The 121,896-nt window shown below is 44.5% G+C and overlaps 2 protein-coding genes and 1 long non-coding RNA gene across 13 annotated transcripts in view; 2 read left to right on the forward strand and 1 right to left on the reverse strand.

Moving 5' to 3' along the window:
• Positions 1-24,640, reverse strand: part of TMC7 (transmembrane channel like 7) — a 59,503-nt gene extending 34,863 nt beyond the window's left edge. Inside the window, exons 1-5 of one of the 4 annotated variants that reach the window (XM_047714433.1) lie at positions 24,353-24,638; positions 7,397-7,640; positions 6,159-6,307; positions 2,914-3,081; positions 822-904 (exon numbers count right to left, since the gene is read on the reverse strand). In XM_047714433.1, coding sequence (XP_047570389.1) covers positions 822-904; positions 2,914-3,081; positions 6,159-6,307; positions 7,397-7,640; positions 24,353-24,419 — 711 coding nt within the window. In that variant the 5' untranslated portion in view covers positions 24,420-24,638. Of the gene's footprint in view, positions 1-821; positions 905-2,913; positions 3,082-6,158; positions 6,308-7,396; positions 7,641-24,352 lie in introns of all 4 variants that reach the window. The other 3 variants (XM_047714431.1, XM_047714434.1, XM_047714432.1) reach the window with 3 other exon arrangements.
• Positions 14,965-23,864, forward strand: LOC125091036 (uncharacterized). The gene is made up of 3 exons (XR_007124559.1): positions 14,965-15,142; positions 22,521-22,618; positions 23,512-23,864. It is a non-coding gene; the product is annotated as an uncharacterized LOC125091036 (long non-coding RNA).
• Positions 24,641-46,513: 21,873 nt separating the features above from the next.
• On the forward strand, positions 46,514-121,283 carry TMC5 (transmembrane channel like 5). Of its 8 annotated transcripts, none has more exons than XM_047713542.1 (21): positions 46,514-46,550; positions 70,568-71,438; positions 74,065-74,231; positions 79,473-79,562; positions 85,080-85,179; positions 87,799-87,886; positions 88,320-88,568; positions 93,303-93,454; positions 95,333-95,477; positions 97,020-97,175; positions 100,605-100,756; positions 103,305-103,383; positions 104,151-104,248; positions 105,853-105,948; positions 109,281-109,356; positions 109,543-109,676; positions 111,945-112,118; positions 113,590-113,668; positions 118,780-118,884; positions 120,072-120,117; positions 120,823-121,277. In XM_047713542.1, exons 2-21 carry the CDS (start codon positions 70,648-70,650, stop codon positions 120,867-120,869), a joined length of 3,024 nt encoding a protein of 1,007 aa, XP_047569498.1. In that variant the 5' UTR covers positions 46,514-46,550; positions 70,568-70,647; the 3' UTR covers positions 120,870-121,277. The 8 variants fall into 8 exon arrangements, with proteins under 8 accessions (XP_047569498.1, XP_047569500.1, XP_047569501.1 ...); XM_047713544.1 differs by lacking the exon at positions 46,514-46,550 and adding an exon at positions 46,580-46,601; XM_047713545.1 differs by lacking the exon at positions 46,514-46,550 and adding an exon at positions 49,891-50,180 and having other exon boundaries at positions 120,072-120,110; positions 120,814-121,283.
• Positions 121,284-121,896: the final 613 nt, after the last annotated feature.

Below are 121,896 nucleotides of genomic sequence, written 5' to 3' on the forward strand. Positions count from 1 at the left end.
AATCAATTTTTAGAAGAAGATTAAAAAAAAAAAAAAAACACAACTCTTGGAACTACGATAGGAAGGATGAACTTAGTTCCACTTCAGAGCAAGGCTTTAACCTGGGGTTACTTTGGATTTCAGGGAATGTATATGGACGTGTACGCATGTGGTGTGCACACACACACGAGCACATATATGCCTGATGCATCTCTCTGTGTGTGACTACCAGGAGGAAGAGCTGTAGCTTTCAGCAGGGTGGTCTGGGACCCTACCATGTAAGGTTTTACAGTGTCTGAGAAATTAAATAAATTCTATCTGGGGTGATTTTCACTGACACTTCTGTCTTTGGGGAAGACTCAGTATTTTGTTACAAGTCAATCCACAGGGGGCTGGGACTAAGGAATGACCAGTGGCTGAAAAGTGACAAAGCCTGTTTTCTCTATGTTCTAGCCGCGGGTGGGTGAACATTATCCTTGCCGATGAAGTCCCTGCAAATCCTGTTTCTTTTACTCATATTTGTGTCAAATCCTGTGCCTGGCTCTCACTGCAGACAATCAGGAATCTGATCTTTAAAATAACCTACTTTCAGGGCGCCTGGGTGGCTCAGTGGGTTAAGCCTCTGCCTTCGGCTCAGGTCATGATCTCAGGGTCCTGGGGTTGAGCCCCACGTTGGGCTCTTTGCTTGGTGGGGAGCCTGCTTCCTTCTCTCTCTCTCTGCCTGCCTCTCTGCCTACTTGTGATCTCTCTGTCAAATAAATAAATAAAATCTTTAAAAAACAAAAAATAACCTACGTTCAGTCTATTGAGGGTCCAAATACAGAACTATGTTAAATACTTACCGTGCCGGAGAGCAAGTCTATGACATAACTATAAAAGTATATGAGTCCAGAGCTACTTATTGGATATATGGTGCACTGAACATCTGTGAAAAACAAAAACAAGATCAGTGGAAAAGAGGTTTACAGTCTCCACAATGTGTCTATCATAAGTTGTATATATAGGCCTGCACATGTATGTTCCTTTAGAGAGGTCACATATAATCACGTATGGATGTTTGTGAATTTGTGGTTTTTTATTTGCAGTGCAAACCCCAATATACCAAGTATAGCACCATTTTCTCCTCTCCCTACACACCTATTGATATATGTTTTTTCCTATATACTTTTTTCTATATACTTTTCTTCTATAACTTTGTATATAGTATTTGTACATATTTTTTCTATGTACTTTGTACATGGGTCCACTTACATACAGTGCACAACCAATTTTTTTTTAATTAAAAAATCTTTTAATTAAAGAAAAAGTAGCATGGAAACAATCGGTGAAGGAAAACCAATTTTAAAAAGATCTCGGGGTGCCTGGGTGGCTCAGTGGGTTAAGCCTCTGCCTTCGGCTCAGGTCATGATCTCAGGGTCCTGAGATCGAGCCCTGCTTCAGACTTTCTGTTCAGCAAGCAGCCTGCTTCCCCCTCTCTCTCTGCCTGCCTCTCTATCTACTTGTGATCTCTCTCTCTGTCAAATAAACAAATTAAAATCTTAAAAAAAAAAAAAAGATCTGTACATGTGTGGAAATAAACACACAGCTTCATTAAAACAACCTATGCATTTACATATGCACAAATAACCAAGAAATTATTTGAATGTCAATTTTAATGACACTACCTTATCCTTGAACAGCTCATTCATTTTCCCTGTATCAGTGAGCTATTGCTTTGTAACAAAGAACCACCAAGTGTCAGTGACTGAACATACCAAACATTTATTTTCTCAGTCATGGAGCTGCAATTTGAGTTCATTGAGTTGATGCAGGCTGAGCTAGGATGGAACCCAGGCTTCCACATGGGCTCAGGTCTGCACCATATGACTTCATTCTGGGGCCCAGGCTGAGGCAATGGTTATCTGGGCAATGCTCTTCTCATAGGCAAGCCAACCACACAAGCCATTTCAAGCGAATACTCCACTGGACAAAATCAGCCGCATGGCCAAGTGCAATACCAATGGGACAGAAACTATTCTCTGCCCACAGTGGGCAGAGAATCACAATCACAATTACAGGGGAGTGAAAAATCAAGGAAAATAACCCAGTCTACCACCCTTTCTCTGGGCTTTAGTTTCCCCTTTGTTAAAGAAGGGAGTAGAACCAGTTCCTCCAAGGCCAATTCCAGTTCTGCCATTTTATAATTCTCACTGAAGTCAGGCTCTGACTCAGCTGGCCTACTTCTGGCCCCCAGCATGGAGCTTCATACCTAGAGGGGAATCAATAATGTCTGTAGAATGACAGAGACTCTCCGTGTTTTTGTTTGAAAACACAGAATGCCCCAAAGATGGGACATATGTCGATTATTCAATAAGAAAACACAGGTCCAGCACTTGGTGTAATGTCTGGCACATGACTGGTGGAGGCCTGAGTGTCCCCATTACCAGAGATAAAAGTCTCAACATAAAGTTACAGGAGTAGGTTATATCATGTTTGCTAAATTTTCCTCTTTCTTAGCTCGCAATGCTTCTCCCAAATGCCTTGCTGAAATCAGGACTAGCCAAGTGACTTGCTTTGGGTAATGAGATGCAGCAGAAATGACAGGTGTCATTTCCAGGCAGTAGCTTTAGGAGATGGGATGTTTGCCATTGGCTCTTTTTCCTTTGGACACAGTGACCATCAGTGGTCCAGAGAGAGGCTGCTCCATCAGCTTGGGCTCCAGAGTGAAGATAATACAGAACAAAGCCACCACTCAACAGTACTGGGGTGAGAAAGAACCTTTTGTGGCTATTAGGTGCTGAGAGTTACGGGGTCACTTGTTTCTGCAGCATACCCAAGCCCATCCTAACATAGGCACCAACAACTTAGAATACGAAGATTCCCAGAGAAGGAAGCCCTGTAGACAGGTAGACAGTGACAAGAACATTCTCACAGCAAACCAGGGCTTAGACTCACCCGTGTCTTTGGATGGAATGAGCACGAAAGTGCTGTTGGTGATGTTGTATTTGGTGAGCAAGACTGGGAGCAAAACCAGCATAAAGATGATCAGAAATATCACCAAATTCAGCAACACCAGAAACCGCAAGAAGGAGAAATAGGACTGAATCCCAGTGCCAAATTTCCCTGGAAAAAAGAAATCCAGACATCACTGACCAGGACTATTGACCCACATGCATTACCCACAGTAGAACCAATTAGCCAAAAAGCTGAATTTCAAGTAATATTGATGGGGGAGTGAAGAAGTATTTTGGTTTTCTACTGTTGGTTTTAAGGTTCTCCTTCTTTCTAAATCTACCCTTGACCTTGAATTAACTACTTGACAATGGTGTGAGGCAGGACTCAATATCTATCTTTTCTTATATGAATATCTAATTGACTCAATGCCATTTTACTGAAAAGGCTACACTTTCCCCAGTGGATTGAGGGAGTGCTTTTGCAACGGACCATAAATGTATGAATCCAAATAAAATAAAATAAAATAAAATAAAATAAAAGTATGAATAAAATAAAATAAATGTATGAATCCATTCCTGAATTCTGACCAGCCATGTGCTAAACAAAAACCTCCAGAAAGGCCACCACTAAACAAGAAAGGAAGCTGGGGATAGTGGCTGAACCCCTGGGCTTGGAAGCTTGGATCGGCCTGGATCAGATCCTTCAAATCCTGGGTCTGCCTCATCCTAGCTGAGTGAACTTGGATAAGTATTTTAACCTCCCTGAGACATGCAAATGATGCCTACAGGGAATGCTCTTATGAGGATTAACTAAGCCCATCCGACCCCCCTCACAGAAAAAGGTCAGTCAGGGTTAGCTTTTATTATTTGGCTCCAACTATGATGCTGAGCTTAGATCTCGGAAAAAGTACAACCAGACGGTTACGTTTTAAGTGAGCCCACGAAGCCCCTGGTGATAGAGTTTACATTCCCCCAAGAAAACAACAATTTAAAAAGGTACTTCAGGGGCGCCTGGGTGGCTCAGTGGGTTAAGCCGCTTCCTTCGGCTCAGGTCATGATCCCAGGTCCTGGGTTCGAGCCCCACATCGGGCTTTCTGCTCAGCAGGAAGCCTGCTTCCTCCTCTCTCTCTGCCTGCCTCTCTGCTTACTTGTGATTTCTCTCTGTCAAATAAATAAATAAAATCTTTTAAAAAATAATAATAAAAATAAAAAAAATAAAAAGGTACTTCATTGAATAAGTTACCAAGAGTATTTTATAGGTCTTAAAATAGTAATAATGACAGCATTCCTTCCATTCATCCTGCCACATTCCCTACAAACTTGACAAAATTCCTACATTAGCAGATTTGAGGAGTTGTTTGTAAATCGTTTTTGCTTTATGGTAGAAACTATGTCATCCTAAGAGGTATTTTCACCCTGGCTCTGCTATGTCACCTGAATGTTTCAATGTTTTCTCCTAATTTTACATTTTGGCACAACTTCCAGTTTTTGTATACTTGCTATGGACTGAATTTTATCTCACCCCCCCAACCCCCACCCCTTCACCCTATGGTGAAGCCCTAACCCCTAATGTGATGATATTTCAAGGTGGGGCCTTTGGGAGGTGATCAGCTTTAGATGAGGTTGTAAGAGGGGGTCTCTAAGATGGGATTTAGTGGCCTTACAAGAGGCATCAGAACTTTCTCATTCTTTCTCCTTCTCTTTCTCCAGGAGCACACAAAGATGAAGTCATGTAACGGTCATGTAAAGACACGGTGAGAAGGCAGCCTGGTCTTGAACTTCCAGTCTCCAGACTGTAAGAAAATACATTTTGGGGCACCTGGGTGGCTCAGGCAGTTAACTGTCTGCCTTCAGCTCAGGTCATGATCCCAAGCTCTGCATGGGGTAAGGGGCAATCAGCAGGGAGTTTGCTTGTTCCTTTCCCTCACGTCCTCGCCTTCTGCCACTCATGCTAAAATCTTAAAAAATAAATAAATAAATAAAAATTTAAAAAAATTTCTGTTGTTGAGGTCACCCTGTCTATGTTATTTTGTTACAGCAGCCAGAGCTGACTGACCATACTGCAACCCAATCCTTACCCATGTGGAAAAGTAGGGATCTTCAATATTTTTAGGGCCATGGGCACTTTCAGCAGTCTGGCAAAGCCTAACGAACCCCATCTCAGAATAACATTTTAAATGCACCAAATATTATATGTTAACAAACTAGAATTTAAATTTAAAATTGGAAAAAAAAATTGGAGTGTCTGGGTGGCTCAGTGGTTTAAAGCCTCTGCCTTCAGCTCAGGTTATGATCCCAGGGTCCTGGGATGGAGCCCCGCATCAGGCTCTCTGCTCGGCAGGGAGCCTTCCTCCCCGCCTCTCTCTGTCTGCCTCTCTGCCTACTTGTGATTTCTGTCTGTCAAATAAATAAAAAATCTTTTTAAAAAATTGGAAAAAATAAATGGAGTCATATATTTTGCATATATATGGACAAATAAAATAAATATAACAAATAAAATATAAAATAAAATGAAATGAAATAATAAATGCACCAGGGGGTGCCTGAGTGGCTCAGTCGTTAGGCATCTGCCTTCAGCTCAGGTCATGATCCCAGGACCCTGGGATCAAACCCCGCACTGGGCTCCCTGCTCTGTGGTGGGCCTGCTTCTCCCCCTCCCACTCCTCGTGCTTATGTTCCCTCTCTTGCTGTCTCTCTCTCTGTCAAAATAAATAAATAAAATCTTAAGAAAATAAAATAAAATAATAAATACACCAAATATAGGGGCACCTGGCTGGCTCAGTCAATAGAACATGGGACTCTTGATCTCAGGGTTGTAAGATTGAACCCCATGTTGGGTGTAGAGATTACTTAAAAAAAAAACAAAATCTTAAAAATAAATACAAATGGGCATACAGTTATAATACTAAAAACCAAATTTGTGCTAGAATAATACATGAGCATCTTCATTAGCACATAAAATAATTAGACCTAGTGGCCGATCTTGCAGATTCACCGCAGCAATTCCAAAGTAGTGATGAGCATGAGTGATATTCCAAGATAATACAACCAGAAGGGAAAGGAAAATATCTGATTTTCCTGGGGACAAAGACATAGGTTCTGCTAATCCTAACGGGTGCCATTGCTCCCATTCATTGTGGAAGGAAGTGCCAAATTTCATCTAGAGGTTAGAGAAAATGTAGTTGTACTTGCCCCAGGCACAGAGGTCTCCTGCAGAGGAGCACATGCAGAGAGGGGGTTTGGTACCTTCTATGCTGCGAATGTCCTCCCGCCACAGCTCCAGGTGGGTGGTCATCTCATGAGCCTTCCCTATGAACCTCTTCCAAGACTTGCTGCTATACCGTTTCCACTGGTCCCACTCAGATAAATACTTCATTTGGGTCTCCTGAATGTTCCTGCATTAAAAAACAATATGACAGGGGTGCCTGGGTTGGCTCAGTGGGTTAAAGCCTCTGCCTTCAGCTCAGGTCATGATCCCAGGGTCCTGGGATCGAGCCCTGAGTCGGGCTCTCTGCTCGGCAGGGAGCCTGCTTCCCTTCCTCTCTCTCTGCCTGCTTCTCTGCCTACTTGTGATCTCTGTCTGTCAAATAAATAAATAAAATCTTTAAAAAAATTTTAAGAAAAAAAAAACCAACACGACAATGATCAGTAAAGCGTCCTTAAGCCTTGGCATCAAATAAAACCTCAGCCGAGAGGATGTGGAAAACCTAGAGCCTTCCTGCACTGCTGGTGGAAATGTATAATGGTGTGCCCCTAGGGAAAAGAGCCTGGATATTCCTCAACACATTAAACACAGAATTACTACTATGACCCAGCGATTCCACTCCTAGGCAGATACCCCCAAAGAACTGAAAACAAGGGGATCCCAAACAAAAACTTGCACATTACAGCACTATTCACAATAGCCAAAAGGTGGAAACAACCCAAATGCCCAACAGATGGACAAAAAAAAACCGAGGCATATCCATCCATACCATGAAGTGCCGTTCAACCGTAAAAAGGAATGACATACGGATACATGCCATAGCTTGGCTGAGTCTTGAAAACATCATGCTAAGTGAAAGAAGCCAGGTACAAAAATTCATATATTGTATGATTCCATTTACCTGAAATATCCAGAATGGCAAATCTACAGACAAAGAGTAGATCAGGGGTTAGCAGGGGTGAGGGGAGGGGAAACAGGGAGGGATTGCAGATAACAACGAGGCTCTACAGAGCTGCAGAGCCACAAGCTGGAAAGAGCCTGGGTCCCTGAATGACTACAAAGTTCCCCCTTGATCTGAAGCCAGGACTGATGTGAACAAGAAACAAACTTCGAATATGTTGAGCTACTACATGTTTGGGTAACTTTGTCGCTGCAGCTTGGCTGACCCTGTCATACATTTCTAATTACGTGAACTCTTCAGGAAATGCATTCCATGCATAAAGCACACCTCTGCCCAAAAACATACATCAGATGGCTTCTAGATCGCCACCGAACAAACCTTAGCCTCCGCTTCTCAGAGATGTTCAGTGCATACTTCCGAATCGACTGGCTATCGAGGTTTTCAGTGATTCCTCCCTCCAGCTGAGAGCTGTAAGAGTCTGTTGGCTTCAGCAAAGTGCCACTTTGCTTGTCTCGGGAAAGAAGGGTTGTCCTCCTGCGTGCAATGGACCGATAGCTTGGCAATTCTTGAAGGAAATTAACAGGTGGAGGAGAAAAGCCACTGGAGTCCACAGAGAGGTTCTCTGGGCAAGAAGAAAAAGAGAACCATCATTGACCACAGTGAGCTTGGGAGCCAACTTAAAAAAAAAAAAAAAACTTTGCATACCTAAATCGTGCAGATGGTCACTAGCTTGCACCACTGACAAAAGCATTTGTACCTTCATTATTCTATTTACCAGGATGGTGATTGGGACAATACCATCATCTGCAAACAGTTCACTTTCAACAGCTGCGTGTGCAAATATGCTTTAGGTGACATAATATCTGAGTTCTAGTGTTTGGATGCAGTCCCTAGCTAGATGTGTGACCTTGGGCAGTTATCTGAACTTGTCTACATTTGTCAGATGGGACCAGTCCTATTTGCGCCAACTATCTTTCCAAAGTATAGGCTATAATGATTTGTAGAACTCTGAAATAAAGCATTATGCAAATGCATAGTGATACCATAAACAGCAACAATAACAATAGTATTGATAGAGCACGTCCTGTGCACCAGGCACTGTGTTAAGAGCTTCACATGCACTCATGGATCTGGGCTGGCTGTGGGATCTGCTCAGACCAACAGAATGCAGCAGAAGTGATGCTGGCCAGTTCTAAGCCTTGCCAGCTTCTCTGTTCTCTAGATCCCAGCTGCTGCCATGTGAACAAGCCCAAGCTGACCTGCTAAACGTTAAAACCACTGGAGCAGGGACGATCACCCCAGCTGAGACCATCCCAGGCCGGCCTGCAGCCAGCTGTCACTCAGCTGACCACAGAGGCTCACACATACTGAGATAGGTACAATTACCAATCCCATTTTACAGATGAGAAAGTTGATGGGTTGCCCAACCCCATGCCCAGGTCCTCAGAGCTCTGCAGGGTCAGACACTTGTCTGTGTCTAGAGGGTTCTTTGCTCCCCAACTACACATTTTTTAAGATCTTTCAGATACTAAGATGGTTTCCTCCTCCCATTTCCTCTTCCTCAGAGCCTTTGCATATGCTGTTCCCACTGTCTGCAATGAACTTACCACACCTATTTATCCTATTAGCTCCGACTCACATGTCACTTCCTCAGGGAAACCACCTCTGCCCCACTGCACTATTACAGGTGCCTTGTTACACATCCCCCCGACACACACACACACACACACACACACACTAAGTCTTTTATAGCATATAACAATTTGTAAATATATATTTGCAAATAAATTTGTGCGATTGTGTGAGTACATCTGTCTCCTCCAGGAGACTGGAAAGAAGTTCTCAGAAGGCAGGAACTAGGATGATGTCTTCACCACTGCACCCCAGGACCTAGCATCATCCTTGACTCAGAAGGTAATTTAATAAATGCTCATTAGATGGATGGATGGATGGATGGATGGATGGATGGTTGGATGAAGGGTTGGATGGGAAGATGGATGGATGGATGGATGGATGAATGGATGGGTGGGAAGATGGATTGAAAGATGGATGGATGGATGGATGGATGGATGGATAGAAAGATGGATAGATGAATGGATGGATGGTTTGATGGATGGTTGGATGGATGGGAAGATGGATGGATGAACGGATGGATTGCTAATTTGCCCATACTTAATTTGTGAGTAGGGGCACTGAAAACGAACCAGGCCTGCCTGACTCAGAAATACAGATTTGTTCTACTACATCAGGCCACTGTTGGAGGCCAAGTTTTGCTGTGGCTTATGCTGTGGGTCTAAGAAGGGAGGGCCTTCCACTGAAGCTGAGGGACACCACCTTCAAGATGGGTTTTATGCCTGATCCAATTTTAGTTGTGGAAAGATTACCTTTAATGGAGAAAGGACACAGGGAGCGGAAGTAGGAAACAGCCATAATTACCTAAGCAATTACCTCTATAGGCAGCAAAACTTCTAAGGCTTAATATTAGATGCTAAATTGCTTGGGTTTGAATCCTAGCTCGTTGATCATTAGTGTGTGTGTCTTTGGGAAAGTTACTTAACCTTTGAACTTCAGTTTCCTCATCTCAAATATTCATTCAACAAATGTATCTACCATGTGTCCTATCTGGAGCTAGAGATACTGCCGTGAACAAAGGAAATGCCCTATTCACATGGCACTTACATACTGACGGGGCTGGGGAAGATTAGACAGTAAACAGGTGATGAATATTATGTCAGGAGGTGATAAGGGCAAAAACAAAAATAGAGTGGGGTAAGGAGACACGTGACAGTCAGAATGCACCAGTTCTGAGAAGGTGGGTCAGGTATGGTCTCTGTACTAAAGTAGCACTTAAGCTGAGGCTGAACAGAGGGCATAAGCTCTGTGTATATTTGGGGAAGGGCATCCCAGGAGAGGGAAACAGCAAGTGCAAAGGCCCTGAGACAGGGTGTGTAAGGTGGGCTTGAGGAAGAGCATGGAAGCCTATGTGGCTGGAGAAGAGTGAATGAACAGGAACTTCATAGGTTGTGTTGTTGTTGACCTCTGATGAGCCACACCAGCCCCTCCACAGTCCCCTCCCCTTGAATCTGTCTTGGATCTATGACTTGTTTTAGCCAGAGGTCGCAATAGAAATGTTGCTCTGCCAATTCTAGCCTCAAGCCTTAAAAGGGCCTGGAAGTTCCCACTTCTGTGCAGTTGGGACCCCAAAGTGGCCATGTAAGAAGTCTGGCAATGCTGCTGGGACCATCATGTGGAGAGGAAGAGGCCCCAAGTGTCCGAAGAAGAGACCCAAGGAAACAGCGAGAACCATAGTCTCTGGCTCTGACCTCAGTGAGCTGTTGCAGCCAGCCCCCAGCCCTTGGGCCATCCTCATGGAGCACCACCATGGGCATGAAGAGGCCTTCTGGAAGCTCCAGACCCAACAGACATGACATACAGCAGAGCAAACCATCTCTTCCATGCCCTGCTGATTTCCCGGCGCACAGAATGAGCAGAAACAATAAAACAGCATAAGCCATCACGTTTGAAGTAGTGTGTTAACAACAACAGGCAGATGGGACAGGGAGCATGGAAAAGCAGAGGTTAAAGAGGTGCCTGGGGCCAGACTGAGTCAGACTCTGTGGGCTGGCTGTGACGCTTGAATGTGGGGGACGGAGGGCTTGCAGCCAAAGCCCGTTGAGACCTGACCACATTTTCAAGGATCACCCTGGAGGCTGCCAGGCCAAGCACGGGACTCATGGGGTGGGGGTAGGTGGGGGGAGCAGCTTCTGAGCATTAAAGGCAACCACATGGGGAGAAACACTCAGCATAGCCGCTGGCACACAGTGGGCTCCATCAATGTACTTATAGCTAATAGGAGGAGGGAGCCCTGGGGAAGGGGAAACCAACCAAGGCCTCACTCTCTGAGCAGGAGTCTGACGGTGCAGATTTGTAACGTTGGCCTCTCTGATGAGCATGTTCAGACACAACGGGACAGCTGTCCCACTGCAGATGACACACAGACACGCGCCTGGAGCCCTGCCAGCTGCTGGGTACAAGCGGGTGAGTCTCACTCAACCTTCCACTTCCCTGCTCCCGCGCGCCCAGAGGATATGATCCACTTCCATTAGTAACAGCGGGCAAACGCAGTTTGGGGTGTGGGGAGCACAGGGGCCTGGAGGCTAAGAGTCCAGGCCCTGGCTGGAAGCCACTCCTTCTGGAGAGCAACAAAGAGCTCCTATTAACTGCAAACAAAGGTCTTTGAATACAGAGCACCACCCAGCAACTGAATATTCAGCAACTGTAGGGTCAGGAACCTAGGGCAGGAGCTGGAGCCTGGGTTGGCTTGTCACCCACTAGCCAGGCCACCCCAGGAGAGACAATGACTGCCTCAGGGTCACATGGGTTTTTTTTCTCAGGAATGGGGCATATGATATCACGGACCTCATCAGCGTGATCATGACAGTGGCATTGCAAACCACACGAATAATATTAGCTAGGATTTACTAAGCCTGTACCTTGTGCTAGGCTATGGGAGGTACTGAGTATGCTTCAATAGAATCATCCCATTTTGTGGATGAAGAAACTGAGGTTTGGAGAGGTGAAGGGCCTTGCCCATGCACCCAGCTAGGAAGTGTTGGAATGAGCAACCTGTCACAGGTCTGCCAAATGCCAAAGCTGTAGTCCTTAGTGTGACATGATTCAGTGGGCCACAGATTTGAGAGTGCTCTGTGAACACTAAAGATAGAAATTATTTCATGGCGGGGTGCCTGGGTGGCTCAGTGGTTAAAGCCTCTGCCTTCGGCTCAGGTCATGATCTCAGGGTCCTGGGATCGAGTCCCGCATCGGGCTCTCTGCTCAGCAGGGAGCCTGCCTCCTCCTCCTGTCTCTCTCTCTCTGCCTGCCTCTCTGCCTACTTGTGATCTGTCTGTCAAATAAATTAAAAAAAAAAAAAATTTAAAAAAAAAAAAAGAAATTATTTCATGGCTCCTCTCTATACTCCTATTCATATTCCATAACAACAGTCCCTGGTGGAAAACTGTAGTTTCAAAATGGCGGTCATCGAAGGGGACTGACTTATCCTCTTCAGACATTCTTGGGAAGTGCTTCATCTTCAAACAGAGAAAAAAAATCACAAGCCTACCTTTGAACACAGGCATCACTCTTTCTGTCACGAAGATCCACCTTTCCTCATTTTCACACAGGACCACACATCTGTCAAAGCATGACATCACCTGATTTCCCACGCCCACCTGCAGCGGTAGCCGGGGAAGGCTTCACTGGCCCGGCTTTTCAACAGGGAAATTGGGGCCCAGAGAAATGGCGGCTCGCCCAAGGCTTTGCTATCATGACAGACTCCAGTTCTACCTTCTTAGAAAGACAGGCTGCATCATCTCTCAGAGCGCTGCTTTTTTCTCATCCTTCAAGAATAAGAATGTCTCCTTACAGCTACTGTCAGATATTCTCCTGAGTTGGTCCAGCTGAGAGTGTCGTCGGCACAGCCAACGAGGTCCTGTGCTCAGTGTGTGGCAGCCTGTTGGCCATTTATATGGGAGGCAGGAGCGTTTTTGAGACATTGGGGGGTCTCCATCTAGGAATGTCTAGAATCTGTTGGCCATTGGAACCGGATTTCAGCAACTAGGAGATTATTATTTAGGTGGGAGGATGACTGGGTAATTGCAGGAGATGTGGGGTCAGGGTGGGCATTAAGTACGTCTTCGGATATCTGGCATCCTTCCAGGGTAAGGAAAAAGTCAGCCTCTCAGACTTAGAGCAGTGTCTTGCTCATGGAGAGCCCTCCATCTGAAGGATGAATGAATGAATGGGCAGAGGAATGGGCACCTGTAGGGCCTCCTTCAGTCCCAACTTTCTCGGTAGCTCTTTCCATAGGCACGGACACTCCCAGGATGTGGGCACAGGCCAACTGTGACCTAAATGGGACTAAAACCACCACCAGCCTCCCTTGAGTGTCTGCCAAGAACCTAGCCCAACCGTATTTGGTGCTGGGTTCACATCAGGGTTTTTCTTTCCCTTTGCAGAATCACGGAAACTCCCGGCACTAAGGGACCTTCTGGGTCATCTGGTTCAGGCCTCTCGCCAGCTGCTGGGGGGAATGAGTTCTGTTTGACAAACTGCATGGAGCCCCTCTCTGCAGGAGGCTCTAGAGAGGAGGGTTTTGCAGACTTGCTGCCTGCCTCAGTGAGCTTTCACTCGCTCCTTCTGCCCTACCTCCCGAGTGCCCATCCCACTGCAATCATCCCTAGTCCTATCCTCCTGCCTAACTGTTTACTTGCACTTTGTCTCTGACCTTCTCCCTCCCCACGCTTAGGACTAGCAACCTTCGTCAGGGCAGGGAGCCCATCTCTGTCCTGCACTGCTGAGTCCCCAGGGTCTAGCACAGAACCCAACACACAGTGGATGCTCGATAAACACCTGCTGAATGAATGAATGAATGAATGAATCTAGTCCATGGGATACAGGCAATGTTGGCTCACCTACCAGACAGACCAAAGCATGTGCTTAGCACACCAGCAAAGCAGGGGTACCAGAAAGCAAGAAAAACATTAAGGAATTTAACCACTGAATATCATTCTTTTCTATATGGATGATATATACTCTTTTTTTCACAATTAAACAAAAATTTAGAGGAGGAAAAATAAGCTGGCAAAAAATAATGATTGGGATGTTGATGGTATGTTTTATCCTTCTATTCAAGGTACTTCACACAAACGAGCCTTATTAGAAGCAAGCTTTGCTGTTATCAAGAAATGATCAAATGGCTTGGGTACATCCATTGTGAGGTTGCCAATAAGGCAATGTAGACATTGATTTCAAAACTTTTTGGACTTCTTTCCACTCAGATTCTTTGACATTGTTATTTTGGATGCTAACTGGAGGTAGAGGACCTCAAGTAATTTGTGCTCACAGCCCACCCTAACCCTAAACCAAGGGGTCACAGCTGAAGGGATCTAGTTGAATCCACTAGGACATCTCCACCAAGTGGTCCAAGGCCAGAGTTTTATTACTGTCCTCCTCATGGAAAGGCCACACGCCTGCCCATCCATCCATCCATCCATCCATCCAGTTGCTCACTCCAAAACATTTCCTCAGCAACTGCTAGGTGCCAGCCAAGCACTGTTCTAAGACTGGGACATAGCCTTGAATACATCCCACAAATTCCCTTGCCTTTATGGGACTTACATTCTAGCCAGAGGAGACCAACAGCAATCAAGTTAAGAACAATGTATTTCAGATGCTGACAGTGCATGGAGAAAAATAAGGCAGGGATGGGTTTAAGCAAAGCCTACAGGAAGGGAGGGAAAGAGCCACAGAGCTATCCAAGGGAAAGAGAAGAGCAAGGGCAAAGGCCCTGAGGCAGGACTGTGCCCAGTCAATTCAAGGAACAAGAGGAAGGCCAGTGTGGCTGAAGGAGAGTCAGCAGAGAGGAGAGTGATGGGGTAAGAGTTGTGGGAAGAAAGAGGCCAGACCACACAGGGTCTGCAGGCCATGGTGAGGACTCTGGCTTTTAGTCTAGTAAGGTGGGAGCCATGCGGGGTTTTGAGCAGCGGCAGGACATTATCTTACTCAGATTTAACAAGAGCTCTCTGGCTGGCCCCGTGGCTATTTCTGTCGTTGAGCTGCACAGCTTGACATGGCTATATCCCATGCCAGGGCATCATATGTCAGGCTGCACTGTCCTTTTGCAATGATGGACATGTTCTGTATCTGTACTGTCTAGTATGCTGACCACCAGCCACACGTGGCTACTGAGCAATTGAAATGTGGCTGGTAAGACTAAGGAATTTTTAATTTTATCAGATGTCATTAAATTTATATTGCATAGCCCCATGTGGCCAGTAGCTACTGGATTGAACAATGTAGAGAGGCCTCGTTCTTTACAGTCCAAAGCCTGGTCTGAGAGGGGAGGAGCCAGGGGCCTTGGGAGCCTCCTCCATCTGCCAGACTTCAGAACTAACTGCCAGGCTGGGAGGACCTGTATGAGTCACGCTACCTGGCCCCTGGGTGAGGCCTAGGGACTGGCTGGGGCCAAGGCTTTATGACCAGATGAGCAAACAGTCTTCATGAGGAGTGACTAACTGGGTAATCAGAGTGACGCTGGGCCCTGGACCGGAATCTCCTGGCTTTCAGGTAGGTGGGGCATCCGGTGGGCTATCTGGGGAGCAATCACTGTGATTCTGTCTGTCTGGAGAGAAGACAAACAGGACAGAGTTCCTCCAAAGCCCACAACCTGGATTCAAATCTCAGGCCTACTTGTTACCTTACTGAACATTCCATGCCTCAGTTTCCCCACCTATAAAATGGCGATAGGAGTTCCATCTGAACAGGACCACCTTGAGGATTAGGCGGCAACTATACACTTAGAAAAAGGTCAACAAACCTTACAATTTCCTTACTATCATCACCCAGGCTCTTGCCACAACTACTCATCTCTGCCATTGTTGCAGGAAAGCAGCCATAATCCACAAATGAATGGGCATGATTGTGTTCTAATAAAACTTTATTTATTAAAAATAGGTGGCAGGCTGGATTTGGCCCATGGGCTGTAGTATGCAGACTCCTGGCTTACAGCAGTGCCTGGCATACTGTACTATATATGTCTGGTTATTTACTGAAGAACTCAATGTACAGAACGGTTTCATGTTTGCTATGAGGGATTCTTGCTACAGACCACGCTACTCCTTATGTGGAACGTTTCTCTTCCTGACCAAGACTTTTCCAAAAAAGATTTCCAATGTTCCTGGAAGCATCTAGGACTTCATTGAGCATTTACCAGGCACCATGATTATGCCAAACCCTTTATATACTCAGCTCCCATGATGCTCACCATCATGTCACTGCATGGGTCCTTCTTTTTTTTTTAAGGATTTTATTTTTTATTTGACTGACACAGATCACAAGTAGTCAGAGAGGCAGGCAGAGAGAGAGGAAGGGAAGCAGGTTCCCCACTGAGCAGAGAGCCCGACGCGGGGCTTGATCCCAGGGCCCTGGGATCATAACCTGAGCCAAAGGCAGAGGCTTTAACCCACTGAGCCACCCAGGCACGCCTGCATGGGTCCTTCTCGAGTGTTACCTTCATCTTGCAATAAAGAAGTTCAGAGAACTTTGCCCAAGGTCAAGCCAAAGTCTGACACCCCCGGCAATTAGCATGGTACGTGGCACATCGTAAATCAAATAAACATCTCTCAAATGAACACACGGACACATTGGCTCCAGAGTCACAACATTAATGTCCTTCTATTTCAGCAGCTCATCAGTAACTTCTCAGAGCCTCAGTTTCCAGGGGTGTAAAATGGGCAAATCACACTTAGTGAGTTGCTGTGAATAATTTAAGAAATCTACGTGAGTCCAAAGTCAAAATGCTGACCAGGCCGAATGGATCCTCAGGAACCGGCTCCTGCCTGCCTGACTTCGTCCCCTCTTCTCCTCCTCTAGGCTCCAGGCTGAGCCCTCCTCAAATACACCAAGGTCATGCCCACCTCCACCTACCTCGGCGAGACTTCTCTGATCACCTCAGCTAAGTAGGGCCTCCCCCTCTCTAGCTCATCACCCCTTTACTTCCTTCTCAGCAGTTACGGTTAGCTGTTAACTACCCTATTTTCCTCTTTACCTGTTCAGCGAGTGTCTCCCCTGCTTGGCCAGACACTTCCGGAAAGCATGTCTCTGGCCTGTCTCTCTCACTACTTGGTTCCTCGCCTGGTACTGGGTCACGGTTCATACAGGGTCAGTTCCCTTCCTCCTCCTCCTCCTCCTCCTGCTGCTGGTGGCGGGGTGGGTGGGTGGGGGAGCCCCACCAAAGGTCTGGGTGGTCCCACACTCAAACAAAGCTCCTTTAAAAAGCAACCAGATGCAACAAAGCTTACAACACTGAAAAGTCATTTCCCCCTTTTATCCCTCTAAATTCTTCACTTCCTGAAAACAAAACAAAACAAGCCAATGGGCCTTTGGGCCTAATCTGGCCTGAGTTGCTGGGCAGAGCTCACTCAGCCTCTTCAGACAGAGTGGGGAAAAACAACTCAAGTCAGATGGCTGGCTGGCTTACCAGAGAACCATCGTGGCCTTTCGTGCCCTTTCATGGCCTTCCGTGGCCTGTGTAGTCTCTGGCTGTGTCCTGACCTGCAGAAGATCCCTCTCTTCTGGGGCACCTTTAAGGATGACAAGTAATGTCACCTGACGCATGGGCTTAGCAGATAAGGGGAACAAAATAAATACTGCGGGATTAATGGTTAGTGTCTTCCAGTTTAAGACAATGTGTCAGACTAAAACAACCCAAATAGTTGACTAACTATATAACTAATAGCGCAACCCCGAAAATAGAGGTATACGGCACATGAAATCATCAAGTTTTACAATATTAAGGCTAGAGAAGGTTCAAGCAATAATAATATAATAATAACAGCAACAGGACCATTTGAGTGTTCAGTATCTCCCAGGTGTGGTACTCACTCTTCAACGTTGCCTATCTCAGTAAATCCTCTCAGGAACCAGGGCGCCTGGGTGACTCAATTGCTCAGTGTCTGACTCTAGATTTTGGCTCAGGTCATGATCTCAGGGTCGTGCTATCGGACCTGGGGGTTGGGCTCCATGCTCAGTGGGGAGTCTGTTTGGATCCTCTCCCTCTGCCCCTCCCCCCAGCGCTCTCACTAAAATCAATCAATCAATCAATCAATCTTTTAAAAAAATCCTCTCAGGAAGCCTGGGTTAAGCATCTACCTTCAGCTCTGGTCATGATCCCAGGGTCCTGGGATCGAGCCCCACATAGGGCTCCCTGCTCAGCGGGGAGCCTACTTCTCCCTCTCCCACTGCCTCTGCTTATGCTCCTCTCTCACTGTCTCACTCTCTCTGTCAAATAAATAAATAAAATCTTAAAAAAAAAAAATCCTCTCAGCGACTTCTAGCTGATAGGAATACGGCTATTCTCATTTTACAGAGAAGAAAACTGAAGGTCAGAGAGGTAACAGGACTTGCTCAAGGTCACACACCAGATAATCATCCACATTGGGATTTATACCTGGACTGGGCAGATTTCATAAAAACTACTGCCAGATGTCTTCTTCTTTTTTTTTTTTTTAAAGATTTTATTTATTAATTTGTCAGAGAGAGAGAGAGAGAGAGAGCGAGCACAGGCAGACAGAGTGGCAGGCAGAGGCAGAGGGAGAAGCAGGCTCCCCACAGAACAAGGAGCCTGATGCGGGACTCGATCCCAGCACGCTGGGATCATGACCTAAGCCGAAGGCAGCGGCTTAACCAACTGAGCCACCCAGGCGTCCCAGCAGATGTCTTCTTTACTTACCTTAACACAAAACAAAAACAAAAAAACAAACCAGGTCCCAGCCCTCACTCACAGAAGGAGTATAAAGAGGTAGCTTAATTTTATTCCTTTACCTTTCCAAGTGTTCCTGCTCCAAAGGCCCAGACCGAGTCCCACCCTGTGGAAAATAGGGTCAATCCAAACACAGTCACCCTTCCCCAAGTGCTGCCCCAGGGCAAGGAGAGAGGAGAGGTGAGCAGCTCTGAAGCCTTCACGAGCAGCTCTGAAGCCTTCACGTAAGTTGCAATCCTGACCGGCCGCCACATGATGACAATCAGCCCATCTTGGTTGAGTCTGTTGGGTTCCCCCAATGAACTATGGGGTAATGGTCACAGGAAACCCCCACATAAGGGTTAAGAGTCCCTGAGTTTAGGGGAGCCTGGGTGGCTCAGTGGGTAAGTCTCTGCCTTCAGCTCAGGTCATGATCTCAGGGTCCAGGGATCGAGTCCCACATCGGGCTCCCTGCTCAGCAGGGAGCCTGCTTCCCCCTCTCTCACTCTGCCTGCCTCTCTGCCTACTTGTGATCTGTCTGTCAGATAAATAAATCTTTAAAAAAAAAAAAAAAAGAGGGGCGCCTGGGTGGCTCAGTGGGTTAAAGCCTCTGCCTTCGGCTCAGGTCATGGTCCCGGTGTCCTGGGATCGAGCCCCGCATCGGGCTCTCTGCTCAGCAGGGAGCCTGCCTCCTCTTCTCTCTCTCTCTGCCTGCCCCTCTGTCTACTTGTGATATCTATCTGTCAAATAAATAAATAAAATCTTTAAAAAAAAAAAAAAAAGAGTCCCCGAGTTTGGCCAACCCTCAGAAAGTTAAGCACAGAATGACCATAGGATCCAGTGACTCCACTCCTAAGTATATACCCAAGAGAGCTGAAAACAGATGTTCATCAAACACTTGTACATAAGTGCTCACAGCAGCCTTTTTCCTAGTAGTCCGAAGACGGAAATAATCCAAATGTCCATCAACAGATGAACAGACATACAAACAGCGAGATAACCACACAAGGGAATATTACTCAGCCATAAAAACAAATGAAGGACTGCCACATGCTGCCACACGGAGGAGCCTTGAAAACTTTCTTTCTGCTAAGTGAAGAAGCCAGTCACAAGAGGTCACAGTATTGTATGAGCCCATTTATAGGCGATGTCCGGAATGGGGCCATCCATAGAGACAGAATGCAGATTGCTGGTAGCCAGGGGCTAGGTGTAGGGGAAATCTGGGAGTGATCGCTTAATGGGCACAGGGCTCCCTTTGGGGCTGAGGAAAATGTCTAGGAACTGGACAGAGGCAGTGGTTGCACAACACTAATGTACTAAATGTACTAAATGCCACTGAATTGTATACTTTCAAGTGGTTGATTCCGTTACATGAATCATACCTCAGTTTAAAAGTCATTGCGTGCCAGTTGAAGATGATCTAGGATGAAGTATTTACCAAATGGAATATGATAAACATTTGGTAAACGGGAAAAGCCACCAGGAGTCATTCCATGCAGTAAACATAGAACATGCCAGCAACCAGGGGGCTCAGGGACCTGGGGGTGGGCAAATGTCTCCTGGGGGGTACCTTAGGTAGGGTGGGGTCTTTGCCTCTCCGAGGAGGAGACATTCAAACTGAGATCAAGCAGAGGAATAGTAACTACAAGACCTGAGGAGGAGAACACTGGAAGGGACCAATAGCCTGGGGTGAAGGGAAAGCAGCAGGGGTTGGGGAGTGATAGCCAGGGGCCAGCTCAAGAGGCAATCCTCTTTAGAGGCCCTGGGAGAAGGTGGTCTTCCAACTTTTACTCCTGTCAGAACCTTCATTGATAGTTGTGGAAACTGAGGCAAATCACTGTCTGAACTTGGGTCTGCTCCATTCTGAAATCCCTGCTCTTAAAAATGATATAACTCGGGGCACCTGGGTGACTCAGTGGGTTAAAGCCTCTGCCTTTGGCTCAGGTCACGATCCTAGGGTCATAGGATCGAGCCCCTCATTGGGCTCTCTGCTTGTTGGGGAGCCTGCTTCCCCCCCTCTCTGCCTGCCTCTCAGCCTACTTGTGATCTCTATCAAATAAATAAATAAAATTTTTTTAAAAAATGATATAGGGGCGCCTGGGTGGCTCAGTGGTTAAAGCCTCTGCCTTCGGCTCAGGTCATGATCTCAGGGTCCTGGGATCAAGTCCCGCGTCTGGCTCTCTGCCTGCCTCTCTGCCTACTCATGATCTGTCTGTCAAATTAAAAAAAAAAAAAAAAATCTAAAAAAAAAATTTTAAAAAAATTTAAAAATGATATAACTCAAGAGAAGCAAGAATACAGCTCAACGGATGCTTGGGCAGGGTGAGTCCTGTGGACCAGGTGGACATGGATCAGGGACACAGAGTCCAGCCTGCAAGAGGGGAGGCAGTCAGGGAAGGCTTCCAGGAGGAAGTGGCACCGGACTGAAAGAGGAGTATGCCTTATAATGGAACAAGGTGATGAATGGCACCCATGGCAGAGGGAACAGGAGGGGCTTTATAGACTCTAGAAGCATCGTTGGATGAAATCATGAAAGGCATCCCACTCAACTAATATTCCCTGAAGGCCTACTATGCACCAAGCACAGTACTAAGCATGGGACATGATGGTAAGACAAACAGGCCCAGCCCTTGTCTTCCTGGGACTCATCATCTAGTGGGGAACAGAGATGTTATCAACAACAGTTAACACTTATATGGTGCTGTGGCAGCCAGTCTCCAGGGTGGCTGCCAGTGATCCTCTCCCCACAAATACCCTGACATTCACACCTTTCCATGGGTCCTCTCTACACTGAACAGGGCTGATCCATGTGACCAATAAAATGCTGCAGAAATTTAAAAAAAAAAAAATACTGCAGAAATAACAGGGTGTGAGAGGCACCTGGGTGGCTCAGTGGTTAAGCATCTGCCTTCAGCTCAGGTCATGATCTTAGTGTCCTGGGATCGAGCCCCACTTTGGGCTCCCTGCTTAGCGGGAAGCCTGCTTTCCCTCTCCTAGTCCCCCTGCTTATGTTCCCTCTCTCGCTGTGTCTCTCTCTGTCAAAAAATAAATTCTTTAAAAAAAAAAAAAAGAAAGAAAAAGAAAGAAAGAAAAGAAATAACAGGGTGTGATCTCCAAGCTCTCCAGATGATAAAAGGCATTAGGTTTCTTCCATGCTCTCTCCTGGATCATATGCTCCAGGGAAAGCCATGTCCACAGGGCACTCAAGCAGCCTCTGGGAGGTCGGTACTGAGAGGCTTCCTGCCAACAGCCAATGTCCATTTGCCATTCCTATGAGCAAGTCATTTTTGGAAGGGATCTGTCGGCCCCCAGCAAGCTTTCAGAGGATGGCATCCCAGGCCCTCACCATGAATCCGGCCTCGTAAGAGACCCTGAGCCAGAACCAGATAGGTCATCCCCAAATTCCTGGCTTGGAGAAACTGTGAGATATCACTATTTTAAGCTTAGAGAAGTTTGGGGATAATTTGTTACACAGTATAGATAATATAAGTACTTACCAAGTCTTTTATGTTAATTAACTCTAATCCTTATACTGACCTCCTGAAGTAGATACCATCATGACTTCCATTTAATACATAAGGAAGGGGTGCCTGGGTGGCTCAGTTGGTTAAGCATCTGCCTTCAGCTTGGGTCATGTTCCCAGGGTCCTGGGATAGAGCCCCGCATCGGGCTCCCCATTTGGCAGGAAGCCTGCTTTTCCCTCCCCCATCCCCCCTGCTTGTGTTCCCTCTCTTGCTGTGTCTCTCTCTGTCAAGTAAAAATCTTTTTTTTTTTTTTTAAAGATTTTATTTATTTATTTGTCAGAGAGTGAGCACAGGCAGACAGAGTGGCAGGCAGAGGCAGAGGGAGAAGCAGGCTCCCCGCCGAGCAAGGAGCCCGATGTGGGACTCGATCCCAGGACGCTGGGATCATGACCTGAGCTGAAGGCAGCCGCTTAACCAACTGAGCCACCCAGGTATCCCAAGTAAAAAATCTTTAACACACACACACATAAGGAAAACTGAGGCACGAAGCACTTAAGTTCTTTGCAGAAAGGCAAGACCAGGACATGGAAAATGAGGATTTGCATTTGGGAGTCCAGAGTCCAGATTCTCAACCTCTACACCACAGATGCCAATGTGGCTTTGGCTACACTTCATTCATCCATTCATTCATTCAACACATGTCCATCATCTACTATATACCAGACATTGTTCTATATCCTAGGAGAAGAAAACAAAGCCCCTACTTCTCATGGGACCTACATTTGAGAAGGAGAGACAGCTAAGAGACAAGACAATCAAACCAGATGACTTCAGATGGTGGTAAGTGCTTTGAAGACATTAGCAAGGAAACCAGTCAGGGGAAGAGAGATGAGGGCTGAGCACAATGGGAAACCACTGGAAAGTTTTAACTTAAGAAGGGGAATGAGGGGCGCCTGGGTGGCTCAGTGGGTTAAAGCCTCTGCCTTCGGCTCAGGTCATGATCCCAGGGTCCTGGGATGGAGCCCCGCATCGGGCTCTCTGCTCGGCGGGGAGCCTGCTTCCCTTCCTCTCTCCCTCTGCCTGCCTCTCTGCCTACTTGTGATCGCTGTCTGCCAAATAAATAAATAAATAAATAAATAAAGAAGGGGAACGATATGATCTGTTTCATCATTTAGAAGGATGCATATTTCCCAATCTGTAAACCAGAACCCCTTTGTCTCCTGCCCGGCTCCAACTGTCCTCCCGTGATGCCCATACAGCAGGCCACCATTTACAAAGTACAACAAAGTTACAAACACAGTCCCTTCTGAGCCTCCCAGCCATGCTGGTGGATACAAGGTCATAAAGCATCATTTGTCCGAGGGACAGGAAGACCTTTTAGTCAGAGGGGCCAGTTATGACTCTTCTAAAAAAGATGTCTAGAGAATCTCCTTTAACACCCAGCAAAGATCCATGATAGATGAATCTCATCATGTCCCCGTAGGGAAACCAGGGTCAGCATCTTAAAGGTGATGGATTGTGCTAAAATAAGAGGAAGATAAATGGAAACCAACTAGGAAAATACTTGAATGGCTGCCATTAAAAGGCTGAAGTTGGGCTGATGTCAGCACTATTAACAAGCTAGCAAATAATTAGCATCAAATGGAATTTGACTTCTGCCTTTTGATTCCTGAGCAAGTTCCCAGGGTTTGGATCTCTCTAAAATGTCTTTCTTCTTCCTTTTCTTCTCCTAGATGTGAAGAACAATCCAATCATAAGGGCCCCATGTCCAAATCCACACCCATGGTTTACTGTAAATCCTTGTAACAAAATTTCTATTCTCAAATAGAAATAGAGGAAACGCTGCTTATAAAACTCACAGCAGGGTCTTGTGTTTTGTTAAGGACAAAGGTAAGATGGGAATGCTGTAAGAAGCCTGCCTAGGTGCTGGCAACTTTTCTATCTCAACCGGGTGGCAGTTGTACATGTTTATGTAAAAATCCAGTTTAGACGTCACTGTAAGTTTTACTCAGTAAAAAAGGACAAAAATGATAACACTTGGCTGTCTACCGTTTTTTTTGGTGCCTTTCTATGTACTAGGCACTTCCCATATTTTTCTCTCAATTGATTCTACTAACATCCTGGTCCTATTTTACTGCTGAAGAATCCGAGGCTCAGAGAAGGCAAGCCATTTACCAAAGATACACAGCAATACACAGCCAAGGCGGAATTCGTTTCCAAGTGTGTCTAATGGTAAAGTCTGAAATGTCTGGGAGGCAGTCACCTCGTGCCAAGAATGGTAGGGCTGGCGGGGCTCTCATACTCTTTTCAGTTACCACATAAGGGATCTCTAAAGCAGTAACGGGAAGGCACCACACGGTCAGGACTCCCATTCTGATGCTTCTTTTGGGAGAGGGCATGCGCCCTCGGAATTGGGCGACGACGGGTTGCAGAAGGGAGACCAGGAGGAAGAGAAATGCGCTTTCCCCCAAAGCCAGGAGCGCCCGGCGCGGGCAGGCGGCGAGGGGCTGGGCCCGCGCCAAGCTCGAGGCAGCTTGCCCGCCGGCCGCGGGGAGGCGGTCCCCGCCGTCCTACCTGGGTGGATGAAGGTCTGCCTGCTGCGCCTGCCTGGCGGGAGCGCACTGGCACTGGACTCGCTCATGGCTGCGCCTCGCGCCCCGGACAGCCGCCGCAGACCCGCTCCGGCCGCTACCACCTCCGCCGCCGCCAGCTCCCGGAGCCGAATTCCAGGTTCCGGCGCGGACGTCACAGAGGCCGGGGCGGGGCGCGGCGCCGAGACGGCCCTTTTCCCCGCGCGCCGCCGCCGCGGGACCACCCGGAGCCCAGAGTGGGGGTGGAAGTGCCGGCGGCGGGCGGTGGGAGCAGGGATCAGACACGCGGCTGCGGAGCCCCAGGCCCGGGAAGGCTCCACCCAGCGGCCGAGATAAAGGGCGACCTCCCGGATGTCTTACTAGATTTAAAGAGTTATTCATAAAAAATTAATAAAAACCGAGACTCTGAACAAGTGTATCTAGTAAGTCAACTTGTGGGTCCGTAAAGCGGGGCGGCGGGGAAGAGTATTTGTACATGTTTGTAAACGCGGTTGGGGACCTGAGAGGCTCAGTGAGGTGCAAGGGAGGGTCTCACGATCTAATGGGTTTGGGTTATAAATTTCCCACCAGATCCATGCTTCATCGCTAGACGTCTACCCATGGCCAGTGTCAAACAAAATTAAAAGTAATCGCTGAGTAATAAATAAATGTAAAATGGTTAAGTACATGTAATTCTGTGTGCATTTGTAAATAAGTCATTGCCAAATTAAATAAATAAATGAAGTATAGGTAAATTTCCTGTGCAGGATTTCGGATAATTTATGTAGATATTTCAAGGAGGTAGAGCCTCACTCTGTACTCTAAATGGAGGCTGCACACTGTGATTTCCTCCCAAACAGGGCAGTATGGGTGCGAGCGCAGGTAACTTTACCTGGATAATACTTGGCAAACGCTTTCTCAGACAGTCAAGGTCAACACCCACAGTGATGATGTCACGTTGATGGTATGGGCTCTCAGAATGATGGGATGAGAATCACACTAAAACCTGTCACCCTAGTCCAGTCATAAGAAAACATTGGACAAACCCCACTCGTGAGACATTCTAACAGGATCCCTGGTTACTACTCCCCCAAATTGTCAAGTTCGTCAAAAAACAGGGAGAGTCTGAGAAACTGAACAGCTAAGAGGAGCCTTAGGAGAGATGAACCCTGTAAGTGTAATGGGGATAGGAAAGGGTAGGGATGTGGAACCAAAAAAAGGAGCAAACCTTTTAAGCAAACCTGAATAAAGGTTGAACTTTAGATAATAAGAACGTGTGAATATTGGTTCATCTATTGTGAAAAATGTCAAAAGGAGGTAAGATAGTGGTAATCAGAAAAACCGAGTCTGGGTATATGGAACCTATGTCCTATTCTCTCTATGGAAATTCTCTGTACTCCCTGGGCTATTTTCCGTAACTCTAAAGCTGTTCCAAAATAGAAACTTTATTTATTTATTTTACAGTAATTGCTTGGCTCAAAATAAAGGCTATTTTTATTATAGTTAAGGGTGGGGTCACTGGGTTTCCCTTTGGAACCTAGTTTCCTATTATTCCCTGAGTGAGCTGGGCCCCGGGCCTCTACCTCTCTGAGACTTTGTTTTTTTCACCTGTAAAATGAGGATATATATTACTAGGTCCTGGGGTATAGTGAGAATACTCACCTGAAATGCCTGGCAGAGTATTTGCTGGGGAGACTGGGGAGGAGATCCTAATCTGGATGCCAATATCATACCTACACAAAAGAAAATCCAAACAAAAATATAAATAATTTTTTTAAAGATTTTATTTATTTATGAGAGATATAAATGAAAAAGTAAAACCATAGAAGTACTAAAAAAAGGACAAGGAAGTTTTTCGACAGGAATCCTGGGTGGCTTAGTCGGTTAAGCATCTGCCTTCAGCTCAGGTCATGATTCTGGAGTCCTGGGATCGAGTCCTGCACAGGGATCCTTGCTGAGTAGGGAGCCTGCTTCTCCCTCTGCCTGCCACTCCCCCTGCTTGTGCAGGCTCGCTCTCTCTGACAAACAAATATATAAACCTTAAAAAAAAAAGTATTACCAAGAGAAAAGCCTTACTGAATATGACCCAAACCAAGAAGCCAAAGAAACATGATAAATCAAACTCCATAAAAATTTAAAATTCTGCACCACAAGCAATGACATTTGTATAGGATGTTCTTTATAATGCTGTTTATAACAGCAAAAGACTGGAAATAGTCTACATCTCTGTATGTAGGAGGCTGGTTAAAGAAATTTTGACACCTATGTCCAACTATTACATAGCTCTATATACAGACATATAGGAAATTATGCATAGAGAGTTATATAATTAAGTGACAAAAGCAAGATGCTGAAGTGTATTAAGTAAGCTACCATTTGGGTTAGAAAGTTGTCTGTAAATGCATACAATATCTCTAAGTAAGAGTGGGGGGTATTTAGTAATTATCCTTTTTTTTTTTTTGTACTATGCAGATGTATTACCTAATGTACTTGATTATATTTTTATTTTTTATTTTTTTTAAAGATTTTATTTATTTATTTGACAGAGAGAAATCACAAGTAAGCAGAGAGGCAGGCAGAGAGAGAGGAGGAAGCAGGCTCCCTGCTGAGCAGAAAGCCCGATGTGGGGCTCGAACCCAGGACCTGGGATCATGACCTGAGCCGAAGGCAGCGGCTTAACCCACTGAGCCACCCAGGCGCCCCTTGATTGTATTTTTAAAAATTACCTCTGGGGCGCGTGGGTGGCTCAATGGATTAAAGCCTCTGCCTTCACTCAGGTCATGGTCCCAGGGTCCGGGGATCCAGCCCCACATCGGGCTCTCTGCTCGGGCGGGAAGCCTGCTTCCTCCTCTCTCTCTGCCTGCTCTCTGCCTACTTGTGATCTCTGTCTGTCAAATAAATAAATAAAATCTTGAAAAAAAATCTTAAAAAAAAAATTACCTCTAAAGTTTGTGGAATGTTGACAAATGATGGCTATTTCTGTTAGGCAGTGCCTCCCTCATCCCCCTCACCCCCTCATCCCCTTGCTCAACAGAGGCCACCTCCTAGTCCCCAGTCCCAGCCTACAGATCCGAAAGGGGATGGCTGGAACCCAATGGCCTAAAGGAGGGTGGAGTGACCTTAGAGAAGATGTCTTAGAGAAGAACTCCAGGTGTGAATCTCCTTCCTGCTGGTCTCACCTGGCACCTGGCCCTGGTTTGGGTTTGCACCCTGGGCTACGTGGGGCCTTAGATTCTCTCCAAGGCAAGGGAATGAATCCAGGCTCCTGAAGGAGACTCCTTCCTCCCAGGAAAGGACTAATTTTACAGGACTAGAAATTGGGTAGTTCTGGGGCTCCTGGGTGGTTCAGTCCATTAAGCAACTTCTCAGGTCATGATTCCAGGGGATCCCTGCTCAGTGGGGAGTCTGATGCTCTGTCTCTCTCTCCCTCTGCTTCTCTGCTCTGCCCTTGTGCTCCCTCTCGCTCTCTCTCTCTCTCTTTCAAATAAATAAATGAAATCTTATAAAACAAATAGGGTATTTCTTTGGGAAATGATCATAAAAAAATCTCCTGTTGGAAAGAAATAAGAGAAAGAAGGTTGTCAACTAGACAAGCAAATTCATACAGAAGGACCCTAAGTAAGACAAAACAGAACAAGAATGAAATCCTTGATTGCTTAATTGCTTTTAATTGCTTTTATTTCCAGGGAAGGCACATGTCTTGCCATAGTGCCCCATATCTCCTTTTTACTACTTGTTTTGTCTATTTTTTTAAAAGATTTTATTTATTTATTTGACAGACAGAGATCACAAGCAGGCAGAGAAGCAGGCAGAGAAAGAGGAGGAAGCAGGCTCCCTGCTGAGCAGAGAGCCGATGAAGCTAGGCTCAATCCCAGGACCCTGGGATCATGACCTGAGTGGAAGGCAGAGGCTTTAACCCTCCGAGCTACCTAGGTGCCCCTGTTTTGTCTATTTTCCACACTAGAATGTGGTGAGGCTCCATGAGGACTCTTTTTTATTACTAGGGGAATAATAACAATAACACCTACCCTTACTGAAAAATTACTTTTACCAACCGTTTATCCTGCGTTAACTCCCTTAACCTTCATCATTCCTAAGAAGGTAACGGGAGCCTCTAAACCCCATTTTAGGGAGAAAAGAGCCATGTTTTCCCTGGAGAGGAAGAGTGGAATCATTCGTGTTTCCTCCTTCCCACCATCACCCAGCAGATCACCTACCTCAAGCACCACTGCCTCCCCCAGAGCAAGGACTACTTCTTATCTCCCTTGTCCAAACATTGTCCATGCAGCGGTCAAAGCCATCTTCCCAAAAAGGAAGTTGGTCTTGTATTTTCCTGCTTAAACACCCCTTCCTCCAACGGTTTCCTTTTGCCACTTAGAATATACACTCAACCTCCCTATCATGTGTGAATCAGGCTTTGCTGGATTCCCCCCAACCCCATCTCCTCCCATCACCACTGTGGCTGGCCCCTTGAACACACCTAGCATGTTCTTGCCTGTGGGTTTCATGTTTGCTGTTTCTTTATCCTTGAAACCTGCATCTCACACGTGCCCCTGGTTTGTCTGCTGCTCCCTTCCATGGCAAAAGATGGTCACGTCACAGCTCCAAGTTTTCACACATGCTGCAAGGACTGAGTAGAGGTCTGTGAGTCATAATTCCCAAAACCTGGGTGGGGAGAGTCTGGTATACTTACACTTAAACTGATATACATGCCTTAAATCAAGAGTAAATTCCTGGCCCCATCAACCATGTTCTTCATGTAGGTTGTCCTACAAACAGGGTTCTCTGTGTTAAGAGTGAGTTGGACAGTGAGGTAGTCAGGGCCAGGGGCCCCAACAAGAAAATATAGAGTCAAGATGATGGAGTTGTAGAATATAGATTAGGTTCAGTGGGGTGGAGTCTGGAGCCGATGACCAAGAAAGAATTCTTGAGACATCTTTGATGCACAGTGGTGGTTTGTTAAGTAAGGCACGGGGACAGGACCCATGGGCAAGAGGAGCTACTGCCCCCGGGGTTGTGAGGGGTGGCAGATTATGTACATATGTTAAGGTTGGGAGAGGTTAGGAAAAGCGGAGGTTTCATAAGAACTTTCATATGCTAAAGAAGACCTACAAGATACCAGAGGCCTTGTCATTCTCAAGGTCTGTTTTTCCCTTCTTAGCAAGGTATTAACATTAAGATAGTTGGGAGATTCCTAAAAAATGTCACATAAGTCCCACCCAGGAATGGGGATGGGGGAAGGTTGCAGGGTGTCAGCCTTTTGCTTTGTCCTCAGCCACCTTTCTGCTCCCTCATTAAGGACAGCTAGAATAAAAACATCACTGCTTTGCGGGTTAGACAGGACCGCACTAGCCTTCTGCTTTGCAGCCTTGGCGGAAATTACTTCTGTAAGATGTCCTAAAATAAGGCAGTTAATCCCAAAGCATTTGTCAATATCATGGGCAAGGGGCAGTTAAGACATAAGCCCCTAGATGTCAACAAAAAAGGACCATCAGCATGTTGACAGTAATCTAGTAGGTAGACATGCATGACCAAAGCCCTGATTGGCAGGGCTCAGCACCCCCTGATTGCTTAAGGTAGTTCTATGAAAGATCTCATAAAACCCCCTAAACTTAGAAACTCCAGGGGCTACCCTCTGGCCTGCCCCCCTCCCAGAAGCTTTATACAATTATTGAATAAACTTTGCTTTTCTGCCCACCACTCTTCCTCTGGTCTACATCTTCATTCTTTGAAGTGGGGTGACCAAGAACAGTGGGCACCAAAGGCAGAGAAATCCTACAACACTTGGGCATCCTACTGATGTCGTTTGGGAATGTTGGTGAGGCCTGGAGCAGGCCAAGGAAGGATTCTTGAAACCTCCTTGGTGCAAAAAAAAAAAAAAGGTGGTTTTTAAAAAGCCCGGGGACAGGACCTAGGGGCAGAAAGCGCTGCTGCACAGGGGTTGTGAGGAATGCCTGATTATATACGTGGGCGTTGGGGGAGGTAATGAAAAAGGGAGATTTTCAAAAGGACTTTGATATGCTAAAGAAGATTTACAGGATACGGGAGGCCGGGTATTTGCCAAGTTCAGGTTGCTTTTCTTTCTAATAAGGCACTAACAATAGGACCCTTGGGAGTTTCCTTGAGGAGTCTTACACTTTGCCTAGCTCAGGTTCTCAGAAGTTAGGCTATTGATGAGAAGACTTTCTTCTTGTAAATCACAGAGACAGAGCACCTTGGTGGCTCAGTTAGGGTAACAGCTGCCTTTGCCTCGGATCATGATCTTGGGGTCCTGGGATCGGGCCCCACTTAGAGCTCTCTGCTCAGTGAAGAGTCTGCTTTTGTCCCTCCCCTGCTCACACAAGCATTTGCTCTCCACATGCACACGCTCGCACTCTCTCTCTCTCTCTCTCAAATAAGTAAATAAAAATCTTGTTAAAAAATCACTAAGACGGGACACCTGGGTGGCTCAGTCGGTTGAATGGCTGCCTTCAGCTCAGGTCACGATCCCAGTATCCTAGGATCGAGTCCCGCATCGGGCTCCTTGCCCCATGGGGAGCCAGGTTCTCCCTCTGCCTCTGCCTGCCACTCTGCCTGACTGTGCTCTCTCTCTCATTCTGACAAATAAATAAATAATTTTTTTTTTTTTTTAAATCACTAAGACGTTAGTAAACGGACGGAGACTCGAGACTCGCCGGAATCTGATCTTTATCAGCTCACCGTTTGACGCTTCCCATAGTTTTAGGGCAGTGGGGAGTGCCTTATGGATGTCACACATATCCTCCCTGGGTTGTGGGGTGTCAGCTTGTGTTTTGTCCGTCCTCAATTTGCCTTCTGCTCCCTCATCATTACTGCCTTGCAAACAGCCTCCTGCCCCCACCAGTTGTCATTCCACAAGTTGCCTAGAACAGAAATGCTTTGTAAATTGTAACTCTGTAAGTAAATGTTTATATAGTAGCTTGGCCGTGTAAGACCCATATAACTAGCAAAATCGGACGAAGACTCATATAACTAAGACTCATATAATAATTATTATTTTTTTTAAAGATTTTATTTATTTATTTGACAGAGAGAGATCACAAGTAGGCAGAGAGGCAGGCAGAGAGAGAGGAAGGGAAGCAGGCTTCCTGCTGAGCAGCGAGCCCGATGCGGGACTCGATCCCAGGACTCTGGGATCATGACCTGAGCCGAAGGCAGCGGCTTAACCCACTGAGCCACCCAGGCGCCCAAGACTCATATAATTAACAAGGACTCATATAACTACCAAAATCGGACAAAGGAGAGAATTTTACGTATTGATATGATGAGAGAGCAGGAGGCTGGCTGAGGACAAAGCAAAAGCAGGCACCTTGCACCCCCTCTCCACCCGCTCCCCTTGGTAATGTCTGTAACATTCCTCAGGTACCACTGACTGCCAGAAGCAAGAAACAAATAGTTAACTTGCAGAGATCACAATCCTGCAAGACAGGAATCTCCCAACTATCCTGATGTTAATGGCTTGCTAAAAGACAACAGTGGTCTCCTGGCACTTTGTAGGCCCTCTTTAGCATATGAAAGTTCCACTGAAACCTCTCTTCCCCTCCCCTTCCCCCCAACCGCAAGGTACTTAACCTGCCATCCCTCACAACCCGGGGCAGCCGCTTTTCCTGCCCACGGGTCCTGTCCCCGTGCTTTAATAAACCAACATTTTGCACCAAAGATGTCTCAAGAATTCTTTCTTGGTCATCGGCTCCGGACCTCAGCCCACCGAACCTCACCTAGGTTCTAGAACTTCATCAGATAGATGCATCAAATAAAGCGTATCATTTTAATTCATTTATGCAAAAAGAATTATCCAATGTCTTTGCTGCTTTGAATTCTCGTGGGTAATTTGAGATTGCCATTGCTTTGTTTGCCTTTTTACTCATTTGGTTGTTTTTTTTTTTTCTTTTTCACTCTTTTTTTTTTTTTAAAGATTTTATTTATTTATTTGACAGACAGAGATCACAAGTAGGCAGAGAGGCAGGCAGAGAGAGGAGGAAGCAGGCTCCCTGCTGAGCAGAGAGCCCGATGTGGGGCTCAATCCCAGGACTCTGAGATCATGACCCGAGCTGAAGGCAGGCTTTAACCCACTGAGCCACCCAGGCGCCCCCTTTTCCACTCATTTTAAAATATTGTATAGGCTGATTTGCTTTTACTTGGCAGCAGTGATAACGCACGAAGATTCTCTTAAGGGATAATGGGAATTTACTGAATTTACTGGAAGGGTAGTGGACAGTGTGTTGCTGAACCCCAGGAGGAGATGGAATCAGTCACACCAAGAGGTTAGCAGTAGTTATCTCTAGGGGATGACCATAGAAGTCTTATTTTTTTTTTTTCTTATCGCTTTTCTGTATTTTCCAGCTTCTCTACAAAATTGCACTCATAACTGAGAAATGAAAGTCATTATTTTTATTTTTTTATTTTTTTTAAAGATTTATTTATTTATTTATTTGACAAAGATCACAAGGAGGCAGAAAGGCAGGCAGAGAGGTTGCCGGTGGTGCGGGGGGGAGTAGACCCTGAGATCATGACCTGAGCCGAAGGCAGAGGCTTAACCCACTGAGCCACCCAGGTGCCCCTCTTTTGGGTCAAACTCTGAACAGAAAAACAAGAAGTTGTTGAACATATAATTTTTATCATTGTTACAACTGGTAATACTAACATAGGTGTACTGGTTTGACTGTGTGGTCACAGACAAACCATTTCACCACGGAGCCCTTAGAGTTCACATTTGCAAAATAAATGGATTAGAGCAGTGGTTCTTAACCTGGGAGGATACCCACCACCCAGGGGGCACTTTGGAAATGTGGGGAGGCAGGTTAGCAGTTACCATGGACAGAGAATGCTACGAACTTAATTCAAAGGTGAAAGCCATGTTCCTCCCTAGCAATGAGCTGATGGGTCCCATCCCACACAATGAACATCCTGTTTCCTGAAACACAAACCACCCAAGATCTAAGCAGACATGCAAGCAGGTTAAAACCTTTTCTAATGATCTGAGCCAAGAACCAGACTCTGTCTGACAAACAGCCAGGATTTTTGTATGGTTTGAACCTGTATTGAATTTTCCAGGAACATAGCTATGGTGTACATTTTTTTTTTTCAAAGATTTTGTTTATTTGACAGAGAGAGAGAGATCACAAGTAGGCAGAGAGGCAGGCAGAGACAGAGAGGGAAGCAGGCTCCCCGCTGAGCAGAGAGCCCGACACAGGGCTCGATCCCAGGACCCTGAGATCATGACCTGAGCCGAAGGCAGAGGTTTTAACCCACTGAGCCACCCAGGCGCCCATCTACGGTGTACATCGAGAGTATATATCATCTAGCCTCTATTTCCGTCAAGAGTTATTCACTATTTCAGAAAATCAAAGCTGCTCAGGGTACTTGGGTCATCACTGATGTGGGAAACAAAGGCAGAAGGAAATATAGATAAAATTAGATGTCTACTTATAACCTGCAGCTGACTGGCAAATACTTGAGGCAGGCAGTGTGTAGCATTTCTCCAGGAAACTCCCACTGTCTTTTTTTATTTTTTAAGATTTTATTTATTTATTTGACAGAGAGAGAGGGAGAGGGAACACAAGCAGGGGGAGAGGGAGAGGAAGAAGCAGGCTTCCTGCTGAGCAGAGAGCCGCACTTGGGGCTTGATCCCTAGATCCTGGGATCATAACTTGAGCGGAAGGCAGACACCTAATGACTGAACCACCCAGGCGCCCCTCCCACTGTATTTTTTTTTTTTTAAGATTTTTATTTATTTATTTGAGAGAGAGAACAGTGGGACAGGGAAGAGGGAGAGATAGAGAGAAGCAGACTCCTTGCTGAGGGACCCGGAGATCACAGTGTGAGCTGAAGGCAGATGCTTAACCAGCTGAACCATCCAGGATCCCCCAAGCTCCCAACTGTCTTCTTGCCTAATTTTTCCTCTCCTTCTGCCTGCTGCTCCCCCTGTTTGTTCTCAATCTGTCTGTCAAATAAATAAATAAAATCTTAAAAAAAAAAAAGTTCTCCCTCTCCTTCTGCTTGCCCCTGCCCCCCCACCCATGCTCTCTCTCTCTCAAAACAAAACAAAAAGTAAATTTTTTGCCTCATCAACCATGTTCTTCATATGACTTTTTTTTTTTCCACGTCAGTCATTACCTTCTAGTATAATGAACAACTGACTTTTCCATTTACTGTGTGTCTCCCTCCGTAAAAGGAAAGTCCCACAAGGGCAGGGATCCTGTATGTCCATGGTCACTGATAGATTCCACACGTTTAGACGGGCAGGCGCACAGGAGGAACTCAGTGACTCCAGCTGTTTTTAGAAGTTGGATTCCTGAAGTTCATTTGAGGATTAGAAAGGGGGCTCCAAACTCTAGTCAGCTCCTGATGAAATGTTTTCTGGACATGTGAAAAATAATGGGTGAGGGAGGGGATTCTCTCTTCCTTTCTGGTATAAATTGCTCCATGATTTTTAAATACAATACTTCTTTGGTTGCAGACATGAAAAGTAATTTTAGGGCAAACTGCAAGGTAATTCAGAAAAGGTCAAAGCCCTCTGAGGTCAAGAGAGGCTGAGCCCACTTCTAGTTTTCCAGGCTCTTCCAGGCCAGCAAATGGCTCTTAGCAAAGGTTCCCTCCCTGCTGGAGAGAGCCCAGCTGCTACTTTAAAGACCTTAGTGTTTGCAGTCGGGCCTCCATGCACATCCGCGCTGGCCTGTCCCTTCCCAGGGGGCTCAGAGATGGACCAAGGGCCCGTCTGGAACACACTTCCTTCCTGCCTCCAGTCCCTTCTTGGACTGCAGCCTTAAACCACTGTCTCATTTTCCCACAAAGCACAGACCATCCCCCCTCACCTTGGGAGTACCCAGTTTTAATCCCCTTAGGCCAGAAGCTGAATCCTAACAAAGGTGGAGCATTTTCCCCTGAGGCTGCTCACAAGCCTAAAAACCAGCTGTTAGAGCTGACAGTGGCCCCTTCAGTGACAGGGTAGTAAAAAAAATCGCCCTCTCAGCTTGTTTTGCTCACACCACTAAGCTGTGGAGCACAGGACAATTGCTACATTACATTTTTATTTATTATAAACCCCTAGGTCCTCCTGTGCATCTGTGTGTCAAGCTGCGAAACTTTCTTTTTTGGGAAGGACTGTTATATTCTGCTAGTTATCCTTTTTCATGTTGAAATGTCCTGTCAGCAGGGAGAGGTAGGTAAGAGCATGGGCTATGGAACCAGACAGCCTGGTTTCAATGTCTCCCTCTGCCACACCCTAGCTGTGTGATCTGAGGCAAGTTGCTAAACCTCTCTGTGCTGTCTTCTCATCTGTCAAGTGATTCTAATGGCAGTATCTACTGCCAACTCAGTTCTGGGACTGGAGTAAGGCAGGCAAGAGGTCTGGGGACAATATTTAAGGAGATACCCAGGGTTGCAAGTACAGGGTTGACACCTGAGAGTATCTCTCTCCTCCACCCTCCCCTACATCCCCCAATCCTTGTCCCAGTTAAGTTTCTTGGAATGACCTAAGGAGGTCATTTCTATAAAGCACTTAGAACAGTGCCTGGTCCAGAGTAAGTGGTATGTAAATGTTTGTTAAAAACAGGGGCAGGTGGCTCAGTGGGTTAAGCCGCTGCCTTCGGCTCAGGTCATGATCTCAGGTCATGATCTCAGGGTCCTGGGATCGAGCCCCGCATCGGGCTCTCTGCTCAGCAGGGAGCCTGCTTCCTCCTCTCTCTCTGCCTGCCTCTCTGCCTGCTTGTGCTCTCTCTCTGTCAAAAAAAAAAAAAAAAAAAAAAAAAAAATCTTTAAAAAAACACTAAAGTTGGGGCACCTGGGTGGCTCAGTGGGTTAAAGCCTCTGCCTTCGGCTCAGGTCATGGTCCCAGTGTCCTGGGATCGAGCCCCACATCGGGCTCTGTGCTCTGCAGGGAGCCTGCTTCCCCCCCCTCTCTCTGTCTGCCTCTCTGCCTACTTGTGATCTCTGTCTGTCAAATAAATAAATAAAATCTTAAAAAAAAACACTAAAGTTGTTTCATTAAATGTTTAGGTTAGTAAATGGTAATGTTATTTCTTCTTTTTATGTAATTTTGTCTACTGTTGGCCATGTGAAAACAAAACAAAACAAAAACTGGTGACCCCCAGTTTGTTCCCAAAGTGTACAGGAAAAATGTTACTGCTTTGTATATACTTCACAGTCCAACACGCCAGGTGGCCCATGACGTCAGATTGCCCCGCTATCGGCGATGTTAAATTTGTCAGATTGTTCTGCTGTTGGTGAGGTTAAGTTGTTCGCCTTGTTGAGATGGGGGAGTTTGGGAATTTTACTTTCTAGGCCAACTTTGTTTTTCCGTATTTTATTCTTCTGGGTGCAATTTCAAATGGAATCATTTTCTTAATTTTCTCGAATTTGGGAATTTGAAAGTACCACATTTGGACCATTTTAACTTGCTTGCGTTGTTGCTCTGTAACCAAACCACCACGAGTCCGCTCCCTGGGGAGTCACAGAAACGGCGCCAAGGGAGTCGTGGCAAAGAGAAACCTTTATTTGCAGCAGATGAGGAGATCACAAAGCTGGGACCCTCCAAGACCAGGCGAATGTGTATCTTGGGTTTAGGATTAGGATGAATATTTAGATCCGGAAGCCTTGGTCATTGGACGCAGAGGTGGGTTTAAGATTGCGCATGCGCTTTAAAAAAAAAAAAAAAATTTGCGCATGCGCTTTAAGGAAACAAGACCATATAGACGTCCTACGTGATGTGAGCGAGGCTTGAGTTCCTCCTGGGGCGGGGATTTTAGTATCATAACGAGGTAAAGGTAACGGTGGGTCGTTTCCCGTCAGTCTGTGCAGCTTGTAGGGGGTTTAGGTCAAAGGGTTTGGGTGGGCTGGGCGGCGGGAGGTCTCCTCAGGGCTGTTGCCCTCCCCTGAGGGTTGGTTTTGGGTTTCATTCACCTGAGGTAAGAGGCAAACCCGAATGAAGATCTTAAGGAAAAATGCAAGAAAATGTCTAGTGAGTACAGGCAGGTGGACCCTAAAAGTCAGGTCTTGGGGTCTAGCTGGTGAGAAGTTCGTTCCTGGGTGGGTTATGGGTAGAGACGACACCAAGTAGAGTTGTCACACAGAGGAAACTTTATTTGTAGAAAATAAGGACATCATGGGGAATAACTTGCAAAGCAGTAATTCCCCAGGTGGGAGTGAGTAGGTTTCTTTTATTCAGGGTCAGGATAAATATTCAGAAAGGGGAGTCTTGTCACACATGTAAAGGCGGGCAAAAGTTGGTGCAGGCGTGCTTAGAAAACATGCCTGTACACGTGTCCTATGTTGTGTTCCTAAAGCCTGTGTTCCTCCTTTGGTGGAGATTTTTAAAATTTTTAAAGATTTTATTTATTGATAGGAAACGCGGGTGAGCATAAGCGGAGGGAGGACAGAGAAGAAGCAGATTCCCCGCTGAGCAGGGAGCCCAACTCCAGGCTTGATCCCAAAACCTTGGGATCATGTCCTGAGCCTTAAGCAGAGGCTAAACTGACTGAGCTACCCAGGCACCCCTGGGGTGGAGATTTTAATATTATAATGAGGTAGAGGTCAGTGTGGGACACTGGTCAAGCTCAAACTGGTCCAGGCTGGTTGGAGCTCTCCTTGTTTGCCTCTACCTGATAAGGTTAGGGTTTCTGTCCAGAAAAAGCAGGATCCATGGGGGTCCTGCTGGTGGCAGTTTTAACCTCATTAACCCCATGGGACAGGGTTTCAAGCCTGCAGAAAAACTGGAGAATGTGTGTTAGGTGAATCTACTTCTGAAACAGCACTGGGAGTTCTACCTTTGATTTACGCCTCATATGGTTAGGTTTTCTTCCTGGTCTGGTAGAGACTGTTAGGTTTTGCATTCCCTTTGTTCCCTTAAAATCCTTAACCACTGAGGTTGTTGCATTTCCTTTTCCTAACATCTCCTAGGAAGTTTTGCAAGAAGTGTGCCAGACCAAGTAATATCAGTAAGGCGTAGATCACAGAAAATAGCTGGGGTTCCAAGCCAAGTGCTGCATCACAAATGCTATGTCTCATCTTGCTTTTTCTCGGAACCCCCTAACTCTGCTAATATCTGTAAATTATATTCCTTTTGTTAACATTTAGGATTCTTCTTTAGGGTCCTTTCTCAGCGTCAAGATTTGGGCCAATCGCATCTTTGCAATTTCAAAAAAAAAGTCAAACACCAGGGTGATTTGTGGCCATCAACAAGAAACAAACATTATCTGTGCATGAGAGAAACTTGTGAGCTCCCAGTTGGAGAGGAGACGTGGGTCAATGACACCGATGGGATAAATCACCTCACCTGATACAACCTCTCGGTTAACTGGATCTATTCAGGGGGAATAGAGGCAAATCCAAACCGTGGGGCGTTCTCGGGAGGCAACTGGCTGGGATGTTTCAAAAATGCCAGTGTCTTTAAAAAAAAAAAAAAAAAAAAAAAGATGGGACAAATTAAAATTAAAGGAAAAGGAGAGTAAAGAAGAATAAAGAGGCATGGAAGTAAATGCCATTCATGATCCTTGTGGGCCTCTCCCAGGTCAGCTTGAGTATCCTCACAACATGGCGACTGTCTTCTCCCAGAGCTGGTGATTCAAGAGAGAGAGTGAAAGGCAGAAGTGGCAATATCTTTTAGGACCTAGCCTTGAAGGTCACCTACTGTCATTTCTACAATATCTTACTGGTTATACAGATCAGTACTATTGAATGTGGGAAGAAAATATACAGGGGTGTGAATACCATGGAATGAAGATCACTGACAGCCATCTTGTGGTGGTGGTAGCCTGGTTACCACCAGTACCTAACTCACAGGGTTGTTGTGGGAAAGAAATGCATTAATACACGGAAAGGACTCCAGACCAATGCTCTGCATACAGTAAGTGCCTATAAATTTTAGTTTTTGGTATTATTGGCTCATAGGGTAGGTGTTTCCTTTTCTTCAACTCCATATCACTCTCACAATTTTTAAGGCATTAATTATCTTTCCATCTTTAACCTAGGAGGCCCCTCAGAATCACCTGTGGGATTTTCAGTTTAATATTGCTTTTTTTTTTTTTTTAAGATTTTTATTTATTTATTTGACAGAGAGAAATCACAAGTAGGCAGAGAGGCAGGCAGAGAGAGAGGAGGAAGCAGGCTCCCCGCTGAGCAGAAAGCCCAATGTGGGGCTTGAACCCAGGACCTGGGATCATGACCTGAGCCGAAGGCAGCAGCTTAACCCACTGAGCCACCCAGGCGCCCCTAATATTGCTTTTTAAAACAATTTTAGTATCTTTTGTGTGTGTGTGTGTGTATTTTTTTTTCTTTTTCTTAGAGAAAAAGTCGGTGGAAAAGGAGAGAGAATCCCAGGAAGGCTTCATGCACACTTTGAAGCCCGATGGAGGGCTTAATCTCACGACCCTGAGATCATGACCTGAGGGTCAAAATTAAGAGTTGGGCACTTCGGGCGCCTGGGTGGCTCGGTGGGTTAAAGTCTCTGCCTTCGGCTCAGGTCATGGTCCCAGGGTCCCAGGGTCCTGGGATCGAGCCCCATATCGGGCTCTCTGTTCAGCGGAGAGCCTGCTTCCTCCTCTCTCTCTGTCTGCCACTCTGCCTACTTGTGATCTCTGTCTGTCAAAAAAATAAAATCTTTAAAAAAAAAAAAAAAAAGAGTTGGGCACTTAACCAACTGAGCCACTCAGGTGCCCCTAAGACAATTTTAAAAATTGTTTTTAAATTTATACAAAGAATATGCTTGTTCAGCTTTACAGGAATATGTATAACATATGCTTGTTCCCAATGACATAGAAACAGGAAGAATAAAAAGTATCACCCTTGTTCATACACTATCCTGTTTCCCTCCCTAGGAGTAACCACTATTCAGTTGATATTCTTCTGACCACTTTATCCTAATTTATAGGTGTGTTATACTAGTGTTCAATAATTGAAATTCTACTGTATATATGGGTGAGTGATTTAGAAATTGGTTTATCTTGGGAATGATGCATATTATGTCAACGCATTTAGATGACAGTTTAGTCCCACCCCATTCCCAAGAACTGACTTTTTTTTTTTTTTTTCCCGAAGGGCTTGGGGCATATTCTCATAATTTGCGATTTCTTTCTTTTTTTTTTTGTTAAAGATTTTATTTATTTATTTGACAGAGAGAGATCACAAGCAGGCAGAGAGGCAGGTAGAGAGAGAGGAGGAAGCAGGCTCCCTGCAGAGCAGAGAGCCCGATGCGGGGCTCGATCCCAGGACCCTGAGATCATGACCTGAGCCGAAGGCAGCGGCTTAACCCACTGAGCCACCCAGGTGCCCCATAATTTGCGATTTCATATGGGATGGAATAATGGAGTCGTGACAAAATTTGATCCCCCAAATAGCTCAGTAGGCTTAACCTACTTTCAAATCAGAAATGCCGTGTTGGGGAAAGTCCTTCAGCTCTGGATTCAAATGTTGGCTCTGATGCTTATTAGTGGAGTGACATTGGTCAAAGTTTCTTTTCTTTGTATTACTCTCTCTCCTTCAATCTCCATATTTGTAAAGCCACCTAATGGCGATGTTAAATGAGATCATCCATGATGTCAGGTGCCAGGCGGGCTCTTAGCGAGAGGTACTCAGTCTCGTTTAGCGACGTTTGCTGTCACGGCACAGAGTGTGGAACTTGCCACAAGAGGGCGCAAGTGAGCAGGTGTGAGTGCACAGCAGTCCTTGGACTGTGCCGGCAAACAGAGGTTCCAGAGGCACCTTTGTATTAATTACAAATATCCCTGCAGGGTGTAAACACCATCCTCTCAGGAGATGTCAGAATAAAATTGTGTCATGAGTATAATGAGTGCTCCAGGGGGTGGCAACAACTCTGCTCTGCCTCTGGGGAGGTTGCCTTCTGGTTGCTATGGAATTTTCACCACCATTCTCCTCCCAAAAGCACCAAGTCAGAGCCATTTCGTGACCAAGAGCCTTGGTTTCAACACCTTTAAAATGGATGGCGTCATACTTTCCATTGCCTCCCCATCAAGTTAGCTAGAGAAATTTGGGCAGAGTTGGGGGCCGCTTGCAAAAGTGTTTGAATGAACACAAACTAACATATTCATATTTTTAAAAGTATTATTATTTTTAGGGAGGAGGGGCAGAGGGAGAGAGAATCTTAAGCAAGTTCCATGCCCAGTGCAGAGCCTGACACAGGGGTCTATCTTAGGACCCTGAGATCATGACCTGAGCCGAAGGTAGGGGCTTAACCCACAGAGCCATCCAGGTGCCCCCAAAAGTATATTTTTAAACTGGTTAATCATGCGGTGCCTGGGTGGTCCAGTCAGTTAAGCTTCTGACTCTTGATTTTGGCTCAGATCATGATCTTAGGGTAGTGAGATCCAGCCTGTGTTGGGTCCATAATCAAAGGAGCGAGACTGATACAAAGCAAAGGTCAAGCAAAGCTTTATTTTCGCGCCAAGCATCGAGAATCAAACGGACCAGCCGGGGCCGCTCCTTGCAAGGAGGCGACCTCTCTCTGCCTTACAGACTAGCTTTTAAGGGCAAAGGCCATGTGGTTGGGCCTGGCTGCACACAGGTGGTCAATGAGATTGTAACAGAGAAAGCTGCACAGTCGTGCTAGGTCACACATAAGTGACCAACTGAATTACAGTTTACCCTATAGTAGATATTTGAACTAGCGTATCACCTTGGTCAGAATTGGCACCCAAAAGGCGCCCAAAGGGCAGGGCCCATACTCCTTGGTAGCTAGGGAGACAGTATACGCCCCCACTGATTGGATACCTCCACCTGGCCTGACCCACCCTTGGGTTGGGTTTTTGGGCTTTGTTTGGGCTTTGTTACCTGGGACTGGTTTCCGGTACTTGTTTTTAAGTCATTCCCCTGGGGAGAGTGGGGGGGGGCATGGACAGTTTAAGTTTTACTGTATAAACAACAAAGTCACTGTTTAACCAGATGGAATCGCTCTGGCTAAATAGGTTCTTACATCTGCATGGCTCCTCACTGAGCCGGGAGTCTGCTGAGATTCTGTTTCTCCCTCTTGCCCCTCCCCCTACTCGTGTGAGCACTCTCTCTAAATAAATAAATGAATAAATCCTTAAAGAAAATAAAGCTGGCTAATGATGACATACCAAATCTTTTCTCATTCAACCCTCAGAACAATCCCATGCAGGGGATACTATCATAATCCCTCCTTGATGATTGAGAGAATGGGAATCACAGAGAAGGCTAGCCACTTTCCCAACATCACACAGCACAGCTAGGAAGCTGTAGAGGCAAGTTTCAAAGTCGTGTTTGTCCGAACTCCACAGCTCATACATCTAACCACTGCACATACAGCCTTTTTGCTTGAGGTCAAGACTCTTGGACTCAGAGTCAGAAGTCGTGGTTAAATCACAGCTCTTTCACTGCTGGGTAAATTTGCTGTGGGCAAGGCTCAGCAGTTTTTTTTCTGTTTTTCCATGAAAAATCGGGGTCTGGAGAGAGTGTAACTCTTCACTCCACTAATATCCCTCTCCTGGAGTTGTATAGGTAGCACATGTGACACGGGTGTGAACGTGCTTTGCAAATTGTAAACATGCGGAGGAGGTATGCTGACGAAGTTGAGGATGCTGATGGTGGTGAGGAAGCCATCAGGGGCTGCAGGGTCTCACTGAATTTGTGGGTTGGTCTGCTTCCTTCTCCTTTCTTACCCTTAGTCCCATGACAGTCAGACAACAGAGCAGGCACAAGTTCTTACCCTCAAAAAGCTTCCATTCTGGTGGAGGGAGGCAGAGGAGATACGCTCACACCTGTAATGTGTCAGAGCATGAGTGCTTTGGGGCAAAAATAAGCAGGAAAGACTAGGGAGAGGACCCAGGCTGGGAACAAGGTACAGATGTAACTTGAGTGTATGGAAACGGGCTACAGGAATCAGCAAGAGACCATCGTCATCCTTTTAAGAACACAGCTCTGTTGTGTTAAGTATGTTCACTCTGTCATGCAACAGATCTTTAGAACTTTTTCATCTTGCAAAATCGAAACTCTGTACCAGAAAAACACTGATTCCCCCTGGACCTCCCCACACTCTTTCTACTCTCTGTTTTCATGAGTTTGACTACTTTAGGTATTTCATATGAGTGGAATGATCTACAATTTGCCCTTTTGTAACTGGCTGGTTTCACTTCGCATAATGTCCTCAAAGTTCATTCATCCATGTTGTAGCATGTATCAAAACTTCCTTCCTTTTTTTTTTAAGATTTAATTAATTTATTTATTTGACAGAGAGATCACAAGTAGGCAGAGAGAGGGGGAAGCAGGCTCCCCACCTAGCAGGGAGCCTGATGTGGGGCTTGATCCCAGGACCCTGGGATCATGACCTGAGCCGAAGGCAGCGGCCTAACCCACTGAGCCACCCAGGAGCCCCTGAACTCATATATATTTTTTTTAAGATTTTTTATTTATTTATTTGACAGAGAGAGATCACAAGTAGACGGAGAGGCAGGCAGAGAGAGAGAGAGAGGGAAGCAGGCTTCTTGCTGAGCAGAGAGCCCGATGTGGGACTCGATCCCAGGACCCTGAGATCATGACCTGAGCCGAAGGCAGCGGCTTAACCCACTGAGCCACCCAGGCGCCCTGAACTCATATTTTCTTTATCCAGTCTTCTGTTGATGGATATTTGGGTTGCTTCTGTCTCTTGGCTATGGCAGATATGCTGCAATGAACATGAATGTGCAATATCTCTTTGAGATCCTGCTTTGAATGCTTTTGGATGTGTACTCAGAAGTGGATTTGCTGGATCAGATGGTAGTTCTGTTTTTAATTATTTAAGGAACTGTTTTTCCATGATGGCTGCACCAATTTACATCCCCACCAACATTGCCCAAGGGCTTCAATTTCTCTACAACCCGTCCAATACTTGGCTATTTTCTGTTGTTTTGATAGTGGCAATCTTTTTTTTTTTTTAAGATTTTTATTTATTTATTTGACAGACAGAGATCACAAGTAGGCAGAGAGGCAGGTAGAGAGAGAGGAAGGGAAGCAGGCCCCCTGCTGAGCAGAGAGCCCAATGTCGGGCTCGATCCCAGGGCCCGATCCCAGGACCCTGGGATCATGACCTGAGCCGAAGGCAGAGGCTTTAACCCACTGAGCCACCCAGGAGCCCATGATAGTGGCAATCTTAATAGATATGACGAGATAGCTCATTGTGGTTTTGAATTGCATTTCTCTTATGACTAATGATGTTGAGCATCTTTTTATGTACTTTTTGGCCATCCATATGTCTTCTTTGAGAAATGTCTATTCAAGTCCTTTGGCCATTTTATTTATTTATTTATTTATTATTTTTTAAAAGATTTTATTTATTTATTTGACAGAGACAGATTACAAGTAGGCAGAGAGGCAGGCAGAGAAAGAGAGGAGGAAGCAGACTCCCGGCCAAGCAGAGAGCCCGATGCGGGGCTCGATCCCAGGACCCTGAGATCATGACCTGAGCCGAAGGCAGAGGCTTTAACCACTGAGCCACCCAGGCGCCCCAACTTTTAAGATTCTAGAAGACAGGTATAGGGATCTACGTGTCTTGCAACTGCCCATGACAAGCCTTGTATATGTTTCCTTGCTTATTAAACCTGCCACCTATCAGTCTGATGTGGTCTCTTTCTTTGCCCTCCTTGTACAGGGCCAATTTCAAATTACACATGGGAAGCTCCTGAATTTGCAAACCAACACTAGCACCGTGCCTGGTTCCCACCAGTCTTCCCCAAATGTTTCCTGGAGGAAATAAGGAGGGGCTGAATAAATTCTAGAAGAGAACTGGGAGAGGTATTGGAGGAACATCCTATGGGTTCCTGCCCCAATCCAGCAGTATCCAATGGAAGTATAATAGGAGACACATAATTTTAAAGTTTCCAGTAGCTGTATTTTAGAAAAGGAGAAAATAACTGTAATAATATATTTTATTTAACTATCTGTATCCAAAATATTATCATTTTAACATGCAATCATTCTAAAACTTCTTCTTTTAAAAAAATATTTTATTTATTCATTAGAGAGAGCACAAGCAGAGAGAGCAGCAAAGGGAGAAGCAGGCTCCCCGCTGAGAAGGGAGCTTGATCTAGGACCCGGAGGTCATGACCAGAGCTGAAGGTAGTTGTTCAACTGACTGAGCCAGCCAGGTACCCCCATTTTAAAACTTCTTAATGAGTTTGAAAAATGTGTTGTGGATTTTTTTTAATCTATGTCTTTTTTTTTTTTTTTAAGATTTTGTTTATTTATTAGACAGAGATCACAAGTAGGCAGAAAGGCAGGCAGAGAGAGAGGGGGAAGCAGGCTCCCCGCTGAACATAGAGCCCGATGCAGGGCTTGATCCCGGGACCCTGAGATCATGACCTGAGCTGAAGGCAGAGGCTTTAACCCACTGAGCTACCCAGGCACGCCCCCCCTTGTTGTTTTTTTTTTTTTTTAAGATTTTATGTATTTATTTATTTATTTTTTATTTATTTATTTTTAAAGATTTTATTTATTTATTTGAGAGAGAGAGAGATCACAAGTAGACAGAGAGAGAGAGAGAGGGAAGCAGGCTCCCTGCCGAGCAGAGAGCCCGATGCGGGACTCGATCCCAGGACCCTGAGATCATGACCTGAGCCGAAGGCAGTGGCTTAACCCACTGAGCCACCCAGGCGCCCCAGATTTTATGTATTTAAAATACAGTGAGAAAGGGAACACAGCAAGAAGGAGTGGGAGAGGGAGAAGCAGGCTCCCTGCAGAGCAGAGAGCCCAAAACAGGGCTCCATTCCAGGACCCTGAGCCAAAGGCAGATGTTTAACGACTGAGCCACCCAGGCGCCCCTAATCCTATGTCTTAAAAACATCTCAGTACATTGGTGCCACAATTTCAAGTGCTGCATAACTGCATGTGGCTAGTGGCCAATGTTTTGGAGAGTGCAACCCTAGCCTGTGGCCCTTGGGAACTTTTGGGTGCCGGCATGTGGCAGCCAGTGGGACCTTGGGAAGGTTTGCTGGATGGAAGGAAACAATGAACTCAGACCTGGGACCATGAATAGAGGTCTCCAATGCCAACAGGTGTACTAACCCAGCACTTGCAGGAACTTGGCTAGATTCCAGGAAAGCGATCTCCCCTCCAGGCAGGAAGTCCGGACACGCAGCCTAGCTACCTGCTGCCCCAGCCAGGATTGTCGATGTGCCTCGCAGGCAAGCAGACGCAGCAGCGGCCAGAGCTCCAGGCTCTGGGGACGTGAAAGCCGACTGGAGGTAGCGCAGGTTCGCCAGGTCTCGGGGCCAGTTCTGGGACCGTCTTCCCAGGTATCTACCAAGATTCAGCGGCTTTGGCAGAGCCTCCTCCCTGGCTCTGAGAGAGGGGATCAGTGGGCAGAACCAGGCGCTCCAGCAGGGTTTGTCCCCAACTTGGGGTGACTGGGTTGTGGCCCGGTGGTGGGGGGAGTGAGCCGGGATGGGGTATAAGAAATGGGTGGGGAGAACCACCCTGGGCCTGGAATCTCAGAATGGGAGGATCCAGACCTCAGCATTGAGCTGACCCATTGTGTTAAGAAGGCCTCTTAAGAGTGCGCACAATCCGCTGCCCTGTGTAGGGGAAAAAAATAATTGCACCCAATTATCTGGCACTCACGGAACCGTGCTGGGCTGCTGGGTCATGATTCAGAGCTCGCTTTGGAATTGCACTGTTATGCACTCTGCACCTCTGGGCAAGTTACTTACCCTCTCTGGGCTTCCATGTTCTCCTCCGTAAAAAGGGACTCAAAATAAGACCCCTTTTCTAGTGTTTCTGTGAGCCTTGTGTGTGCTGGGGACACAAGAAGCACTTCTTGAATGTTAGATATCCATTTTTTCCCTGAGACAGTCTCCTGAGATAGTGCCTCCCAGTACCCTTTACCCATGAAGAGATTTGGGCTCAGACAGGTTAAGTAACTTGTCTGCAGCAATTAGATGGAAACAGCAGAATTTCAATCCAAGAAGTGGAGCTCCAGAGACAGGGCTTAACGTCTAATCCAGGTCCCACTATTTCCTAGAAGGTTGAAGGGAGGTGGGGGAAAGCTGCTTCTGAGATCCCTTGTCCTTATTTGTGCAATAGGTACAATGATGTAATTGTGAGGGGTTATTGTGAGGATTAACTGAGCATACATAAGTGCATCCTACTAGAGCGCCACAAGGGTAGGATCCTTCTGTTTTGTTTGCACATCTAGCCCCAGTGCTTGGCACACAGTAGATGCTCAGTAAACACTTGATGAGTGGATGAGAAGCACATATTAGTTGTTATTCTTTTTTTTTTTAAAGGTTTTATTTATTTATTTGACAGAGAGAGATCACAAGTAGACAGAGAGGCAGGCAGAGAGAGAGAGGGAAGCAGGCTCCCTGCTGAGCAGAGAGCCCGATGTGGGACTCGATCCCAGGACCCTGAGATCATGACCTGAGCCGAAGGCAGCGGCTTAACCCACTGAGCCACCCAGGCGCCCCTTAGTTGTTATTCTTACAACAATCCCTGCTCCATACTACTGATGAGGAGACTGAGATTCAGGGAGGTTAGGTAACTTGCTGGATGTTACCTGGGTGCCTGGTAGAGGAGTCAGCATCTGAACCCAGGTCTGTTGATCATAAAGTCTGCGTGTTCTTGACATTCAAGTTCCATCATCCCCTAGTAGAGTGAATATGGCAAGTTATTGCTCTTCTGGGTCTCAGTTTCCTTATCTAGAAAATGGGGACAATAATGATCACTACCCCACATGGTTTTCTTCTGGATCAAATAAACCTAAAACACTCAGAACAGTGCCTGGGACTTAGCAAATGCTCAGCAAACACTCGCTGCAGTGAATGCTGTGACTTTCCCTGCAAGAGTAAAGTGGATTACGGTATAGCAGTCATGTTCATTTACAGGAGGCAGAGGGGAGAGTGGAAGTGGCAGGGGAGGGAGGAGGAGACCAAGGAGCTTACTTGCCTTCTGTGTAGTTCACAGAGCCAGGCCCCTGTTTGCTATCTGGAACATTCCTGAGAAACTCCCTATACTCAGTGCAGAGGGAGGAGTGTCACCTGGGTATCCTAGTCTCCATCTAGTATCAAAGAGGCCGTTACTGGGAGGCTTTTGATGTATAAAGAAGGCACAAGGCCCTCTGCTTCAGTGTATTACCCACTGCAGCTGATGAGGCCTTTGGGAGGAGGGTTTCAGGTGGCAGGGACAGTTACATAGTAGTTATTCTGGCTAGACCTGGATTCAGATTATTGTCTTGGAGTAATTCCCAGCTCCAGGACTTTTACAGGTTGCTTTCTGAGCTTCAGTTCCCTGATCTGCAGGAGGGGCTCAATATGTAAAAATACGGTATAGTTTCTAGAAGTGGGGAAATGGAGGGGCAGAAAAATTTTCCTAGAGGAAATTGCTGAGGTGCTGATTTCCTTGTCTTGTCAATGGGAATTGGGAGATATTATCCAAAGTTTGTGACACACTATATCATTCACAGCAGTGGTTCTCAACTGGGGGTGATTTTACCTCCCAGAGGATATTTGTCCATTCCTGGACTTATTTTTGGTTGCCCACAGCTTGTGGGGTTGGTGATGGGGAATGTCCTACTAGTACCTAATGGAGGGAAGCTGGGGACACTGCTAAACATCCTCTAATACTCAAGAGAGCCCCCACAACACAGCGTATCTCACCCAAAATGTCAATAGTGCTGAAGTTGAGGGACCCTGACTTATACCTACATGAGAATTATTGATTTGTCCTTTTGCAGTCAAATGCTCTACCACTGAGCTATACCCCCCCTTTTAAAAAAAAGATTTTATTTATTTATTTGACAGAGAGAGATCACAGATAGGGAGAGAGGCAGGCAGAGAGAGAGGGGGAAGCAGGCTCCCTAGTGAGCAGAGAGCCCCATGCAGGACCGGATCCCAGGACCCTGAGATCATGACCTGAGCTGAAGGCAGAGGCTCAACCCACTGAACCACCCAGGCGCCCCTGCCTGGCTTGTCCTTTTGCTTTGGACTCTGAGTTGGCTAGGCTCCGTACTGATTGATGGGCAGGATTTTGTAATCCAGGCATTTCACAAGTCGCCCCAGGGATGACAGTTCTGAGAGCTATTAAACCCAGTGGAGGTAGAGTATATTGTCCCCATTTTGTAGATGAGGGTGAGGAAAATTGAGGTTCAAAAGGATAGAATCATAGAGCCTCAGACGGGTAGAGTTGTAGAGCACTAAAGTAAGGACCCAAGTCAGCTTGCTGTGAAATGTGGGCTGGTTCCACGCTGCCTGTCCTTTATCTTTGGAAAGGCCCCGCGGTCATAATCATGGAGTTAACTTATAAAGTCTGAATGTTGCCCCCGGGGCTGTTTCTGCTTGAGGGTGTCTAGTGGAGCATAATGTTGTGGAAGAATGCTTTGGTGAATACAGGAAAAGATGGGCTCTTTTCACTCCACCTTACTCTCCGGGATTAAAAAAAAAAAAAAAAACCTGATTACTTCCTTATGGTAGTAAGGAAGAGATAAAATAACCTTTAGTAAGGACTTTGTTCTTTTTAGTGTGCTGATGTGAAAAGAACATTGTTGGGAGGGCGGCGCTGGGGTTCAGGAAGAAAGTACACAGTTTGGGCTCCCAGGCAGGGTGTCTTTACACACGTAGCACGCAGAGGCCATGGCACAATCATGACGTTGGGGATCAAGGACTGATCTGCATTTTAAGTGGGTGTGACCCGGGTTATTTATTGGCTGATGAGGGGAGAGAAGCTGGATGGCCAGTCCCAGTAGGGTGACTAAGAAAGTAAGCAGGGCTGTGTCTCAGGCACAAGACGATGGGCTTTATGGGTTAGTATTAAAAAAAAAAAAAAAAAAAAGAGGACTTGTGTCTCTACAGAGTGGAGAGGGAACGCTGGGACAGAGGCAGGTAAGAAAGGGTTTTGTATTTTGTTTTTTAAGAGCTTGCTTGCTTATTTATTTATTTATTTATTTATTTATTTGAAAGAGAGAGAGAGAGTCCAAGTGAGGGGAGAAAGAGAGAGAATCCTAAGCAGACTCCGTGTTGAGCATGAAGCCAATGCAGGGCTCAATCCCGAGACCCTGAAATCATGACTTGAGCTGAAACCAAGAGTTGGAGGCTTAATTGACTGAGCCACCCAGGCACCCCAAGATACGGTGTTTTGAAGGTGGTGTGGGGGTCCCAGAAATGATAGAGAACCCTTGGGGATGTGCCCTGGGAGAAGGCAGAAACAGGCTGTCCTGTTGCTTATCACCAGGTGCCAGGTCCAGAATAAATGTACAATTTCCTGTTAGAGGCAAGAATGACTATGGGGAAATGGGAAGCAAGGGAGCGTGTCGGTGAGCAAGCTCTGGAGCTGTCTTCCTGAATCAAAATCTGGGCTTCTCCAGGTCCTCCTGTGCCACTGTGGGTGAGTTATTGTTACCTTTCAGGGCTCAGTTTGCTTGTCTGTAGAATGGGTAGAGTGCTAAGGACTGCCACCTCCTCTTGATGTAGCAGGGTTAGTAAGAAAGTAGGGTGCACGGTAAGCCACTCAAGAAATGTTCGTTCTAACTCCCCCTCTTCCTCTTTGCCCTTCTCTTCTTCCTCTGATAACAATGAAGATGATGACCATGATCCAAGTTCAGTCAGAGATGCATGGGTTAGAATCACATCGGCTTCTATTTAGTTGTGTGATGTTGGACAAATTACTTAACTCTGGGCTCCAATGTAATCGTCATAAAGTGGGGATAATAATACTAATAATACCTCTCCATAAAGTTGTTGGGGGATATGATTACTAATGCATGTGAGGGGCACAGCATGGTGCCTGGAACTTAGGAAGGTACTCAATAAAGTGGCGCTGTCTTTGTGCCTATTGATACCGTTGTTGTCTGACTAGTTCCCTTCTGCCCTGGAGAGGGAAAGAAGAGGTCAGTGGATATGGATGTTGAGGAAGTAGGGTTAATAATCACGTTTTGCCAGGCAGGGTCCTCTCCCCAGGGGGGAGGGTCAGGATGAAGGTATATACTTCTTTCTAGAAGTTCAGTGAATCACTACGTGGTTTATGTTTGCCAGGAGTTCCCAGAATGGAGTGCCGTGAGATTGGATTATATTACTGCTCAGGCTATTTTCAACCACCTCAGGTTCAATGTTCCCAGAGATAAACCCAGGTTGATGCAGCGCTAATCATCGGTAGGGTCATGTCTGGAAAGAACATTCCTTACTTATAAGAAAAGAAGTAGGGGCTGGGTAAGTTTTCTGTATTTTTACAAATGCCAGAAGAAGCAAGTTCCGTTTTCTGTAGCATTTGAATCAGGGTGGGTAGCATTTAAGAGAAGAGCAGAAAGTCCTATTTCTATAAATTCACAGGGAGACTTGGAGGTCCAGAGTTGCTATTCCCAGTCTTTCATTTGTTAGCACCCCCAATAAATGAAAAATTGTGGCTCTCCAAAGGAGAGGTGGAATTTTCTCCTGTGGCAGAGACTTGACTTACACATTTTATGATCAAAGGAAAGCCCTTAGCAGGAGAGGAGGTAGGTGGAAATCCCAGGAAGACGGTTTAATTTGCCCTGCTGGAACTGTCATTCCTGGGATGACTCATGAAATGCCTGAATTGCAGGGTCCTCTCTGCCAGTCACTGTGGAACTGAGCCAAATTGGAAGAAAAACACAAATCAGTAACCTTTAGCCTGTTTTGGCGTGTCTGGGTGGTTGGTTGGTTAAACATCTGCCTTAGACTCAAGTCATGATCCTGGGGTTCTGGGATCGAACCCTGCCTCAAGCTTCAGGCTTTTTGCTCAGCAGGGGTATACTTCTCCCTCTTTCTCTCTGTCCCTCACCTTGCTTGTGCTCTCTCTCTCTCTCTCAAATAAATAAAATCTTAGAAGAAGGAAAACCCAGGTATCCTCTGCTTCTGGTTTTTTTTTTTTCCCTCCAAATCTGGAACCATAATACTTGGGTTGTATTATATAATGTTTGTTTGTTTGTTTGTTTTTAAGATTTTATTTATTCATTTGACAGACAGAGATCACAAGTAGGCAGAGAGGCAGGCAGAGAGAGAGGAGGAAGCAGGCTTCCTGCCGAGCAGAGAGCCCGACACAGGGCTCGATCCCAGGACCCTGACATCATGACCTGAGCCGAAGGCAGAGGCTTTAACCCACTGAGCCACCCAGGTGCCCCAATATATAATGTTTGTTTAAATAGGCATTATAAGGACGAGTATAAGGATCTGAATTAGTATGGTTAAGAACTAAGTTTCTAGGGGCGCCTGGGTGGCTCAGTCAGTTAAGCCTCTGCCTTCAGCTCAGGTCATGATCTCAGGGTCCTGGGATTGAGCCCTGCATCGGGCTCTCTGCTCAGCGGAGAGTCTGCTTCTCCCTCTCCCTCTGCCTGCCACTCTGCCTACTTGTGCTCTCTCTCTCTCTCTGTCAAATAAATAAATTAAAAAAAATTTATTTTTTTTTTTTATAAAGAACTAACTTTCTAGTCCTAGAGGTGGATCCAGAAGGGGATTCTTTTTCTTCTCAAAGAGAGAGGCTTTCCACAGACCCTGGGTGTGGATAGAGCTCACCCTGGCTTTACTCTCCTCTCCTGCCTTTCTGAGACCCAGTGGAAGAGAAAGCAGTAGGGGATCCTAGCCACAGTGGATATTAAGGTTTATCATTTTTCACTGCTCCTGGCAGGAGTCTGAGCACATGGATGGTGGCGAAGGGGATTAGGAGGGGTTTCCACAGCCTACAGGTCTCCCGGAAGTGAGGTCCTTCCTCGGATTGCAGAGGAGGCCACTGCTTCTAGCAGCTTTCCATGGCGACAAGAGCTATTACATATCTTGTGTTGTCTCTGGCTCTCCCAGAGAGGGGTCCTTGCTCTTCTGGGACAGATTGGAACAGGCCAGCCATGCAAGAAGATACTGAACTGCCAACGTGCAAGCAACCCACCACTTTTCCTTCCCACCTCCCTCCACCTGCCTTAACCAGCTGCTTTGTAGTGATTCTTAAACCTTGGGGTACAAAAGAATCTCTTGGAAACCTGATAAAAAGGCAAATTACCAGGTCTCATCCTAGATCCACTAAATAAAAACTTGTGGGAATGGGCCCTGAGCTCAAGTGATCTTTCCAGGACTGGCGGGTTCCCAGGACATGGAACTTCCAGTGCTAAAACCAGATTAGTTCTGGGTATATTAGGACTGGTTGGTCATCTGATGATCCACAGCCCCCCCCCCCCCCCCCCCCCCCCCCCCCCCGTCTCCAGCAAGCTCCCAGGTGAGTCTTGTGGGCTCCTCAGCTTGATGTGCACTCATCAGGGAAGCTTTATTATTTTTTTTAAAGAGTTATTTATTTGAGAGAGAAAGAGAGGAAGGGAGGGGCAAAGGGAGAGGGAAAGAGAGAGAGAGAGAGTCTGAGATCATAACCTGAGCTGCGATCAAGAGTCAGATGCTTAACTGACTGAGCCACCCAGGCACCCTTGATCGGCAAAGCTTTAAATATTGGAGTTTCTGGGGTACCTTGGTGACTCGGTCTGCCTTTGGCTCAGATCATGATCCCTGGGTCCTGGGATCCAGCGCTGCATCGGGCTCCCTGCTCACTGGGGAGTCTGCTTCCCCCTCCCCCTCTGTACCTTCCTGCCACCCTCCCTGCTTGAGCCATCTGTCTCGCTCTGTACTCTCTCTCTCAAATAAATAAAATCTTTAAAAAATAAATATTGGAGTTCCTTTAGGCTTTATTCTTCCCTAGACTTGCACAAATATGACAGCCTCATGGCCACTTACTGCTATTTACATTTAAATTAATTAAAATTTAAAAAATTAATTAAAATTAGGGGCCTCTGGTGGCTCAGTTGGTTAAGCATCTGTCCTGGGCTCAGGTTGTGATCCCAGGGTCCTGGGATTGAGCCTCACATGGGGCTCCTTGCTTGGCGAGGAGCCTGCTTCTCTCTCTCCCTCTGCCCGTAGCGTCTCTCTTGATCTCTGCCTGGGTCTCTCCCTCTGTCTGGGCGTGCTCTCTCTCTCTTTCTCTCTCTGTCAAATAAATAAGCAAAATCTGTAAAAAAAAAAAAAAAATTAAATTAGGGGTGCCTGGGTGGCTCAGTGGGTTAAGCCTCTGCCTTCTGCTCAGGTCACAATCTCAAGGTTCTGGGATCGAGTCCCACGTCGGGCTCTCTGCTCAGCTGGGAGCCTGCTTCCCCCTCTCTGCCTGCCTCTCTGCCTACTTGTGATCTCTCTCTCTCTGTCAAGTAAATAAATAAAATCTTTTAAAATTTTTAAATTAATTGGGGTGCCTTGGTGGCTCAGTCAGTTAAGTGTCTGCCTTTGCCTCAGGTCATGATCCCAGGCTCCTGGGATCAAGCCTCGCATAGGGCTCCCACTTGGTGGGAAGCCTGCTTCTCCCTCTTCCACTCCCCTGCTTGTGTTCCCTCTCTCGCTGTGTCTCTCTCTGTCAAATGAATAAATAAAATCTTTTTTAAAAATTAAAAAAAATAAATTAACTAAAATTAAACAAAATTAAAATCCAGTTCCTCCCTTGCACTAGCCACATTTTAAGTACTCGGTATGTACATGTGGCTCATGGCTGCTGTATTGGACAGCATTGTATAGGATGATTATATCATGGTAGAAAGTTCTGTCAGTGTTGCCTTAGATGATCTCTAGAATGGGCTTTCTCAACCTCACCACTATCAACATTTTGGGTCAGATAATTTTATTTTGGGGACTGTTCTGTACATTGTAAGATGTTTAGCATATCCCTGGCTTCCTCCACCTATTAGATGCCAATATCACACACCTCACCCCAAGTTGTGACAACAAGAAAGGCTTCCAGAGGTTGTGAAATATGGTATCTGAAGGCAAAATTGCACTGATTAAGAATCAATGCCCAAGGGGCACCTGGGTGGCTCAGTGGGTTAGGGCCTCTGCCTTCGGCTCAGGTCATGATCCCAGGGTCCTGGGATCGGGCCCCGCATCGGGCTCTCTGCTCAGCGGGGAGCCTGCTTCCTTCTCTCTCTCTCTGCCTGCCTCTCTGCCTACTTGTAATCTCTGTCAAATAAATTTAAAAAAAAATTTTTTTTTCAAAAACAAAAAAAAGAATCAATGCCCAAGACACATGGCTTCTACCAATCTCTTTCTGAAAGAAGGAAAGCCAGCCACACACCCTGCACTTCAGAGAAGAGCATTGGTACCTGAATGCAGATGTCATCCTGCAATTCCCTTGCGTCGGTCTGTTTTACATCGAAGGCCTGTGGGCCTCACCTACTTTGGGGACAGTCTTATATACAAGAAAGTCTTGTTACAAAATGTCATTTGCAGGGCACTTGGCTGGAATGGAAGAGCGTGCAACTCTTGATCTCGGGGTCCTGAGTTTGAGCCCCACATTGGGTGTAGAGGTTCCTCAAATATTATTTTAAATAAAATATTTAAAGTTTTATGTATTTTAAGATTTTTAAATTAATTAAAGTATTCTTAAAATTAAATATTTTTAAATAAAATAAAAACTTAATTTTTTTACAATGTCATTTGGATGGAGAGGGGTTTTGGTTTCAGTAAAGTGTGAGACTGCTGGAAGGAATCTGGGGAGTCCTGGGAAAGTCCAGAGACTTCTCACCAAGAATGGATTGTAGTAGAAAAAGAGGTATCTTAGCTAGGGTAATGAGATTTGAGAGACTTCAAAGCATCTATATCAATAAAAGAGTGATCCCATCCTAGCTTTTACTTGAATTTTCCTCTGAAGTTTAATTGGTGACATTTGTCAGTTCTGTCATCCCAAGTATCCCAAATTATTTAAAAACAATATTAGAGTCATCTTAATTTGATTATAGAAAGCACTTGTGACCTTCACAGTAACCGCAGTACATTAGACCATTCTCTGCGTGGATTTTTGCCATGTCTAGGTGATGCCCCTCATGAGTTTAAAGTTCATGTTCATTTTCCCACTGAGCAGGGAGCCTGATGTGGGGCTCGATCCCAGGACCCTGGGATCATGACCTGAGCCAAAGACAGATGCTTAAGGACTGAGCCACCCAGGCGCCCCTAAAAAATATATATATATATTTTTTTAAAATTAAAAATTAAAAAAAATATATATGTATATACATATATATTTTTTAAATTTATTTTATTTTATTTTATTTTTTTTAAAGATTTTATTTATTTATTTGACAGAGAGAAATCACAAGTAAGCAGAGAGGCAGGCAGAGAGAGAGGAGGAAGCAGGCTCCCCGCTGAGCAGAAAGCCCGTGGGGCTCGAACCCAGGACCTGGGATCATGACCTGAGCCGAAGGCAGCGGCTTAACCCACTGAGCCACCCAGGCGCCCCTTAAATTTATTTTAGAGGCAGGGAAGGGGAAGAGGCAGAGGAAGAAGAGAGAATCTTTTTTTTTTTTTTTTTAAGATTTTTATTTATTTATTTATTTGACAGAGAGAGATCACAAGTAGACAGAGAGGCAGGCAGAGAGAGAGAGAGAGAGAGAGGGAAGCAGGCTCCCTGCTGAGCAGAGAGCCTGATGCGGGACTTGATCCCAGGACCCTGAGATCATGACCTGAGCTGAAGGCAGCGGCTTAACCCACTGAGCCACCCAGGCTCCCAGAAGAGAGAATCTTGAGCAGACTTATGCCCACTGTGGAGCCTGACATGGGGGGCCCCAGTCCCATGACTCCAAGATTATGACCTGAGCTGAAACCAAGAGTCTGGCGCATAACTAACTGAGCCACCCAAGTGTCCTAGTACTTGCATTCATAAAATATAATTGCCTTCCTTTGGAAATTAAGCAAATGTCTTAAAAATTAAGTAAATTCTTTTATGAAGGGGAAATATAAATAAAGAACAGGAATATATATCCGTTTAGCTCTATTTATATTTTTCCCTCCTATTCATAGTTTTGATATTGGTCTTTTGCAAACATAGACCTTGTTTTCTGAAGGATCCAAACGTATAGTTGCTTTTTGTTTGTTCGCTTTTTTATTTAATTTAAAAAAATTTTTTATAAACATATAATGTATTTTTATCCCCAGGGGTACAGGTCTGTGAATCGCCAGGTTCACACACTTCACAGCACTCACCACAGCACATACCCTCCCCAATGTCCATAACCCCACCTCCCTCTCCCTCCCTCGCCCCCCAGCAACCCTCAGTTTGTTTTGTGAGATTAAGAGTCACTTATGGTTTGTCGGTACCATACTGTCTTGATGATGACAGCTTTGTAATAGAGCTTGAAGTCCAGAATTGTGAGGCCACCAACTTTGCTTTCTTTTTCAATATTCCTTTGGCTATTCGAGGTCTTTTCTGGTTCCGTATAAATTTTAGGATTATTTGTTCCATTTCTTTGAAAAAAAAAATAGGTGGGATTTTGATAGGGATTGCTGTTTGTTTTTTTTGCCCCCAAATATATGGTTATGACTATACCTGGGTCACAGGTGGATACAGTCTCTGAGAAGTCCTGTGGGGCATGAACTAATGCTTAGTTACCGGAGGGTTTTATGAAATGGGTGATTGGAGGTTTTGCCCTCACACTTTTTAAGACACTATTTAAATTGCCTTTATTTCCTTGTTCTAAACATTACACACAGCAGATAAAAGATTTCTAAAGCATTTGTTTGTAGTGGTGTGGGTGGTGACAGCCAAAGTAATTATTAAGCTAACATGGTAACAAAGAACATAAACAAAATGTAGGTTTCTGCTGAAATGTGGGTTTGTTTAGGATAGCTTCCTGCCCCGTAACTGCTCAGGGATGGGCGGTGGCCTTCACTCCTTGTGTTGGAATTGTCTTTGCAAGGTCAGGTGCCTGAGAAAGAAATGAAGGCTTCCAGAACTGCGATTTTGAAAACTTGCTTGAAATGAGAAGCCTGGGAATGGACCATTTCTTCTTTTAAAATTCTTTTCTCTTCCCTTTCAGGAATTCTTAGAATTACAGACTGGTATTTTGTGTGCATATGTTGGGGGAAGGGGATGAGATGCAATTATATTATTGTGTAATGTCTGTTGTATCCCAGGATTTAGTCTTCTGTGTTCCACCTTCATGATTTTTGCCCCTTTTCTTACCATGCATACTAATATTTATCTATTTTTTTTTTACCTAACAGATTTATTTTATTTTTAATTTATTTTTTATTTTAAAATATTTTAGTTATTTATTTGACAGAGAGACAAATCCCAAGTAGGTAGAGAGGCAGGCAGAGAGAGGGGGGAAGCAGGTTCCCTGCTGAGTAGAGAGTCCCAGGCGGGGCTCGATCCCAGGACCCTGAGATCATGACCCGAGCCGAAGGCAGAGGCTTAACCCTCTGAGCCACCCAGGCGCCCCCCAAACCCTCAGTTTATAAATGGGATATGTTTGTGCCAAAAATTGGACCCAGGCATGAGAAATGCTATCTGTGTGAACCCTCCCACCAGCCCCCTTACCCAGAGTGGTCCAGTTGATCCCAGTGTAGGTTTGTTTTGCCTTTCATTGGTTGAGATGTCCTCATCATGATGGACCCCAGGTGATGGATGAGATGAATGAGAACTTTGTAGGACAACCTTCATTTGTTCATGCAACAAATATTAATTGAGAGCTCTTGCATGCCAGGCATGGTGCTAGATGCTGGGCATATGAGGAGCAAAATAGTGTAACTCCTGCCATCGCAGAGCTTTCAGTCTATTGGAGGACAAGTATTGAACAATACAAGCTCAGAAAGTAATATATAATTACAAACTGTTAAGTCCCATGGGCAAAAGGACAGGATGCTATGATAGAGGCTCAAGGGGAACTATTTGCATGTCCAGGAATAAAGGAGACCGCTCTGTAAAGCAACATTTAAGGTGATACCTTAAGGATGAAGGGTTAGCCTGGCCAAGAGTAAAGGGACAAGCATTCTACGCAGAAGGAATAGCACGTTCAAAGGCCATGACCCAGGAAAACGGGCCAGCGTCTCTAGTGCAGGGTATAGCGAACTACGTCCCTGGGTTCAGATGTGGCCTGTGAACTAAGAATGGTTTTTATATTTTAAAATTATTGGCAAAAATCAAAACAATAGTTCATGGCATAGAAAAATTATATGGCATTCAAATCTTGGTGTCCATAAATTGGAACACAGACAGACCTCTTCGACTATATATTGCCTAGGACTGCTTTTGTGCTAGCCATTGTGTGAGTCATTGCTACAAAGTTCATATTGTTCCACAAAGCTTAAAATAGTTCCTGTCTGATTCTTTACCGAAAAAGTGTGTTAACTCCTGACTTAGAGGATGAAGAACAAGGGGAGAGGTAGGAGGAGCCAGCTCGTGGATACTTTTCACACCATAGTAAGGTGTTTGTTTATTTTTTATTTATTTTTATTTATTTAACTGTTTTTTGAGGGTGTGCCTGTGTGGCTCAGTCAGTTAAGCATCAGCCTCTGGCTCAGGTTGTGACACCAGGGTCCTGGGATCGAGTCCTGCATCAGGATCCTTGATCAGCAGGGAACCTGCTACTCCCTCTCCCTCTGCCACTCCTCCTGCTCCTAATGTATTTCTCTCAAAAGCAGGGGGAGTGGCAGAGGGAAAGGAGAGGGAGAAGGAGAGGGAGAGAGTCTCAAGCAGGTTCCACACCCAGTGTGGAGTCCTCTGCCGGCCAACCCTGAGATCCTGACCTGAGACAAAACCAAGAGTTAGACACTCAAACCAACGAGCCACCCAGGTGCCCCTATTTATTATTATTATTATTACTATTACCGTTATTACTTTTTGTTGTTATTGTTAAGGTTTTATTTATATAAGAAATAAATCTCTGCTCCCAATGTGAGGCTTGAACTCATGACCCTGAGATAAAGCGTTGCATGTTCTTCCAACTGAGCCAGCCAGGCACCCACAGTAAGGAGTTTAGATGTTATTCTTGATTCTGTGGAAAGCCATTGAACAGGGTTGGGATGGAGGTGGAGGAGTTACTGAGTCTCTCTCTCTCTCTGTTTTTTAACTTTGGCATATGGTCTGGTTTTTTTCAGAGCCCTTAGGAGACACATTCCTCTGGATAAGAGAATCCTCTTCTGCTCGTATCTGTACCCCCGAGTTTGTTTTTTTTTTTTTTTTTTTTTTTTAAGATTTTATTTATTTATTTGACAGACAGAGATCACAACAAGTAGGCAGAGAGGCAGGCAGAGAAAGAGGAGTAAGCAGGCCCCCTGCTGAGCAGAGAGCCCGATGCAGGGCTTGATCCCAGGACCCTGGGATCATGACCTGAGCCGAAGGCAGAGGCTTTAACCCACTGAGCCACCCAGGCGCCCTTGTAACCCCGAGTTTTGCTTCTCTTTTGTTCTTTGCCATCCTGGTAGGGGAGGTAGGCTGCAAGTGTCCCATTTGTCAGTTGTTTTTGTCAAGTGCAGGTGGGGCTGGAAATGTGTTCAGGGCTATTGGTTTTTCAATTTACTTTCATTGGCAGGATGAATGCTATGCTCAGCGTTTCAATGAGAGTTTTATTGTGTTTATTTTGAGGCTTTAAGTAAATGACACAGTTCAAAAACAATATGCTTTGATTGTAGCTAATTTTGATTTATTTGAAAGCTTCTGTAGTTTATTTGGGAACTGAGGAAAAGAGCCTTCACGTGCTCAGCTTATTCTAGCATTTTCTCTTCCATTTCCCCCACAGACACAGTGCTTTAGTGTTTTACTTTTTTTAGAAGATGGGTTTTCACTTTGAAATGACTGTGATTTCGGAAAATTCTTGCTTCCTTTCTCTTATATTGTGAGAAAATACATATGATATTAAATTTATCTTCTTAATCATTTTTAAGTGTACAATTCAGTAGTTACATACATTCACATTGTTATGCAAACCATCTCTAGAACTTTCTCATCTTGCCAAACTGAAACTATGTACCCATGAAACAACAAATAACAATTCCCCATTTCCTTCTCCTCCCAGACCCTGGCAACCATTATTCTGCTGCTTATTTCCATTTCTGTGAATTTGACTACTCTAGGTAACTCATATAACCAGAGTCATACGTGTTTGTGTTTTTGTGCCTGGCTTGTTTTACTTACCATAATGTCCTCAGAGTCCATCTATGTTATAACAGGTATCAGAATTTCCTTGCTTTTAAGGCTGAATAATATTTCAGTGCGTGGATAAAATTTTTTTTATCCCTTTATCCATTGATGGACACAAGTTACTTCCACCTTTTCCCTTTTGTGAATAATGCTGCTATGAAAACGTGTGTGTATATACATATTTTTTGAGATGCTGTTTTTAATCCTTCTTGATGTATGTCGAGTAGTGAAATTGCTGGATCAGATGGTAATTCTATTTTTAATGTTTAATTTTTTTAAAAAGATTTATTTATTTTAGAGGGAGAGAGAGAAAAAGAGAGAGAAAGAGAGAGATCAAGCAAGTAGTGGGAAGGGGCAGAAGGAGAGGGAGAAAGAGTTCCAAGTAGACTCAGAGCTAAGCCCAGAGCCCAGTGCAGGGCTTGATCTCACGACATTGATACCTGAACTAAAACCAAGAGCCAGTTGCTTAACCAGCTGAGCCACCCAGGTACCCATGTATTTTTAATTTTTTAAGAAACTGCCATCTGTCTTCTATAATGGCTGTATCATTTTACTTTCCCACTAGCAAAGCCCAGGGATTCCAATTTCTCCACATCCTCATCAACACTTGTTGTTTTCTGTTTTTCCTGATAGTGGCCATCCTAATGGAAAAGATGTGGCATCCCATTGTGGTTTTGATTTTCATTTCTCCTATGACTCATGATGTTGAGCATTTTTTTCATGTGCTTTTTGGCTATTTGTAAATCTTTTTTTGGAGAAATGTCTATTCAAGTTCGTTGTCTTTTTAAAAAATCTGATTCTTTGTTTTGTTGGATTTTTTTTTATTGTTGTTGAATTGTGGTAGCTCTTTACATAGTCTGGATATTAACCCTTATCAGATATATGATTTGTAAAATATTTTCTCCCATTCCGTGGATGCCTTTTGACTGTTTGGATTGTGTCTTTTCATGTACAGAAGGTTTTCATTTTGATGTAGGCCAGTTGATCTATTTTTATTTTTGTTGCCTGGGTTTTAATGTCATACCCAAGTCCAATGGTGTGAAGCTTTTCTGCTGTGTTTTCTTCTAAGAGTCTTATAGTCTTAGGTCCTATTTTTAGGTCATGATCCATTTTGAGCCAATTTTTGTATGGTATAAGGTAAGAGTCCAATTTCATTCTTTTGCATGTGACTCTCCAGTTTCTCAAACACCATTTATTGAAAAGACTGTCCTTTCCTCATTGAATGATTTTGGTACCCTTGGCAGATACCATTTGCTCTTATATGCAAGGGTTTATTTCTGGGCTTTCCATTCTATTCCAATGGTCGATGTTTCTGTCTTTAAAATAATTATTTATTTGTTTAGCAGGGGGAAGGGGCAGAGGGCAAGGGAGAGAGAGAATCTTAAGCAGATTGCATGCTGAGCACAGAGCCTGATATGGGGCCTGATCCCACGACCCTGAGATCATGACTTGAGACAAAATCAAGAGTCAGACACTCAACCAACTGAGCCACACAAGAGCCCTTATGAATCTGTCTTTATGCCAGTTCTTGCCTCCTTTTATTCAGCTTTTTTTACTCTTTTCCTTTTGGCAAAGAAGGCTTCTTTTCACCCGAAGCAGAGTTGTGTTGTTTTTATTTTCTGTCTTTAATAGGGGGGAAAATGTGATCCTGTTTCCCTTTCTGCTTGAGCAATCTTCATTAATTTTTCTAAATATGTAATTAAATAAGTAAATTAAAAAGTGAAAAATCCATATGTTGTAGGAGATGGTTCAGTGTAGTAGTTAAGAAACTTATATTCATATCGTTGTCCCCACTTACTATCTGTGAGAACACACAGAAGTTACCAGGTGTTTCTGAGCCTCAATTTGTCATCTGTAAGTTGGGAGCATGGAGAGTCTCTGTGCTGAATCAAGTGAAAACAAAGCAAGAGTGTGCGTGTACATCATTTTGCTCACTTCCTGGCTCAGAATAATAGTAGGAATTATTACACCTCAGAAGTACACATTTTCTTACTTTGTCCACTTCACTTCTTCATTTAGCTTTCCCTTTCACCCAAAATGTCCTCTTCTATCTCTTTTATGACTAAGTCTCCTTTTTGCTCTGCATCCTTTAAAAAAAATATATTTTACTTATTTATTTGAGAGAGAGAGCAAGAGAGAGGACGATTGGGGGGTGGGGAGAGGGAGAAGCAGACGCCCTACTAAGCAGGGAGCCTGACGCAGGGCTCCATCCCAGGACCCTGGGATCATGACCTGAGCTGAAGACAGATGCTTAACCTATTAAGCCCCGCAAGAGCCCCTAGATCTTCCTACATTAATAACAGTTTAACTCGGCTATTCTGAAACACAGGGGTGGGGTGGTGGGATAGTGATTTTGTCCTCAGCAGACATTGGGCAATGCCTGGGACATTTCTGGTTGTCACACCTTGAGGGAGGAGCTACTGGCACCTTGTAGGTAGGGGCCAGGGGTGCTGCTGGACCTCCAATCATGCACAGCTTCCCAACAACAAAGAATTCTCTGATCTCAAATGGGAACAGTGCTGAGATTGAGAAAACCTAGTTTAATGGAGGCTAATCCTGCCGTTCTTGTTTTTCTATATTAGCATCTTTTTTTTTTTTAAGATTTTATTTATTTATTTGACAGAGAGAGATCACAAGCAGGCAGAGAGGCAGGCAGAGGGAGAGGAGGAAGCAGGCTGCCCGCTGAGCAGAGAGCCAGATGCGGGGCTCGATCCCAGGACTCTGAGATCATGACCTGAGCCGAAGGCAGCGGCTTAACCCACTGAGCCACCCAGGCGCCCCTCTATATTAGCATCTTGTACCTGACTTTTTGCAAGCTGCATATAGGACTGCCTGGGAGTAATCCAATGAAAAGGAAGAAAGAGCAGTTTGGGGGAGTATTCCTGGTTGTGCTTCTGAAATGACAATGTGCCAGTGAAAAGGCTATTGGAAATTAGTGCAGCTACTTTGGGACCATCTCTAGTGACACTGAAAACACTGAAGCCAAACAGATGGTGGCTCTTTGGAACTAGTTATGAATTTCTACAGGATTACTTCAGTGACTGTGCCCATCAGTCTTAATATGCCTGTATCTTACATCATTTACGTTTATTGGAATGTAGCTAGCATAGGCAACATTGATTTCACTTAGGTTGAGAGGTTCACTGTCACTTGTTGGCATGACAGACTTCACCTCTTTATATATATTTTTAAGGATTTTAGTTATTTGAGAGAGAGAGTGTGCCCAAGCATGAGCTGGAGGTGGGGGAGGGGCAGAGGGAGAAGCAGACTCCCTACCAAGCAGGAAGCCAACGGAGGGGCTCGATCCCAGGTCCCCAGGATCATGACTCTAGCCAAAGGCAGACACTTAACCGACTGAGCCACCCAGGTGCCTCCAAAGTTCACCTCTTTAAAAGATAAAATGTGCAGCTGAAATTAGAATTTGTGGTGGTGATGGTATGAGGTGAGGTTCTGCATTTGGTGCTGTTTTCAAGGCCATTGGCTGCTCTTTCCTTTTCTTTCAGGTAATAACTGGCCTCAGTTAATTGATTAGCTGCACTTGGTTCACATCTGCATGGTCACGATTCTAGCCTGGCTCTGGGGCAGGAGATGGACGAAGGAGATTAGAGAGAGGGGTCATGCATAGCCAGCTATCTTCTGCTGCTATGTGAAGATCTCAAGCATTCTTTCTGACAGCTCCATGATATTCCACTGTGCAGATGTGCTGCAGTGCTTTGGCCCATCCCCTGTTCATGGTTTCTGGATTGTTTCCAGTTTTCTGTCATCATACACAAAACCTGGCCCGACAACCCTAATGCCTCCATGTCCTTATGATTTGTGAGGTCGCTTTGGTGATGCAGAACCGAGCTCATAGGTGGCATGCCTTGGCTTATGTTGTCTTAAGTCTGGGAAGGCTAAGAGGTAGGTGACATTCAGATAAGTAGCCAGAATGAGACCTCATCAAGACTGTAGGATGTAATTAATCCCCTGAACACTCCTGGGCTAGCTGAATGACAAATGCACGATTGTTAGGATCACCCATTCAAACCAGGAGCCTTGCAAGATCAAACAGGGGGTCTACAATGAGCAGATTTAGAAGGCATATAATTGCTTGGGAGTGTGATTGAAAACCACTGAAACTGTGAAGTGGGAAACCCTAAGTGGGATTCAAGGATGAGATGGATGTCAATGGGATGTCAAAAGGAGGACACAGAATAGATAACTCAATAGCCCTTATGGGGAAGGTAGTAGAGCAATACAGTTTGGAGGGGGGGAATATATAGATATAGATGTAGATATAGATGATATAGATATAGATAGATATAGTATCCTCTTTGTGCTTTTCCAAGGCACAAAGCAGAAGTATTCTTTTGAAAGGGCAAGATATTTGTTTTCCTAAGAGTTAATAGGAAGCTATGAGTAGGGTTCTTGGAAGGTCACTCCTACTGCATTTGACAATCAATTCAAGACTATTTTCTTGTGGTTATTTCCTCCTCCCTCCTTTTTTCCAATCCTTTTCTGTGGGCTTATCTCTTTGTTTGTTTAGGAATTTGTCCCAGTGTGGGTGGTGGTGGTTAGAGCACCATTTTTCTCTGGGCTGTGATAAAGAAGTAGAATATATAAGCTCCTGGCAGATGTTATCAGTGGAACAGAGAACAAACTTGGAACTAATTGTTGGCTGATCGCATATAAAATCTTTCTCTCTCTCTTATATGAGTATATAATATATTGTTTAACTCGGGGGCGCCTGGGTGGCTCAGTGGGTTAAGCCGCTGCCTTCGGCTCAGGTCATGATCCCAGGTCCTGGGTTCAAGCCCCACATCGGGCTTTCTGCTCAGCAGGGAGCCTGCTTCCTCCTCTCTCTCTGCCTGACTCTCTGCCTACTTGTGATTTCTCTCTGTCAAATAAATAAATAAAATCTTAAAAAAAATATATATATATATATTGTTTAACTCATAAAATTTATTTCTTTTTAAAAAAATTAATCTTTTTAAAAAAAATATTTATTTGACAGAGATCACAAGTAGGCAGAGAGACAGGCAGAGAGAGAGGGAGAAGCAGGCTTCCCGCCGAGCAGAGAGCCTGGGATCATGACCCGAGCCCAAGGCAGAGGCTTAACCCACTAAGCCACCCAGGCACCCCATAAAATTTATTTCTTGCTCATGAGAAGCTATCATGCATTGGTAGATGTGGACTGTGTTTTATATAGTCAGGCAGGAACCCAGGCTCATGAATGGGTCCCCATCTGAAATGACACTCACTGCCATCGCAGGAAGAATAATGTAGCTAGAAGGTTGTATCTTGGCTCTTAAATGCTTTGGCTTGGAAGTGACATTGTCACTTAGGTTCACAAGCCATTGGCCAGAAATAGCCATATCCCGCTACCTTTCTGATCTCACAGTGACCTGGAGGTGGCCCCAGTGTCTCCTCCCCCCTCTACCCCTGTAGCTGAGTCTGGATTTGCTAGAGCTTCTGAGCTTTTTGCTGGTGACCCTGAACCCTGGCTTTATTGTGTGGTTATCCCATCCCTTTGGAAACATTCTTATGATATATTCTTTTAAGAAAATCATCCTGAGAAGAAGTGTGGCCCTTTTGAAGAATTGGTATACTTCCTCTTTTCTAGAAGTAGTGCGTATCAGAAAGACTTTCATGATTCCCTTTCAGTCCAGACTAATAAGAAGCTCACAGCAAAATTAAAACTCAGACTCACTATGTTGATCTAGGAATTACGCAGAGTTGCTTCTCCCTCTACTTCATTATAAAACATTGTCTATTTTTTATTTTTATTTTTTTAAAAGATTTTACTTATTTGTCAGAAAGAGAGAGAGAGAGGGAGGGAATGAGAGAGGCAGGCAGAGGAAGAAACAGGCTCCCCAGTGAGCAAGGAGCCCAATGTGGGACTTGATCCCAGGACCCTGGGATCATGACCTGATCCAAAGATAGCTGCTTAACTTACTGAGCCATACAGGTATCCAGAAACATTGTCTATTTTTTAATCATGTCCTGGTTGAGTGTATGACTTTTATTATCCACCCCAACTTCCCTCTCTTTTGGTACTTGCCAGGGTTTATATTACACATAAATACAAATAATGGTAAATAATAACTTCTTTTCAGTGAATGCTTCCTTGGTGCCAACTGCTTTATGTGCCTTATCTCGTTAATTCTTTACAACAGCCTTATGAGATATTATTGTCAGGATTGGATAGGCCAGGACACAGACTCAGAGAGGTTAAGTGGCTTGCCCAGGTCCCCACAGCCAGCAGATGGAAACTAAATCCAATTACACCTGATGTCAAGGGCTGAGCTCCTAACCACCTTCATTTAATAGCACCACACAGATAATTAGATTCAGATAATGTGTCCTGTCCTTACCTAGCTTTGCTTTCATTAATTCAGATTTTCTATGATATACATATAAGAAAATTGGGAATATTTATGAGCTGGAACCATTCTTTTTTTTTTTTTTTTTTTCATAGCCCCCTGGGGGAAATAGAGTGTTTTATGTTATGGCTTCTAGCTTACGTCTTTTTTCCTTTCATTTTTCTTTTAAAAATTAAAGACAAATATATTTATAGAGATGTATGCAACTTTCAAGTGTATTTGATGAATTTTCACACACATACACCACACACACACACACGCACACAGATACCCATGTAACTGTCACCCAGATCAAAATATGGAACATTCCAGGACCCAGATGCCCCCTCATGTCATTTCCCATCTCCTCCCTTCCCCAAGGTAATCACTATTCTGACTTCTAGCACCATTTGCTCGTTTGCCTGTTCTGAACTTCAGGTAAATGTTATGGAGTCTGTACACTTCTGTATCTGGCTCTTGGGGTCATTGTTACAGACATGATCTGTATCCATGTCATTGCATGTAGCAGATGGTCAGTCTTTGTTACATCTGTGTAGTATTTCATTGTATGAATATGCTACTGTTTATTGACTTCTACTGTTGAAGGACATTAGGTTGTTTCCAGTTTCTGGCATCTATGGAAAAAAAGCTGCTGTGAATGCTGTTCTTACCTCTTGGTGGACATACTCATTTCTCTTAGGTTGGTATTGTTGTACCAGATTTCACTTTCTTGAATTTAGAAGGCATCAGTTAGCTTTTTAGATGTGATAGCTAGGGTTTTGGTAGGCCACGGAAATCGTAGATCATATATATGTTAATTTGTGGTCTTAAATATAAGCAAATAATTTGCATTATCACATAACATTTAGTCTTTGTGACACTCAGTTTGTGTAGATATTTCTGTGCGTGTGCGTGTGTGTGTATGTGCGTACATGTGCATGTGTGTAGATGTTTCTGTTTGCAAAACTGGATATATCCATCAGAATTCTTCTCTTTCATTATCAAATGACAGAAACCCAACTTAAAACTAACTTACTTCGAAAGGGAATATAATGATTCAGGTGTCCAGGGGTCAGCTGTCTTCAGGCATGGCTGGATTCAGGTCCTTGAACACTGTCGTCAGTATTTGATCTTTTGGTTTATCTCGTGGCTCTTACCTCTTCCCCATTGACTTCACTCTCAGACAGTCTTCTACTGGTGACCGCTGACAGCTTCAGTCTTATAACTTCCTAACCCAAAGTCCAGCCACAAAAGAGAGCGTCTCTCTTCCCAACATTTCTGACAAAACTCTGTAATTGAATCTCACTGGTTCTGACTGGGTTCTGTACCCTGACCCAATCACTGTGGCTAGAAAGAAGAGAATTTTACTTGAGTCATACGTCTGTCCAAATGTGACCCATGTGGATTGAGACGGGGAAGAGGTATTACTCAAGAGAAAGTGTTGTCATAAAAGAGAGAAATGGATGCTGGGCAGGGACAAAATAATAAGCAATCGACTTCCACTGTGTTGAGGAATCTGGAATTGAGTTGGCAAAGGAACATTCTAAGACTACAGTTAATGGTAGAAGGTTAATTCTTCAGCTCTGATTACTCAACAAAGAGTCTAACCCTTTTGGTTTGCATAGAGATAAACTTGTCAACATTGGCTGAACTTTAAAAATGGTCTACTTCCTGCTTTCAGTGACATCAACACTTTATCTAACTAATCACACTGGCTTGAAACTGTGGAGATATTTTTGTCTTTTGATTTCCTTACCTTTCACCCTTCCCATATCCAGTCAGTCCACAAATCCTGTTGGTTTTTCCTTTACATTTTCTCCCCTTCTTTTTTTCTTCTCTGTTTCTATGGATACTATACCAGCATTTCCAGGCTCACCTTCCATCACCATGGCAACCTAGTGACAAGCAAGTGCTTCTTTCCCAGTTAATCCAGTCAAGGCCCTGGAGGACCAGTCTGGGTTATGTGCCCATTCCTGAACCAAACCCTGTGGCCAGGGGCATGGTGGACACTGATTGACTAGGCCTGCATCATGTGACTGTTCTTGAAGTGAGGAATGGGGGGGCAGATGCCCCCAAGAAAATCAAGGCATTGAAGCCAAAAGAAGGGAAAACGAGTAATAAACTAGTAAAAGCAACATATATCTAGTGCACTTCAAAATTTAAATCCAACTATTTCTGATTTGGGAAGTATACAATGTCTATAGACTAGAGCTCAAAGAACTCACAAAATCATATTTACAAACTGGAAAGGGTGGTAGCAATTGTCTTCTTACCCAATTCCTCAGTTACCAGTTACCCAGTTACCAGTAACTGTTCTTCCTTTGTGCATTCATATTAATGCTTTAATCAGTCCTACAACCACAAGTGCATTCAAAGTGCTTAAAAAGTCCTTGTTTCTTCCAGTCTTTTGGTTTATTGTTTTGCTCCCCCTACAACCAAAGGAATATAGTGATTCTAAGATCTAAGTTTGGCTACATGTATCAGAGACCCCTCAAAACAGTAGTTTATGTAAGATAAAGTTTCTTTTTCTTTTTCTTTTCTTTCCTTTTTTTTTTTTTTTTTTTACATAAAGCCCAAGCTGATATGCTGGCACTGATCTGTGATGTCATCAGCAACCAGGCTTCTTCCATCTGTTGTGCTATGATCCCTAGGGTGGGTACCGCTTTTGTATCCGTGACCCAAGATGCCACACTATCATTTCCACATTCTAGCCCACAGGAGGTAAATAAGAAGACTGAGAAAAGGAGAATTGCCCCTTGTCGTAAACAGCACAAACCTGGTAGTTATATTTATTGCTTCTGCTCACATCCCATTGTCCACTCTTCTGGTCACATCTTGGTGTATAAGAGACTAGGAAACATAGTCCTGATTCTGGGCAGCTGTGTACTCAACTGTGAAAGAAAGGAGAATGGATAGTGGAAGATAACCAGCGATCTTGGCAGGGAAGAAAAAAAAAATCTGAACTTTTACTTCCTTTTGCTTTTCAGATTAAAAAAAAGAAAAAGATCCCTGAGTAACTCAAATGCAAGAACATTTTAACACTCCAGGGTGAGGAATCTGTGCCAATATGTCTGCCTACTACAGTAATAAAGGGTATGAGGAAGATCCAGATTACCCTGACTATTCACGATCTCGGAACCGTACATGGGGACATTTGAAAACTCAGGATTATCCAGATTCTTCATATTCTCCAAACAACTCATGCTACCCTAGCACCAGAAGCAACCCATACTCTACAGACTACAGAACAAGTCCAGACTATCCCGAGTCTCTAGCAGAACCAGATTATCCAGGATCTCAGAGTAATCCAGACCAGTCTGGCACCAGAAGCAATCCATTTTCTTCTGGCTCAAGAAGAAGTTCAGATTATCACACATCTTTGTCAGAGCCAGATTATATTGGATCTTGGAGAAAACCATACAATCCAGGCTCATCCAGAGAGCCAGACTACTCTGAATCCCAGCAGAATTCTGACTTTGCAGGTTCCAGAAGGAGTGGAAACTATGCAGGCTCCAGAACAAATCCTGATTATCTTGACTCTTTCGGAGAACCAGACTACCCTGGAGCTCAGGGAAACTCTAACCGTTCTGGCTTCAGAGAAAATTCCAACCATCTCAGTTCCAGAAGGAATCCAGAATATGCTGGCTCCAGAATCAATCCATACATAGACACTCTGGGAGAGCCTGACTATCCAGGAGCTGAGAATCAACTTAACCCTCCAAACTTTTTTGGGGAACCAGACTATCCCAATGCTGAGGACTATCAGAACACTCCAGACTTTTGGGGGAAGCCTGATTACCCAGTTGCTGAGGATGATCATGGTTATGGCTCTCCTGAGACTTCAGAAATAACCAGAGAGTAAGTGCAAGCATCTCCCTCCATTGGGGTGGGGGCTGAATGCTAGATCATCAAGCCAGTGGAACCTGATTGGTGTTGTTGGGGTTAGGGACATGTAAGATGGTTTCTGTGACCTGAAGTTGTAGGAAACTTTCATACCTATCTGTAGACCTTACCTGGGCCATGAACTTTCAGCCTGAGCTTTCAAGCTCTTACCTGAATAGAATCTTTCATCATCTCTTGCTTGGATAGCAACCTCTGCAGTCTTCCGCCTATTCCTATAATCCATACAAGACATTTAGATTCCCACTGTTTTGACCCTGATACTTTGCCAATAAAGTTAGGGTTAATACTTGATAGTTATGAACCCAAACCAGAATTATAACCAGAATTATATCCACAGGAATTCATTTTTAACCAAGAAATTCCTTTGAAGGTCTAAGTCCATGAACTCAATTTAATGCCTCAATTTTTTTTTAAAATTCAAGGTGTTTGTAACAGTCCTGATTTTTTCCACTTTTTTTAAAAAAAAAAGATTTTACTTATTTATTTGACAGAGATCACAAGTAGGCAGAGAGGCAGGCAGAGAGAGGAAGGGAAGCAGGCTCCCTGCTGAGCAGAGAGCCCGATGTGGGACTCGATCCCAGGACCCTGGGATCATGACCTGAGCCGAAGGCAGAGGCTTTAACCCACTCAGCCACCCAGGTGCCCCGATTTTTTCCACTTTCATTTTAATTTTACTGTAATTGTCGTCATCTGAATTGATCACTTTTCATGTTTATGGCAGAATTCGTTTAATAATCTTCTACCTTGTTGTTATATTCATCAAATTTTATGAGTCATAGTTACCCACATTGTTGGTATTCCTTTAAGTTCATTCTAAAAAACTAAGTCCAATGTTTCCTAGTTCAAATTTTATAGATCTAAATTTTGTCAAAGATCTTTTTAGTCTTCCAGCAATCTTTGGTCATTGACAGATTTTACTAAGGACAGTACTGGACATTGACAGTGTTAGTTTGGATGATGTAGTTCTACCAAGTCTGATTTTTTTCTGGGTTAAGTTTTTGATGTTCCTGTTGCCAATAAGATGTGATTCTTTAGTCAGGTTTTTTTTAATCTATAAAAAATTATACCCTATGAAAATTTAACCAATATGAATCTCATTTGGCATGTACCTGTTCTACTAGTGATATTTATAAATTCAACAAAAGGTACTGGCTTGTATTTATCTTGAGGAATAAGGAAGGATGTGAGATTTGGGTGTGCAGTAGGGTCAAATGTCTTCAGAATCTAAGTAGGAGGATTAACAGAACCAGATCAAAGTGGCCTCCTTGGTCTTATCCCCCACTGCCTGATTCATCATTTCAAGATATATCTTTGATTCTCTCACTCCTTTGTTTCTGATCTTCCATGGTTCTCCATAACCTTTGGAAAAAAGGCCACACTGCTTTGCTTATGAAAATGTTATTTTTTTAAAGTTTTAAAAAAGATTTTATTTATTTATTTGACAGAGATCACAAGTAGACAGAGAGGCAGGCAGAGAGAGGGGGAAGCATACTCTCTGCTGAGCACAGAGCCCAATATGGGGTTCAATCCCAGGACCCTGAGATCATGACCTGAACCAAAGGCAGAGGCTTAACCCACTGAGCCACCCAGGAGCCTCATGAAAATGTTTGAGAAAGAGAATGCACTGGTCTAATGTAAAGTGCTTCCAAAGACCTACCTGACTGACTTCCTCCCATCTCCTTACTACCCATATCCCCTCCCGACCTCTAATACAGTGGTTCTTGACCCGGACTGAGCCTTAGAATCACCTGATTACCTGGGAAACTTTAAAAATAATACAGCTGCCTGGACCCAACTCTCAGAGCTTCTGATGCCATTGTCTGGGGGCAGGGACTGGGAATTGGCATGTACCTAAAATTGAGACCATTGCTCCAGGTTAATTGATTTTTGAAGTATTCCCTTTATATATTCATCACTTCTTTTTACGGGCTCACACCTTCATTGATGCTGTTCTTTATCCTTGGAATGCTTTCCTCCTAAATCTTTATATAAGAATTTATCCTTCAAATCCCATCTGTGATGTTTCTTTTCCATGTAGATTTCCCTCCAAACTGCTTGCTAGAGTTCTTTTCTCTTTTTTCTGAACTCCCTGGGCCTGTCTTTAGGTATTCACTAGTTACTGCTTTATTATAATTGCTTAAATGTGTCTCAGAAGCTCTGCCAGACTGGACTGAGAGTTTCTTGAGGGTAGAGACCTGGTGTTTTTTTTTTTTTTTTTAAGATTTTTATTTATTTATTTGACAGAGAGAGATCACAAGTAGATGGAGAGGCAGGCAGAGAGAGAGAGAGGGAAGCAGGATCTCTGCCGAGCAGAGAACCCGATGCGGGACTCGATCCCAGGACCCTGAGATCATGACTGAGCCGAAGGCAGTGGCTTAACCCACTGAGCCACCCAGGCGCCCGAGACCTGGTGTTTTTAATCTTTGTGTTCTCACCCCCTAGACCTTGCCTAACACATAGTTGGCATTCAGTCAGCGTATGTGGAAGGAATGAATGGATCCATGGATGGATGAAAGATGAATGGATGACTGTCCTTACTATGCTCCTGGGTGAATCTTAATCCATCATTTTGGGATTTCAGGGTGCTCAGCAGAACATCTTCAATCCGGCCCTCATTTCGTCAGGGGGGTGATGGCCCCTTGGGCATCCTTGGGAGAGAGAATGAGGATTATCCTGAAAGCATTGCAATGAAATCCATGGCAAATCCATATGACAGCTCTGTGCCAAGGGCTCCTGGTGATGGTTATGGTAAGCATTTGTTAAGATGAAGATCATTTCCTGGGAAGGAAGTCGTATCGGTGGGCTTTTAGGGGAGCGGTTATTTAAAAGTTCTAGGAAGAGAATTGGTTTATCCCTTCCCATTCAAATGTCCACTGTACAGAGTTTGGACATTGAGGGACTAGAAAGACAGCAGTATCATCACTTGTCAAAGTGGCCTGGCTAGGGATTATGAAAAAATGAGTGTGCATATGCTATGCCCACGTGAGGTGACTGATGTTCAGATTTGGCCCATTGGGGTTATGGGGGAATGTGGGCTCAGTATGGCCAAATCCTCAGATTTTTCTAAAACCTCCTGATTTTTACATGCTCAAAAATAAAGAAAAAAAATTAAAACACTGAACTAGGCAAACAAAATCACTTGTGGGCTGGATTCAGGCTGTGCTGTTCAGACAGTCAGCATGTGAGTATTCAGAAGCTACTGGGGGGCAAAGTGAGTAAGAGGGAGCTCTGTCCTCATGTTACTTAAAGCATAAGGGTGGGTGACACCAGCATGTCAAGACTGAAAAAAGAAAAATAGCAAGTAGACTCTTCATATGTGAACAAACATGTTGTCCTCAGAATCTGCTGTGTGTAGAAGTTCTGCTCTGCGAGGCAAAAGACATGCTAAAGTTCTTATCCTCCAGCAGGGAATAGGGACTTGCTTTTGAGTAAAGGGAGCCATTTCATTATACGAGAATCAATAGTATAGAAATATAGAGCCAGTGGGTCCAGGGAAGAGGAGTGTTCAACCGAGAACGGAATGAGGGACCCAAGTGCTGGTTGGTGTAAATGGAGGATTCCTTATGCCTGAGAGGGTGGATGGGGAGGAGTTTGAAGCAGATGGAGAGGAGGGGATGGGATACATTGTCATACACTGGTGGAAAACACTGACTAGTACACATTTGCATAGAAAATGTTCATTTGGGCTCCTCCAAAACTTTACGTCATGCATTCTCAATGGGAGGCAGCATAAATCACAAGGGTGTAAAATTTACTCTTTTTTTTTTTAAAGATTTATTTATTTATTTGAGAGAGAGAGTGCACACTTGAGTGTGCTCAGAAGGGAGTCTACGTGAGCACAGAGCTTGACACAGGCTTGATCCTCAGATCCTGAGATCGTGACTTGAGTCCAAACCAAGAGTTGGACACTCAACCAATTGAGCCACCCAGGTGCCCTGGTAAAATTTTTTCTTGAAAGACCAGAAAATTCTTCCAACTTTTTTTTTTTAAAAGATTTTTATTTATTTATTTGACAGAGAGAGAGAGATCACAAGTAGGCAAAGAGGCAGGCAGAGAGAGAGGGGGATGCAGGCTCCCTGCTGAGTGATGCAGGGGCTCAATCCCAGGACCCTGAGATCATGACCTGAGCCGAAGGCAGAGGCTTAACCCACTGAGCCACCCAGGTGCCCCAGTCTTCCTCTTTTAATATGTAAAGCACCAATACACATATATAAGCAGACACACAGTATATCTGTAGTATTAAAATTTCATAGGAGGAAAAAAAAAATTTCATAGGAGAAGGTAATGGGGAAGAAATATCTAAAAAGACTTCTTAGGGGGCCAGTAATGAAAAAAAGATTGAGAAACATAGCCTTACCCCAGTGCAAGTGGAGCTAATAATGCCAAGCAGATTCTGAGTGTTTCCTATCCCCTGGAGATTCAGCCAAGCACTTTACTTTTATTGTCTTGTTCAAATCTGAACAACCACCTTTCATACAGCCGCTACTAATTTTCCTGTTTATAGACGGGAAAACTGAGGCTCAGAGGCACTGTGTCCAAGATCACCTCACTCTTGTAAATTGAAGGCTCCAGTCTCTCTGACCCAAAGCCTGGCTCTTACTTATCCTGTATTATTGCTGGGTAGGATCAGGGCAAAAGATTCCTGACCACTTACACTTTATTTATTTTTTAGAAGATTTTAAAATTTATATGAGAGAGAGAGAGCAGAGTATGCAGGAGAGAACATGAGTTGGGGGAGGGGAGAAGGAGCAAGGAGAAGTAGAATCCCCACTGAGCAAGGAGCAGTGGGGCTCCATCCCAGGGCCCTGGGATCACAACCTGAGCCAAAGGCAAATGCTTAACCAACTGAGCCACCCGGGTGCCCCTGACTACTTATGCTAAAAAAAAAAAAAAAAAGTAGTTGAGTATGACTTCCTTTTCTGGACTCCTTTGTAGGACTGGGGTTGTAGCCCTTGGCAATCACTTATCCAGTACTATGCCATCATTATAGACAGTGTTCTCCTTAAGAGCCCATCTTCATCCATGTATTCTTTAAAGCTCTAGGTAATTTTCCTAGTGTCACAGTACCTGGCCACAGCAGGTGCTTGAGTAGTGCTTAATGAATTAATAGCCACAACATTGGTAAGGATGTATCAGTTAGCTATTGCCACAGTAATGCTGCATAACAAACAGATGCAAGAACCCAGTGTTGTACAATAAAGAAGGATTTATTTCTCACTCACACATGTGCAGGTTTGCTTGGGAGTTTGATGGAACTAGGCTGGATGTGGCTCTTCTTGACCCCAGGTCATGGGTCCAGTGTCTAGAGCCTAGTGTCCTTCTTGAACCACAAGGGAGCCACTTGGTGGCATTGTTGTTCCATGGTATAAGCCCAAAGTACTCAAAGTGACAAGTAAAAACACACCATGTGTCTAAGGTTTTTTTTTTTTTTTTTTAAAGATTTTATTTATTTATTTGAGAGAGAGACAGTGAGAGAGAGCATGAGTGAGGAGAAGGTCAGAGAGAGAAGCAGACTCCCCATGGAGCTGGGAGCCTGATGCGGGACTCGATCCCGGGACTCCAGGATCATGACCTGAGCCGAAGGCAGTTGTCCAACCAACTGAGCGACCCAGGCATCCCGTGTCTAAGGTTTTGACATGGACCTGGCATATTGTCACTTATGCCATGTTCCATTGATAAAAGTCACATGACCAAACCCGACTTCAGGTGAGGTTTCAGGAAATGGGGGTATGACGTATGCTGAATAATAATTGATCTACCACAATAGTTAGTATATATCCATAGGTTACTGTGTTCCAGGATTACTTTAAGCACTTTGCCTGTGTTAACTGATGAGATTCCCTCTACAATGCTACGTGAAGTTCTCATCATTTCTCCTGTTTTAGAGACTACAGTATCCTAGCTCAGAGAGATTAGGTAACATGCCAGAGGGCATCAGCCAGTAGCAAAGTTAGGAACTGATTCCCAGCAAGACGTTCAGAACTTCTTGCAATGTAATTTCGTGCATGGTTCACATCAAACTGCGTTCCATTTTCTCAGTTGCGGAGTTTAGCTTTTAATGTTTACTGTGGGTGGAATAAAAATATACTGAAATATAACACTGTTGGGTAGATGCTAAGAATAGACTCTGTCCCTAGGAAAATCATGCCATCTTTCAAATTTATGCATGCATTACCATAACATGTTAGAAATAGAAGGAACTCCTGTGATCATCTAGACAAGTTTTTCCTTTGCTTCATTTTTTTTGTTTTAATTTTTTTTTAAAGATTTTATTTGTTTATTTGACAGAGAGATCACAAGTAGGCAGAGAGGCAGGCAGAGAGAGAGGAAGGGAAGCAGGCTCCCCGCTGTGCAGAGAGCCCGACGTGGGGCTCGATCCCAGGACCCTGGGATCATGACCCGAGCCGAAGGCAGCGGCTTAACCCCCTGAGCCACCCAGGCGCCCCTGTTTTAATTTTTTTTTTTTAAAGATTTTATTTATTTATTTGACAGAGAGATCACAAGCAGGCAGAGAGGCAGGCAGAGAGAGGAGGAAGCAGGCTCCCTGCTGAGAAGAGAGCCCGATGCGGGGCTCGGTCCCAGGACTCTGAGATCATGACCTGAGCCGAAGGCAGTGGCTTAACCCACTGAGCCACCCAGGCGCCCCTTAATTTTTTTTTTTGAACAGTTTTAGGTTCATAGTAAAATTGGAGAGGAAGGTACAGAGATTTCCTACACAACTCCCTTCCTCACACAGCAGAGACTTTCCCATTATCAACATCTGCCACCAGAATGACACACGTTGTACAATTGATGGACCTACATGGACACATCATTTCATCTTGAGTCTGTAGTTTACATCAGAGCTCACTCTTGGTGCTATAAATTCTGTGAGTTCAAACAAATGTGTAATAATATGTATCACCCTTATGCTATCATACAGAATAGTTTCAGTGCCCTAAATGTTCTCTGCTCAACCCCCTAGATAAGTATTTTCCAAATTCGAGTTGTAGCTCATTAACAAGTTGTGAAATTAATTCTGAAAAATGAGATCGAAAAGAATGGAATGGGGGCGCCTGGGTGGCTCAGTCGGTTAAGCGACCAATTCTTGATTTTAGCTCAGATCTTGGTCTCAGGGTTTTGAGTTCAAGTCCTGCATTGTGCTGCTGGGCATGGAGTGTACTTTAAAAAAAAAAAAAAAAAGGAATGGAGTAGAATAAGAATATATCAGAGATCCTTTTATGTAGTCAAGCAAAGTATTGTTAGTGAAACTTGTCTTTCAGTTATATATGTGTAGGTATATTCTGGATCTTAGTGTAATAATTTTTAAATTTTTATCAAGTTTTAAATATTAATTCCAGTATAGTTAATACTCTGGAATTATAGTGTTATATTAGTTTCAGGGGTACCTTACAGTGATTTAGCAATTCCATACATTACTCAGTGCTCATTGTGATAAATATACTTTTTTTTTTTTTTTTTTGATAAATATACTCTTAATTCCCATCACCTGTTTCACCCATTCCCCCATCCATCTCCCCTCTGGTAACCATCAGTGTGTTCTCTATTGTTAAGGGTCTGTTTCTAAGTTTGTCTCTCTCTCTCTTATTTTCCTTTGCTCATTTATTTTGTTTCTTAAATTCCATATATGAGTGAGATCACATGGTATTTATCTTTCTCTAACTGACTTATTTCACTTAGCTTTATATCCTCTAGCTCCATCCATGTCATTGCAAATGGCAAGATTTCATTCTTTTTATGGCTGAGTAGTATTCCCTTGTTACAATTATTTTTAACCATGGCTTATACTAAAATGAAAACCATTGATTGAAGCTGTTTGTACTTAATTGCATTGTTTCCATATTTATGTCCTGTTTTCCACCCAGGCACCCAGTCATCAGTCTCTTAGGACCTTGAGGTCAAGGGTGAGGTCTTACTGACCATTATGTGTGCAGTAATGTCTAGTACGGTGGGATTAATTGGTGATGTCTCCTGCCTCTTCGTTTCCAGTGAACCCTGCTTATGTGAGTGAAAGTAGCCCCCACCCAGTTTATGGAAACCCACCATTGTTTGGAAGCTACTGGCATAAGTCACCCCAAGGTAAGGCTTAAATAGATGGTATTTAAAAAAAAAATCAGCTCTAGAGAGGAATGTGTTCAAGACAATACAGACATCACTATTTCCTTTTGACCTCCAGTGTGGTAACTGAAGCAGTACTTGCTTAATTTACCATACCAGGGGTGTCTTTTAGATATACAGAGTTTTTTCTCTCCTGGATATCAAGGTGTCTTCATCAGACTCTTCTGGTTTCATGTGACAGAAACCCAGCTCACGTGGGCCCAAGGTGAAATGTACTGGCTTGTGTGGTGGGAAGGACAGGGGGAAGCAAAGAGCTGAAGGTAGAGTTACCTTGCAGGACCTCATACAGAGCTTGGGACATAGTAGGTGTTCAGAGATATTTGTTGAATTAATTTGTGAAAGAGTTACAGGAACAAAGGCCTCTGAGTCTGCATTAATCAGAATTTTCTGAATAATCATAGAATTATTATGATGCTGGGATCTAGGAATGGTAGGACCAGAGAAAGAACGCTGTGAAATCAGTTAGGAGGCTCTGTAAGGATCACTGTGTGTGGGGATGAAGGTCTGATCAGAGGTAGAGACGGAGAGATAAAAAGGAAGCCAAAGAGGAGAGAGGCCAGGGAATGCTGAAACTTGGAGGCAAATATATGAACAATAAGAACTAAACCCACTGATGGGATCCTCTATACAATAGTGCGAACGAGGGGCCTCATGACCTAAAACCATGTCTCACCTTCTGCAATTGTAGCCGATATGACAGCCTTTTGCCTCATTCTTTTTTTTTTTAAGTTTTATTTATTTATTTGAGAGAGAGAGAGGAGGAAGAGGGGCAGTGTGAGAGAGAGAGAATCTCAAGCAGACTCAGCACTGAGCACAGAGCCCGACACGGACCTTTATCCCCGGACCCTGAGATCATGAGCTGGGCTGAAATCAAGAGTTGGAGGCTTAACTCACTCAACCACCCAGGTGTCCCTAGCATCATTCTTTAAGAGCCTTCTCAAAGAGAGGTATATCTTCTACAAGGGTTGGGTATTCCTACGTGGGAGGGAAAACCAGGGAGGTATAAATGATCACATTCTCTCTTTGGTTCCCACTAGAGCAGAAAATGGTTTTAACTATTGAGGAAAGGAAATGGCTTTTTACTTCATTGGACTGCTCTATCTAGACAGTCTGAGGTTGGTAAAATGAGAGTCCCAGAAGGCAGAGAAGATTAAAGAAATATAGGAGCCAGAGATGAATCTGGTTTTCTTCACCATTTTGCTTTGCTTTGGTTTGGATTCTCAAACCACATACAATTAGCTGGTGGACAGCCTCCTGATAAAATGGATGGATTTGCATGGATTATGCTATATACCTATGAAGCACCTGGCACATGGCAGGTACTCATAAATATTCATTTATTTATGAATGAATAAATGATACATCAACATCTTGTTACAGGAAGGGGCCGGGGTGAAGTGATTAAGAGACCCTGCTTTGGGTCCAGACAGACCTGGGTTTGACTCTCAGCTCTGCTACTTGCTGGTTTTACGACTTAGGCAAATAACCTTTTTGGGCCTCAGTTTTCTTCGCTGCAAAATGGGGTTTATTGTTGTACATACTGCATAGGGTGATTATGAAAATTAAGTTATATACTCTAAAGTACTTGGCCTGTAGTAATGGCAGATATTGTTACTGTTAATTATCACTGGTGGGGAGGAGGAGCGCCCTCATCCAATCCTGCCATTTAGTGAGAGTGTGATAAGAATCGAGGTCAGATAATTTTTGTGTGCCTCAGTTTCCCCAACTATTAAATAAATGACATGGCTGAGGTGATTTCTAAATCAGGTCTGTTGGGTGGGAATTGTGCTCAGGTGCCTGGCACTGAAATAGGATGGCTTTGCGATAAAGGGATTTATTTGTCTCATGTAACAAGGAGTGTGATGGTGTTCGTATGGCAGCTCTGCCCAAGATGCTATCGGGACTGAGCTCCTTCTTACCTTCTTTCTCCACCATCCTTCGCAGCTGAATGTGTGTCCTCTTGTTTTCAAAATGGCAGCCTCTGGTGAGGAAGAAGGAGAAATGGTGAACAGCACAAAGGGGAACCAGGCAGACTGTCATTCTGGAAGCATTCCGAAGCTCTGTGTCTCATTGACCAGAATGGTGGGGTTACAGGTCCATCTTTAGCCACAAAGGAAGCTAGGAGAATTTTAGCTGAGGCCAGTGCCTACACAGGAAAGGAATCTTCTGGGGGTATAAGAAAAATGAAGAGTGGATATGGGGGTAGAGACAAGTGGCAGGGTAGGCTACCCAAGGCAGTCAGGAGATGATAATTATATGACTATAAACCTATCTGGGTTTAGATACGCATGTAAAATTATAAATATAAGTTTTAGGCCAGAGGCACCAAATTAAAAGGAAAATCTTGCCCTTTGATTATGAGTCATTTAGAAGAATCTCTGCCTTCTGTTTCTAGAACCCTATTGTCTTTAATGAAGGATTCTGTTTCCAGTTTCTTACCTAGCTACCAAGACAGAGGTCCCCACAGAAAAACACTTCTCTTCATGAGGAGACTCCTCTGGTGTCTGACGTGGGGAGTTCTGTTGTGATTTGTATAGGGTTGGTTTTGGCAATCTCATCCTGGTCTTTTAAAAAATGTGAATGGGGCCTCCCTCTGTGATTGTCATCAGTTTTCCTGGTGGCTCCCAACAATGCCAGTGTGACTGCTCTATGAGGTCTTTGGAAGGGTACTCCGGTGGAGAACAAGGCTGGGAGGAGACAAGAGATGCTGTCTGATGACCAAGTGAACGAAATCATCGTCGAGGTTGAGAATGTTCCATCTGGGGTTGTTCCAGAAAAGACGCTGGTGAACTCAAGCTTCGGCATGGTCTCATCCATTTCTGACACTGATGTGACAGACTCTCAGAGTTTCAGCAGTCCACATGACAAAAAGAGCAAGCAGTTGTTGCGGTTTTCAACATCTTTGAATGAGTCATTTTCTCAGACACTTCATAGCTCAGGAAGTGTGGGCATAGACACGCCTTGTACTTCACATGAAAACATCCAAGGTAGTGAGACCCTGGGAGAAAGGAGTTAGGAAGAGAACAAGGAAGGCTTCCAAATTGTCTACAGGATTATTTAGTTTTAAGACATCAAGTAGGTTGAAGTTGGTAGATGATCTAAGGATGCGACAGACTCAGGAAGGGGTCACTTTGGGAGCATCTAACTCCTAGAAAGGAATTTACCTGGATCAAGTTTACTCTCTGTGCCCAGGACTCAGGCAAACACGTCCTCTTTGTTATCCTTTGAATTCAGTTTGACTTATTCCCCACACTTTGAGAGGTAGGCACATTTGTGACTTCCCTTTGCTTGATGAGTAAGTTAAATGACCTGGCAGAACCAGGGCTCAAATGCAGGTCTGCCTGGTTCCCAAGCCTGACACTTCAACCACTGTCTTGCTTTGGTCTAGTTCCAACCCTCATTCTGGATGGCAACATAGGATGGCCTTTATTGCCACGTCCGCCATGAAACCAGGTCTTAACTGAAACTACCTCCCTGCCTTCCTGTTCTTGGGGCCAAACACTGGTTTCTTGGCTGCTGTTTCTGTTCCAGCCCATCATACTCCAGACATAAAGTCCAGCCTCTCTCAGTGATTTCTAGGAAGGAAAAAAAAAATCCATTCACACTAAAGCATTTTGTGGGGTTAGGCCATTTATTGAAAATTGGGGGGGGCGCCTGGGTGGCTCAGTGGGTTAAAGCCTCTGCCTTCGGCTCGGGTCATGGTCCCAGGGTCCTGGGATCGAGCCCCGCATCGGGCTCTCTGCTCAGCGGGGAGCCTGCTTCCTCCTCTCTCTCTGCCTGCCTCTCTGCCTGCTTGTGATCTCTGTCTGTCAAATAAATAAAATCTTTAAAAAAAAAAAAAGAAAATTGGGGTGTCTCCTCTCATGCTACTGACTCCCCACATCTCCCTGTTCTTCCTCCTCCTCCTTGTCCTTTCTTCCTCTCTGTTTAGCTGCCCTTCCCTCTCAGGAGAGACACAAATTTCTTGTCTTCAGCAGAGTGAGTTGGTGGCCCTCTTTTGGGGATTTCCTTTTCACCTCAACTAGGTCAAATGGAGAGGTCAGCTCAATAACTCTACCAGGGAGCCACCCTGCTCCCTCTGTTGTTGCCCTGTCAGCCCTCCAACTAGCTTCCTCATCATTACAAGATGGTGGCTGCCATTCCAGGCTTCACATGTGGCCACAACAACATCCAGAGCAAGAAGGATCTGTCTTTTTCTTGGAGTTTTTGTGTGGCTTTTTTAGTTTTTCATTTTTGAGAAAGAAGAAACCTTTTCCAAGAAACTCCTCAACAGATCACCCATCACAGAACATTGGCCGACATCTTGTCACCTGCTCATGCTTAAATCAGTCACCTGCAAGGTTCAACTTAGACTCATGGGGCTCACCCCCTGTGTCTGAAGATGGGTCCCACCCTGCAGAAGCTCAGGGCCTTGAGAAGGAGGGGGTAGATTCCTAAACAAAATCAGGATTCTATTAAAAAGGAGAAGTTACTGGGGTAGGTGACCCATAGTATCTGCCATGCTGAGTGAAGATGTGTAGATGAGTTATTGGGAGAAGATGGGGAAGTCATTCCTGGGGTTGGAAGAGCATATGACAACAGTCAAGAAATATAAAGAAGGTGCCTGGGCCTGGAGTGTGGGGGTCAAGAGAAAGTGGTTTAGACATTCAATTAGGGGAGGAGAGTGAGCTTGACCAGACAGGCAGGGGTTTGTGCCTTCGCTGAATGCTTCCTGTCAGAAAAAAGAAAAAATATCAAGTTGGAATTGGGTACAAACATTATCATTTGCTTTGGCTTTGAGGTTAAAAAATCACTACCTTGGGGTGCCTGAGTGGCTTAGTCGGTTAAGCATCTGACTCTTGATCTCAGCTCAGGTCTTGATCTTGGGGTTGTGAGTTGAAGCCCTGCATTGGGCTCCATGCCCAGCTTAAAAAAAAAGCCAAGCAAACCACGTTGTCTTATTTTCACTTGTGGCTTGGGGATCACTGAGTCCATATAATTATTCTCTCCTGTGCTCTTATAAAAACATGCTGAGGGGTACTTCGCTGGCTCATTTAGTTAAGCATCTGCCTTCAGCCCGGTCATGATCCTGGAGTCCCCTGATCAAGCCCCATGTCCTGCTCCTGGCTCAGTGGGGAGTCTGCTTCTCTCTCTGCCCTTCCCCTAACTTGTGTGCTTAGTCTCTTTCTTTCCCATAAATAAAATCTATTTTTAAAAAAGCTTGAAGGTCAGTGCCATTTTTTAAAAAAGATTTTATTTATTTATTTATTTGACAGAGAGACAGTGAGAAAGGAAACATAGCAGGGGAGCAGCAGAGGAAGAAGGAGAAACAGGCTTCCCACCAAGCAGGGAGTCCAGTGTTGGGCTCGATTCCAGGACCCTGGGATCATGACCTGAGCCCAAGGCAGATGCTTAATGACAGCCACCCAGGTGCCCCAGAGCCATGTTGATATTCTGTGAAAGGAAACAAAATTAAATTCCATTTATTTTCCTCCATAGGACAAAAGTTAATTGCATCTCTGATACCAATGACATCTAGAGACAGAATTAAAGCCATCAGGAATCAGCCGAGAACCATGGAAGAAAAAAGGAACCTTAAGTACGGATCCAAAGCTTTTCTCCTTTCCCAGATTTCAAATGAATTTTAGTCTTCTACTTTTGTCCCATCTCAGAAAGATAAAAAACAAGGGCTCATGGGTAATGCATTCAGTTGGGTGTCCAGCTCCTGGTTTTGGCCCAGGTTGTGATCTGGGCATTGTGAGTTTGAGCATCAGGCATCAGCTAGGAGTCTGCTTGAGATTTTCTCCCTCTCCCTCTACTCCTCCCACTCGGGCTCTCTCTTTCTCTTTCTCTTTCGAATAAATAAATAAATCTTAAAGAAAAAGAAAATAAGAAATATATGAATGCAAAAGAAGCTACAATCTTCCTACAGAAGAATTCCAAATTATATAGACGTTCCTCTTTCCTCTCACCTGGACCGTGGGCTGTACTTAATGATGTGCTGTCAAAGGTGGGGCATGAGAAGTGAGGGAGAGTAACTTTCTAGGGATGTGGTCTGGCCAACACTCCCCTGACTAGGTGATCAGGTTAGCATCCCCAGAGATCCGTGGTTAGAAGAGCACATCCCCTCTGTGGTACCAAAACCACAGTATCACCAGAGAAAAAGATCAGGTAAACCCCAGTGGAGGGACATTCTACAAAATACCTGACCAGCACTCCTCAAAATTGTCAAGGACATAAAAAATAAGGGAAGTCAGGGCGCCTGGGTGGCTCAGTGGGTTAAGCCGCTGCCTTCGGCTCAGGTCATGATCTCGGGGTCCTGGGATCGAGGCCCGCATCGGGCTCTCTGCTCAGCAGGGAGCCTGCTTCCCTCTCTCTCTCTGCCTGCCTCTCCGTCTACTTGTGATCTCTCTCTGTCAAATAAATAAATAAAATCTTTAAAAAAAAATAAGGGAAGTCAGAAAAATTGTCAGAGACTAGAGGATTCTAAAGAGACATAATAACTAAATGGAATGTGGGATGAGATCCTGGAATAGAACATGGCGTTGGTGGAAGAATGAGTGAAATCAGAATAGTACAGAGTTTATGTACTTGTATATGTGCTAATGTTGGCTTTTTAGTTTCGACAACTACCATGGAAATGTCCGATGTTGGGGTGCCTGGGTGGCTCAGTGGCCTGGGCATCCAACTCTTGATTTCAGCTCAGGTCGTGGTCTCAGGGTTGTGAGATTGAGCCCCACATTGGGCTCTGCACTGAGCATGGAGCCTGCTTAAGGTTCTCTCTCCCTCTTCCTCTGCTACTCCTCCTCCCTCTCTTAAAAAAAAAAAAAAGAAATGTAAGATGTTAATAGGAGAAAATGGTGAATAGTGTATAGGAATTTTCTATACTGTTTTTGCAACATTTTTGTAAATCTCAAATACTCTAAAATTAAAAGTTTACTGGAAAGAACAAAAGGAAAATACAAAGTCCAGAGAGGCTTTCTAAGGGCAGGAATTTAAAAAAAAAAAAAAAGTGAAAGAATGAGGGCTGTTTTAGCCATCAGACTTCACATTTATTCTTCCTCATCCTTTTTCTTTTGCAATTTGTACTCTTGGCAATAACTAATGGAGTGGATGCAACAATTGCTAATAAATAATTCAATGATGCAATTGTTCTGGGGCTGCTAAGATAACTTACAAAGTCTGACAGGGGAGATGGATTTGTCAACAAGTAACTTACACATGAGAAAAAGGAAGTCAGGCCAAATCAAGGTAGAGGAGACTGCGGTGACAGGACTAGCTAGAGTAATGCAGGCTGCTTGGGTGAAGCGGGAGGGCATGTGAGCCGAGCCTTGGAAGACAGTGATGTGGGGGTGGGTGTTTGGGTGGACAAAGAAAACCAGAAAAGCACCAGAGCAAAGTACATGCAATGGATTCATGGAAGGGTAAAGAAGTCAACTGTGGCTGATCTTTCTGAAAACACTCTTCCATTTCAAACTCTGCGTGGCTGCCTCTGTCGGAGGGTAAGGGCCTTATGAGAGGCCCAGAGACTTTACAGCAGGATTTTTCAACCCCAGTATGACCAGCCTTGGGGACTGGATCATTCTCTGTTGTGGGGTTCTGTCCAGCTCATTGTAGGGGGTTGAACATATCCCTGGCTATTACCCACCAGGTGTTGATAGCAAACCTCTCTCCCCCAGAGTTTGACAACCATAAATGTCTCCTGACTTTGCCAAATGTCCAGTGGGGGTCAACATCTCCCCAGGCTGAGGACCACTGACTCATCGGGCCCCTCCCCCTACAGTGGTTATCACTCAAACCCTTCTTTCTTCCCCATGCTCATTCCATTCTAGCCATCTCAGCCTCCTTGGGGTCCCAGGTTGGCTGTTCCCTATGCACACAGCAATTCCTTATCCATGCCATTAACCCCGCCCTGCCTAAAAGACTTTGCTTAAATATTGTGCTATTTCAAATTATAGCACAGTCCATATTCCAGGATTTCCAATTTCCTTACCTGCTCTGTTTTCTTTTTTCTTTTCCATAGTACACCTTTTATTTATTGTTTATTGTCTTTCTCTTCCAACTAGAAGAGATGTCTGTTCCATGAGCCAGGGAAATCATTCTCTTTTATCTCACTACCTGGATTGTGCCTACCACATCATAGGCACCCAGTCAATATTTTGGAAACAAAATCATCATAGCAAGGGTGTCTCTCCCTTTCTTCTGCTGCTCCCCACAGGAAAATCGTTGATAAGGAGAAAAGTAAGCAGTCCCGTCGTATGCTTGAGGTCAATTGCTGTGCCCAGTGTCTAAACTCCATTTCACGGGTAAGAAGCCTCTATTACAGTCAAAAAATGGGCATCACAAGAGGTTAAAAACAGGGAAGTGGCAGAGTGGGGATGGAAAGGATCCAAGGGGAAGAGAAACCAAAATTGAGGGCTCTTTCATTGAAAGCCATAGAAATTGGGTTGGTCTAGGTACAGAGAAACCAGGTGGGGATGCAGAGGTCTAAGAGGTTGCTGAGTTATTTGGACAGCTGAGCTACTGTGTCACCTTCGACAGCAAACCTGGGAGGTAATAATAGTACTCACCTTGAAGAGTGGTCCCGCAGATTCAATGAGATCATTTTTATAAGCATGCGTAGTGCATGCCTGGCTTGTTATAATTCTCTAGACACAGTGGCCATCTTTGCTCTTGTGGGACCTACTCAGGTGTTTGTTGAGGGAATGTCAAGCCTCCTGCTTGGTGTCCCTACCCCAGGCTTACCGGAGATCTAAGAACAGCCTGTCAGAGCTGCTCAGTTCCATCAGCCTATGGCAGAAGACGCTCAAGGTCATCGGAGGCAAGTTTGGAACCAGCGTCCTTTCCTATTTTAACTTTCTGAGGTGGCTTTTGAAGTTCAACATTTTCTCGTTCATTGTGACCTTCAGCTTTATCATAATACCTCAGTTTACTGTGGCTGAGAAGAACACCCTCCAGTTCACCGGACTGGAGTTTTTCACGGGGGCGGTAAGTCCTTCATTTTGCCCACCCGGGGTTCACCCACTGGGAATCCGCTGGACATACCTTGCTGGTCCCCCTTCCAGACCTCTCACTTTTCCTGGGAGTCAAATGATAGGGAAAGTGGGGGTTTAGTTAGTTATTTGTTCGTTTGTTTTATTTTTTTTTAAGATTGTATTTATTTGACAGAGATCACAAGTAGGCAGAGAGGCAGAGAGAGAGGGGGAAGCAGGCTCCCCATTGAGCAGAGAGCCCGATGCAGGGCTCCATCCCAGGACCCTGGAATCATGACCTGAGCCGCAGGCAGAGGCTTTAACCCACTGAGCCACCCAGGCATCCCTGTTTGTTTGTTTGTTTTAAAGATTTATTTATTTGAGAGAGAGAAGTGGGGGGAGGAGCAGAGGGAGAGGGAGCAAGAGAATCTCAAACAGACTCCCCGCTGAGCTCGAAACCCAACATGGAGCTCAATCCCAGGACCCCCCCGATCATGACCTGAGCTGAAATCAGGAACAAGACACTTATCCAACAGAGCTACCCAGGTACCCTGAAAGTGAGGCTTTAAGATCTTTTTTCCCCAAAGTAACATATACACAACACAATAGACTTTGTCTTTTTTTTTTTTTTAAGATTTTATTTATTTATTTGACAGACAGAGAGAGACAGAAAGAGACAGGGAGAGAGGGAACACAAGCAGGGGGTGTGGGAGAGGGAGAAGCAGGCTTCCTGCTGAGAAGGGAGTCTAATGCAGGGCTTGATCCTAGGACCCAAGGATCATGACCTGAGCCGAAGGCAGACGCTTTTTTTTTTTTTTTAACTTTAAACAAATTTTTATTACACAAAGGTTGTCACATAATTGGATATTTCTCTACTTTGTACACAATTATTCTTACTCTCCACAGAAAGGCTGCTTCTTAACTTTTCATCTGGTTATGGCAAACACTAAAATCCTGATTTTAACAGAATAGTAGTAAAAATGCCTCAGTGATTTAAGTTGAAAGCAGTACATTGGGACATGGTTCTTGCACTCAGTTATCAGGAATGCACAAATGTTTTTTTTTTAAATACAGATTTTCTTTATTTATTTGACAGGCAGATCACAAGTAGGCAGAGAGGCAGGCAGAGAGAGAGGAGGAAGCAGGCTCCTTGCCGAGCAGAGAGCCTGATGCGGGGCTCGATCCCAGGACCCTGGGATCATGACCTGAGCCGAAGGCAGAGGCTTAACCCACTGAGCCACACAGGAGCCCTACAAATGTCTTTTTATTAAAAAATACAAAATAGGGGCGCCTGGGTGGCTCAGTGGGTTAAGCCTCTGCCTTCGGCTCAGGTCATGATTCCAGGGTCCTGGGATCGAGCCCCGCATCGGGCTCTCTGCTCCGCGGGGAGCCTGCCTCCACCTCTCTCTCTGCCTGCCTCTCTGCCTACTTGTGATCTCTGTCTGTCAAATAAATAAATAAAATCTTAAAAACAAATTATCTGTAGACATGGACAATGACAACAGTAAACCATTATATGTTGTCAACTGAAACAAGTAACTGATGGTTATAGTGATTTTCTTAAACATTGGCCAGCCTTTTCTTCAGTCCTTTCCTTCAACTGACTTCTCTGAAGTTATGGTTGAGGAGCACAGCCTTGAACTTCCTCTCATGGTTCATTAATAATGCTAAAGCCCTATTCTAGGAATCACAACATTGTCAATCAGACACTTAATGACTGAGCCACCCAGGCGTCCCAACTTTCTGTCTTTAAAGGTAACCATATAATGGTTTGTGTTGTTCACGATTTCCTTTCTGTGCACATATGGACATCCACATACAGACACACGCATACACACATCTGCATCCCTTTGTTTTTTAACAAAAGGTGAATTATTCATATATACCACCTATGACTTGCTTTCTTTCACCCACTCTATGGTGGACATCTCTTATTGGTGTTCATAGAGTTACCTTTTCTTTCTTATTTTTCTTTCTACAAAATACTGTGCTCCTTTTGAAAGATACCTACTGTAGAAGGGAGCAAACTAAGTGAAAGTCCATGTTAGCCTTTTTCCCTTGTTTAATGACTCAGCTCAGAGCATATCTTCGTCCACCATTTTCTTTCTAAACAGACATAGATATGTACATACAAACATATGCAGTTAGATACTTAGGTCAATATGTAGGTAGATAGGTAAACATTAAAAAAAAAAATGGGGCGCCTGGGTGGCTCAGTTGGTTAAGCAGCTGCCTTTGGCTCAGGTCACGATCTTAGGGTCCTGGGATAGAGACCTGCGTCGGGCTCGCTGCTCAGCAGGGAGTTTTCTTCTCCCTTTGTCCCATCCCCTGTTTGTGCTCTCTCTCTCCCTCAAATAAATAAATTAAAACTTTTTTAAAAAAAGATTTTATTTATTTATTTGAGAGGCAGAGATCACAAGTAGGCAGAGAGGCAGGCAGAGAGAAAGTGGTGGGGAAGCAGGCTCCCTGCTGAGCAGAGAGCCCGATGCGGGGCTCAATCCCAGGACCCTGAGGCCATGACCTGAGCCGAAGGCAGAGGCTCCAACCCACTGAGCCACCCAGGTGCCCCAAAATCTTTAAAAATTTTTTTAAAAAACAGGATACTAAGGTCTTACTTTGCAACATTTTTTGCTTCACTGTGTATCTTGAGCATTGATATAGGTCAATGGTATCGTTTTCAACAGCAGCCATGATTTATTTACCCAGCTCTCTACTGAGAGACGTATGGCCCCTGCCTTGTGAGTCTACCTTCTAGAAGACATTTCTCCCATTGGTGTTCTATAGACCAGGGATCAACAAATTGTAGCTGGGGTCCAATCTGGCCTGCCACCTGTTTCTACATTTTTAAATGGTTGAAAAAAAATCAAAACAAGGATAACACTTTGTGAAACATGAAAATTATACGTGAAATTCAAATTTGTGCCCATAAATAAAGTTCCTCTAGAACATGGCCACATCCCTTTCTTTATGTGTCAGCAATGCCTTCCTACTATGGTGGCCAAGTGGAGTTATTACTGTAGCTGCCAAGCCAAAGAGGTTTACTCTCTAGCTCTTTTTTTTTTTTTTAAGATTTTATTTATTTATTTGACAGAGAGAGGGATCACAAGGAGGTAGAGAGGCAGGCACAGAGAGAGAGGGAAGCAGGTTCCCTGCTGAGCAGAGAGCCCGATGTGGGGCTCGATCCCAGGACCCTGAGATCATGACCTGAGCCAAAGGCAGAGGCTTAACCCTCTGAGCCACCCAGGCGCCCCTACTCTCTAGCTCTTTACAGAAAAAATTTTCTGACTCTTGAAGTAGTATGTTGTAAGTTTACTTTTAAAATTTCTTCCATTTATCTTTTTAATTTCTTTTTCTGTTAAAAATTTTTCCTTGGGGGGTGCCTGGGTGGCTCAGTGGGTTAAAGCCTCTGCCTTCAGCTCAGGTCATGATCTCAGAGTCCTGGGATCGAGCCCCACATCGGGCTCTCTGCTCAGCAGGGAGCCTGCTCCCTCCTCTCTCTCTGCCTGCCTCTCTGCCTGCTTGTGATCTCTGTCTGTCAAATAAATAAATAAAATCTTAAAAAAAATTTTTTTTCCTTGGGATAAATTCATTAAAGTGGAATTATTGTATACATTTCATTTTCATTTTCCTCCTCATTATGATGTGCACATGTGTATATATGGACATGGAGTTCAACACAGGGGGCAAATTCACAACCCTGAGACTCAAGACCTCTGCTGAGCTCAGAGTCAGACACTTAACCGACTGAGTCACCCAGATGCCCCAATGTATATTTTGTACATTTGTATGTATGAAACATTTTATTATGAAAAATTTCAAACCTAAAGGAAAATAAAGAGTAGTAAGTAAACATTCATGTACTCACTGCCTAGGTTTTAAAATTGTTAATATTTTTTCATATTGTTTTATCTTACTAGGTTTTAGAAGTATTTTACAGTAAATTACAGACGCCAAGACATTTTACTTCAATTTTCTTCAACATGCATCTCTGAAAAATAAAGATACTTTCTGCAGTCCTTACCCCTAGCAAAATTAAAAGTCGTTATTATCTAAAATCCAAACTGTATTCAGATTTTTCCCAGCTGTGCCCCAAACATCTTTCCTAGCCTGGTCTTTCAGACCAGGATCTAGTTAAGGTCTATACTTTGCATTCACTTGCCGTTTTCTCTGAATTCTCAATTAATCTAGAATGATCTCTCCAGGCACAGCCCCCTTTTTTCTTGAGAGAGAGAGAAGTGTGGGGAGGAGCAGAGGGAGAGGGAGCAAGTTTACATGGACTTGGTTACATTGACTTGTTGAAGAAACCGGGCCAGTTGTCATGCAGACTTGTTTCCTATGGACTCCCTGCTTTGTTCCTCTGGTCCCTTATTTCCTGTAAATTGAAATTTAGACCTAATGGCTTGATTCCTTTCCTATTGAACATATTTGACCATAATACTTAACAGATGACAGAGGCCACTAATGGCTGGCTTTCCTGGTTTTCGTCATGCTTTGCTTGATCACTGTTTCAAGTGGTGACAGCTGGTTCCCTCCATTGTAAGGAGGGCTTGAGAGTCCTTTCCAGCTCAAAGAGCCTTGTGATGAAATGTCTGCATTCTCAGAAGCCTTGGGTGCCCTTTCCCTACAAACAAAATATCTAAACTGACTGATGCAAGTTTCTTGCAGATGGGAGAGATGCACTGTGCTGACTGACCATAGTCATTGTTTTTTCGGTTGACCCACCTGACCTGGGGTTTATTATCCCTTCCAGGGTTATTTTAGAAACACAGTGATGTACTATGGCTTTTACACCAATTCTACGATCCGGCACGGGAACGGTGGGGCATCCTACAACATGCAGCTGGCCTATCTCTTCACAATCGGAGCATGTTTGATCATCTGTTTTTTCAGTTTGCTATTCAGGTATGAGTGTCTGTGTTTCTTGATTCTAAGCTTGGTTTAGATTTAGGTAAAATTCAAGAGACTCAAAGGAAACAGTTTCTCTGCAATTTTGACTTCCTGTTGCTGTCTGATCATTCTTGTTTTATTTATTTGTTTTAAAAGATTTTATTTATTTATTTGACAGAGAGAGCACAAGTAGGCAGAGAGGCAGGCAGAGAGAGAGGGGGAAGCAGGCTCCCCGCCAAGCAGAGAACCCGATGTAGGGCTTGATCCCAGGACCCTGAGATCATGACCTAAGCCAAAGGCAAAGGCTTAACTGACTGAGCCACCAAGGCACCCCTGATTGTTCCTGTTTTAAAACATAGACTATAAATTTAGGTAAAGGAGGGAGGTTTTTGTTTGCTTTCAAAGAAATTGTTCAGTCTGAAAATTAGGATGCAGTGACTCAACTAGTTATATGGCAAGAAGGGTATGGAGGGACAATTGTCCCTTTGACAACTGTTAGAGAGGAGGTACAGATGTTCAGCCTCTGTCTTCCATAACCATCATGCACAGGCTGGGTGGCTTAAACACAGAAATGTGTTTCTCAAGGTCTGGAGGCTAGAAGTCTAAGGTCAAGGTGTTGGCGTGTTGGTTTCTTCTGAGGCCTCCGTTTTTGGCATATGGACAGCTGCCTTCACACTGTGACTTCACACAGTCTTTCCTCAGTGAATGTCTAAGTCTTAATCTCCTCTTCCTGTAAGGACACCAATCATATTGGACGAGGGTCCACCGTGATGACCTCATTTTAATAAAATTACCTCTGTAAAGACCTGATTTCCAAATACCGTTGTTACTGGGGGTTAGGACTTCAACATTTGAACTTTTAGGTTATACAGTTCAGCCCATAACAACCTCACTGCCGGCACTCTAACTCAAAAAATGAGATTTCATTTTGTTCTATTTTATTCAAACTAGGAAATGTTTCTTAAGCTGCTGTTAAGTCAGTGGCAAATTTTGGAGAGGCAGTGTCATTTTGCTCAGCATTTTTTACGTGTCAGGCTCAGTGCTAAGTGCTTCCTGGGCTGATGTCACTGAGTCCTGCTGTCGTCACTGTGATAATAGCATCTGCTTTTATAAAGAGCCCACTGTTCTAAACACTGTGTTGCCGCTCATGGTGGGCTGAACAGTGCCCTCCTGCCTCCCAAAAAGGTCAGGTCCTAATCCCCAGAAGCTGTGAATATGTTACCTTACCTGGCAAAGGGGTCTTTGCAGATGTGACTAAATTAAGGATGTTAAGATGGGCCACTTAATCATAAGGGTCTTATAAATGGGAGGCAGGAGGGTCAAGGTCAGAGAGGATGAAAGATACTGCTCTCTTGGCTTTGAAGTTGAGAGGGACCATAAGCCAAGGAATGCAGGCAGCCTCTAGAAGCAGGAAAAGTCAGAGGAACAGATTTTCCCCCAAAGCATCCATAAGGAACACAGCTCTGCTGACACCTTGAGTTTAGAACCATCTTCTGACTTTTGACTTCTAATAAGAGAATACATGTGTGTTGTTTTAAGCCAGTAAGTTTGGGGCACTTCGGTGCAGCGGCAAGCAGAAACTCATACAAAGCTCTGTGAATGGGTCCTGTTATTATTCCCATTATATAGATGTGGAAACTGAGGCTCATAGCAGTTGAAAGAACAAAGATCCCCCAAGTCGCCATCCAGGATAGTCAGCCAGGCTGACTTGTCAGATCTTAAAGCCAGTGCTCTTAACCATTATGTCTGTGATCTTATTGTCCCAGTAGAACCTGCTGCTAGCTCTTCCATGTTGCCTTTTGCTGTTAATGATCAGACTTTCCTTTGTTTAATTCCTGCATCCCCAGTGTCTGCTTCAATAACTTTGAATATTTTCGTTTCTGCCTTCCCCAGCATGGCCAGGTATTTCCGGAACAACTTCATCAACCCCCACATTTACTCCAGAGGGATAGCTAAACTGATTTTCTGCTGGGACTTCACCGTCACTCACGAAAGAGCTGTCAAGCTGAAACAGAAGAATCTTAGCACTGAAATCAGGGTAAGGCAAGCTTGCTTTACACAGCACCTTCCCATGGCAACTTCCTTCAGTATGTCTGTAACTTTTCTTAAAGTAATAATGATTTTTTTTTTTTGGTGGTCCCTGAGCGTGGCAAAAAAAAAAAAAAAAGAAAGAAAAAAAAAGAAAGAAAGAAAAGAAAAGAAAAGAAAAAAAAAAAACACAGAACCAAAAACACCTAAAAATGTTCATAATGCTGGGGTGCCTGGGTGGTTCAGTGGTTGAGCGTCTGTCTGCCTTCAGCTCAGGTCATGATCCCGGGGTCCTGGGGTTGAGCCCCATATTGGGCTCCTTGCTCAGCAGGGAGCCTGCTTCTCACTCTCCCACTCTCCATGCTTGCATTCCCTCTCTTGCTTCTCTCTCTCTGTCATAAATAAATAAAATCTTTTAAAAAAATTCATAATGCCCAGTGCTGGTAATGGTTTAGGGAATGAACTTTTCACATGCTGTAGTAGGTCTGTAGTTGGTATGAGCTTCCTAGGGGACAGCTGAGGGATTTATACCAAAATGTTAAATGTAAATGCTTCTTGACCTCACAGTTCCAAGTTTAACATTTTTTTCCAGTGGTTTTCAACTCTGGACAGTTTTGCCCCTCAGGGGACATGTGACAATATCTGGAGACTTTTTTGATTGTCACAGTGAGGGGGAGGGTGCTACTGGTGTCTATGGGTGGAGGCCAGGATGTTGCTAAACATCCTGTAATATACAGGAGAGTTGTCACAACATAGAATAACAGCTGAGAATTTCACTGATGCTGAGGTTGAGAAATTCTGGTCTGTAGAAAAACATTTATTAAAAAGAAAGAGGGGGAGAAAACCCATAAACAAACAAAAAACCCAAACACAGACTTTTTTTTTTTTTAAAAGATTTATTTATTTATTTATTTGACAGAGATGGAGAGAGGGAACACAAGCAGGGGGAGTGGGAGAGGGAGAAGCAGGCTCCCTGCTGAGCAGGGAGCCTGATGTAAGACTTGATCCCAGGACCCTGGGATCATGACCTGAGCTGAAGGCAGACGCTTAATGACTGATCCACCCAGGCACCCCCCAAACACAGACTCTTAAATACAGAGAACAAACTGATGGTTGCCAGGGCGGTGGCGGGGGGCGGCTTGGTGGTGGAAATGGGTGAGATAGGAAAAAAAAAAAGAGCAAGCAGAATTTATAAGCAAGGGCTTTTCTTTGATAAGAGGTTTGAAAATGCTAACTTCCTTGGTATAAATACCCAGCCTTATTTTTCAAAAAAGAGTTTCATAACTTGAAAGAACTTTCCTTAAGAGCACGGTCCTAATCTGTTGGTCCCTTCTGTTCCTGAAAGGTGTTTGACACCCTGATGGGGATTCTTGGTCCTTTTGAGATTTTTCCCATGGCTCTCTCATAATCCATGTCCAACATCAACTTTCCCCTTTCTTCTGTGGATCTGGGGTGGGTTTGTGTCTCAGAGTGCCACAAAGACTGACCCGGAGAGTCTTTGCTAACAGTGGAGAGGGGGCCATGGGCCCGCTTGACTTCGTTGTGCTTGTAGGAAAACCTGTCAGAAATCCGTCAGGAGAATGTCAAGTTAACGCTCAATCAGCAGCTGATCCGCTTCTCTGCTCACCTGGCGGCCTGGCTTGTGTCTACTGGAGTTGCGGTTGCCTGCTGCGTCGCTGTTTACTACCTGGCTGAGAACAACTCAGAGGTAACCACAGGGGCAGAAGCCCCAAAGTCCAGGTGAAGGGATGGGATGCTGGAGGGGAGGGCAGGAGAGAGCTGCTGCTCACACCAGACTCCGTGGCCAGCAGCATTGATGTCAGCTGGAAGCTTGTGAAAAATTGCAGAATCTTGGGTCCCTCCTTGGCCCGTAGACTCGGAATCCATCTTTACCATGTCCCCAGGTGATGTGTGTGCACACCTCAGAGCTAGAAGCTCTGGGCTAGTGGAGAGATGGGCACTTGGACCACACACCTAGTATTTGGGGTTTCTTTCTTTCTTTTTTTTTTTTTTAAGATTTTATTTATTTGCCAGAGAGAGAGAGAGAGAGTGCACACAAGGAGACAGAGAGGCAGGCAGAGGCAGCGAGAGAAGCAGGCTTCCTGCTGAGCAAGGAGCCCGATGCGGGACTCGATCCCAGGACCCTGGGATCATGGCCTGAGCCGAAGGCGGCGGCTTAACCAAGCCACCCAGGCGTCCCGTATTTGGGGTTTCTAATAAAAATAATGCCTCCCGATGGGGGGAGGGGGTTGGGAGAGGGGGTGGGGTTATGGATATCGGGGAGGGTATGTGCTATGGTGAGTGTTGTGAAGTGTGTAAACCTGGCGATTCGCAGACCTGTACCCCTGGGGATAAAAATATATGTTTATAAAGCTGTAAAAAAAAAAAAAAAAAAGAAAGGATGAATCCCCAAGTTTTGTAGCAACATGGACAGGACTGGAAGAGATTATGCTGAGTGAAATAAGTCAAGCAGAGAGAGTCAATTATCATATGGTTTCACTTATTTGTGGAGCATAACAAATAGCATGGAGGACAAGGGGAGATGGAGAGGAGAAGGGAGTTGAGGGAAATTGGAAGGGGAGGTGAACCATGAGAGACTATGGACTCTGAAAAACGATCTGAGAATTTTGAAGGGGTGGGGGGTGGGAGGTTGGGGGCACCAGGTGGTGGGTATTGTAGAGGGCACGGATTGCATGGAGCACTGGGTGTGGTGCAAAAATAATGAATACTGTTATGCTGAAAAAAAAAAAAAATAATGCCTCCCACTGCCCCTGGCACTGAGTAGATACTCAGGAAGTATTGTGATCTGATGGACTTTTGTGAATGAGTTAACCTTTCTAAGCCCTGTATTCCTCACTTGCAAAAACAGGAATGATGGTACATGGTTTTGTGGGTGTGTGGTCAGGACCAGAGAAGAGTTAGGTGAAGAGTCTACTTAGTGTCCAGTACTGTGGGTGATGAAAGATGTTTGCTTTTTTCTTTATTTCCTAATGATATGAACTTGGAGACTAATTAGCTGGGAGATCTGGGCAAAGTACTGTTTTTCTGTAGGTTTTGACTTTCAGATCCCCTGGAAAAGGGGCTCATTGTGGCCAGTTTGCTGACTTTTAGAATTGTGGTACAGGTGGGTCTGATTACGTCACTTTCTTTAATGGCTTCCTGTTGCCCTCAATATAAAATCCATCCTCCATGGCACGATTGACAGATCTTATATGATCTGACCCTGCCCATATCTCCAGTCTCAACACCCCACAACTACCCATATCCTACACACCAGCACTCAGTGCTGAACTGAACACAGTTCCCTGAACACCCCATGCCTTTCCTTATCTCGAGATGGGACACATGCAGTTCATTCTCCACCCCATCTCCCCTTATTCCCTTATCTGGTGAACTCCTCCTCCTCTAGACCTCAGCACAGTCATTTCCTCACCACCACCACCCTCACTAGACTGAGTTGGGTATTCCTATCCCTGTGCCCTTCTCATGTGTAGTATTGAAAAAACCTGTTGATACATCTGTCTTCAAAAGATGGTAGTGGGGCTCTAGGCCCAATACCTCGTACATAGTAGATGCTCAGCCGAATGGGTGAATAAGTAAGGGAGAAACCAGCGAGAAAATGGATGTGGGATTATATAAACCTAAGGGTTTGCCATCATCCATGCTGAGGTGTGCCCTGAAAGAGGGGAAATTAAGTCTCAGTGCTTAAGGCCTTAACAATGCCCTACTTAGGATGTGACCAGGTAGCTGTAGGCATAAAGAAGACTATTGAGTTTCTTCTTCACCTGGAAGCTTTTCTCTACACCCACCTGAAGTGAAGGAGGGCAGGTAACGGGGTGAGGAGGCAGAAGTGGAATTGTTTGAACGTCTGCTCTGTGCCAGGCAGGGGTCACATTCATTGGCAACTATAGTTTCCTGAGAATGAGTGAATGATGTCCTACCTGTGTTATTTAGGGGCCAGATCTTGTCCTATTTGGTCTCATTTAATTCTATCTATCTATCTATCTATCTATTTATTTATTTATTTGAGAGGCAGAGAGAGAGTGGTGGGGCAAGGGCAGAGGGAGAGAATCTTAAGCAGACTCCCCACTGAGCATGGAACCCGAAGCAAGGCTTGATCCCAGGACCCCGGGATCATGACCTGAACCAATATTAAGAGTCAGACACTTCACTGAGTGAGCCACCCTGGTGCCCCTGGTCTTACTTAATTCTTGAAATGACTCTATGGGTTACATGATAATCTCTTCATTACACAGACAGGGAAAAGGGCCTCAGAGAAGCTATGCATCTGGCCCCAGGTCTTGAAGCTCATAAGCATGGGGAGGGGGCAACATTTGATCTATCTTACCCTGGTTACAAAAATATCGCCAAAAGGGGAGGTGGGGCTTTCAAAACCATCCAGAGGTAAAGGGAGGCAGGGTGGGGGAAGGGGGTAGTGGGAGACAGAAGAAAAACCCACAGGAATCCCTTACTCCAAGGATACTGGCTGAGGGGCACCCGAGACCCCACCCTGAGCCAAATACCAGAGTGTTGCATCCACATGAAGGAAGGGGTGTCTCTCTTGACCTCATACAAAGGTATGGCATGGTCTGGCAGAGGCCCCCCTTTCTCCTAATTCAGCACCCAATGACAGCGAAGCCTGGTGTAAAAGAACAGGGCCGCACAGGAGAGGGGAGGGAAAATTCTACAGTGATCGATACCCACGTGCTGTAGCTTCACCAGATCTAAAGTTTTGCTTCAATGGCCAGGGCACACCTTCTTGTCGCCCCAGACCTCTTGCCAAGGATTGTAAAATCATAGAATGGCCGTTTGCATTCAGGCCTCTAAGGCACATCGACCTGGTTCAAATCTTCCACTTGGTAGTGAGTGACCCTGGGCGAGCATTTTTGCCACTCTGACCTCAGTTTGCCCATCAGATAAGTCTATTCATACCCACCTGATTGGCTGTCCTGAGGATTACATGCAGTCATGTGGGTGATGCTTGACTCAGGGTAAGTGCTCAAGAACGGGTACCTTGATAGCTAATCCCAGAGAAGCTACTCCTGGGTTTTCCCCATTGTGGACAGCCTTCTGTGGGAGGCCGACAGGAGTTCAGTGCACACCTGGCATCTCATTTCTTTCCCTCCGTCCTCTGCAGTTCCTGAAGAACCACAGGAACCCCGGGGCAGTGCTGTTACTGCCTTTCCTTGTGTCTTGCATCAATCTGGCTGTGCCACGTCTCTACTCCCTGTTCAGGCTGGTGGAGCGGTATGAGGTGCCACGGCATGAAGTCTATACCCTCCTGATCCGGTAGGTGTGCCCGCCTTGTCCAACACCAGCCTCCAGTACCATGGAGGGCAGGTAGGGTTAGGCTCAAGGACCAAAGTGCTGTTGTCAGAAAGATGTCCAAGAATAAAGTGTTTCGTAGCCAGAAAATCCAAAAAGCGCTCAGAAAATACAGTGAAGTCCACCTGCCTTTTGCTCAAAGTAAGGGCTTATCTTTCCCCCAATTGCAATCAGCCTGAGGATTAACATAGGTCTCAGTTATGAGATGTACAGATGTGTATGTTGTTGACTGCAAAAAAGGTTCCTGGCTGAGGAGTTGTGTGGGGACTGAAATTTATCAAGTGTTCCCATTAGTCAAGCTCTGAGCCTTGGTAGCCATTGCCTTGGCTGGGAGGAAAAGGGGCATTTTTGTAATTCACACACCCATATGGAGGTGGAGGGGGTGCTTTTGGCAAATCATTGCCTGGGAGGGTGTGCCTTTTTGTGCTAGAGGTGACCCCGGGGTTTCAATAAACATAGCATAAAATTCCCTAGGTTTTGTCCTTATTCCTTCTTCTGGCTAGTTCCCTGACCAGTTCCTGGTTATGGGTATTTATAATAATAGGTCTGTACAAGGCAAATTGAATTTCTTTACTGATCAATTCGAGAGCCCTTGCCTTCCACAGCATCTGAGATCTGACTCCTGATCAGCTTGCCAACCTCATTTGGAGAATTTGGAGGGAGGGTGGTAGACCTGTGTGCTCAGCAGGCCATTTTGTTTTTGTTTTATTTTGTTTTTGTTGTTTTTTAAAGATTATATTTATTTATTTGACAGACGGAGATCACAGGTAGGCAGAGAGGCAGGCAGAGAGAGAGGGGGAGGCAGGCTCCCTGCTGAGCAGAGAGCCCGTGCGGGGCTTGATCCCAGGACTCTTGGGATCATGACCTGATCCGAAGGCAGAGGCTTTAACCCACCGAGCCGCTCAGGCGCCCCTCAGCAGGCCATTTTGAACCAATCACTTTGCTATTTGTGTTTTTCCTGATCCCTAAAGAGGTTAATTGTCTTTTCATAGACATCAGCCATTTGTACCACTTCACAAAATACTCAAAATATTCAAAATCTTCTCTACATGAAGAGAGAATGGGAAAGCTCAGAAATAGACAATTCTTTTCGATCTAAGATGAGCTTTTCTCAGCTTAGACGAGTGTGTTTTCAACTTTAATATGGAACGACCCTGCAATAAAGGTACACTAATGCATTAATCCAGATATATGGAGCATCTGCTGCAAGAGAGGTATGGGCAAGAAATCAGGGATCTTGCATTGAAAAAGACAAATCCAGTTCCCTTCCTTCATGGAACTTACTGTCTAACGCTGTGGTTCTCAACCTTCAGCACACACTAGAATTACCTGAAGGGATTGCTTGGCCCCATCCCCAGAGTTTCTGATTCTGTAGCTCTGGGGTAGGGCCTGAAAATTTGCCTTTCTAGCAAATTTGTAGATAAGGCCGATACTACGGGGTTGGAGGACACACTTTGAGAACCACTGGTCTAGTGGCACACAGTTCTTGGCACACCAGTGCTGAAGCCCTATAAAACCAGCAGGTGTTGACTTAAGGCAAAATGACTGGGTTTAAGAGCTCAGGCTCGTAGAGCAGATGGTCCTCAGTTTCAACCCCTTGCAAACTGTGTGACCTTGGACAAATTGTTTCACCTCAAAGCTTCAGTTTCTTCATCAGTAAGATAGACATAAAATACTATCTGCATGATGATATGATTGTAAGGATTAAGAGTTATAAAGTTGTGGGGTGCCTGGGTGGCTCAGTGGGTTAAGCTGCTGCCTTCGGCTCAGGTCATGATCTCAGAGTCCTGGGATCTCTGCTCAGCAGGGAGCCTGCTTCCTCCTCTCTCTCTGTCTGCCTCTCTGCCTGCTTGTGATCTCTCTCTGTCAAATAAATAAATAAAATCTTAAAAAAAAAAAGTTATAAAGTTGTAAGTATTAAGTTGTAAAGATTAAGGTGGTTCAGTAAAGTTCTTAACACAGTGTACTGTCTATGGTCAGCACCCAGTGAATAGTATGTACATTTACTGTTAATACAGTCAGTGAGAAGTGAAGTCAGATAGTTTGGAGATGCACCAAAAAAGGTTAGATCAGTTGATATGAATTAGGTTATGCTGCAGTAACAAACATACCCTCTCTACTCAGTCTCAGTGGCTTAGAACACAAAGATTTATTTCTTGCTTATACTATATTGTCCCTTGTAGATGAGAGGGGGTTTTGGTCATGTCATTCATGCAGGGATCCAGACTGAGAGCAGAAAGCATCTCAAATATTGCTGATGGCCATTCCAGAGGGAAGACAGTGAGCTCTAGAATCTCACTGGCATTTAAATGCTCCAGTCTTGAAGTGACACAAAGGGACACACATCACTTCTGCTCACAACTCATTTGCCAGAACTAGCCCTATGGCCCCACTCAAACCAGAGGGGAGCAGAAATTTCAGTCCTATCATGGGATCAAAGGGAAATATCAGCGAACAGTTCTAATGACTGTCATGGAAGGTAATGGTAGTTGTTTTCTCTTCTGTTATTTAGAAACATCTTTCTGAAAATATCAATCATTGGAATTCTTTGCTACTATTGGCTCAACATTGTGGCCCAGGCTGGTGAAGAGGTGAGATTTCTATGCTGTTCTGCCTTGAGTTTGGTTTCTTAACCTTTTGACCACCAGGGAGGAAGTGAGTTTCTCTGGTTTCTCAGAATTTCTATTCATGATCTTAGAGTATATATCATATTATCCTTCCATTCATCTGCCCATTTACCCATCCATCCATCCATCCATCCTTGGGCTGTACACTGAAAACCACCCTCTTCTTGTTTGGCCAAATCTAAAAGTTCCCAGTCCATCAGCTCATAGAACTGACTTCCTGCAGAAATAATTGACCACCAGTCCCATGAACTGAATAAGTCAGCGTTCCAATTTGTGCTAGCCTGCTAAACCCCTAGGCCGCTTTCTTAGTCTTGCAGATATTAATGGATTTTCTTAAGGTTAATGAAAAGGGTGAAGGCCTTATTGCCATTGATGCCTTCTGCTCTCCCTGGCTGAAAAATGGGATCCAGAGAGCATAGGACAGGGATGAAAAGTTTTAAGAGGAGAGATAGTGAGAAGGGAAAGTTTGGGACACATGTGGGGGACCAGAATTACTGGGGGGGAGAAGGGGCACAGACAGGGAATAAACATCCTTGAAAACAAACTCAACAAATTAATGTTGCATCTGTGCCTAGAGTGGGTCTGCTTTTCTGGGTATGCAAGGTCTCAGTCAAACTGACCTAGTCCTAATGAATGTCATGTCCTAATGAGTGCAGAATGCCAGGAACAGATGGGAGTTGAGCAGGAAGCAACAGCCCCTTCCCATCTCCTGACTCTTGTTTGCCTTTCAGTGTTGGGAAACCCTCATTGGCCAGGAAATCTACCGACTCCTTCTGATGGATTTTGTGTTCTCTTTAGCTGATTCCTTCCTGGGCGAGTTCTTGAGGAGGTAAATATCTGTCAGCCTTGAGTAATTAATACCTGATGTTGGAACCAAAGCTGTTGTCTTGGCTGAGCAGGAAGGATGGTTATCTTTTACGCTTATATACTAGTACATAGGTGTCCCTTGTGTACTTTTTATTGTGTACTGTTACAAGTCTGCCTTTAGTTCTTTGGGATACTGCTTTCTTCTGAATTAACCGATATTTCAGTTTTACCTGACAGCCCTGTTGTTCAGGTTCATTTGGTTCAGCTAGCCCTTTACAACCTTCTCTTGGAAAAAAAAATAAAGGCTAGAATCAAAACACAGAAACTGAAAGTCATTTGAGAACTTTCCGCTGTAGATAATTTTCATTCTAGTGTATATCGTTCCAGATTTTTCTATGCGCATACTGCTGTGTGTGTGTATGTGTGTGTGTGTGTGTGTGTACATACTATATAATTTCAAAGACAGAAATAGGGTCACACTGCACATCATTGTGGTGTTTGCGCTAATTAATCTTAAGACCCTGCTGTGGCATCTCTCCCTGACAGTACATCTGGACTTATGTCATCAATCATTTAGTTGGATTTGATTAATGTGCTCATTGTTATTTTAGAAACCAGGTATACAGAATTGAGGCAGTGTTCTCATTGGCCCATGTGTAGTCCTCTTTCATTGATTTATTCATTTATTTGTTAATAATATGCTGAGCATCTCATTCCTTATAGACGCGTACAAGTTTCTGTGAGCTGCCCTCATGATAAGATGGCATGACGTAAAGATTCTTTCCTCAGTGGGTAGCTTACATGCCCAGTCTCCTCACTCAGTCTGCCCAACCTCACTTTTATTATAGCTTGGGTCCAGAGTCTGGATGTAAAGGTGAGGAGGTTTTTTTGTTTTGTTCTGTTGTTTTTTTTTTTTTTTTCCCAGTGGGAATTTTATTTATTTACTTAATATTTATGATTTTATTTATTTGACAGAGACGCAGTGAGAGGGAAGGCAAACAGGGGGAGTGGGAAAAAGAGGAACAGGGATCCTAATACACGGCTTTATCCCAGGATCCCGAGATCATGACCTCAGCAAAAGGCAGACACTTAACAACTGAGCCACTAGGAATCCCCAACTCTGAGATTATTACATGAGCTGAAATCAAAGAGTCAGATGCTTAACCTGAGCCACCCAGGCACCCCTCTAAAATTGTTTTAAACCACTTCAGCAATATCTGTATTCAAATGCATTGTATTAATTCCATTTTCCCTCAAGTCCTTCAATTATTTCTTTGAAAATATGCTTGTACTTGGAACCTTTCAAACATTTTTTTTTAAAGATTTTATTTATTTATTTGACAGACAGAAATCACAAGTAGGCAGAGAGGCAGGCAGAGAGGCGGGGGGGAGGCAGGCTCCCTGCCTAGCAGAGAGCCTGATGGCGGGGCTCCATCCCAGGACCCCGGGATCATGACCTAAGCCGAAGGCAGAGGCTTTAACCCACTGAGCCACCCAGGCGCCCCCCTTCAAACATTTTTAAGGGTACTTATGACTTTATTCCAAACTGGTGAGCCTCTGCTTTGGGAATCTTTTGAAGGAGAGAGTTGATGATTTGGGTACTAAACTCAGATGTTTTTTTCACAGACTCATTGGGATGCAGTTTATCACAAGTTCTGGCTTACAAGAGTTCGACATTGCCAGGAATGTCCTGGAACTGATCTATGCACAAACTCTGGTGTGGTAAGTTTTGAAAATCTTCAGACCAACTCAGAAATATTTTGTAAGTGGGGATATTTTGGCTATTGTTACCCTTATGAGCACTTTCTAAAAACCACGTTAGGAAAATGCATCACGTGATGGCATCTTAACCATTTCTAAATGTACATTTGAGCTGTGTCTATTTGCATAGCTGTACAATAGATCTCCAGAACTCTCTTCATCTTGCAAAGCTGAAACTCCCTACCCATGAAACAAAAACTCCCCAGCTCCCCCTTCCCCAGCCCCTTGCAGCCCGCACTCTATTTTCTGTCTCTATGAGTCTGACTGCTCTAGATACTTTATGTCAGTGGAATCATGCAGAGTTTATCTTTTTGTGACTCCTGTATTTCACTTAGCATAATGTTCTTTGGGTTCTACATATAGTAGCTGACAGAGCACTTCTTCCCTTTGTAAGACTGAATAGTATCCCATTGTGTGGATACACCACATTTTGTTTATCCATCCGTCCATGATGGCCTTTTGGATTGCTTCTACCCCTTGGTTGCTCTGAATAACGCTGCTATGATTATGGGTATGCAAATGTCTTTTTGAGACCCTGCTTTCAGTTCTTTTGGATATATACCCAGAAGTGGAATTGCTGGGCCTTATGGCACATAGGGTCACTCTTAGATTTTTTTAATAAAGGATGTTCATAAATCAGCTAATATGATAATAACAAAATATTTCCATTTATCAAGTGCTTACTTTGGTTGTTTTTTTTTTTTTAAGATTTTATTTATTTATTTGACAGACAGAGATCACAAGTAGTCAGAGAGGCAGGCAGGGAGAGAGAGAGAGAGGAGGAAGCAGGCTTTCCGGGGAGCGGAGAGCTCGACATGGGGCTCAATCCAAGGACCCTGGTATCATGACCCGAGCTGAAGGCAGAGGCTTTAACCCACTGAGCCACCCAGGCGCCTCTGGTTGGGTTTTTGAATCCTAGAAACCAAGACCTCATACTACTGACCACTTGAAGAAGGTTCCAGTAGCCATGAAGTGGGGGAAAAGTTACAATCAGAGGTGACCATCATTACTTCTGGGCCTTTACGGTTTGCATTAATAAATTGTAAATAAGCACAATTGAAAACACATGTATCTTTTCCTTTCTCCATGGCAGTTCTAGATTTAACCTCTGTGCATTTTAGGAGAATATTGCCTTTGCTGATGAGCTTTGAAAGATGAAACTATTTCACTTAGTGAAATAAGTCAGTCAGAGAAAGATAATTATCATATGGTTTCACTCATACGTGGAATATAAGGAATAGCATGGAGGATTATAGGGAAGGGAGGGAAAACGGAATGGGAAGAAATCAGAGAGGAGACAAACCATGAAAGACTGTAGACTCCTGAAATCAAATGGAGGGTTGTAGAAAGGAGAGGGGTGGAGGGAAGGGGTAAGTGGGTGATGGGCATTAAGGAGGGCATATGATCTGATGAGCGCTGGGTGTTATACGCAACTAATGAATCATTGAACATTACAACAAAAACTAATGATGTACTATATGTTGGCTAATTGAATTTAGATAATTAAAATAAAAGAAGATAACAGAAAGGTGCCTGGGTGGCTCAGCTGTAGACCATCCGGCTCTTGGTTTCAGCTCAGGTCATGATCTCAGGGTTGTGAGTTCGAGCCCTCATCTGCTCCATGCTGGATGTGGACCCTGCTTGGCATTCTCTCTCTGCCCCTCCCTTTCTCACTCTCTTTCATTCTAAAAAAAGAAGACAACAGAAAGGGAGTGTATGTTAGGGATGATGATAGAGGTGAGGTGAGGTGTTTCCCAAACTTTAGGCTTTTGCACACCAGCCTATTTTTTGGTGTATGTTTATTTGACCGCGAGAGAGGGAGCACAAGCAGGGGGAGCAGGAGATGGAGAAGCAGACTGCCCACTGAGCAGGCAGCCAGTGTGGGGCTCGATCCCAGGATTCTGGGGTCATGACCCGAGCTGAAGGCAAATGCTTAACCGACTGAGCCACCCAGGTGTCCCTACTTACGTTGTTAAAGACATCTTTATTCTTCAACCATAAATGGAAAACTAGTGTCATTTGAGAGAAATTTCAAGTAACTTGAAAAGAAAATCAAACCAGGGCACCTGTCTGGCTCAGTTGGTAGAGCATCCGACTCTTGATCTCAGGGTCGTGAGTTTGAGCCCCATTTCTGGTGAAGAGATTACTTAAAGAAAAGTGTCAGTCACTTTAAAAAAAAATAAAATAAAACCAAGCCAACACAGTCATTTAATTCTAGCTAGGTGTTGCTATCTGCCAAGGCTCTTAGTTTAAATCTTCCTGCCCCCCCCCCCTTTCTTTCAGGGAAAAAAAGGGATGTGGGCAAGTGTTAGGGCCAACAGAGCATGATTTTCTTCTCTTGGCACTTAGGAACATTAGGGAGAATTGAGGGGGAATGCCCTTCTCATGTGTAACTCAGTGCAGTTTAAAGATTTTTTTATTTTATTTTATTTATTTATGTGAGAGAGAGAGAGAATGAGAGAGAAGGAGCATGAGAGGGGAGAGGTCAGAGGGAAAAGCATACTCCCTGCTGAGCAGGGAGCCTGATGTGGGACTCAGTCCTGGGACTCCAGGATAATGACCTGAGCCAAAGGCAGTCGCTCAACCAACTGAGCCACCCAGGCACCCCATTCAGTGCAATTTAATGCCTGTCCCTGCAGGACCTCAGACTGTCTTAAATGCCATGAAGGGAGAGGGACATGTCCCCCATTTGCGACACCTAGGTTAGGGCTTGCTGAAGGCCATTTGGTGGTATGTGGGTGGTGTTTTCTGCAAAATCTCTTTCCCAAAGCTGGGAAGAGAACAAGTGAGGATCCTGGGTAAGGTGGGGGTGTTCCTGGTTTGCAGTGACAGAACAGTCTCCCCCTTTTGTTAGGACTGCCATAGACAAAGTACCACAAGAGGGGTGGCTTAAGTAACACGATTCTGGAGGCTGGAAGTCCAAGGTCAAGGTGTTCATAGGGTTGGTTTCTTCTGAGACCTCCGTTCTTGGTCTGTAGATGGCACCTTCTCGCAGTGACCCATGGTTCCTCTGGGTGTATCTGTGTCCTAATCTCTTCTTTTAAGGACTAGGCAGATTGCATTAGGGCCCACCCTAGTGACCTCATTTTACCTTAATTACCTCTTTAAAGACCCTATGTCCAAATATAACACATTCCAAGGTACTGGGAGTTAGGACTCCAACATATGCATTTTGGAGAAACACAGTTCAACCCGTAATCCCCTCTTTCCCTTCCCTTCAAACCCCTGTATCTCCCCCTACTCCTCACTCTGTGTGTCTCCCCCTGACCTCTGACACTCTTTTTCCCTCATAGGATTGGAACCTTCTTCTGCCCTCTGCTGCCCTTTATCCAAATGATTACTCTTTTCATCATGTTTTACGTCAAAAATGTGAGTCAATCTGAAGTTGGAATCAATTAGCCTCTCTCAGTCCCATGTGACCCTGTGGTGGTTGAAATTGCATTGGGGATGGTAGGGGTTGGTGCTGAAAAGAGTATCAGGAAGCCAGTGCCCAGGTGGGGTCCCTCTGGCCTGCTTCTCTGGCCGCAGATGGGAGCTGACTGTTTCTCTCTCCAGATCAGCCTGATGATGAATTTCCAGCCTCCAAGCAAAGCCTGGCGAGCCTCACAGATGATGACGTTCTTCATCTTCTTGCTCTTTTTCCCATCCTTCACCGGGGTCCTGTGCACCCTGGCCATCACCATCTGGAGGTAGGAGATAGGAGCCTTATGGTGAGGTCTTAGAGATGGGGTGGGTGAGTGTTTTAACATATCGGCTTTATTATGATTAAGGTATGGTGAGGCCAGCAGATCAGAAGGTGAATGCTGGGGGTGCCTGGGTGGCTCAGTGGGTTAAGCCGCTGCCTTCAGCTCAGGTCATGATCTCGGGGTCCTGGGATTGAGCCCCGCATCGGGCTCTCTGCTCAACAGGGAGCCTGCTTCCTTCTCTCTCTCTCTCTCCCTCTGCCTGCCTCTCTGCCTGCTTGTGATCTCTCTCTGTCAAATAAATAAATAAAATTAAAAAAAAAAAAGAAGGTGAATGCTGTTGAAAAGGTGATTTGTTATTCTCAGACCACAGTAGAAGTGGTGGTGGGGGATGGGAATACCACACCACGGAGGGCCGCGTGTGGAAGCCCCAGGGTTGGTCAGGTTGCAGAGGGAGTGAGGAGAAAATGTGAGCAAGAGCCTTTATGGTGGTTTCCATGGGAAGGAAAGGTCGAAGCAGGGTAGGCAGGTTTAGGATTGGCTAGTTGGAACAATTTCAGTGGGCTTTGAGGTATAGGGGCTGACTGGAGTTGTCTGGTACTTGGGGCCTGGGGTAATCAGGGCATGGGGATAGTGACCCTGAGTGTGAGAGCCTGATAGAGTAGATGGAGGGTGGGATAAGGGCTCTGGACCAAGGGCTGTCTCTCCAGGGTCAGTAAGACCCTGGATGTCAAAACATCAGAGTGAGAAGACATGCTTAATAAGCTTGATACATTGTTTAGCCCAAGTTCCCTTGGAAATCAGCAGACACAACAACCGAGGGAAGGAGGAGATCTTGGTTTGGTCATCACCCAGCAGGTGACTTGGCACAGCTTCCTCGCTTCTCAAAGTACAGCTGCTTCCCAGAACAGGGACAGGACTTCAGCCAAGTGAACCGAAATGCCCTGCTTGAGCTGGTTCCCTCCTAGCTCTCTGACCTCAACCCACTTTGGCTCCACTTTCCTTCATCCTCGTGGCTCTTGCTCCATGCCTGGGACCCTGTGAGCCTCTCCTGACACAGGGTGGAGTCTTCTGTTTGAGGGGTTCTCCCCACTCCCCTTGCTTGGTGACCTTCCGTCCACCCTCTGTTTCTTGGCTCAGAAGTCATCTTCAAGAGGTGACCCTCCTGACCCTGCTTATCTATGTCAGTTCCACCTCTGCTCTCTCTCAGGGCAGTTTCCTTTTTTCATTCCATCGTTCATGGTCAGAAATGCCTTCATTTGAACCTTTGTTTAATCATTACCCATTAGTCGTTCATTTTTCTTTTTTTTTCGTAGTTTATTTTTTAATTAAAAAAAGATTTTATTTGAAAGAGAGAGGGAGGGTGCAGAGGGAGAGGGGGGGAGAGGCAGAGGGAGAGGGAGAAACCGACTCCCCACTGAGCTGCCAGCCAGATGCGGACTCCATCCCAGAAACCTGGGATCATAACCTGAGCTGAAGGCAGATGCTTAACTGACTGAGCCACCCAGGCATCCCTAGTGGTCCATCTTTCTTACTAAAGTGTAAACCCAAGAGGGCACAGTCCACATCTGTCTTGTTTACTATGGAATCCCCAAGGGTTAGTATCTAGCACTATGCCAGGTACAGGTGCAGTAAACTTTTATCGAATGAATGAATGAGTGAATGAATGAATGAATGAAAGAACAGAGGAGTTGACTTTTAGGATGTAAGCAGAACTGGAACCATAAGGAACTCAAGTGGCTTCAGGGCAGGCTCCTCAGTTTAATGATGTCTTTGCATCTCCCTTTTCTCTCTCTCTCTAACCAGTTCCTAGTTTCCCTCTAGTTTCTGTTGGTTCATAACAACTGACTACATGTGGCCACCGCTGTTGCCACAATTCAGGTCCAGCTTCACAATTCATAATTCACAATTTACAGTTCAGGTTCAGCTTCCACAAATCACAGGGTCCCCTCTTCATATTTCTTAGTTCAAGTTCCCCAGAAAAAGAATCTGACCCCCCAGTTCAGTTCTTCAGGCCAGGATATCACTGTCTGCTCTTTGGATGGGCAACAAGTAGATCTGGTGAGAAGCCTGTCTGGGAGCAGGTCCTTGGAGTACAAGTCACATGTATAAAACATACTAGCTGAGGCCTCAAGGGAGAGGGTTTCGTTTGGAAGGGGGGTCTGTGTTCAGCAGATAAGAATTGCTGCTTCCAGGGGCAGAGCCCAGAAAGGACAGAAAAAGCTATACCCAAGTCCGGCGCTAGAGATGTCTTTCTGTCCATTGTTTTACCAGACTGAAACCTTCCGCTGACTGTGGCCCCTTCCGAGGTCTGCCGTTCTTCATTAACTCCATCTACGGCTGGATCGACACCCTGAGTAAAAGGCCCAGCTACCTGTGGGTTGTTTGGATCTACCAGAACCTCATCGGAAGTGTGCATTTCTTTTTCATCCTCACCCTCATTGTGTTGTAAGCGGAGCACCTGGGGAATCTGGAGGGGGAAACATACCCTTTAACTCTGTCCTGGGTGGTCCGGGGGAGGTTTGCTGGGAGAGCAAAGAGCTACAGTGTAGCTCAGTGTTCTGAATGCTCCTGACTTTGCCCTTGAATTTTTAAAAAAGTTACTTATTATTATCTTGTCCTAGGTTTTCCTTTTTTTTTTTTTTTCTTTTTTTGCCGGTTTTATGAAGGAAGCAATGCCTGTAATGCCCCCTCTTAAGAAATAACATGAACACAAAATGAAAATTTGGATTTGAGACTGCTTGGGAAAATTATGTGTGTGATTCTTTCTGAGATTCTGATTCCATTGAAATGGGTCGGGCGTTGTTAGTAGGTAGGATAGTGTTCTTCCATTTGCAGATAAAAACAATTGATTTCTGACTTGTGAAAAAACAGATCTGCCAAGGCTGGGGTCATCTTCTTGTGGGAACAGTTGGTTGGCTAATAGCTGTCCCTATCTAGAAGCCTAGTCCTGGTGGCGTTGGAGACTGCAACCCCTCCTCGAGAGAGACGAAACTCAAAAGCACAGGCTAGTGGAAGCAGTGGATGGTGCTTACAGAGCAGCCTCTCGGTTTTATAGGTAGAAGTGATGAGACAGAGATGGGCTGGCTTGCAGAGATAGGTTCTGGGCTGCACAGTCTGTGAGTGACACAGGGGTTAGAACCAGGGTGTCCTTGCTCCGGGTCGTGCCCTCCCTTCCCTACACTAGGTTGTCACCGACCTCTTTAAAATGCTGAGCTTTCCTAGGGCCTTGTTGCATCTTACTTCTAATTCACTGGGTAGCTTATTAGAGATCCAGAATCTTGGGCTCTACCCCAGATCTACAGAACCCCAGAATCTGCATTTTGACAAGCTCCCCAGGAAATTTACGTCACATTGAAGTTGGAATAGCAGTGTCCAGACTCACAAACTGGCTACACATGAGAATCATGTGTGATTTCTAAAAATACTGTCATCTGGCCCTCTGCCCAGAGAAGCTCAGTTAATTGATCTGAAAAGAGGCCATGGAATGAATTTTTTTTCCATCTCTCATGATTCCGTGTGCAGCCAGGTTGAGAACTGTTGCTTTTTTTTTTTTTTTTTTTTTAATTTACTTGAGACAGAGAGCACAAGCAGGGTGGGGGCAGGATCAGAGGGAGAAGGGGAAGCAGACTCTGTGCTGAGAGGGAGCCCAACATGGGGCTTGATCCCAGGACTCTGAGATCATGACCGACCCCAGCCGAAGGCAGATACTTGACTGACTGAGCCACCCAGGCACCCCTAGAGCCATTGCTCTGATGTATTTAACCTGTAACTCACCCAGATACAACTTTTCAGGAACACTGTAGGGCCAAAATCCACTTGCAAGTATATATCTCCGTTTCTTTGCATCCTTTTGGAATTTGGGGCCTGCAAAACATTGGCAAAAGTGTCTGTCATTCTTTCTTTTCTTCTCTTCTAGAATCATCACCTACCTTTACTGGCAGATCACAGAGGGAAGGAAGATAATGATCAGACTGCTCCATGAACAGATCATTAATGTAAGTTCCCTCAGTCCCTCTGTTATCCTCCTCCCACTTTTTTTTTTTTTTTTACATTTCTTAAGGGGAATTTCCAGACATACTCTGAATAGAATAGTTTATTGAACCCACATTTGCCCACCACTCAGTACCAACTACTGTCAACATTTGGATACTGTTATTTTATTAACCCTCACATAAATCTCTGGATTATTTTATTTTATTGTTGTTACATATAACACCCAGTGCTCATCATCTCTGGATTATTTTATTTTATTTAGTTAATTTATTTTTTTATTTTTATTTATTTATTTTTTCTTAAAGATTTTATTTATTTATTTGACAGAGAGAGATCACAAGTAGGCAGAGAGGCAGGCAGAGAGAGAGAGAGAGGGGAAGTAGGCTCCCCTCTGAGCAGAGAGCCCGATGTGGGACTCGATCCCAGGACCCTGAGATCATGACCTGAGCCGAAGGCAGTGGCTTAACCCACTGAGCCACCCAGGCGCCCCTAATTTATTTTTTTAAAAGATTTTATTTATTTATTCGACAGAGGGAGAGAGAGATCACAAGTAGGCAGAGAGACAGGCAGAGAGAGAGGGGGACGCAGGATCCCCGCCGAGCAGAGAGCCTGATGCGGGGCTGGATCCCAGGACCCTGAGATCATGACCTGAGCCGAAGGCAGCGGCTTAACCCACTGAGCCACCCAGGTGGCCTCTCTGGATATTTTTTTTTAATTAAAGATTTTATTTATTTACTTGAGAGACAGAGATCACAAGTAGGCAGAGAGACAGGCAGAGAGAGAGGGGGAAGCAGGCTCCCCACTGAGCAGAGATCTGGATGCGGAACTTGATCTCAGGACCCTGGGATCATGACCTGAGCCGAAGGCAGAGGCTTTAACCCACTGAACCACCCAGGCACCCTCTCTGGATTATTTTAAAGCAAATCTAGACTTATATCATTTTATCTGTAAAAACTTATATGTGCCTAAGAGAAACAGACTTTTTTTTTTAAGATTTTATTTATTTATCTACAAGAGAGTGACAGAGATAGTGAGAGAGAGCAGAAGCCTGGAAGAGAGGGAAAACATGCTCCCCACTGAGCAGGGAGCCCGATGGAGATACACTTTTAAAAAATATAACCACAATACCATCATCACACCTAAAAGAAAGGGTAATAATTCCTTACTGTCATCTCATTTGCAATTAATGGTCAGATTTTCCTGATTCTCCCTTGAAGTGTTCTTTTTAAAACTTTTTAAAAGATTTTATTGATTGCTTGAGAGAGAGAGAGAGAGATACAGAAAGCATAAACAGCGGGAGAGGCAGAGAGAGAGGGAGAAGCAGACTCCCCATTGAGCTGGAAGCCTGACTTGGGGCTCGATCCCAGAACCAGAGACCATGACCTAAGCCAAAGGCAGAGGCTTAACCATCTGAGCTGTCTAGGCACCTCTCTGAAGTGTCTTTTTACACTAGGGTTGTTCAAATCAGGATCTGAGAAAGTGCCGTAGGTAGCACTTGTTGATATGTTCCTTGCTTCTTTCTTTTCTTTTTTAGGTTTTTATTTATTTATTTGGCAGAGAGAGCGGGAGAACACAAGCAGGCAGAGCAGCAGAGGGAGAGGGAGAAGTAGACTCCCCACTGAGCAGGGAGCCCGATGTGGGGCTTGATCCCAGGATCTTGGGATCATGACCTGAGCCGAAGGCAGTCACTTAACCAACTGAGCCAGCCAGGCACCCCTTGTTTCTTTTTATCTATAATTGTTCACACCTCCTTTCTTCTCTTGCCATTTATTGTTGATGAAACCAGATCATTTGTCTTGTGGTAGTTGTTACATTCTGGATATATCTGATTTGCAACCTTGTCGTGGTGTTCACCATGTTTCTTTTTTCTTTATATTTCCTGTACCCTGCTGGTGAGATTTGAAAACCTGATTAAATTCAGATTCAGTGTTTTAGCCAGAATACTTCAGAGATGATGCTAGGAGCTGCTTATGGCGTCACCTTGAGATGTAAAATGTCCAGTTGTCTATTTTTGTGATGTTAAAAGCAATCAGTGGGTCCGTGCTTAGTTAGCCAGACCCATCCATTGTAAGGCTCCCCATCTGCCTTTCACCTGATGGATTTTGCAGGCTTTGATTAATATTGCCTAGAAGACCTACTGATTTTGTTAGAAATGACAAAATAGTGGTACTCTACTCCTAGAAATTCTTCTGCATTCCTCTATGAAAAAAGGAATTTTTGCTCACCAACTATTTGATTATGTTGTAATGCAATTTATAAAGGAAAGGCAACATAAATGCATTTTTTCCCTTTTATTTACCAGTTTTTGAAATGGGTTGGTACCCTCCTGTATTAGTTTCTTGGACCTGCCATAGCAAATAACCACAAACTTGGTGGCTTAAAATAACAAGTTTATTCTCTCACAGTTTTTGATGCCAGAAGTCCAAAATCAAGGTGTCAGCAGGGTTGGTACCTTCCAATGCTGTGAGAGAGAATCTGTTCCATGGTTCTCGTAGCTTCTTTTGGGGACCACTGGCTCACCTTGCTGTTTGCTCAGGGCTTCCTAACTGCTCTCTCTGCCTCCATCTTTGCAAGTTCCTCTTCCCTGTGTTCCTGTTTCTCCTTCTCTTCTAAGGACTTGTCATTGAATTTAGGGTTCATCTTCATCCGGAAGGATCTCATCTCAGATTCTTTAATTACATCTACAAAGACTTCATTTCCAAACTAGGCCATAGTCACAGGTACTGGGGTCAGGATAACTTGGACATTATCTTTTCAGAAGGGAGATACTGTTCGACCCGCTATACCTAGCAACCTCCCAATGTGGCCAGTGAGGATTTTAAAATTATCCTTATGGATTCATAGATTTAAGTTTACTTGGGCATCTTTCAATTATAATAATTTATTTGTGCTTAAACAGTCTCATCCTTTGCTAATGGAAATCCTTTTGAATTAGCTCCTAGGCTCTTTTGACATGACTCTAGAAGTCGTTTTTTTTTTTGTTTTGTTTTGTTTTTTTTTTTTTACACATTTTGTTTACTTGACAAAGAGAGAGAGTGAGCACAAGCATGGATAGCTGCAGAGGGAGAGGAAGAAGCAGGGAGCCCCACGCAGGACTCGATCCCAGGACCTTAGGATCATGACCCAAGCCAAAGGCAGCCACTACCAGCTGAGCCACCCAGGTGCCCATTATGACCCTAGAAATCTCTGATAGGTTACTTGCTCTGTGGAAGGACAAGATGTTCCAGGCTCTTCTTGTTCATTACGTGTCCCAGAACATGAATAATTTTTTCAAGGAGTCCTGGTGAAATGGTATTTAGAGACCACAGTCTGGGAATAAGGTTGCTCATGGCTGCTAGGCTGGTTCCCTTTTCTTCTAAATGCCAACATAATTATGACATGAACACTTACATCTAAGAACATGGGAAAGAAGCAGGATTCCCTAGGGTACTATCTACTCGAATCTTTGGGGTTTCAGATCACTTGGATTGGTCCTTTATATGGTATAAAGAAAGGGCATGGATTAATTATGTTCTTTTCCCTGCCTGTCCCCAAAAACATCACCTGTATTTTTCTGATGCAGCATGTAGAATATTTTGGGCAGGTCTTTAGAAGATTTTAACTGGGGAGGGATTTGATTTTAAAACCTTCTGTTGTAAGGGCAGTGCCAAGTAAACTGGGGAGGAATTTAGATGGCATCATTTCAGGGAGGCATCAGAAGCATCTCCACAGGTCTGCATCCTTGGAAGTCTGGCCCAGAGGGTGGACCACAAAGATAGGCTCATTGTCTCCAAAAGAACCCAGACTAAGAGGCTGGAAATAGGCTCAGTAACAATCCTTCTCAAAGTATGATCACCTTCACTGAAACTCTTGAATGCTTATTAAAAATGCAAATTCCTATTACCCCGATCTCCTCCAACAAGTAATGGCAACAGATAACATTTGTTGAGCATTTACACGATGCCTGGCATGGGCTAAATAATGAACAAAAAATCTGATTTAATCTTTATTACTCTCTCTGGGGCATACACATCTTTAATCCTTACTTTAAAATTAAGGAAACTAAGGCTTACATAGTGAAATGACCTGCCCAAAGTCTCAGGGCTAGTAAGTGGTGGGATTTGAATTGGGAAAGGCCAAAGTTTATACTCTTAACTCCATGCAGCTTTGCCTCCCTGAGTTAAGATCATTTGGATAAATCCTAGGAGTTTTCATTTTTGCAAGCTCTCCAGGTAATTCTAATTGGCACTAGAGTATGGAAATGGCTGTTAGAGACCAGCACTTTCCAAACCAGTTGGCTATATCCCAGACAGCTAGCAGACTTGTTTAAAATGCCAGTTCCCAAGGACAGCTCTTCCTTGTGGAATTCCAGTGAATAAATGTAGAAGGAATGAGGGAAATAGAAAATTATTATGAGGGGTGCCTGGGTGGCTCAGTCAGTTGGGCGTCTGCCTTCATCTCAGGTTGTGATCTGGGGGTCCTAGGATTGAGCCCTACACTGGGCTCCTTGCTCAGCGGAGAGCCTGCTTCTCCCTCTTCCCCTACTTGTACTCTCTCTCTCTGTGTCAAATAAATAAATAAAACCTTAAAAAAAAAGAAAATTATTATGAAGCAAATACCACAGCAAAAACTGTTGGATGCTAAATGATAATGATAACTGTTCGTTAGATACTCAAATTCGTGGGTGAAAGTTTAATGAGAAAAAAGGGTGGGGTGCCTGGGTGGCTCAGATGTTAAGCATCTGCCTTCGGCTCAGGTCATGATCCCAGGGTCTTGGGATCGAGCCCCGCATCAGGCTCCATGCTCAGCGGGAAGCCTGCTTCTCCCTCTCCCACTCCCCTGCTTGTATTCCTTCTCTCACTGTCTCTCTCTGTCAAATAAATAAATGAAATATTTAAAAAAAAAAGACTCTCTCCCTCTGCCCTCTCCCGCCCCCTCCCCACTTCAAATACATAAGTGAATCTTAAAAAGAAGAGAGAGAGAGAGAGAAAAAACATGGTGACAGTCTCTATCCTGTGTCTGGGACCCTACCTGCCTAAAAAAAAAAAAAAACACCCTTCTTTCCATCATTTTCTTCTTAACCTCACACCATCCTCCATATTTTTGTTCTTAATTTTGTTTTCCTTCTTGGCAGGAGGGCAAAGATAAAATGTTCCTGATAGAAAAGTTGACCAAGCTGCAGGATGTGGAGAAGAGAGCAAACACCAGCTCATTCATCCCGGAAAGGAGAGATGTAGAGGTGAGACGGGAGTTCGCCTTGGGGTCCTGGCTCATGACACAGACTTGCCTCCTTGTAAAATGTGTGTCAGGAAACTAGGATAACACAAGGGCACTTCACTTTCTATGTTTAAACATTTCTGTATTTTTTATTTAACAAATAATGTCCTTTCAACCCTATCCAAGCTGACCCTTGTTCTTGGTGCTGGGGTTACCATGATGAAGGCCCTTATGGGGCTTGGGTGCATCCCTTGTATAATCCAGTCATCCAGAAGTATTTCCACTGAGAAAGAAAGTACCTTGAAATCTCATCCCATGATGATAATGGTTCAGTGTATACTCTTCCGGATCTTCTTCCCTAGGCATCTCTAAATATACATGTATATGCGTCTACATATACAAATTTATTAATTTATTAGAAAAGTGGGGCTATACTGTACACATGGTATCATAACTCCATCCCTCATCACTTAATACTAAATTTCTGACATCGTTTTAGTCTGTGCATACTTGGATATTTGGGTTGTTTCCAGGTTTTTTGTTTCTAATACTAAAAACAGTGTGTAATGAAACATTTTAAACTATTTTTACGTGAATATTTTTGCCATAGGGCATGCCCGTGATAATGTTAATAGATTTTACCATATCATACTCTTAAGAAGATTTTACCAATTTTATGCTTACCAAGAGGGTTTAAGAAGTATTTGAAATTCTGCTCTAAGTCCAAAACCCTTGTTAGTTTCCTTGGTGTCCCAGAAGATATGGATAAACAGTAAATCCATTTTAATTCAAATGCCACTGGTTTTTGGAAGCTAGGATCTTGTCGGAAGAGACTGCCATGCCATTTACTATCTGTGCAAATTAATACCATTAGCATGATGTAGATACAGCCTCTAGAGGCCTGACTCTAAATCCTATGCAGGCAGAGATGCTGTCTGTACCCTTACAGCCCCGGGCACTGATATATTACCTGGCATATTGTAGATGCTCAGTAAATATCTAAGAGATGAATGAATAAATTAATGGAATCACTTTCACTTAAAAGACCAAACAAAACATGTTTGCTTTGTCTGTGACTGAGCCCTGGTTTCCATCTGCCACATCTTAATTTTGAAATGGCGGGGGCTCCCAGATCCCATCAGCTATGCAACAGGACCCGAGTCTGCATTCTCTTCCAGTGATGAGGCCACCTGTTTTATTCCCTTTCAGCAACCGGACCCTTTGCATGTCAGGGAACAAGATGCTGCTCCTCATGGTGAGTAACCAGACTGGCCCTGAAGGAGACCCAATTTAACCAAATAAGAGAGGGTCAGAGCTGCTCATGCATCAGCCTTTCAATTAAAAGAACTGACCCAAACTGGCTTTAGCAAAAATCCGAGAATAATTCTTGCCTGAAGCATGGCCAGAAGCTGAGACTAAGAATATGTCACCAGAACCTGGTTTCTTTCTATACCGTTTTTTTCCATGTTAGCTCTTTTCTCGAACAGGCTCTTGCTCACAATTTATCAGCCTCTCATACCTTTTCAGATTCAAGTCTAGTGGGAAAGAAGGAGAGACCCAGAATTCTCAATGTATTTCATTGGATCTGACTGGGTGATGTGTGCATCCATGAGCCAATTGCTGTGGCCATGAAAATGTGATGATTCATTGGCCAGATCAGACATCTGTAGGTAGAGGTGGTACAACCAAACAGACCCTAGGGACTGAGAATGGGGAAGGGTTGACTTCCCAAAGGAAGTCAGGAGTTGAGGCCAGAGGGGAATGAATTTTAGGGAGGAAACAACAAACCCATCCATCTTTTTTGGGATAGCATTTACTGATGACACCTAATGGTGGGAGTTCAAGGGGAGAATTGCAGAAACTTAACAGAAGAAGGCAGGAGGATCTTGAATTTGGTCTTTCCCTTGGAGACACAAGGCAGTGGTGCATCGGTGCTCATTCCTCTTTTCTCTGTCCATAGACCTGCGATTAAGGCGATCAGTTCAAGAAGAGAATCCAGAGGCGTGATGTTTGTTGCGGCAGTCAGACACACATCAAATGAAAAGACAAAGATGGAACTACTTCTTCCATGATACCCGGGCCTTTCTGAGCTTCAGGAGGGGAATTCAAGCCATTATCCAGGACGGGAAACTGGCCACATTGAATATACTGATGCAAATTTGGCCATTCCCTGCTGGGTTTTGTTTTTTTTTTTAATACCTGGATTGCTGATTTTCCAAGATAAAATAATTTAAATTAAAGACTGTTGTAACATTTGAACTGGTTCATAAAGACCTGGAAGAGAGAACCTGGGAATTATGTATTCAGTCCTTAAGAGATGTGTATATGAATTATTGGTCCTTAGAAATCTCTCCTCCGGGCGCCTGGGTGGCTCAGTGGGTTAAGCCGCTGCCTTCGGCTCGGGTCATGATCTCGGGGTCCTGGGATCGAGTCCCACGTCGGGCTCTCTGCTCAGAGGGGAGCCTGCTTCCCTCTCTCTCTCTCTCTCTCTGCCTGCCTCTCTGTCTGCTTGTGATCTCTCTCTGTCAAATAAATAAATAAAATCTTAAAAAAAAAAAAAAAAAAAAAGGAAATCTCTCCTCCCAGCCCAGGCAAAGGTTTGGAAACCAGTGCTCAAATAGTCCAGCCTGAATAAAAATGGGATCCTCAATCAGGGATGTGAGGCCTCTAAATTTGGGAACCTACATTTGTTCATGACTTTGAACTACAAATATCCCACCCCATGTTACCCAAAGGTAAAATACAACAAGAGATCTTATCTAAAATCTTTATTGAATATCAAGTATGAGTCTTCGGGGTTGGTGTGGGTGTGGATTGGGACTCTACCCCTGTGAGATTGACACATGAGTCAGCATCAAAGTCTTACGTTGAATCAAACATGAAACCAGTGGTGATGTGAAACATATGTATGTATATGTGTGTGTGGAATGAATATATATGTACGTGTGTGTGTATATACACACACATATATATATATAGCATTCTTTTTAATATTTTTATTTAAGTAATAAATAATAAATTTTTATTTATTGAA

The sequence above is a fragment of the Lutra lutra genome, chromosome 18 (genome assembly GCF_902655055.1).
Source record: "Lutra lutra chromosome 18, mLutLut1.2, whole genome shotgun sequence".
In the NCBI taxonomy this organism is placed as follows: domain Eukaryota; kingdom Metazoa; phylum Chordata; class Mammalia; order Carnivora; family Mustelidae; genus Lutra; species Lutra lutra.

Bases quoted from the DNA above. Each gene is read 5' to 3' on its own strand.
- TMC5 (XM_047713542.1), top strand. From the start codon at position 70,648: ATGTCTGCCTACTACAGTAATAAAGGGTATGAGGAAGATCCAGATTAC. The intron at 88,569-93,302 runs GTAAGTCCTTCA...TATCCCTTCCAG, and splicing joins TGGAGTTTTTCACGGGGGCG to GGTTATTTTAGAAACACAGT. The intron at 120,118-120,822 runs GTGAGTAACCAG...CTCTGTCCATAG, and splicing joins ACAAGATGCTGCTCCTCATG to ACCTGCGATTAAGGCGATCA.